The 113450-nt window shown below is 43.6% G+C and overlaps 1 protein-coding gene across 5 annotated transcripts; it reads left to right on the top strand.

Annotated features, from left to right (window-relative positions):
- Positions 1-3552: 3552 nt before the first annotated feature.
- On the top strand, positions 3553-105489 carry BIN1 (bridging integrator 1). Of its 5 annotated transcripts, XM_033003899.2 has the most exons (18): positions 3565-3757; positions 47814-47894; positions 54900-54954; positions 55392-55486; positions 57344-57439; positions 62017-62124; positions 64797-64889; positions 69661-69746; positions 71559-71634; positions 73623-73705; positions 81304-81454; positions 85474-85602; positions 88499-88606; positions 90417-90440; positions 93853-93945; positions 94723-94833; positions 96202-96303; positions 99805-105489. In XM_033003899.2, exons 1-18 carry the CDS (start codon positions 3674-3676, stop codon positions 99910-99912), a joined length of 1683 nt encoding a protein of 560 aa, XP_032859790.1. In that variant the 5' UTR covers positions 3565-3673; the 3' UTR covers positions 99913-105489. The 5 variants fall into 5 exon arrangements, with proteins under 5 accessions (XP_032859794.1, XP_032859790.1, XP_032859792.1 ...); XM_033003901.2 differs by lacking the exon at positions 64797-64889; XM_033003900.2 differs by lacking the exon at positions 90417-90440.
- The last annotated feature ends 7961 nt before the right edge of the window (positions 105490-113450 follow it).

Here is a 113450-nt window from a genome sequence, read left to right as displayed (position 1 = left end):
TTGAATATGCACATTTGTGCCATTGTGTTTGACAGATTTGCTTCTTCCCTATGAACTGTGTAAGTGAATCATACTGTCACCAGGGAGATGGACTACAGGTGGGTTTCATAATCCACCTGGTTTTCTTAACTTCAGCTATTTAAACTATTCATTTAATCTCCCTCTGTAGCTGCGGGGGAAGGGAGATGTTACTAGAAGCTGTTTTACCTTTTATCATCCTTTGGAAGAACTGATTTATCTCTTTTGACTATAAAAGGATTGTAGGTGACTCAGCTTAAATTAAACTAGATACATCTAGCTGGTTATAGTTAGGTGAAGTGTCCTAGAGTCTGGTGTTAGAATAAATGAGACAACTATGCACATATTGAACTTAATGAATCTCATTGAAGAAGACAGATGTAAGCATCAAGTTCTATTTGACTCCAGTTGTGCAAAATTTGTCACCAATGGCTTGTAAAAGGTTAGACAGCTCTGTCTCACAGTGACACAAAGCACAAATTAATATAAGCAATGAGTTGTTAGTCTGTATGTTTATTACTGTGTGCATTCCTACTGACATATGAAATGGTTTACATTCATAAGATTGTAAAAAACTGTGAGCTTGAGATCAGAACAGTGGTGGACAGATGGGAGTCTGAAACCTCTCCTGTCCACAAAGTGACAGCCTTCAGCATATATCACCTGGCTGAAACATCTTATATGTTCATTCAGATGCATACCCACTCTTAGTATATGATGTTCACTGGGTCATGCGAGGGGAATACCTTTTGCAACACACCTGGAACCCCGCAAATGCTTTGCATCTTTGGTTCTGATCCACTCAAGCACAGAAATAACTGTGGAATGACTCATGCTAAGAGGTGGATGCTTGCTGTTAATCCCAGCTTTTAAAATGTACACAGTTTGTCATCATTTTTCATTGTGGTGAATGTGTGTGTCTGGCCACTTCTGTTTCACAATTGTCTGATGTTTGTCAGGGACTCTCTTTTCAGCTCATGTGCTGCAGTCATTTGCTTTTCACTTGAAAGAACGTAATCAGACAAAAATCCCTTCAAAACCAGTTTCACTGAAGAAAAGTCCTAGGCAGGAGAAGCAAATATATGAGGTAGGGTGGAGAGGAATGTGTTCTGACCCTGAAACATCTGCTCTTTTAAATGTGATGTTACAAATGTTTAACCACATGTACATCTTTCACTCTTAGAAGCTCAGCTAAGGAGGAGGAGATGGGGAGTAGGAGACAAAGAAAATAGGATATTAATTATTTTTTCAGATGGTACTGAGCAGTGAGATGCTGCAAAATTATAGATTATACTGGGCAAGAAAAGTAATATGAAAATACTTAGTAAGGCAGAAATTATGAAATAAATGAGATGCATTTGGGACAAATACAAAGATGTGTACCTAAAGAAAAATTGATAGAAATATGCATACTAAATATAAAGCCAGAAAGTAATTTAATACGATTGTAGTTTGCAATACAGCATGGCATCACCGGTATGTGCACATCTGAGTCTCCATAAGTCTCATACTTCTGCACTTTTCTCATTTACAACTGAAGCACATGCCTAACTATTTTATTAAATGGGAATAGTATGTCTACTAACATAACTGAAGTATAGCATGGATTTAAGCTGGTTTCTGAATGAGGGCTTTTGTCTTAAAAAAAAAAAAAAAAAGCCATTGTCGTAACAGACAAGAAATGCAGAGGCACTATCTCATGAAGGCTCCCAAAGACATGCTGACAGGTTCCCTGCCCACAGTTTCCGATGACTCTGGCAAGACAGTTGTTTTTATTCCAAGTTCTGAATGAACAGAAATAGTACTGAAGCAGAAGCAGGAAAAATAAATTAAATATAAGATGAAAAATCTGGCCTAGGTCTCAAGTTTCAACGTTTTCCTGTTGCTTTAGATCACAACAGTGAGTGCTACTCCCTATGTGTGTGAAGCATTGGAGGTAACAGCCTTCATCTGGCAAAATAAAGACTGTGAGATCATTGTGGAACACAGGTGGGCTTTGGCACCATCTTTCCCTTATAAAATGTATAAGAGATGCAAGTCTCCATCTTAAACAAAGGCAAATGGAAATTCCTTAAATATCTAAATTGCCTGTAGAGCATTGGTTTGGTTGATACTGTGCTGGGTACAGTGTGCACAAGGAGCAGATGTAAGCTTCCACAAAGAAGTAGTAAGACGACTGTGCAGAAGCGGGCGAGGAAGGAAGCTTCCCCACCACCTGACGGAGCCCCAGCGTGTGGAACTGACGGAAGCTTTGGGGCCGAGTAGTAGGATATGAATAACAGCACTGAGGTGGCTTCCTGCGTTCCAGGAAGCAGAGCTTTGTCCTATCTTGTGAAGGAATAGACATTCATGAAAGGTGTTTGCACAACAGGGCTAGCAAAACCCAACTGAAGCCCTGTTGGGATGAAAGCGGTGGCATAACTGCAGCGTGCGTGGCTGGGAGGTCCAGGCTCACTGAAGGGTGACAAGGGCAGGCAAGGGCCAGGGTGCATAACTGGGCCAGGAGCAAAACCACTGAAAAGCATTTGAATCACAGCAGAAGAGTAATACCATACAGACTAAGGTAGCAGGAATTCAGGGGAAATTAGGCATATAAAGCGCTCTGTGCAGTCATGGTTGGTTTTCTTTTGGTAAATGCCCCATCACTGCAATGTCTTCTGCAGGGGAGACACATGAAGAACCTCACTGCAGTGTCACCATTACCTCCTAACTGGAACAGTCAACACGTGCAGCCATGCTGAATCCAAGTTCTTCTGCAAATCAAAAAAACATGCAAAAAGCTGCTACCACAGCACATTTAAAGTTCTGCATGAGCATCAACTGATTAGCCATCCTAATGTTTCTGTGAGATGAGTGGGTCAGTTGATTATTCCAGTTTTCAAAGAGACAGGGCCGAGAGGAAGGCGTTTACCTGGGTCCCATAATAGTTTGGGACATTAAAGGATGAAATCTCCTGAAATTTCAGGTCGCTTTTTAAAAATCAGAGTTTTGATTCACTTACAGATACCCTCACCCCCAAGGATGTAAATTTCTCACTTTGTGTTTGTAAAGATCCAGGAATAATTTGAAAAGTATCTTTGTCATATAAATGTAGGAGCTTGTCCAATCAGTGGTGCAAATCTCTTAGAACAAGTAAGAACGCTATTTTGCTGCGGAATGAAAGACGACAGCAAACTGGTACCGTCACCTACCTAAGGTTGATCACCTGTTGCTTGTACAACACTGTAACTGTGACTACTAACGAAGACTGATAGAGCCGTTAATCTGGCAGCTCTCCCTTCGTCCCACCTCCCTCTTTGCAATGCTTCCCAGATTTTCCCACCCTGCTTGCCTCCTCTGGGCCAGGCTGCGGTGGGTTCCCGCCTGGCCCAAAGGAGGCAAGCAGGGTGAGGGGAAATCCGGCCGACATCTGCCCCCCGTCTCTTTCCCGCACCCCCTAGCAGGCGAGATGCCCAGCTGTGCTGATGCTGCCCCCTCCCGGGGCGAGGCGCGGCCCCTTTAAGGCGGCGCGGGGGGGTGCACTGTCCCTTTAAAAGGCGGCGGGCGGGAGGCGGCGGCGGCGGCGGCAGCCGGGGCCATCGCTCGCCCGCCGGGTTTTTCCCCCCCTTCCTGCCGGCCCGCCGTTCGCAGTCGCCCGTTAAAAAGAGGAGGCAAGATGGCCGAGCTGGGCAGCAAAGGGGTCACCGCCGGGAAGATCGCCAGCAACGTCCAGAAGAAGCTGACCCGGGCGCAGGAGAAGGTAGGGGAGAAGTATGGGGGGGGGGGGGGGAGCCCTCTCCTCCTCCTCCTCCCCGGGATGCGGGTACCGGGGGTGACACCCCCCCAAAGCAGAGATGCGTCTCTCAGTAGGTGCAGCTGCGCCCCTGGCCTCTCCCCGTGACCCCCCACACACACCCGGGGGGGGGGGGGGTGCCAGCCGCTTTCTCTGCCTGCGGATTTAGGGCCCCTCCGCAGCCCGAGAAGGCGATGCAGCGCTGCTGTGAGGGTTTGGCCCCCCCTCTGCGCGCTCAGGATAGGGAGAAACATGGCATCGGCTTCGGCTGGGAGCGGGGAGGGAGGGCAGAGCGTCACAGGTTTGTTTGAAATATGCAGATGCTTATTGTTTCAGCAGAAGGAGACCTTCTTTCGGTGGTATTTAGGTTGTGCTTATGCGGCAATTTCAAGAGCAGTACCTTTTATTTATTTATTTATTTATTTTTTTAATTTTTTTTTGCGATAGCGCTAAATATGTAACCTCAAAGACGGTGAAGAAAAAGAGATGGGCACTAGCTTCCTTATCTTCTACCAGCATAGCATGATAGTCGCTACTTGCTTTACTGACCTTGAGCTCCAGATTTTGGAATGGTGGTAAAGCAAAAGACGTAAGGGCTTTGAAGATTGTGCCGATGTCTGCTGAGTGAGGGAGGGGTGTTTTTTGAATCCCGGGAGCCCTTTTGCTGCTCTCCACCCACCCCTGTGCCAGCCAAAGGTGTCAGGAATATGCAATAGATACTTTTCATGCTCATCTCTCTGGCATGCTGCATCTGATGCCAGACGCCTGCTCTGTGTAGGGATTATCGGACGTTTTACGCAGGGACATTGATCAGCTGCTTTTATCTCAGGCACGCTCATCTTGGTTTTCAGTGATTTGCTGTGAGATGACATTGACTGAATAAGGACTGGTGCATCTCCGAGGGTGGGAGGGAGGGTGAACAGATCTGCCCACTGCTGCTCTTGTTCCCTGGGAGTTATCTTTAGCAGCTAGATTTAATCTAGGAGGTTTGGGATTGGATGCAGTGCTGGCCTGAGCCTTGTAGCATTTGCCGACACTGTTACAAAATGCTGCTGGGTCAGAATGGCAACTCAAACCTGTTGGGCCTAATGTTGCGCATGCTGCTTCCACTAGTTTAAGCTCATTTACTAAGACTAGGAGCGTGTTTTGAACTTGATTGACTGCTTGGAAAAAACCCCAAGTGAATAGCAGAACCAGTATGGAACGGGCTGCAGTGACAAGGTCCTGGCTTCACTCCGTACATGAGAGTGAGTGTGGCCACATCTGTGGTTTTTCAATTTACTGCAGTTCCAGGAGGGGACAGGACAAGAAATCTGTCTCCTGGTATCTGATCCGCCCTGAACTCATCATAGATGCTAAATTCATTCTGTGTTAGCCACCAGATGGCAACTATATTTTTAGTTAATATTAAGTTAGGTGGTAAAGGCTGAGCTGCTTGGCCTGCTGATGAAGTTATTGTATTTATTGGTGCAGCTTGGAGCCAAGTGTGGCCTGCCAGGTCCTTCCCTGGCTTCTTATTGGAATGCACGCAGGTTCTTTTCCTAGGGAGAGTTTTCCACAAATTCCTCTCAACTGGAGATCCAGTTCACTTCCTCGCTTATTCCCTGGTGGTGACTGGAGATGTGGGAATGATGACAACAATAATGATGATCAAGAGGTTAACTGTGTATTTCAGGTGATTTGCATGATCTGAAATCAGTTGTTTGTCTCTTTACACCGAAAAAGCTCCTCCCTCTAAGGAGAAAAGGAAAACAAATCCCTAAGCCGTTGCTTAGTAAGTTAACACAAATTATAGGTCCTTCAGCTGTTGTTATCCTAATGCAAACAAAACAACTTTGCTCTCTGGGTTCTCAACAAAGGAAAATATGCTCTGATTTGCCCCTTCTTCTCTAACAATTCCTCTTGTGGAGTGTGAGGTATTTTACCCTTGTCTCTAAGGGGCAGACTTTCACTGAGGCAAAGGTGTGAGTGTTTACTTTCAGATTGTGAGGAAAGATACAGATGGATACAAAGTGACAAGGCAGGCACCAGTGGTAATGGCACTATACTGGTGTTAGTCTTGTGGAATTTAGTTTTAAACTGTGTTTCTATGTTTAGCAGGAAGGGTAAACCATGTGTCTGGCAATAAGAACTAACCAGCTATTTAAAAAATAAAAAAAAAAAGGTAAGCAGAGTGTGCAGTGGTAGATCTGAGTACACAACAAACCAAGCACTTAAAAATGTAGTAGATACTTGTGAAGGGAACTTTCCTTTTTTGAGGTTTAAACAAGCTGACAGTGTTCCTTTTACGTATCTTCTTTCCATTTGAATCTAGGATAAAAATTCTTCCCTTCAGAGTGATATCTCCCTCCCAACTTGAGCCCTGAGGCTTTGACTTCAGCTTCCTTCATGGTGAATTTAAGCCTTGTGTTAAGCAAAGAATGATGTCTTTTTGTTCAATGCAGAATTCACACTGAAACACTGTACACATCCTTTTTTTCCCCTTCTGAGATGGCTATTATGTAAAGTATGTAAGATATTCCTTCAGAAGTACTGTTTGTTTTGAGCCTTTCGGCAAAACTATTGGCTATTTTTGGAAGACACTTTCTCAGTTCCACAGGAAATATGGGGCAGAATGGTTGACTATGCTGTTTGCAAATGGGCTGTGCACTCTTTTAACCTCTCTCTCTATTCAAAGGTAGCCTCAAGTACAAGACATGGCAGTATTTTGCCCATTGTCCAGTGAAGTCTATCAAATAAGTTGATGCCTCTGTCCAGAGATACATACCTAGCAGAAAGGACCCATGCAACCATTGCTAACTCATATATCATCCTTTGTAACTAATGATTAGGAGACTTAGGCTGGAAGTCATGCTCTGTTCATCCTGTAGTTAGCTGAAGGATTTTTCAGACCAAGATGTCCAGCTCTGAACTTTCCATAATTCTAAATTTCATAAAACGGAGTAAAATTGTAATGCTTCCAATGTCATGGTGTTTTAGAGAGACCCTAGTGTTTGTAAGCTCTTTTAATCTTTGCCAATAAGGATTTGAAGTTTTTTTCTTTACGTCTGTATTCCATCATCTTGATTAAAGTTTGTTTCTGCTACATGATCAATTTTTATCTTGTACTTCTGAAATTTTTAAAAACCTCCCCAATTTCCACAGGTCTTATTTTTCTCAAAGTGTCTTGTTTTGGGGTGTGTAAGTCTGCACATGCATAAACATTTCTGCTTGGAACAAATTAAAACAGCAGGTTAGGCAGAGATTCAGGGTGGAAAGATGGTGTTGGTTGTGTGGGCACCAACCGACGATTTAAATTGCATACAGATTAATAGGCACATCCGAGGAGATGAATTGTAAAGTTGACATTGGAAAGAGGTTTTTTCCCTGGAGCTTTTTTGTGTGGAGAGGGGTAGAAAGGGATGAACTTATTTTTCCCTTTCTAGACTTAGGAACTTCCCATCCTCAGTCTGTCCTGTAGGAGTGGTGGTCTCTTACTCTCTTTTCATTATAAAGCTGGGCAAAATGAGGAGTCTGTGTTCTGTGACGTGAATGGGCTGTCATATTTTTTTCATGTTTTTACTCAGATGTACCAAGAAACCAAGACATCTTCTTTTCTCCTTCTCTGTTCCTAACCAGAAGGGAAGGCTTTGTTCCAGGATCTGGCAAAGTTTAGTTTGGCCATACAAACTCCCTTGTGTTAGGGGGTATCATTTAGGTTGTAGACTCTGTCAGTAACTTGCCGTGTTGCTGTAAGATGTCACTTCTGTTTTCTGTTCTTGGCTTACTTTGTTTATCCTGCTGATGTTTACCCATATCCATGTTTGCAAAGTTTCCCTTTTAAAGTGATTAAACCTTCTGTGAGAGCAAAGTTCTGCTGTCCTCTGGCTGCACAGTCCAAGGAGGTTGGACTGTAGTCCTGGTCTTGTAGGGCTAGTATGACCATAGCTGTTGGTAGCCAGGCTTGCCAATGCTTATTCCTTGCCCACTACAGTGGAAAAAAAACCAAAAACCAAAACCCAAACAAACAAACAAAAACAAACAAACAAACAAAAAAAACCCAAAAAACAACCAAACAAAAAATATTTATGTGCCAGTAAACCAGAGGCTTTGCTGAAGAACTTGCAGCCCAGTAAAGTGAAATAAGCAAGGACACTGGCCCTGAAAAGGAAGATGGAAGACTGGTTTTGGCAGCCCATTGTGGCCTGATGTCCCAATGCATTTTCCAATTAATTTGTCTCATGTAACAATTGTAGTAGCACAAACTGTGTCCAGAAAGGATCTTTTCCTTTCCTCAAACCTTAGGCTTTGTTTCTTTCCCCTTGTAATTCCCTGCTGGACATAAAGAGGTTGTGATTTGGGTAGAACAGGGTTTACAGAAGCCATGCCTTGCATTTTGAGTTTTCCCTGAGAAGTCTTTTTTCCTCTCATAAGGTATGTTCCAATAGGTGAAGCATGGCAGGTGAGAACACCTAGAATGAAATCTCAGCCCTGCTGAAGCAGCTGTGTGTCTATACCAAGGAGCAACACCCAAGAACCTTAAACCAATTTTAAATACAACTGCCTTCTGCAGATCAGGCAGCCTCTGACAGCTGAATCCTGAACCTCTGCAGATGGGGAGAAGGGCTTTACATAAAAAATGATAGATGCAGAAGGCTCTCTTATTGAGAATTATCACATCTATCTACTTGGGAGAAGTTCTTTACTGATTTTCCTTTGGGATTCTTCTGTCTCTTCAAAGCTTCTATGTTCTGTGTTTGTGTGTTTTTTTTTTTTTTTGTTTTTTTTTTTTTTTTTTTCCCCTTGGCGTTGCATAGGGTAGGATGGTTTGGTGGCAATCTGCCTTGTGCCAGTGAAGTACAAATGGCCTGAAGAGCTACAAGACTTTTTTTTCTTGATGATCTGGCATGAAACTTTTTTTTTTGTTTGTATTTTTTTTTTTTTGTGATTTTTATATATATATATATATATATATTTTTTTTTTTTTTTTTTTTTTTTTTCCCCTGGAGGACTCCCCATATGACAAAGAAAGGGCTTTTATTTTGTATCAGTTAGCTTGCTTTTTCAAGAATGCAGGGCTGAGGTGACAGGTAGAGTCTCAAAGGTACTTTGTACTTAAAGGTTGCCGGAAAACAGGTACTGGATAAGGGAGATAGATCTGAATTAATGCCCCTAATGTCCAGATGATTCCAGTGTGAGCTCAGACTGTATTACTGGGTATCAGATAATCTGCATGGAGCAGGGAGGAGGTGAAATAGGAAACCAGGCTCCACATGTCTCCTTGCCCATGGAATGGTTTGATTGGCAGAGCACTTAATGCCCTGCTGAAGGTGCCCCTCTGTCTGGGTGTTGGCAACAGGTTTCTTTTAAGAAGCAGAATCTCATAGATGGATGATTTTTTCTGATTGGAAGAAGCCCAGCCCTATTCCTGGTCACTTTATCTTCCCTATAAATTCTAATCTTACAGCCAGTCCTCTTTAGTGAAGTTCTTGTGAGATCAGGTTCATAAAGTAGGATCTGGAAGATCTCTTTCCAGAGAAGACTTTTGGTGAGGCTCTAGACAGTATAGAGTTAGTGTTACAGAACTCATCTGTCAGAGGGGTGTTATTAAACTTGTCTGTCCTCTTCCTCCATAATGTATGCTGATTGTAAGCAAGGTTTTGTGTTTCCAGGCACAAATGTCTTTTACAGCATCACGAATGCTCTTGGCACTAGCAAATGACATGTCTAGCTGAGCCATTGAGGAAAGCTGTGCACAACTGGAGGTGTTCAGCATCTGCTGACTGGGGACTTTGGAAATAATGCAAGTTTTCCTTCGTTCCTGACTGTTTGGACAGAGAGACAAGACCCTGTTGCTTGGGATCAAATGTGTCCTAAAGCCCTGGTTCTATAAACTTTTGGAGTGCTAAGAAGGTAGCTCAGGTTGACAGGTATTAGAGTGGATATTTTTTCTGCTGTTGTGATGGTGTCTAGATACCTGAGCTGCCCTCTGTGCGAGTCTGCAGCTTTGCAAGGATCGTCTTACAGTCCTGGCTGTCTACCTGTACACACGGGGATCAGTCTGTCTTCCCAGAAGTGCTGTACTGGCAAATTGACATTATCACAAAGATAGACACAATTTGCCCAAGCAGAACAGACTTGTAGCCCTGTGTTCTTCCACTGGCCACAGCTCAGCTCCCAAAGTGGGCTGGCAAATTCAGAGTGTGCAGACCAGCTGCTTCTGTTGTGGGATAAGACTATATTAATGTTGACTAGGAGTTCTGTGCATTCTCCATCCCAGAGCAATGAGATGGGAACAAATAATAAAATACAAGTAAAGCCTCCTCAGAGAGCTGGTGGCAGGTGGAGTAGTGCATCGAGGTCCATTTTTGACATCAACCTGTGTTTTAGGCTTCTCTTGAGGGACTGTATATTTTCTTTTCTCCAACAACTGCAATGTTGAATGTGTGAGTGTCAGGAAACCTGTACCATTCTGGCATTCATACCGCTGAGCTTAAAGGGGAAATCTCTTTCAGGAAGGGGTTGGAAGAGAGAAGTCATTCACATTGTCTTGCTAGTTAAAATCAATTTTAAATATGTCATTAGTTAACTATTTAATACTGTTAGAACAAGAGTGAAGAAACTCTGCAGATTCTTTTAAACTGTTGGCAGTGGTGCAAGGGATGACTAAATCTTGGCAGGCGTTTTTTCAGCAGGTGCATGCAAGTGACTGGATCTCAGACAGTTCAGGTTTCCCTTGGAACATCTCCTGGATTTTCTAGCCTCTGAATTTTCTTGATCTTCACAAAGCTGGCAAAGCTTGTTTTTCGGCTGCTACTCAGAAAGTACCTCTCTTTAGATTTGTAGTTCTGTGCTCTGAAGGAACAGCTCTGGTAAAAGGGAATAAGAACTGTCCAATCTGAATAGGTTGGATAGTGTAATTAAATTTTCCACCCTGTTTTTCAGAGTTTCTCTTTGATTATGTTGGGAGCTTGCATTCAGGAAGGGTCTGTTATATTTTGAGGAAGACTTGGAAGCCAGAGCTTGGGGCATTACACAGACCTAGACAGAGGTCTTGCAGAATCACTATGAAGCTGCTTTATGAAATGAGAAATAGGTATTGTGTTTGCACAGACCCCTGCAAGTATACCTGTGTAACATAGGTTTTTTTACTATTTAGGCTGTGCTGGAGTAAACATTGCTTAGACCTGTGGCTGGTAGATAAAAGTTTTTGAAAGTCAGCATTTCCAGAAGGATGCAGTCAGGAGAGTCATTAAAGCCAGACAGTGTCGCCTTTCTTTTTGTCTCTTTCTTTAGAAGAAAGGAGAAGTCTGGCTGACAGTTTGTTCTTAATATAGGCTGCCAGGCAGGATGGAGAGTGCAAACTTTACCAATAAGGAGGAAAGCAGTACTTAACAACAACTAATCCCTCTGTGAAAGCCGTGGGCTGCATTTAATCTCTTGATGATACACAGATATCAAAGTCTGAAGTACCGGTCTCTCTGCAAGGATTTGACATGCAGATTCAGAAAGCTGGTAATTCTAAATTTTTTTTTTTTTTTTTCTGGTAAGTCTTCACTGATCATGTTTGGTTTGTTTATTTTAAGTAGGTTTAAAACTTTTTATTAAACTTGCTTTAAGAGCCAAACTAGTTTCTCAGTTCTTCTCAAAGTTACCTGTTCAGGAGGGAGATTAGAGGTTGATATAGCTGAAGTACAAATATCTTTCACTAGGCAATTGTTACTATTCTGCTTTGAAACTGTATTTGACGGAACTGCAATACTTGTTTGCCAGCAGGGATGGAAAGGGAACTTCAGTGATACAGTAACTTCAGTGTTTGAAAACACAGCTAAAAGTGTTTACGCTTTCTACTCGCTCCCCCTCCCCGCCTTTATGCTACTTGGCTTGATTGCACATTTTATCAGGCCAGAAACAATAATGCATGACTTAACCAACTCAGAGCTGAGTTTGAAGGTATTTGCAGAGTGAATTAGCCGTTGTATTCCATTGGATTTATTTGGAGTGGTGCCAGTGACAGATGTGAACATATACCAAATAAGGTATGAAGACTGATATTTGAAGAAAATGTAGATCTCTGCATCTTTTTCCTTAACAGAAATACTGGTCCTGTAGCTCTCTAGTACCCTTATAGGTAATGTTACCCACTCCTGTAAGCTATAGCAAGTCTTTTGATACTACCAGCTCTGGAAGACTGGGTGGGGAAGGGCGAACCTTATTTCCATTCCTACTCCCTCAGCCATTGTGAGGAAAAAAAAATGGCAAAAACTTGAGGGGAGAAAAATAGTACATGTAAAAAAGCAGGGAATTCCTTTCCTGGAATGTGAATGTTCAGCTCATTCATTTTGAATTTTTAGGCAGTTGAGCAGTGTCTTGGGGAGATATTTTCTTCCCCCTCTGTCTGTGGGTACAGCACGGCCCCTCTGGTCCAAACGTTGATTCTGACATGAGACCAAAAAGCAGATTAAGTTATTGTGGCAGGGGCATCATGTTTCAAAGGTTGCTTTGAAAATTTATTTTGGAAAAATTCTGATGAAAGGGATGGCAGATCCTAGGAGAGAAACAGTGCCCAGGAAAAGTTTAAATTTGTTCAGATGGAGAAATATACTGGAGTCCTGCGCTGAAACACTCCTTAGGGTATAGATTCCTCGGCAGAGGAGTGAAATGATTATTCTTCTGTGTATTGAACTGACTCCTACAGTAGGAGACTGCTAGGGTTTTTTCTCTTTTCTGACTGTTTAGACTGAACAGCCATTGCAAAAGGCCAGATATAGCTGTATGTTAATAAACTTGAGCCATTGAAAAAATGTACCCACTCTGATAATGTTTCCTTAGTCACGCTTACAGGCAGCATGATTATTTTTTAGTATCTGCAGTGTGACTGTATTACATATTACCAGAAAAGGCCATTCTTGATGCTGAAACAACTCCAATATAAATATTGGACAATCTCAGTCAATTAAGATACTTCTGGTTTGTTTCAGTGAAATTCTGTATTACAGAAGACTTAGAAGTGTTTTCAGGTATTTTTTTCAGAGGTTTGGTAAGGATGGTTTTGTAGGCAAGGGTGCAGAGCTATTTTTTAACAGCAAAATTTTTATGAAAATACATAATCTGAAGAAATTGAAAAAGAGATTTGCCCTCTTTGAGGAGGAAGAACAGCTGTATGTTCAGGGCTGAGTGGGGAGGGTTTGGAGACTGACTGTGGTGTGATAAGGGGTGGTCAGAGAAAGTCAGATGGATGACGTGATCAGTCGAGTGTAGAGCCCTGTAGTGGTACTCTACATCCAATTGCTTATGGTCTGGGGCTTGTCTGTGAATGGGTGTCAGACACAGTTGCTAGACTGGAACTTTTTGCCAAGATACAAATTTGCTGTTACTCATCCTTCAGCTCTTGTGAAGTAGAAGTAGTCCTCTCAGATGGAAAGGAAGAAGAGCTATTCAAAAGCTTCTTTGGAAGAACCAACAAGAGCTGATCATCTGTGTTGCTCCATATGTTCCCACTTCAATGGGACAAACCACACTCTGTAACCCAGCCTGGCTATGGAAGGCAGCATTCCCAAATCTTTCCCTCATGTCTGACCCCTTGCAGCTATTGCCCTCTGGTTTAGGGAGTCCCAACAGCTGATCCAGATGTCCGTGTCTTTTCCCTTTGCCTCATTGTGCATGTTACACGTTCCAGATCTGTCCTGCATTTGAGAAACTCCCATCCTTGTTCTGCAAGGTGGTCATGAACCCGTACAGGAGCTTTCCTTGCCTCTCAAGGGCTCTGCATCCAGCCTGTCCCTTCTGGAGTCCCTCTCTTGCATCATTCTGCCTTACAAGAGCTCTTCTGTTCCCTTGCCTCCCAGCATACACCTGCTCCTTTATCTCTTTCTTCAGCTCAGGCATGGCCCCAAATGCCTTTTATGTTTTGTCCCAATTTGGTTGCTTCATTTTGCATTGGGGCCTGTGTAAAAATAAAAACACTTCTTGCAAATGTATCAGCATTTAAAATGAGTGTTGCAGAGGAGGAGGCGGAGGACTTGAGAAGGGGGATTCGTGCAAACAACACTATTTATTCTATCCCTCTTACTAGTGTTACTGTTGGCTATAGATAGAGTTTAATTAAGCTGTGTTAAATGCCTACCCAAGTAATAGACATTGATGTCGCTGAAGTCCTGTTGCCTGGAATGTCACATTGATGCCAGCTGAATTAAGTGATGCCATTTGGTCGTATTAACTATGGAACTACCATGTAACTACTAACCAGCTCCACGGTTGTACCCACTTTTTTTGGTCTCTGATTTGGTATTTGCTTAAGGCCGGGGCAGACAAAGTAGGGTGGAAATTTACTTGTTTTTTTGGAGACTGACATTTATTGCTTCTTTATTTTCAGGGTGTTTACAGATACATATTCTCCTCAGCCTTATGGTTTGCTGAAAAGCAGAAACTCTGGAGAATTCGGTGTTTTTACCTGCCTGCTTTGAATAAGAGCAGACCAAATGGAAAAAAAAAAAAAATGCCTGGAAAGTTATGAATTAGGCATACAACCAGATAAGGCCAAGATGGTTTGGTTGCACAAGCACATGTAACAGCTGTGTGTTCAGTGGTCTGTCTCTTGGGCAGTTATGTGGTAGAGTGGTAGGTGTGCATTTCGTGCACCCCAGTCTGAATGGTCAAGATGACCCTCATAAAGACTGTATCTTCTGGTGAAGCTGGGAGTTTTCAGCACCTCTGGTATCAGGACACCTGCTTAAGGTGCCAAGGTTGAAGCATTCAAAGTCTGAAAACTCTGGCTTAAGCTCTTACAATTCTTAATCTCCCACACTTCTCGAGGTAGGTGCCTGCTTCTGGCTCTGGGTTTGTTCTGGTGGAAGAAGGTACCACTTCCTAATGGTTATTCTGCTACCTTGTTTCCTCCTCTGCACATCTGATGCTGGAGCACTTTGTCAGTCTCCATCCACTCACCTGCAGTTAAAATCTTGTCTTTGTTAGACCAACAGTTTGAACTGACACAGCTACTCCCACTGGGACTTCAGTTTCTCATCACTCTTAAGCCACATCTGCCACTGAGATGTGTCATCTCCAGCTGCTGCTTTTCTCCTGCTTTCTGCGTGCTGCTGCCCCATTACTGGCCTTCTCATTGTTCTACTTTACCTGTTTTTCCTTCAAACCTCACCTCACAAATGGGTGCATTTGATAGTAAGATCTGGTTGGGGGGACTAGAGGGGCAGCAACAAGTGCAGGGACAGGGGAAAGACTACCAATCCAGGGTGCTCAAGAGAGGATCTGCCTGGAGGTAAGGGTAAAGTGGAAGTAAGCCCAAGTTTGACCCGATGCAAATATGGCTGAATCAGCAGGACCATGGGGCGGTGGGATGATGCCTGAGCTGGGGCACTGGCCTCTTCCTCAGCTCGACTAGACTTACAGCTAGCACCTGAATTCTTAATATTATGTTTTCTTTCTTTTATATTCTGACTCTGAAACCCCCAACTGAAGGATATAGAAAAGATGAGGAAAAAATTGAAAGTGAAGCATAAAATTACATTTGCCAGGGTTTTTTTTATTCTCAGAAGCTTTGGGTGGTGAAAAAGCAGGATGTGTCCATGTTCTTCTAAAAGATAAATAGGGGGCTGAAGAGTACAGGGTAGGAGAGGGAGATATCTGTGTTTTCTTTTTAACTACTAAAATCTATCAAGCAAAGACGAAGATAAATAAATAAAACCCAATATCTTTTCATAAGTCAAGGCAAGCTCATACGCTTATAGAAGGTGAAAAAAAAAGTCCACTTAATAACGCAGTGAGATAGACCTAGAGGGAAGATGATGCATCAGCCAAATGTTTGGGTGTGGGAACATAGGTATATCTAAGGAATTAAAAAACAAGAAGTAATTCTTGTTTCAGTTTCTTGTATAATGTTGGTTATAGCTGAGAATCAACCCTTAAATTTATGCTAGGGTACAAGTTTAGTGCGTGGGCTGTAGCTATTTTCCAGGGCAAGCATAATGCAAAATTATCTAAAGAAATGAGAGAGATATTTAGGAGTAACATACCGAGACTAAATCAGGTAATGTAGCAGGAGCCTTTAAAAGGAACCTGGTTTTGAAGGTGCTTGGATGGCCTAGGGGTCAACAGATACTGAACTTCATACAAGAGTGTGAGGGTAGCACAGTGTGATTATAGAGACCAAGCTATGATGTTATGTCAGTGGGAAGAGAAATTGCTTTTCTATACTGTCTGTCACAGCACCGTTCCTCCTGTATTGCGACTTAATTTAGACTTGATGCTAGAAGCTAAACTGCAAAAACTGTGGGTGGAAGAGGAGGGAGAAACAACATAAAATGTTGAAAACAGTCAAGGGGCTAAAATTTTCATATAAAAAAATGCTGGAATGTCATGATTTGGGTCAGTGCTGTATGCACACTGGGGGCTCCAAACAGCTCACCAGCTCAAGAGTTGTTCCTCTTCCAAGTGCCCTCTGTGGAAGAGATGGTTGTTTTGAGCCTGTGGTTACATACATAAGAGAACCTTTCTGCTTAAGTCATTTGCCATGTGCAAATGTGATGAGAGACAATACCTGCAAAACATCTGGAGAATTGAGGGTTTATTTGTGTGTTTTTGTAAATATGCTGTAGAATTGCCTTGAGGAAACTAGCTCTTGGATTCTGGAGATGTACTGTGTATTTTCTTAAACTACAATCATGGCTATTTTCTTGTGGAAAGATGTCATTCTAAAGGCTGATATTAGAAATAGAGAAGGTGTATTAATTTCCTCTTGCAACAGCGAATACAGATTTTTAAGCTAGATCTTTGCGTCAACTTGGATTTCACTTTAGATCAAACAACTAATATTCACTTATTTCCACATTTGGCTTTTTGTTGCTGTGGTTTTGGGTCAGACTCACAGTTGTACTGGCCTTTTTTTTTGTGAGAGCAATTTCAAAGGTGTTCATGCTACATCTTGGTCATTTCTGAGTTAGTTGAGGGATTTTTATCTGTATTTAAGTAACCACATCCTTAATGTTAGTGCCCTGTCTCAACAGGTAAGGCTCTCTCATAATTTCAGTTTCATTTTGTTTTTAATGTAAGTGACAACAAAAATCAGTTGTTACTGTCAAATGAAAAAACTCTGTCCTTACCCTTGATTGCCAGAATCCTGGCTGAATTCATGATAAATCTCAGAGCTAGGGCTGGCAGGCATGGGTGAAATATCTCCACCCCTTCCAGCCCGTTTGTGCGCATGGTAAGCTGACTGTGACTTACTGCACGTAAAGGGAAATGAAGAGTGAGGCAATGGCTGTGCAGATTAATGAAATCTAACTGATTCCTCTTCTGGGACAAAAGAGAAAGTAAAACAGTGTTGCAGTTCCATGCCATCTTAATTTAATTTCCTGGTGTTTGATGGCTGCCAACAGCAGCTTTCCTTTTTTGCTGGTTCATGTTGCACCAGTGTGGTTTCTCCTGCAATGGGTGCCAAAGACTCCTTTTCAGTTCTTGCTCGAAGGTGAGTGCTACCAGGCAGTCGTTAATGTTCAGAAAAGCAGTCTGTTGTGATGGTAAGGAGTCAGAGTGGCTTCTCCTTCAGCATCCCAGTGTACCGACTCTGACAACTGCAATTCAGCATGGATGCCAATGACCTGAACAGTTTAACAGGGAAGGAGGGAACATGATGCTGCTAGCACTTCTCAAGATTATTTTCTTCCACACAGGCATAAATGATTCATCCAAAGTCACTCTTAAATTAGATGAGAAGATGCCCAAGGTGACTGGGGGAGGAAACACGTTGATTCAGGACTTCAGTAAGTTGCTATCCAGTCAGGTATCCCTGGGTATGCCAGGAAACTCTTTCAGCAAAAGTGCCCTTCCTGCAGTGCTCATGTCCTGTTCTGGGGAGCTGACTCCATAAATTGGCTGTTTGGAGGCTCTGGAGCATAATATTCCCAATTACATTACCTGCGGGGTCACTGTGCCCTCTAATGCAGCTTGCAGCCAGAGTGGCTTTGCCCTGTCATAGTTGTATACTTAAAGAGCATTACTCTGATTACCCAGGAGGGTAGATTAATGGGAGTTCATGGACAACTGGAGGAAGGGACAGGTGCTCTGGAGGTGAATTTGAGTTGGCAGACTTGTTCTGCAGATCAATGCAGTCTGCTTGTGAGAAAGTAAACCAAAGAAACAAGTCTGGGGGAATTGTCCTGCTTTGAAGAGCTTGAGGAGGCAGACAGCAAGATGCTCGCATGGGAAGTTGGGTCATTAAAATTGTCACTAGTGTGTTGTGGTGATGTTTGAGGTACTCAGTAAAGTCTTCTGGAATAAAATCTGGAAAAAAATAAAAGATCCTTCTGTCCCTCCAGATCTTGGCAGGTAATCAGAATTTCTTTAAAGTCTCTTTGTTTTTTAGCTCCAGCCCTCTCCCATGGTGTAAGAGGAGCAGAGTCCTACCTGGTGGGACACTGGGATCACAAATGGGAGGCAGTTAGATGTTGTACAGCAGCCTGATCTCTGTACCAGCCATGAGTGGGCAGGGTTGCTGAGGAGTTGCCCATCCTTGTGGTGGACAGAGGAGGCTGTGTGGCAAAAAGGAATGAAGGAATGATCTGGCCATCAGAAACTTTTTGACGTCCAGTGGCTGAGAACAACAGTGTGTTGGGAGTTGTACAAGCTGTCTGATGAGGAAGGGAATGGAAATGTTCTTCTGGTCACAGAAGATTGGATCGTGTAGAAGAAACTAATGTGGTTTAGGGAGCTGAAGAGGAACAGAATCCAACTGCCCTAGGGTTAATGAAGAATGGGAGAGGGTGAGGACTGAAGTGGGATTTTCAGGGGAGGAAACAAAACTTTTTGCAAGGGAAGTGAACGTTAGTGCCAGTTCTTACCTGAAAGAAGTGCTACTTTAGAAGGACCGGAAAGAAAGGGATTGCCAAAGAAATCCCTAGAATGATGGTCTGCCTTGTCTTTTTGGGGCATGTGCTCTTAGGGACTGAGTCCTGCCCTTGAACAGGCTCTTAACACTACTGCTGACCTTGGCAAGGACTGCATGTACGATGCTAACCACGTCTGTCCTCAAAGCCCTGGAGACACAGATATATGTGCCCCCTGGTCCAGTGGAGTAGCAGTAACCCAAGTTGGTTTCCTGGGTGAGTTAAAGTTTCACCATCATGAATGGGGCTGTGAATGAAAACTAGGATGGGACAGTGGAGTGGCAGGCCTTGGAAATAAAGTCCTTCTTGAGAGCCTCAAGTATCTGCCTGCCAACCCCCCTGGTGATGGGCAGCAGGAGGCAAAGGGACAGCTGATGGCTCTGTTGGGGCAGGCACTCTGCAGCACATTCTTCAAGCCTGGGAACGGCATGGGTCTGAAGCCAGTCATGCTGCAGATGTGGAACGGTATCAAAAGCATTGATGGATATTTTTAGCCAGAATAAGTAGGGGCAAGAGTAGAAGGGGCCAGAAAAAATTCAGCTATCCTTGAGTTTTCAGTCCCCTGATGTTGAGGGAACCAAGTGCCCTCTTCAAGAGATGACTTAATTCCTTGTTTCACGGAGTAGAGAACAGAAAGCAAAGCATTATTTTTCCTCATCAGATGAACCAAATACTTGTTTTTAGAGGTGAATTTGGCATGCTTGGAATGTGCTGCCTTCATAACTTCCTTCTCTGTTCCCCCTTGAATTGTTAGTGGATCTGTGGCACTAAGACATGTCTTTTTAATGTAAACCTCAGCTCCCTCGCACGTTGTAAAATCAAAGACTTGACGAATGTCCCTTTCTCTTAAAAAATTAAAAGAAGTTGTAATTGGGAGAACCCTGTTCAGGCAGAGGGTATCGTTCAATTGCTCTGGTTTATTGTTTATTGTAGGGCTGCTTATCAGAGCTGGGCTGTGTTTACTTAAGCCCTTCCTGTTACCTTTCCCCTTCCTCCCCCCTCCAAGATAAGATCTCTTCTGTGGTGAAGCAGCTGGGGAAGATACTGGAAGGGGAAATGTGGGTTCTGAAAGATGTATAGACTCCTGTGCCATGCTTAAGCACTCGCCCATAAAGAGTCTCTGGACCATGAAGATTAAAAAATGGAAAGGGCTGTGTGTGGCATGAGAACAAATTCTCCCTTAATTTCTTCCCCCTGCTGACACCTTCCTTAATTTTCTGACTGTAGTTAACTCTCTGATGATATTTTAAATCAGAGAATATTGTCCCCTGTGGTAATGGTAGCTCTTCTACTAACCCCATACACGTGTATCAACCTGGATAGATTTTTTGTGATATCCGGAAGCTGTGGCCAGGATAAGCAGGGATGTAACAAGTGGCTGGAAACTTGAGGAAGATGTATGAAAACAGAATCTGTTTTCATGGTGACAGGCTGAGAGATGAAAATTCATGTATAATGCTTTCTGCTACTTTTGCTGTCTGGCTCTACTGCTTCCTTACTAAAATTCCTTGATATGCTTTCTGTTTGTTGCTGTCATTCTCTCTAGTGTTTCTTCTAGCTGTCAGTCACGGATGGCTTGGATTGATTTTGCCATTTGTGTAAAAAAAAAAAAAAAAAAAAAAAAAAATTGCAAGTCAGGATATATTCTGCTGAAGTCAGCTATGGCTGCTTTGGAAGAGTCTTTCAAGGGGGAGAAGAGGAGTAAGAAATGATGTGAGGTCAGTCAGTTCTCCTGTCCTTGTGCTTAGTCCATGAGGCATGCTGGACCTATACAACTCATTTCTTTGGGCGTCAGAACTAGTTCTAGATAGTAACACAAGGATGGCAAAAAAAAAAAAGTCTTGGAGAAACTGTTGTGTATTTACCTGTGACAATGTATTTTGGGACTTGTATCTATGCATCCTGGATGTTTCAATCCTGTCTCTCGAATGTAGTAAATCTCACTTTGTCTGAGAACAATGAACCATGTGGGAATGTTCTTTAGAACCCTTTAGAGTGGCTTTTACTGTGCAGTTGGTGTCCTTGTTTTTTAGAAGGTAAACACCCTGTGTCAGCCTATGCAAAGCTGGCTTAAAGTTGCAAAGTAGACAGTCTTTAATCTTGCCTTCACCATCATCCAATTCTTGAAAGCTGGAAGGCTGAAAGAGAGCCAGGAATACAATCAACATCTTTGTCTCCTCCAGCAATATCTGGACTTGCTTATGTGTCAGAAATCTTATCTTGCAAGTGTATACTGATAACACAGTGGTCTCAAGCAATGGTAAGGAACAATGTTCAAGAGTTGTGAAATCACGCACTTGATTTTTATCTTGCCTTGTCAGGGGCTATGTGAGAATACTAGCCACACTACAATAGAAAGGAAATGATAAGGAAAGGCAACATGATTTGTACAAAACCAAACAGAGCATCTGTGGCGAAGGCAATTTTTCAGTTCAGCTTTTCATGGTTTTGAAAGGAACTATGTGACAGTTTCTCTGTTCCTTCTGTAATGAAGGTTAATGTTTAGTATTGACCTATATGTAATTTAGGGTTGCTTCATACCACTATTGCAGACTCCTTGTATAACCATGGTCAAGTTACTTGTTCTCTAGGGGTCTCATTCTGACATCTTCAAATGATAAAGAGGAAGCGATTCTGTGTTGGGGTGAAAAAAATCTTTGAAGACATGCATACACACAACAAGCCATTGCACATAGCCTGCTCTCCTCCTGACAGTGCTGCTATAATCTGGATAAGACTGCCCTGCTCTCTGTATCAGAAATAATTTGTTAGGCGTCTGTGGTGGTGAAGACTGACAGAGACAGACTGCCTGCTTTCAGCAAATAGCTTTGTCTTATTTATGTCCTTGTTCTGGAGTCTGAGATAAAAAAGAAAGTGTTTTGTTTTGGGCTTGCAGTGCACTGGGGCAGTACCAGTGTTTTTGTGTGATACAAAAGAATGTTCTGTGTTTGTTTCAGAGGAAGACATCCTAGCATTTCATGCACGCTGGCAGGTGCATATCAAAAAATAGTTGCAGCTGGATGCTTGTGCTTCACAAGATATTGGTGATCAGTTCTGTTTCTGCATACCTTTCTATCAGTTGGTCTGCTTAGCAATGCACCTGACTTCCTGATAGCATCAGCTGCACATCATGAAAGTTCTTCCTTCAATCATATTTTCCTTTCAATCCCACATGGTAATCTCCAGCCATCATGATAGGCAGGAAGCCAAGTGCTTAAGGGCCTGGATGCCCTCATCAAACAGCTCCCAAGAAGTGAGATCCAGGGGAAGCCCTAGGAGCCTGGTCATGTTGCTGTGCTCACAGCTCCGTTTAGTTGTAGGAAGAAGTGCCACTGCTTTGACTGTATTTTCCTGCTCTTTGAAAAACTTGAGCTGTCATGTTAAACAACTCCTTGGATTTTCTGTCCTCTAATACAAAACACAGGCAACCGTTCCTCTTCCAAGCTAAGACTTCTTTCTCAGGATCCATGTTGTTCCACAGCAATATCTATTCAGTTGTTGTACTAGATCCTTGTGGTGTGATTTTTTTTTTTTTTTTTTTTTTTTTTTTTTCCCCCCCTTTCACTTCCCATTATCTTTAACCTTTGCTTGTGGCAGCTGTGCAATCAGACCAGAATCCAAATGAAGCTGCCTCTGATCCTCGCCTGCACTTAATAATAGGGTTGTGGTAGTTACTGAGGAAACAACATATCAAGGTGCATTGACTCTTCTCTCATCCAGAAGTTTAAGTTTATTTGGGCAATATATAATAGTCTATGTGCTCTGGAGTGATTGTATGGAATTAGGGACCCTGGATGCTCAGGAGCACATTTCCTGCCTAGTAATACCTATTATTCTTGGTACTATACCTAAATGAAAGGTATATGTAGATATGACAGTGAGTTCATGATACCTGTGAAAACTCAAGATGCTGAGTTTTGCCTTTGTGTAAGTTTTCCTGGGAGTATTTGGGGTGTGTTCTGGTACACAATCCAACCAGTTTTGGCTGCTCCAGAGCTGGACATTGTTTCTGTGGAATGGCTAGATGGAAGCTGGACACATAAAAGCACTTTCCAGTTTTGACATCACAGATTTATCTCCATAATTTCAGGTCATACTGTATGTGCCTTAGCTACTTTTCTTTTTTTTTTTTTTTTTTTAACACTTCAATCTCAGTGAAACCTTGAAGCATTATAGAAAGTATGCAAAAACTGAGGTTTGGAAATGACTCTTGGTGAGTGAAGCCAAAGTTTTCAGTAAATAAACTAGTTCCTAAAACACTCTGAATTTGAATGAGCTTGTCTGAAAATGTGGCTGACTAGTCTGCATCTCCCTTGTATAATTAAGAGTTTTAAAAAAATTGAAATGCCAAGACCAGTATTCACCAGCTTATCTTGAAATAGAAAAAGGCTTGGCTGTGATTCTTCTTCTTTAGAAATGGGAGCTAATTTTTGGTTCTGTAGAAATACATGTTTAGCAAATCTAAACCTTGGTGTTTTCCAGGGATTTCATGGATTGAAACAGGACACCTTCTGTTCAAACTGCCCAGCCACTGAATCTAGTTCTTTAGCCAAAGATCCACCCTCACAGTCGGTGTGATTTAGGGAAACAATGGTCCAACACTTTGTAAGATGCCTTAAGTAGGCACTTGGGCTGAGGAAATCAGTTCCACCCCTTGTGAGCCAGTCTGTGACATGAGAAACCACTAGTTATTTTTAACCCAATCTGTACTGCTCTTTTTAATTGATGTTCATTTCTCAATCCTGTTTAGCATATTGCCACTCAAATTTTTGGGTTAGTACAAGGGAGACAGTGATGTAGAGGCAGGAAAGGGTGGGAAATGAGACTTTATCAGTGGTCTTGTTGGGAAATCTTTAAGTATTCATGAAGCTGTGGCCTCTCCAAAGACTCCTCTGTGCTTTGGTGAATTCTCCAGTCAAATTTTCTTTTCGTTGCGTGGGTGGAATAGCTCTGCTCTGGAAATGAGAGTGGAGGAGATGCTCTATCCATCTGTGCTGGAGAAGGTACTTCAAAGGAAGGTCCTATTGTTTCTTGCAAGAGATGAATTAGAGCAGAGCTTTTACCCTGGAAACTGTGAGCATCAGATCTCTCACCTGGAAGTGATTAGGTGGCAGTACTTTTGAATGCTTTGTATATATAAGCTATCTACAGAAGATGACTTCCACATCTCCTAGCCAGTGCCTGAAGGTTTTTAGGATGATACCCCTCTTAAGATCCCAGGTCCCTTCAACATGCAGCCCCGCTCAGTGCAAGTCAGAGGTGTACAGAAGGTAGGAGCAGCCCAGCCTATTGTTTCCTGCCCCATCCTGTTTCCCAGCGCTACTGGAATGGATCCCTGTTGATTCTGGTGCAGCCCTGCTGAAAGCCTCTGGGGAACAAAGGTTCCTTTTGTTGGGAGCTGCAGCCAGGCGCATGGACGTGCTTCGTTGCACTTCCCTCTCCTGGGATATCAGGCAGTGATTTTGCTGCCTTCTGGGGTGTGTCCCATGCTGCACTGGCCAGGGAGTGTTTCTCATTGTCGTATTTTAGGAAAGGGAGGGGAGAAAAGGCATGAGTAAAGTGGTGGTTGAGGTCTGCACAAGAGGAAGCTAAATATTGGCTGAATATGACCCTTTATAGCCAGGTGCAGATAACGAACAGTGAACCAATAGGGACAAATAGACTTTGTTTCCTGTTCTCTTCTATCTTCACTCTTAAAGATACTTTATGCTGCTAAATCTCCATTTCTGTGGTGGTGTTTTTTTTTTTTTTATTTTTTTTATTTTTCCTAAACCACACTTCTGTTCATGCAGTACTAGCATTTTATACATTTGAAGCTCTGTGGGCTGTACATCGCTAATACCAAAGTGCGATGGTTGCTGGGGAGAGGATTTGGAGGTTAGGATTGGAGGTGTGAGCTGGGGAACACCCACCCAGCACAAGAAGTTCTCCCTTCTCAGGTTTCTGTTCCCCTTGGTGGGATCACTCCAGTTCCTGTCCTTGCTTGCCTGTGGTCACGGAGCTGTTTAAGGAGGGGGAAGCAAAACCTGTGGCAGGATAAGATCCAGCAGGGAGGTGTTATTCTGTGTCAGTGACTGGTGGGGAAGGGAGACAGCAGAGCATCTCTCTTGCCAATGAGATCTCAAGAACTGACGTTTAATCTTTGAAATGCTGTCTCCCATGGCCAACAGGAATTTGCAGCATCATCCAGTGTGGTGGGAAATTGGGTACCTGCCGCAGCAACTGTTCAGGGCAACATCAATGCCTATATTTCTTTCTCGCAGGTGATGGTAGAAGTATTTAGGTGATGCCTCATGACAATGAAGGCACAGAGCAGTGTGTACATGCCATATTAATTTTCTTGAGTTATTAGTGTGGATAGCAGCAGCCATGGAACACTTACTGGCTGCTGCCATGATTCATTTTTATTAAAATCATGCCAAGCCAAAATTAGTATGTAGGAGCTGCCCAGGAGGCTGATGTGACTGTACTGGAAAGACATCTGTGTGGGTTAGTGTGCGTCACGCTGTCTCCCTCTGTACCGAGGAGGGACGTATGTCTTCGCCTGCTTGCAGCAGTTCGCTGCAGTCACAATGTGTGTTACTGAATGTGAGGGTTAGTGGCTGGGTTAGGAGCCTTACTGGAGGTGTAACATGGGATGTGCCATGTTTGGACAACTGTATTGGCAGACCTGGCATGGTTCTGTGTTTGGGGATCAAGGGATGTTACTCAGTTCCCCTGACTTCTGCCTGGGAGTTATAGAAAATGGAGAAACTTTTGTAAGGTTTTTGGAAAGAACTATGATTCTTTTGTTTTTTACTCCACTTCAGGTTTAAGTCTTTATTCATAATTGGAGTAGATTGTCTTTGTTAGACTAATGAGGTGCTTCTTTTGTCAGACACACCAGGTACTGGCTCCTGTTGGAGGAGTTAGACCTGACAGGCTCCAAGTTGTGTCTAAGGTGAAGTTTTGTTTTCTATCCCCTTAGCTGTGTGGTCTGTGAATGTGTCAGTGGGATTGAAGAAGGCTCCCTTAAAATCACAATGAGGAATATACCTCATGAAAAAAGTCTCATCCATGCTTTAGATGAATTAGAGCAGGGCTTCAAACTATTTATTGAATCATGGGAGGCTTAATTCACTTTTCCAGGGGTTTGACCTTTTCTGTGAACGCCAAGAATCCAGCTTACTTTCCATGATTATTTTTCATGGGCCTTGGTGTCTGCAGACCATATGCTGAAAATCACGCAATGTTGTCTTATGTTTATTACCAGATATGTAATTTCAACCCAGTATCTTCTGGTCTTGCTGTCTGTTTAACTCCTTGTGCTGTTTACACTTTGAGATTCTAAAAAAACAGCAATGCATAGGCAGGCACCCATAGTCCTTCCATGTGTGCTTGGGTTGTCCTCAGCCTGCTACTCTGAGCAAAGAGTTTTCAACTTCCCTCATTGAAAGGGATTTTATTTCAAAAGCTGAAGTCTGTGCATATGGCACTGATTCTGTGTCTCCACTTGAACTCTCTTGCCCCCATGCTTTGATCTTGGATCTTGAGATCCGCTCTTGGTGCATAAAACTGTTCTTCAAATTCACACAGGTTGGCAGGTAGATAGGAACTTTTCCTTCCATTCACTGTGCTCCTCTCCTACCTCCTTTTGTTCTAGGTGGCCTGTCACCTTGTGATTAGGACTCAGTGGAAGCAGTAGTTTACCTCCATTTGGTTAATGTTACAGGCGATTCTTCGAACGTTATCAGGCTGGGAGCAGCAGCACTTGATGGCTTCTGTAGCACATATGGTATCTGGTTACTCATTGTGCAGGGGGATCTCAAGGACAGGCAGCCTTTCTTTCCACTGCTGCTTCCGCTGCCAATGGAAGCGGCAAGAACAATGGAAATGTCAGCTTTGTTGTCCTCTCGTTGACGGGAGATTTTGGGATAAAGTTGGGCATGGCTGGAACTCTTGACATCAACAGCTCTGCAGAATAGCATGATCCCTGGACAAAGGTGATCAGAGGTGGTATTATCCTGATGGAGCCATGGGTGCTGAGCTGGCCAGAGGTCAGGGTGAAGGCATGTATGGAGCAGGATGTGGAAGTGGTGTGTGTTAGCCCTGAGGATAATGCATGGGCAAACAACTCTGCTCTTGGCCTCCTTCTCAAACTCTGCCATTTGGTATGGCCTTCTTGGTCCAGGCATATAGCTTGTGATGCCATGTCACTCAGGTGAACCTGCTTTTCTTTGTGTGACAAATTTATATGTATGGGAAAATTCTAGAGGGTCTGTACCCTCATAGGAAAATACTTTTATGGATTTTCAAACTGCAAAAGGTTGAACCATCATACCAAAACCTAGCATGACTGTTGCAGAATGAACTCAGACCTTTATTTGGTTCCTAATGTGGTCTCATGTACCTGGAACACAGTATGTTGGTGAGACTTTGTCACTGTGTCCATCCAAACATGGATGAAGCTAAATTGTCTGCTCAGGTCTGCCTGCCAGAATGGTGAGATGACTTTGCACCCAACACATCCCTTGTTGATCCCCTTGTCTCTGCTGACAAGATGATTTTTGGCAATGTGTGGTAGAGGTTGCTTGGCTGATGCCCATGTCTTCCTGGCTGTCTCTGTTCATCTCACGTCCTGACTGATAATTGCCTTCAGGAGCAGAGAAGCAGTAACTAACTTCTGCAGCAACTCCCATGTGCCAACTGTGGCAACTTTCTGATATGCTTCTCACAGTGCCAGATCATCTGTTGCCGTTTCTACCTTATTTCATGCAACTGGCCACTGCCCTCCATGTTCTCCTTCAGCATAGATCTGGACTCTGTTCTGCAGGGTTCATTCTCTGGGCATTTAGTTTTCTGAGTAGGAGAACAAAACCTTAAATCACTCTAGTCATTGAAATCTTATTTCCCTTCTTTTGCTGGTTCTGACTATTCCCTGACTTCAGTGGCAGCCAGAAGAGGAACAGAAGGAGAAACCACCAGATTAAGGGGGACTGTGTCAAACCAAAAATAAATCTGAAGTTTACAACAGAACAAATCCACTGCACGGAACTGGGCAAGTGGAAAAGACCCCTGCTGTATTTCATGTGTAGGAAAAGGGAGTACAAACTGACTTGCACATGGAATAAAAATGCTTAAAATGTTGACTTTATAGTAAAGATTCAAACATGGTACTCCCTGTTCCAGAGGCAGAAGCTTTTTAAGCTGTTGGGAGTCTGATTATTACCCAAAATTGTACATGACTGACTGAAGAGAGTTAATGTTTAAATGATGCAGGTTTTATAATAGATAAGTTGCTCTGCTAGTTGTAACAAAGTGCTTAAACTTATCTTATTGGATAGAAGCACAAAAGCTCGTCTGTTCCTTTAATGTTATTTGGTTTTCACATTAATCTTTGTGAAGATGGTCATGCAGCTGAGCAAGTTGAATGGAGTGCTGGCATTTACATGCTCTGCTGGTGAATCTAACTCAAGGCCGCAGCTTGGCGCTTTTGTCACTGTGGTGGTGAATTGACTTTTCTTTTGCACTACAGAAGAAGAGCTGGTCTCAGCACAGCCTGACTGGTTAGTGTGGACGTGGTTGTAACATATCAAATATGAGATGGAAAGTATACTACACTGAGTTTGCTCTTGTTCCAATGAATGCAGTCAGGTCTTTGTGTTTTCCCTACAGTGCCACCACATCTTGTGGCAGCACTGCACAACCAGCACTGAACGTAAAAGGAGTCTGGCCACCTTCCTGTTAGGGCTGACTTGCTGCAAGGCTCAGTGGCTGGCTGGGGCATGAGTGTCCATATTGCTGCAGAGTGGGACTAGATATGTATTAGCAGGTTCCTTGGTTTGACTTCTTAAGTAGAGTGCATACTTGAATCCTTCCTGGTCATCCAGTGTAGTGCAAGGTGTCTACTTGCATGTCAGCATTAACATGTTGAATATGAAATGAAATGTAAGAGGTTATGAATGCTCTTGGATATGGGGAGGGACTTCTCTGGTTGCAGCTCCTGTGGTCTATGTCCTAGGCAGGAAGCATGATCATACACCAGCTCTCAGGTAGTCCAACAAGTTGACTCATCTGCTGTGAGACAGCTTTGTAGCAGCCAGTGAGCCAGATGATGTACAGTGATCTGTTTGGTGTGGTAAATTGTGAAGGTCTGGAGTCATGAAAACATCCTCTTCTATAATACAGAGTAGAGAGGTTTTACAGCCTGTATAACCTCAGATCGTTGGATAGAAGCACTCAGATCCACCTTGAACCTCTTGATGTGCCCGAGTATACACATGCCAAATTAAAACCTATGTGACTTAAGCTATGTAGGGTGGAATTTCAAGGTACTGGCTCTTGGTACTGCAAAGGGAATCTAGAAAAAGTTAATGAAATACTGAAATCTTGGCATCAAAGACAGGTTTAGTCACTGTCAATAAGGATGTCCTGGGCATGCTCTCACAGTCCATATTGAGTAATAGGTTGGACTTCATACAGCTGTGCAGATGGTGGTGATATTACCAAGGGTGAGCAACAGTGAATGGGCATGATATCTATTAAACAGCTTTGATGTGGTTAAGGAGTCTCAATGTGATCTGGAGACTGAACTTGAGTTTTGCTTGGACTTGCTCCTGGCTGTCTCCTGGTAACCCTTTGCAAAAAAGCTCTTAGGCAAGAGGAAATAAAAGCAACTAGATGCAGTTCTGGCCTTCCTTTTCTTGTGAGTGCTGCTAGCTATAGAATAAATGTGCTTTAACCACAGAAGGTCAGCAAGGCCTTTAGGCTCTGGACAGACATCTGATTTTATTGTTAGCCTGTATAACAAGATTAGCACCAAATGACTCAGAACAAGTCAGGTGGTCTTTAATCTTTTGTAATTGGGTTGGTATGAAGGAATTTTCATTATCATGACAGAATGTGGCTGAAAACTTTGACAAAATCAGGTCTTCAGTGTCAAGTGTTTTCTGTGAGGACTCTCAACTTTAATCAAAACTAAACATTGAAAGGGTGGTGGGTTTTTTTGTTGTTTTGTTTTCTTTTTTTTTTGTTTGTTTTTGTTTTTGTTTTGCTTAAATGAAAAGCTGACAATTCCCACAGAGAACCCATGGAAAGGGTTTTGTTGTTGAAGTTTTTGGTGTGAGAGAAAGCAGAGCTTTCTCTTTAGCTATGTGGTACAGCCAGAGGTGGTCCTGAACTTCTGATCAAGGGGACAATGGACATCGCAGCTGAAGAAGCTACAGGTTGTACCAGATTTTCTTCTGGAGGGCAAGTTTCCTTCTGACTCCTGGGCTGCTATCACTTGTCTACTTCCAGGTTGCAGGTAATGATTGCTCCAGCATGAGGATTTAGTGTTCATAGTATTAATAAGTAGGTGAATCTCGATAATAAATTAAATCTCTGCCAAATAAAGGGTGTGTGTTACAACACAAACATTTCCCTTTCTTTTAACTGCTTCTGTGGTCATGACTGGCCTATGCTGCAAGTACAGAAGGCACATCAGAGTTTGCTCCCCTTGTAGGAGCAGACTAAGATTCAGCCTAGAATACCTTTTTTTTTTTTTTTTTTGGTCTTCAATTCAAGCTTCCTGTAAACAATACAAGTGGCACAGTCAAAGGAATAAAATCAGAGCCACCCTGCAAATATCGACTTATATGTCATCTTGAAAATGTTCTGCAGTTTTCCTTGTGTTGAAGTGAATCTCTTTTTTAGTGAGAAGGATTAACCTATGTAAATATCAGGTGGCTTTAGCTTATCAAACAGTGTGAAGGGATGGGAAAGAGTTGTATTTTAAAAGTGGAGATCCTGGCTTGTTAATAAAAATGTGACTGGAGTTAATAATTTCTGGCAAGGTAACTTATCCTCCTTGTAACTTTCCATCTCTCCCCTCTTGTTTTATATCTGGCCATAAATTTATGGTTCTGCATTGCAACAGCTCAAGAGGTTTAAAAAGAACTTTGATTTGCACAACTTTTGCAGGAGCGAACAAAGAAGCCCAGACTCTGATCCCTGAATTTTCAACAGGCCCTTGAACCACTTCTGAAAATGTTCTGAGAGCAGAGTCAGCTGTGCAGGAAGGGTGAGAACTGTGTGCTTGACTCTCTTTGTGGGAGCAGGGACCACTTATAACTGGCACTACTTCAGTGTACCGGTCGTATAATGAAAGTGTGTGAAGGATGGTGAACAGAAGGTGACAGAGCAAGAGGGAGGCCAGGAGAGAGTGTCTGGGTGGCATCACTTGAGCATGTGGTCATCTTAGCCGCCTTTATGATTCTGGCTGATATTTGTATCAGTCTTGCAATGACAGAGGATTGAAGGAATGACTATGATGTCTGTAGACATGCAGGTGCTTTTTAGAGGATGATCTTCAGATATTGGATAAACAGAAAGATGATTAGTTATGTGGCAAGGAGTGCTCAGGTACTGTTGGCTGTAATTCCAGTGATATGCATGACTAGGGACCAGAGTGTGGGTTATACTTCCCCTCCTTTAGGTACTGCCCAACTTTGCTCCATGCAGAAAGCCAAAAATCACGTCTAGGTTTTCAGTTACTCTACTTTTTCTCTAGGGACTGTTTCTGCTCTGCCTTAAAAGGTCTGTATTCAAAAGTTAAAGTCCATAGCATATAACAAGACCTCCCCTTTTCTACACCCTTTCGTGTCTGAAGTGCAAACTGAAGTGAGTGGGCTGGGTTTTGCCTGCAAGCGCTGTCACAAACCTGGAATCATTCAGACCAAAGCAATGGGGTTTGGTTCCAGATCACTGAGGACCCGTCTGTTTCCCAAGGAATCTTACATTCTCAGAGAGCCCTGTTGAGAGATGAAAGACTGCAGGTGAAAGGCTGCCTCCCTCTCATCCCATAATAGGATGAAATGGAGGGTACAGGATGGTGAAAAGCAGATGCTGGTTCTTTGTATCACACACCTGAGTGATGGTGCTGGTGAGCCATGCACCTCATGTGCTGTTCTGCAGACCAGAGGCAGGCTCACTGATTCATATATAAAATGTTCTTGTTTTCTGTAAGTGATTCAGGTCCACTTACAATTTCAAGCCTTTCCGAGTGAGGCTGTAACATCAAGTGGTGGCATGTGGAGCTGGGCCTTGGGAGAGCTGCAGGTTGCTGACAGTTCCCTTGGTTATTAATGGCCACAGCAAGGGCTCACAGGTTCTGAGAATAGATTCTGCATTTGCTTTAGAGGAGACAGCTGACAATGGTGTTTGGTATAGCAATATATCTCTGCCTGACTTTTGATGGACAGTAACACAAACTTGCTCTCTTCCCAGCTGTGGCTTAAACCTGGTGACATTTACAGCAGAGCTAACTTCTCTGGTCTAAGTTTAGATAGTGATTTTTGTGTTTGTCTTCATGTGTGTGCTTAATAAGATAAAAAAGCAGGAGAGGGCTTCCGCAAATAAAAATGGAACAGGAATTTCAAACCATGGCTGAATGTGAGAGAGGGAGGTGTTAAACCTGCATGGATTTTCATGAACTGATTGCTGTGGATCCTTGTTCAAGATATCAAAGTGTTGAAGGGTTATTACCTACTTTGACACTTTTGATTTGCTGTCATGAAGTATGTGGTAAGTCCTAATATCTATGGGACTGTCTGTTTGGGGTATTTGTTTGTTTGTTTGTTTTTTTGGGGGCAAGCTGCACTTGAAATTGGCTGGTAGCCTTAGTCCCACCTGCACACAGTTAATGACATATATTGTGGGTGGATGTTCGTAAACCATCTAGAAATAGCATGTGATCTTAGCTGACTGCTGAGACTTCATTTCTTGCCCTGTATTCATGTTACTCTTTCAAAAGCTTCTCGTGATAATGAACCCCCTCACAAGAGAAGAACCCTCCTCCCTCTCACAGCAGGTAAGCCCAGGAGAACAAAGCTGGCAACATGCTTCAGCTCTGCCTTGAAGGATGAGCATTGTCAGGGAAGCCTGTCCCATCTGATCCTCAAGCAAGTAGTGCTGAAGCACAGTACAAGTGAGAGCAGATCCTTGTCTAGTGATGGCTGAGGCAGAGATGTCCTGAGCTTATGCATAACTTCATGCTGTTAAATGGTGGTTGAGTGTGAACAGATTTTGGGAACATCTAGAAGCCTATTTCAGTCGAATGACCTAAAGGGCAATGTTTTTTTCTCCCATTACAGACCTTTGGTAAGCCTTCATTCTTTCAGGAACATGACTTTCTTCTGGTACTGTCTTCTCCAAGGCCTGGTCTGGCAGCAGGTCATATAATGCAAACAGAACTAACTGCCTTTTAGACTTGGCCCTGAGGGCTAGACACTGTATCCTCCACTAGATGCATGAAGGTTTTAAGCCTATGTTCCCCTGGTATTTTGATGAAAAATGGATTGTGAAAGCTGGTGGAACTCAACTCTTTGTGGCCATCATGAACAACCTATTGGCCACATGTTTCTGGAGAGTTCACCCGTGACTTCAGGCAGTGCTAACAGAGTTACTTAAACAGGAAGGTCTGATGGCAAGTAGTGTCCAGAGAGGCTGTCTGCATAAACCAGATGAACTCATTTCAGAACAACACAAGTGTTTAGAAAAGTAGTTTCAGCCACGCATTATAGGGAAGCAAAGCCTCCTGGATTTGGCTCCTTTGTCATCTAAATTGAAGGCACAAATGTATAAGTGCAGGGAGACCTGATTATATCAACCCCTTCAGAACTGCTCTATCATGTCAGCAGCCCACACGTCCTTGCATCTACCTTACCTTGCTTCTGAGTTCCTTGTCAGGAACAACTGGCTACCTGTGATGTGTGGGAAAAATTTGCTGGAAATTATTTTCTTTTACCATTTGTTTTCTTCTCTGGTTCGACATCCTTCACTCCCTGCTCTTAAAGTTTGTGAAAATGACACTTACATAAGCAGTTAGCAATATTTTACACTGTCATTTGATGTTTGTCGAGTGAACTGCATCTTTTGTCTGCAGACTTGGGGATTTTCAGTTCCATGGGCTTTTCAACCCTTCTACCCTTTGCTAAGACAGACATGTGGTCCAGATTAATTCTTGTTGGTGTGATAATGCATTCTACTGCAGAAGTTCTGAAGGGTAAAACCCCAGGGTTGGGACCCCACTGTAATCAAACAAATCTGGAACAAGAAAGGCCTCTTGCCTTGAGGTTGCATACAATGAGTGACGATGCAAAGCAGACCAAGCTTGCAGCTTCACTGGTGTAATAATCAACAATCCTGGTTGCCTGGATTTGGGACTTTCTGGGGCATAGTGTACAGGTGTGGGTGAGTGGGAGGAGTCAGTTCATCAGCACTCCTGTGACTGAAAGGTGCAGAGCTGTGCTGATCTGATAAATCTTATTATTTCAGTAGCTACTTATGGGATAGTACCAAAATCCCTGGGTATTACATGTGATATCTATAAAGGTATGAGTGATAGATTGGAAATGCCTTTCTCAAAATAAGATGAAATGGAAAACTTCTTTTTCTTTCCACACACCATCAGGTTAAAGAGATGTTTTGAGCCATTTCACAGTAGCTGTGTTACCTCCCTAATGTTCTCCTTGAAATCTTTCGCAGCAGCTGTAAACAATCACCCCTGTATTGTGTCATGGATGTGTTTCAGATGCTGATGAATATATGGTACATAGAAGGAATAAAAGCAGTCTGAAGATCTTTTAATGGACTCTCCTCCAATTGATTTACAGTGACAAAATTTCCTCAGTGTGCCTTTTCCTTCGCCTTTGGGAGTGACAGCTCATGTCCACTTGTTCATAATATATTCAGCATCTGTCGACACCCTTCCAGCCTGGAGCTGAGCAGAGACCCTTCTTGTCCAAGGCTGGTAACTGAGCTCTGAGACTGCCGTCAAAAATAAAAGCTGCTGAGCTTGAATCAGATCGGGTTATCTGAGAACTGGAAACTGTGTGAAGGACAGAAGTGACTGAGTTGATAATTAGGAGCACTTAATGCTTTGCCTTGGCTATGGGAGATCTTTATGTGAAGGTTTGAGAGGAGATGATGAGCATGAAAAGCTATTTTCCTTGAATTGCTGCATCCTGTACCCTGTTTAAGGATGTAGCAAACAATACTGCTGCTTTAGCATATGAAGGAGCCCTCTCTCTTCTGCTCCCCATGCCTTTTTTTAAACAAAAAAAAACAAATCAAACCAAAACCACCCTGTGGTACCTCTCACACTCTCTGGCTTCATATGCCAAACTCTCAGATACAGATGCTCAGCAATCCCTGTTTGGTGTAAGTGTGACAGAGCTTGAGCACTGCATCCTTTCTGCCCCGTGATAATGTCAGCTGAGCTGGGCTCTCTTGGCTGGCCTTTACTTCTTCTGTCACATAAGAAAAAGACATTTGAAGTCTCTACAGCACTGTGTAGAGGACATAGTTGTGATCAGCTGAGAAGAGGGGGCAGCTGAACTCCTCATGTCATTGCCTGCTACGGAAACACATATGTGACTGGTAACATGGGGTAGCATCCCCTTTCACACTGCCAGTAAATCTGTGCCTGATGTAGGCAGGACAGTGAAGAGTGGAAGGGCCCTGTTCTCCACAAATGGCAATGTCAAGCGATGTGTCATTTCTAGTGTACCTGATACAGGTATGTCAGGTGTCCTTGTGCCCTTCACCATTGATTTCTGCTTTTGGAAGCGGAGAAGAAAGCGTTCTGGATCTGACCTTTGGCATGATGGAAGCATTTGCTGCCAGGCCAACCATCTGGTCCTGGCTTAGTTTTTTCTCAGTATCTTCCCTCTAAAGATCACCAAGTTCAATGTCCATCTTGCTGGTAGCCAATAGAGCAAACCTGCCTGATGTGGATCACACCAGTTACTGTTGGAAGGAGAGGGCTTGTGCTTGGCTACCTGTTCTTAAACTCCGAAGAAAACCTGAGCATTGGTCATATGACTTAAACCTTCTGATTTGTTCAGAAACGTCTTTTTGCTGTTGACCACTGAGAGGGTCTTACTGTAGGGTCTCTCATAAAAGAAGGCTTTCACGTTGCCAGTCTTAACACTCCTTGCAAGCACATTTTGGACTTTTCCTAGGACAGCTAATAAAAAATACTGGATGTACTACTGTTAGGGGAGCAATTCTATTTGTGACCTTTTTTCTTTTTCTTTTTAAAAAATTAACATTTTAGGTGGAACAGGGTGCTTGTGGTGTAGCTTTTAAATATATCCCATGGATATTGGGGAGATCTGCATTGGGGTTTTGGTTTTATTGTTTTTCTGTTTGTTTGATTATATTCTTTTTTCTTTAAAACTCAGCTGGTTCTGTTCAAAAGTATTATGATCAATTTTTTTTTTCACTTAGTACTATGCAAGAGAGTGCATGTAGACCTTGCCTCATTGTTAAAAGATCTTGTTATTTATAGGTTTTTTTGCCAAAGCTGATGCCACAGAAAATTGACTGAGCCCCTGGGCTTTGTCTACACTTGAATGTCATCTTTATCTCTTTCCTTAATGAGTCTGTACAAGGCTGGAATTAGCACAGATTAGCTGCACCATACTTCCTGTGCCTTGTAGTTTCAGAACTCCGATCTGAAGAAGTCCCACTGCGTTTTTTTTGGAAAAGCAAGAATCAACCAATCAAACTTGCTGACATTTAGATATTGTAGCCCAGTTGTGTGGGAAATAGCAATGAGTCTTTGGAATAAGGTAAAGGACTATGAAGGTTTTTTTTTAAAGCATCTTCGTACTGGCTGAGTACCTGTACTGCACTCACTAAACTATCTGGATGCCAGCATGCTTTGAATCCTATGTAAGAGGTATAGAACAAAGGGTCTGCTAGTTCAGGTTTCTGACGATATCTTGGGAACTTGGAGAGTCCTGAAAAGAAGGGGACTAGATCAGTAAATGACCTTTCTGCATCAAAGTGAAAAAAACAAACAAACAAACAAAACAAAACCCAAAATACCAGACACTATAATGCTCTTTTAACCCATATTTATTGTAATAAAGGCAAATTTCAGAAGCCTCTGTGCATTATACATGTTTGTTGTTTTTTTTTTTTTTTTTTTTTTTTTTTTTTTCAGATCAGATGTTTCTAATGTATAAATGCAAAACTGTTCATAAAGCAGCAGCAGGAGGCTGCAGGGGTGTTGCAGGGAGTAGCTGGCCACTGGAGGCATGACTGGAAGGTGATAGGTTTAACCTTGGTTTCCTGCCTACTTGTGTAATGCTTGACAAATAATATTGGATATGAGGTACTTGTACAGTTAAAGATGGGAGGGTAAAAAGGACTGTCTTGTAGTAGCCTGAGAGATACTTCTGCTGTAAGTATAAATCTTTCAGAGAAAGGCAAGGTAGAAGCTGTTGGTTTGTTGCTCTTGGAGTGCTCCAGGCAGTGTGGTAGATTAAAGAAGCAAAGGAGTACTCAAGCCTATGCATAGCAGAGAAGAGGATGATGGAAATCAGTCAGCAAACCGCTATTTCAGAACCACACTAACTCCTCACAAAAACCCAGTTCTCTGGTGGGTACTAGCTAAAATGTGAGTTGCAGTCATGTCTTGGTTTTTATTTTTAAATGCACAAGCCTTGGACAATTGATTACCAGTGCTCAGACCTGTAGGCAAGTGGACTCCCAGGCTTCCCATAAGAAGTAGTCCAGAGTTACATTCAAAGAGAGGAAAAGAAATTAAGACACTTGGAGACTGGAGATTTCAGGGTTCTCGGTGGGTTTTTAACTTAGTTTTCAATATATGACTACTTCTTTCTAGATCGTGTGGTTTTGCCTGGTTCTGTCTTTTGGAGAATTTGTCTTTCTGAAAGCTGGATTGCGGTGGTCGGCAGCCAAATGCCACGCAGCCGCCCACCTACCCTCCCCCACTTGGGAATAGGGAGGGAATCAGAGTGGCAAAGGGAGACTCACGGGTTGAGATAAAAACAGTTTAATGACAGTAACAGAATGATACGCTGACAGCAGTACCAACGGGTAACGTACCATACAGCTGCTCACCACCGGCCGACCGACACCCACCTGCTCCCGGCTGGTGATCCCGAACACAAAGACCCCACAGCCACACTCCTGGAAGTGAGAGCCCCTCCTGGCTCACTCCTGCCTTTATATAGTGAGCATGACATCACATGACATGGAATATTGGCCAATCCGAGCCCAGCCCTCCAGCTGTGCTCCCCCCACCCCCGCACACAGGCAAGGGCTCTCAGACCTGGGGAGCCCCTGGGGTCCCAGTGTGCTGCAGCTCCTCCATATGCCAAACCAACGGGAACCCTATTCCAGCTTGAACCAGGAGATGGCTAGATAATTTCTGAAGACTGGATGGATAAAATAAATAAAACCACTTTGGATGTTGTTGGTATTATTCTGTATAATGTGCTTGAATATTATGCCTTTGACTTCCATAACAGTTTGCATAAACTTTCATGGGTTCATCAATGTTAATAAATGCTGACAAGCCTTCAACACAGCTAGTATAGTCTGTGGACAGACTAAATTCATATGATAGTGTGTGAGTGAGTTACTACAGGTCTTCTCCAGTGTCTTCTATTAGCAGCCACCTACAGTAGTTCAGACTGGTTAGGGTTCTACAGTCTTGGCAAGTTGTACAGAAATCTACACATGTGAATATATGCATGTTTAGAAAAGTTGAGCAACGTGGGCATCCACACAGTGACTGACTTGTACCTACAGAATTTTGCCTTAAGAAGGGGGAGGAGAGTGCCTACATATAGAACCTCAGCTCCTATCTTTGATGTTTGGAATAGTTAACACTTCACCGCCTGAACTATGTGTCTCGAGCTTGCAGAAGGGTGCTGCCTGTCCTGTACAGAATGTGTGGAAATTCTACGTAGGCAGAATGTCATAAATTTTGGTGGTGAAGGAGAAACATCCAACCTAGGTAAGTATCCAAGAATAGGGTTTCTGGGATTAGTCTCTTGAGTTGGGAGAACAGGAAACAGAAGAGGCTGGAAAAATAATTTTCTCCATCCTCTGAAGTCATCATAATTGACTTTTGAATAAGGAAATTTCAACTTTTGGAGGAAAATGCTCTGCTCAGGAAGTTGTGGTCCTCAACAGACTCCTTACTCTAGGAGGGAGGGATTTTGCAAAGAAGCTTGTGCCAGCCCAGGTATGGAGTTTATAGCCTGTCCCAATATCCTGCTCCTTAGTTTATTTATTGTCAATATACTATAGTTAGAGATAGTGTTAGCAGATCCTGGTAATGAAGGCTTCCCAGAGTGAGTGGCATTAAGGTAGGGAAATGTCAAAGCCCAATTTAGAAAAGTGATTTGATCACAGGGTGGAAATTGAAAGCAAAGTGCTTAGTAACTCCCTCAGAAAGAACTGAGAACTGTCAGTAGGGTGGGAATGGCCTGGGAGGAAGAACCTGCTGCAGGTTCTACTCCAGAAATAAAGAGGCTCTTTATGTTGGTCCTCAGAGGTGTTGGTCTTGCTGAGATAGGGAGTGGAGTCAGCAGATATTGTTGCAGTAGAAAAGAGGAAGAGGTAACCAGGGTAATGAAAATCATCCTGACTTTTTCCTAGTGCAGAAGACTAACTGGGATTCTGGCCTCGTGTTCAAGAGGGCTCTTCATCTTGGGCCCAGGGCTCTATCCATGGACATAGCAATATTGACTTGCAAAGCAAGACAGCAATTCTCCTAAAACAGCATGGGAGTCATCTTCTTGAGTTCCAGGTTCAGGAACAGCCTGAGATCTGTTAGACTCATGGAGGTAGTGTGGGAGGAACATGTGTCTCCGGACCTTGTGTACTTTTTGCAATTTTGCTACCTCTGTGTTGCGCTGCAGTGTCATTCTTTATATCTTTAGGCTGTGGGGTGGACACGAGTAGACCAACCAATGTGCAGAGCTAAAGTACCCAGAGCCTTCTCTCTCCCATTCCTAGCTGTCCTGGGCTGAACAAGTCTGAGGGTTAGGCCTAATTTCTTCTCATTGTGTTTACATATGGTCTTAGGACACTTGATAATGATGTATTATGTATAATGATGTACTGTTTGATAACCAGTAATATGAGTGATATGAATCCCTTGTTTGATAGCCTCTAACTTGAGAAGAGCGTCCCTGAAGGGAGCCAAGCATAGGAGGAAACTTCTTAAGAGTGAAAGATTTCACCACCTTTATCCATTTAGTCTTTATAGTGAATATTGTGCAGTAATGCAAGTACCTTTACAGAACAGAGAATGCAAATACAAAAGTGATATCCTTCCTGTAGTAGTACTGATTAACATGTTTCTACACGTTTTTGTTTTTGAGGTGTTTCAGTGCAGCAGCTAGCTGAGTCTTTGTATCCGTTTTTGGTGGCTACCAGCAGACACACCCCATGGGGAAAAACTAAGCACAGTAACCTTGGTTTGCTTGAGGTCTTGGGTGAAGCACATGGTGCAGTTAGGAATAGTGTGTCCCCACAGAGCCATCACTACAGGCTTGTACCTTGTAGTTGCTTCAAGGAGGGCCTCTGAGTTTGGAACGAGGATGGCAACTGCTATAGAAAGATCTGATGCAGCCAAACAATCCTTCTTGTGCTTCATAGAAAAAGGAGAGTCTTCAGCAGTGTATTCAAAGGAAAATGCTGAAATAAAGCAGGCATTCTTAGGTGAACATGGTGAAATGTGAAGCTTCAACAGTGGGACAGGTCCTTTGTGTACCCCCTTCTTGGGGATATTACTTATCCTTAAGATTGGATCATAAGTAATAAACTGACCGTTGTTCTAAGTCACTGAACTTGGAAAAAGTCCTGCACCTGCTGTGCTTATTTCTACATCCTGTCTTATACTTGTCATGATCAGAAACAGGAATATATTCTCAAGATGCTGACTTCAGCCTGGTGAAACTTGTTGCCGTGAACTCTCTCTGACCCCATTATGGAGAAGCAGGTTTCTTCTGGAAATAATTCAGAATGAGAAAGTGGAGCTCTTGTTTCTTTCCCTGTTAACTAAGGAGTGAGGTAGAAGGATGAATGCTGTAAAACAACCCAGTGTGACCACACTGAGTCATGTTAAACTTGGGAGGTGTGTCCTGAAGATGTAGGTCATGGTGAGGCTGCTCTTTAGTAGCTGTCAGAGGCAGATATTTGAGTTAAGCCTTTAAGGCAATGCGGTATACCTCTTGCACCTACAGAAATTTTGCAATATAGTGCCATTTAGGGAAGTTGGCACTGATATGTGTTTCTTTGACCACAGGCTATCCATGCCATTATTATCTAGTCACGCTTGGATGTATGTTACACTTTTGACTATGATATGGGGAAGGATTGAGGTCTTTTTGCAGAGGATATTTGTTCGGACAGAGTGATTGACCTTCTGTTGCTGTCATCTTCAGGTTTTGGGAAGACTAGCTTTGGAAGGGCCTTACAAGGTCCATCCCCTATATGGAGTAGAATCAGTCTGGCTTAAATCACACTTGAGATGCCTGTATAACTTTAAAAAGTCTTTCATTAGCAAAGGATCTCCATGCAATCTATTCTAATGATTTAAATTCTTCACTGTTAGTGTATTTTTAGGGGATGTTCCAAGCCTTCAACACCATAATGTGACTGGAAAATTATATTTTGTAGTTGTTTTTTGTTTTTTTCCCTAGTCAGGTTGGGTTTCAGAATATGGTTAAGCATGCAAATTCTCACATACTTCAATTAAAGAGACACATGTGAAAATCAAACTGAATGTGTCTTGAGTTGAGCACTCAAAACTGGTCATCTCATCTCTCTCTATCTCTCTTTCCCATTTACCAGCTGGAGATGCTTGGGATAAATTTGGTAACTCCGTGACATACTGAACAAACACTCTTCTTCACAGCTGGATGGATGTGACATTGGACATGAGCTTTTCCAGGTCATTCAGGAAGTTTCAAACAAAATGCTGTATTGAACTCTGATTTCCCAACTTTTAACACAGTGATGGAGGCAACGTCCCGTCTTTGCAGGATCTATTGAACCTTGTTAGCAAGTAAGAAGCAAACAAGAACTGCTCTGTCTGCACCGAGTGTGACATTGCCCTTTCCCATCTTCTAGTGATCTGAAGGTCTTGCTGATTGCTCAGGCATGGGAATAATTTTCTCAGTTTAAAATGAAGTGTGAATATGTTTGGAGTTTCTTCCGTTCCACCCCCATCCTCCTTTGTCCTATTGTTTCAAAGAAAGACTTAATTGTGTCAGGCTTGTATGAGGAAAGCCAGGCTGTCCTTAAAACCAGCCTTGAGGCAGGCACGGAGGGCAGGAGGACGTGCCCTGCTCCTGGGGAGGGTCAGAGACAGAGTAGGACTCTCACTGCCATTCTTGCTTTTCTTCCTGAGTCTGAGCGCAAAAAACAAATTATTCCATGAGCTCAAATATACTTCATTGAGCAAGTCACATTTTATTTGGGCAGAGAAGAAGCCAAGCTTAAAAAAAGCTTATGAAACTTCCTTTGTTTGTACCTTACTGAGTTACATGGCTTTGTGCTTTCCATCTGACTTGGACACTATTCTCTTCTCCCTCTTTTCAGAGTATAATGTCTTCCATGGAAGAATAGGCAGCAGCAGCTTAATACCAAAGATATATTCATTCTGTTGCTAGTTGACCCACTGGCACATGCCAATTTGTTGCAATTCAAAATTAGTCACAGTATTTACTGGCTCTGTGCCTGGTTGATAGTTGGAGATTATACACTGGAGTTGGCAGATACAGCAAAAGTCAGAGGCATCATTTATGTGGGGTGGAGAGGTCAGGAGATGGAGTGATTTAGGAGAATTGGGCCCATATCAGTAAAATATAACCACAGTCCCTTATCTGATACAGTGGGGAGTAAGATGTGGACCTGCAGGGTATGTTCTATGGCTGTGGGATTAATGACTTCTTCAGGACTGGACCACCCTAAATGGTTCGGGTGCAGATTTAGCCCTGGGATCCATAAGCTACATCTATTTTTTGCCTTCCTACACACGGTTTGCATTCTCTAAATTGGTCTTTGGCCTGCGTGACTCATGCGCCACAAAAAGTAGTTTTATTATGTTACTGGTTCACATAATGGGTCTACATGGGGTTTGCTGAGAATATTTGAGTTTTCAGGGCTTTTGTTGTGGCATTGATATTTCAGAAGAGAGCAAGGGAAGGTGCTGAGTGAGTAAGAACTGTGGATGCATTAAGTAGCTGCCCTATATTTCTTTATTAGAAAGCATAAACGTGAATCTGTTACAGTTGCTTTTTGGAGGAAAGCAGAACTTTTTACTTGGCCTGATACTGCTTCTTGATGCTAGCTACTGCTGCACTGCCAGCAAGTGTCTGTCCTTAACGGTGATCGCTGTTCTACATCAGAGAGTTTGGTGATCACGGGGCTGATCTCCGGAACTCCTTTTCCTTCATGCCCATTGCCCAGAGCAGAGCACCAAAGACCCTATGCGAAGGGGGTTTGCCCGTTAGGAATGTTTCCTCCTGTACACCTGGAATAGAGAGGGTAAACTGCAGCCAGATAAGATGCTTCCTTTTGAGTCCTACAAAGCTGTGGTATTTAGGTAATGCTCGGTCATCCTGTGAATATTACAATCTTGCCTTTGAGGAAACCCTCCAGTTTGGATTTCCCTAAGAAAATTTTCCCTTTTGCTGGGAAAAGTTGTTGTTTTAAAGGCTATTTCATGCCTTTGCTTCTCTGACCATTGCTAGCAGAATGCCAGATCTCCGGTACAGAGGATTTCTGAATTTCTGTCACTTCTGTGTTATCTCACTTCTCAGAGTATATCAGTTCAAAGCTTACTGCAAATAGTTCTGCCTGCAGCAGCAGGTGTGATGTGATAGGAATGTGATAATTTATTTATTTGTTAATAACATCTATCCTCCTAGGATCTTAAAGTGGTTTTAAAACTTCAGTCAGACTCTCAATCTCCATGTTCCTTGCTGATTTTATTAAAATGTAGGGAAAACTGAGGCTCCATGGGTGAAATTTGGCTCTGTCTGGAGATACTGCAGTAGTTGGTTAGGTGCCTGTGGTCCTATTTTATGAGAAACACAGAGCGTCTGCAGGTCTAGCTAGTTGTTGGAAGAGACCTGGTTTCTGAGCAACACTGGAAAATGGTGTATAAGTGGCCAAATATTTCTGGTGCCTGAAAACAAAAACGATGGTTGGGATGATATCCCCATAGTGGATCCATGGGTGAGCCAAGACAGCAAACGCCAGAGCCCTCCTCTGAAATCCATCCCACAAGGTGTTTTGTGGCATTCATAGAAAGTATTCCCTCCTTCACCCTAGCTTACGCAGTCTTGAAATGATCCATATCCTTGTGCAGGGCCAGGATCTCTCGGGTCAAGGGCAGACCAAGGAGGCTAGCCATGGTTGCTTCTTAATCTTAAATGCCAGATCCATGCCTGCTGCCTGGTGTGGTTTGCCTCCAGACAGCAGCTGACAGATCACACCATCTCTGATCCGCCCTGAGATTTGGGAGCTGTGGTGCGGTCCTGACTCCTACCCTGGTAAATCTGCTCCATTAATAGCTATCAAAGAGCCTGAAGTTTCCATCCGAACTTTATCTGGCTTTGCAGTGAGCTGGAGGATTAAAGACCATCGCAGGGGAAGGGAGAGGGCAGCCGTGGCTCACCCGGAATAGCCTGACCTATGATGGCACCTACCAGCCTGGGGAGGGGAGTTGTCCTGTGAGCTCATGGGTTATTAGCAGTGAGCACAGACATGCCTGTGGTCAGCAGCACACCCAGGGCTATCTGCTTCATCACTGGCTGGTTTAGAGGGGTCCAGGGGAATCTCGTAGTACAGCTTGCCTGTACAGCTCTTTGTCTGGAGAGCTGGGTGCAGGCGTGAGGGCCAGCCTTGTGGAGCCATCATTTTGTGCTGCTCAAATGTCTTTAGGGTTTGACCTGTAGGCTGTTTATATGGGGCAAATCTGTTTTTGAGAGACAGTGGTATGAGAAGATAACCCCTGCCCTGCTGCAGCCTAGGGCTGTTGTATCTCCACTGTGTCATAACAAGTAACAGAAGGATCAGAGCGGGGTGTATGGCTGGGACTTGCCCACAGGGCCGGCAGTTGTGGGGCACAAGCCTTCATCTATCAGATGGGGGAAGAGTATAGGAAGAAAGAGCAGGTTTTTTGGTGTAGCCAGGGTTTCACTTCTCACATCCTCTCTCTTGTAACTGGGTTTGTTTTCCTGGCCTTGTTCCTCTGCTGGTGTCCCCAAATCCTCTGTTTCACCTGCCTGATGTCACCACTGTGGAAAAATGCAGGGTTTCTTGTTACTTCCTCGCCCTCGTTCAGAGCTGCTCATCAGCTGAGCCTTGTTGTTGAAGCAGGAATTTTTTCCTTAGAGATAGGCTGTGAGTTAGAGCCCTCTCCAGCGCCCAGTGTTTTGCAGGACTTGTTCCACTATGCTGAGGTGCTTTGCACAAGATCTTCCCAGCTGTCCAGATGACCCCAGACTCAGTGTGCTTGTGTCATCAAGGAGTAGTGGAACTGCAGATTAACTTTTTGGACATGTGGGATGCAGGCCCATGGCTGTCGCAATGAATAGCCTGTGGGTGCTGTTTAGCATTTTACACCAGGAAGCACTGAGGCTGTTCTAAACCTTTGACCCCAGTGACATACTCCAGATTCCTCCCAGTTAAATGGTATCCTTCCCTCCCCTCCGGTCCTGAAAGCATCCAGTCTCCTTGACTAGCCAGGCAGATGCATTGCCCTATAAAAAGCTCCTTTATATCCCTAATAATTCTATTGATTTGCACACTGGGAACATAATTCTGCTTTGGAATTTGCTGTTTGTGTACTTTATTGTTATGGGTGATGGATGCTACTGGCATGATGGCTCTTTGGACATCTAGAAAGTCACACAGCAGGTGGAAAATCCATGCTCCATAGATCTGGTAGCCTAGGGGAATACAGCTGAACACAGGGCCTTTGAGCAGCATCCTTTCTGGAAGAGGTTCACCATACCACGGTGATGAGAAAGATGAGGTCGTACTGAACCCTTCTCTCCTGTTACAGCAAAGGGATGTGTAGCCTCATCAGCAGTGTTGTTGTGGCATGTGCTCCCCTTCACTGGAGCAGATGAGCAAGGGAGGCACCAGTGGCTGGTGTACAGGATTCTGCATGTCTAGCTAATGTTGCTGCTTCTGCTCTACAGCCAACTCTTATGTGACAAGGGTTTGAGAGGAAGATGGGAATATTTGTGCTCTGTCTTGCTGTGCAGACAGGTTTACCAAGCACATTAGGCAATTGTAGCTGTAGTATTTGTTGCTTCTGCTTGAACTGTAGAAAGTTGTGCTTCTAACTCTGGAGGTTTTTGGTTCAGCCCTTGGTCACAAAGACAGCATCTATCTTTATCTGTATGTGTCCTTTCTCCTTCTTTTGCTGACACTTGAATGCCTCACCGATTTCTGGAGGTGAAGACAGGCTGTTGAACAGAGGGAGAATGAAAAACTTTGATTCCCTCATAGGCATTCAGTCCCAGCCTAAATAAGGGGGATTTATGAGCTGGGTGCTGAATGATTGCACTGATTTATTGTGTCTGGAGCTTGAGTCAGTTATTGTGGTCATGGGTGAGCTGGGAATCCATGCTTATATGTGGGAGAGGGGAACTGAGATTAGCCAAACAGACATAACACAAATGTCTTCCACCTTGGCAGTGTAAAAAGAGTCAGCTAGTAGGTGCATTGGCAGTTGGACTAGATGATTGTTGTAGGTCCCTTCCAAATGAAAATATTCTATTCTATACTACATCCTGTTGCATGGACCTTCTCGATGCCATTTTGGGGATCAAACATGAAAGTCTGATTGATGCCTTGCAGGTGAAAAATCCTCTTTACGTCCTCTGAGAAGGTCTGCAGGTAGCAAAGGGAGCTGGAGGAAGCTAGTTTGGGTGACTGTCATGGCTATCTGGAAGTCCCTCAGATCAGCTTGTCTGGGGACACTTACTAGTGGCCTTCTTGTAGACCTGATGGCAGTAACATGTACCTGGTTTTCCATCTTGCCCGTCTTCTCCCCAAGAGGGACTGAACATGATGCCTGAGATCTGTGGCTAAAGGACTGCTGTGCTCAGGGAACCAGGAGAGTCTTCAGCTTTCCAGTGCTTTCTGCCTCTTGGGCAGTCATGCTCTTGTCAGCCAGTGCTTTCTTGCTTTTTGAGGTGTTCTGTCAGCTCCCTTTCTAGCCCACCTCTGGCTCCCTAGAATCTCCTGTGACTGAGGACAGTGTGGAGTTTTATCTTTTTTTTTTTTTTTTTACCGGTCTGGTGGGGCAAGATGTTGCGTGAGTTTTTTCTTTTGTTTGTTTGTTGTTGGTTTTTTTTTAGTCATGATTAGGTTTTTTTTTTTGATTAACAAAGATGTTGTAATCAAGCTCAACCAGCTATTATTTACAGCCTTGCCTCTCTGATGATGGAGTTGCCTGGGACATGACAAATAACTGCTGCCCTCCTCCACAGCTGCACTTTGCTCAGCCTTATTCTGATGGACCTATCTTCATGCCCAGAAAATGAAATGCTTTGTTCAAAGCCTGGGAGCGATCCACTTAGCTGCATGGAGAGACCGTTAAGAGAGAAGGGTGATAAGGGAAGTAGTGTGATAAGGATTTTTTTGCAGGCTGTGGGGAGCTGTGCTGTGCAGGGAGGTGGTGAGAGGAACAGGACTATCTGCTGACACTCAGACTTGACACTTACACTGAGTGTCACGTGGATTCATAGTGTAAAGTCACCAACTGCTCTCAACAGCCTGGTCCTGCCAAGCACGTACATAGCGAGAAAAGGTGAAAAGAAGGTGGGACTTTCACTGCTCCCACACCTTCTCTCTCTAAGGTGGTCTCTGCATGGCTTTCTGTGTTTGAGGACAGTCCAGCTGTTCTGGGAGCAAAAAACCCCACCCTGTCTGGACCAGAGACTAGTGTTAAATCAGGACAAGTGTAACCACACAACACAAGGCATATTAGGGATGTGGTTTGTTTCTTGTTGGTCCAGGAGATAAACAACTGGGTTGTTATTACCCTGTCTGCAAAAAGCATTAGACCAGTGAAGGACAAACCTCAGTCATGCTCTTCGGTACAGTAAAGAATAAGAGGTCTGAGTTCATCCTGACTCATCTGTAAGTCCTTTTTCAAACTGTGACAGTGTCGATAAATATTCCAGAAATTCTGAGTGCAAGAATAAGGAAGACTGTTCAACTTTTCTTCTTTCAGCTTCATGAGCAAAAACTTGCAACTGTTTCTTTGCCTCTGCTTTGCTATATCTGTATTTGAAGTCTCCTGTCTTTCTCCTCTCTTTCTGCAGGTCCTTCAGAAGCTTGGGAAAGCAGATGAAACAAAAGATGAGCAGTTTGAACAGTGTGTGCAGAACTTCAACAAACAGCTGGTAAGATAATTGGTGATATGTAATTACACCCCAAGTTTCAGTATTAGTTTCCAGTCATCTGCTGCAATATGCAATTAAAACTCATTAAATTGAATGATGCCATAGGCCTATTGAAGTGACCCACAACTCGTAGCTCTTCACTTATGAGAAATTACACGGTGTCTTCCAGTGTCCCTATCATGGAGTCAGGGAGAGTGTAAGCTGAAAAGTACTACCTGTTCAAGACCCAAGTTTAGGAAGATAAATAGCTCAACCAGAATACTTTTTTCTGTTAGCAGCTGCTTTGTAATGTAATTTTTCCTGCTGGGCTGGAAGCAGAGATATAAGAGCAACGTTGTGCCTCTGAAAGATGGATAGGATAGGAAACAGATTAGAAATCAAAAATAAAATGGAACCAAGGCAGTTTCAGTTTCCTAAGCTCAGGGGAGGGCAAAGGAGTCAAAACAAATGGTGAAAGGGGAACATCCTTCCATGGCTAAGATCTAAATCTAACTTCCTCCCCATCCTTGCACAATCACTGTGTCAGGCCTGAGTCAGTATTCTTTCACATGTCTGCTTCATCCTTGTATTTTAATTCAGGAACATATTTTAACAGTGTAGCAATTTTCTCCCACCCTCCTACTTACACAGCAGTAGGTTTATATCTTGAACTGGGTGTGTGTTTTGTTTTGCTTTTTGATCTGGAGCTTTCAGTGATCCAGAGGAGGGGAAAACATCAGTTACCCCGGGGGATTTGCACCCTGATGCTTGGTGTTAGGGGAAGTGTTGCTTCTGTTTCATGGCAGGAAATAAGTGCTGCACCAAAGCTCAGGTGGTGCTGGAGAAATCTTTTAGCCCCTTTGTGCCCCGACATATTTAGGAGCTTTTTCTGGAGCTGTTTGCAGCAGCTGCACCGTGTCTGTTAAGACTCAGCAGATGTGGTTATGTGTTGCAAAGCCAGCTGAGAAGGGATTTGCCATAGCTGAATATAATGAAAATCTTTCAGTCTGACTTTGACTTATGTCTAACTAGAGCTGACTGCAGATTCCTGGAGACTAATGCTCATTCTCTTGGCAGCAATAGTATATGTTGCTCCAGAAGTTCATGCAACATCTCTATAACATGCCCACCAATGATATTCTCTTGTAGACAGAGGAATACAGTTTGGTTTCTGGTAATGCCATGTGTTCAGAAAGATGTGATTTTTCTGTATCATTTTTAAGAATCAGTAATCAGGAAATAACTTTTTTAAAGGAGAAATATCAAAAAACTCAAATCCAAACTTCTTGATCTGACTGTCTGGGATGGCTTTTCACTTTCCAAAGCCACAAGTTCCAGTGGTGCACCAAGAAGACTGTTTAAGAAGCACTGCTTCTGTACCCATTACAGCTGAATTTATTTTCCTATCTTGCAGGGGCAGGCTGTGAGCTAAATTCTCCAAATAATTTATCAAAGGAGCTGGAGGCTGTTCTGCATTTGCTGCTTGGGGTCTGTTTTGCTTTGGCCCTCAGTTTCCCTATTACTAAAATAAATGCAAACAGTGCCTGTTTTCACAGGGCAAACCATAAGTGTGAGTTAGCTGGATTGTTAGGATATCTAGGGCTGAGGAATTATTATGATGCCAAGCAGACTAGGGAAGTAACTTCAGCTATATGTGCATATACACACACATGTTTTTATTTTTATATGTACAATATATGTGTGTAGTATAGCTATGTGTGAGATTTCTATGGCCTTTCCTTACAAAGTCTGGTCCAGTGGGAAATGTAAGTCTGGAGGAAAGCTGATCTTTTGCTGCATGCTTGTAACAGTACAGATCTGCTGTGGAATTGGCTGGGGTGTGACTTGGCAGTGGCCTTGTTTGCTGCTTCATTAGAGGCTCCTGTGACTAATAACTCTGTTGGGCCACTCTGACACATGTTCCTATGTGTGGGCTGTTGATGAGTGAAGAGCAGGTCTAAAAATCACTTATTAATTTTCAACAAAGGTGTATTGTGGTCCTCTCAAATAGTGGTTGAGTGCACCTAAAGGAAAGCATTGCACTTTCCAGCTCTCTGTCTGTTCAGGTTCATATAAGAGCACCACTCTGAGGTCTCTGAATGGTAGGAGCTTTTTTAGCTCAGACAGATGGATTTGCTGGGTGACAAATGAGCTGGATGTAACCACGCTTCTGCAGGGCTACAGGGCTTGCCTGTGTCTCTTGAAGGCTTGACAAGCAGCGCAATGGCCCCCATATTACTCCCTCATGAAAGATTATCTTTGACAAGTAACCTCCCAAAAAGTTAATTTGAAGGCTCTCCTTCCTTTTCCCAGTGTCACTTGTGTTCAGGCACTGGCACAAGGATCTGTCCTGGAAATTGTCCTCACAGACCTGGGAGCAAGAGGCCTGCTGCAAAGGTGCAACACAGACCCTGCCTGAGGCATGCTAGGCTTTGGCTTCTGTTCTCCTGCTTTTGAAATCATGGAGAGACAGAGAGTGGGAGGCTGGTGGCAGCCCTTACACCTGGCACTGTGTTGTGTTTCTGCCTGGCAGAGTGGCTGGGTTTTGAGCTGTCACTCGTGTGGAAGTTCTGGATTGGTTTGCGGTGTTTCACAGCAAACTCATGAGAGGCAAGCTGCTGCTGGCACGGGCTGCATCCATCTTTGCCTGTACCTCATGGTGTTCAGCACAGCCTCAGCCTGCAGGGAAGGCACCATGGACTTAATCTTTGCTCTTGAAGCATAGGTTTGGCTGTGGACCATTACAATCAGTAGTTTAGACAGATACTTTATTTCAGGCAAGAATCCTTCATGCCCAGTGGTTTCCATTTCAGCCCTAGGTAGCAAAACAAGTTTAGTGGCTTGACTGGTACCCCAGGATGGGAGTTCCTCACCAGTTGTTCATGGCTTTGTGTCTTAGCTCTGAAGTTTTGCTGTGTGTGGGCTTATCTGGAGCTGTTGTTTCAATGTTCCCCTCCTCGCCCTCTCCCCCCAGTAATTCCACAGTCTGCTCTTCCAGCCCTATATTAATCTAATCTGGAACGGGATGTTGCCTGTCCCTCTCAGGTGTAGAACATCCTCCTGATAATAAAAGTCCTTCCCATTGGAACTGCAAAAACAGGGAGGTTATGTAAAGATGGGGTTGCAGTTTTATATTAGGATGAAATCATTTCCCTTCAAGGTTGGGGAAAAATGGGTTCTACGAAACCTCTCTACTACCAAGAAACAGCTCTGCAGAAGATCACATACTTACCTAGGGCTCAGTGAAAAGTATTGTAAATAACAACTCCCCAACAAAACAAGAAAGCACAAAAGGTACCAAACTACTCTTGTGCTTTTCTTTCACAGACCTATAAGTAATAGGTGGCTCACTAGGTCTTTGGAGAAAGAGCTCTTCCAGACGTCCAAGCATGGCACTTCTATTTTTAATATTTAGTTATACGTTCACAGGGTCGAATTACATTATGATTGCAAGTATGGCAATATCTGCTCAAACAAGATGACACTTGTGTGTTTGAGTAGAACAACTTACTGTGGTCACTCCTGCATCAAGGCTCAGTGACATTGGTGCCTGTACAAAGGTTTTAAGTCAGTTTGTTAGTGCAGGGATGAAAAATGAATATGGGGTTCAGAATCAGCACTGATCTTCCATTTTTGTCCTAGTTTTACTGTCCTTTTGTTTTGTTACTCTGATATACATACACAGACCCCATTTCTTCTTTATTTATGGTCTTGCAATTTAAAAATTACTGTGCTATTATATATATATATATTTAATATCTTTAGATTCAACTATACCTCTGTAACTTCCCTCTGCATGCTCTTAAACTCTTTGATAACTGGGAAGTGGATTAATTTTCCAAATTCCAGTTTAACTCTCTTCCCTACTTTTTACCTTTGAATTTAGGAAACATCTCTTAAATGTGCACACCAAGGGTGTTGAAAGCTTCTGTTCTGTAGAGTATTTGACAGTGTCTAACTTCTAACTGCATTTCGAGAGGTGTTTATGTAGAACTGGCTTTACTTGACAGCTCACCATAGCCTACTTGAAAAAAAGCAGGTGCTGCATGCACAGAGAGAAAGCTGTTGCCAAAGTTTCTTGGGAAAGCATTCATGCTTACAATAATAAAAAGAAACCCTTGTGTCAAGTGAGGGAGCTGCTTTACTGGTGTTCAAGAAATGAAGCAATTGAAATGACAGAGGGACTTGGATGGGGACCCCAGGTGCCCAGGGGAGCTGAGGAAATGGGATTCAAGCCAAAATTCTGAACATGGTCCTCTCTTTGAAAATCTTTCTGCCTGCAGATCTTACAGGCTGTAAAGTCTATTCACTCTCCCTGGCAGGCTTGGTACTTTTTAAGAGGCTTGGGTAAGCCCATAGTCATAGAGCTCAGCTGTAACTCTGACTTTAAACATGAGCAAGAGGTGACTGAGAAAGATCATTCCAGTTGCAGGATGCAGCACTGCATATTGGCTGACTTCATGTTGTGGCAAGACAAGTGATGTTGGGGATGCCTGGAGAACACAGAAGGCTACTTGTGCATTGCTGAAATTGCATGCTCCAGTATTTGAGCCTCGACTTGCAGGTTTTTCAGGTGATCTGTCTAAAAATCTTGTTTTGATGTTTAATTGTGATGCTGGTGTACCTCTTAGAGGATACTTTTTTCCCTATGTCTTTGGGACTGGCTATTGAGACTTGAGGAGTTCATGAGTTTGAGTTGTGTTGTGCACTGCTGTGGCAGGACTCAGGCAAGTATGGGCACAATTTTAGAGGTGGTTTATGATTTTAGATGCTATAATTTTGAGAGTTACAGTTCTAGACTTTGCAGTGCCCAAATGTGTGGTGGGCAAGTTCTGCAGAGGACCTTTCCTACTGATTAGTTTCTTATAACCTCAAAGTTGTATGTTAAAATTTACTCATTCTTAGAAATGATGCAGTTGCAGGATGATAATGAGGGATTTTGCATGATAGTTCCTTCTGTGCCATTTCCTCTTGTGTTCTGACACCTCATCTTGCCAGCTGCGGTCTAGTGATTTCTAGCATGGACCAATTCTAGGCAGACATCACTGCTTTCTTCTAAGATTTTCTTGCTTCCTGCATTGGGCACAAGCAAGCACATAGTACAGCTTGACTGAAGTGCTGTTTGTCACATCAGCCTCCCTGATGGTCCTCTGTGTGTGATCCTTGATTACTCTGGCACCTCTTCCTTGATGATTTCTGATTGCACTGTTAGGAAACTCTCATCTGTCCAGGTCTCCACATACACCCTAAGACAGCAAAAAGCTCTACATTTGTTTGGTCTGTGTTTTAAGAACTCCTAGGACTTTTGCAGCAGATGTGGTCATTATTCCTTTCCCCTTATACTATCTTTGGGTCAGTTCCCAATGCTTCTCCAGACTTTCTGACTGGAGTCTGACTTTCTTTTATAAAAGTGGCCAACTCTTTCCCGTCCTTCGTTTTCTTTGTTGATGGCAGTAGGAAAAGAACAAATATGAACTCATCCAGAACTTTCGAGGCAAGGAAAACAAATTGGGCCATAGTGTTGGAAGCAGATGGATTTCACCACAAAGCTATGCTAGCACTGCCACTTCAACAGCTGGGCAGATTTAGCCTCTGCTTAGAGAGCACAGCTGCACTGAGAGCACAAAGGATCACAGCATGAGCTCAGTTGAGTCAAGAGGTGCCTGACTAGTGGGGAGTGCTGATGGCAAACATCTGCTTTTGAAGCTAGTAGCTCTGAGGCAGCTGTCAGATGTCCTGTGAGCTCCCTGTCTCTGGAATTGTCTTCAGCTGTCAAGATTCATTATGCTGATGGCCCCCCTAATGGGACACAAACTGGGAAAGAGGAGGAGGAATGGCAGCATGTTGTGAGGAAGGTGTGAGGTGTAGTCACTTTCCTGCATTCTTGTTTTAACATCTAATTTGGGGGACAGTGAGGATCCAGTGAGATCCCACAGGCTAAGAGAAATCATTTTATAACAGAGATCTTTGTATCTCAAACTTTTTTTCTGTTCTTCTTGCATACTCTAGAGGTTTTCTGAACAGGTGTCCTCAATGTTTGCTCCTTCTCTTGCTTTGATATGCTCTGTGGTGGTGTTGGTCAACTTCTCAAGCCTCACTTTTCTCTTCCTTTGATTTCTGTTTGTATAATGTCACTCACTATATTTGGGAGTATTTCTCTGTCTGCTTTGCACCATTGTCAGTGACATATGGCAAGGTAGAGGGGAGGTGGGCCTGCCTGAATATGTTTATCCTAGTGCAAGAGAGCAGTCGTTTGGGGACTACACGTATGTGTGCATGTCTGAACCAACTTTGCTGTAAAAATCTGCACAATCATTTTTAGTCTGGGTTCTTGTACTGTACTCAGCTGTGTCACCTGAAGGTGCAAACTGGCAAAACTCAGCTCAGTTTCTGGTTTTAATCCTTTGTCTCTTAGTGAGTGAGATCTGCTGCTGGCAGGCTGCCTCCACAGTGAAGCTAAATAAAAAGATGATTTACTTTGTATTTGCAAGTCCTGCTGCACAGAACAGTTTAGACAGGATTTTTGGGTTGTGCAGAGGTCCCTTGTACCCACTTTGTACTGGGGTTTTGGTTTGCAGTGTGGCAGGAAAAAGTGGTGAGCTAAACTGCTCCCAAACCAGTACAAAAATCAATTGCATTTATCTCCTACAGACCCCTTCAGTTATATTTGTTACATAGAGCCGTTAGTCCTTGGCTTATAAATTAATTGTTGCCCTTAGGACCCTCTCTAGTTGCTTGTATGAAATAAAAACTCTAAAGCTGGCTCTGCTGCTAAGAGCAAATCACAGCTTTGTCCATATCAAGTTACTCAGTACCTTGGTGGCAATATTGGCCAAATATGCTTGCAGGTTTCTGGCTGTGGGCTTACCAAGTCAGAGGGGTGTGTGGTCTCCTTGTTAACATTTACATTTCACATGGTTATAGGGCTGGAATGTAGCCTATCTGCAAGACCATTTAGAAATGCTTGATGACTCCTTACATTTTCTTTATATGAGAGAGTAACTGATGGTCTTCCTATGTCCACAGTCTGAAGGCACGAGGCTGCAGAAGGACCTCCGAACTTATTTGGCTTCTGTAAAAGGTAAGGTCTGCTTAAATAGATGACTGTTTCCCCTCTAGTGCTTACCTATGCAGTGGAGTTTCTGCAGTCATCCTCTTCCCGGTGCTTCCTCAGGGGTGAGTTCTAGGAAAGGTCAGCATTGTCTGGGTGGGGATCTTTCAAAATCCTTGAGGACCAACTGGGATGTCTGTGCTTTGAGGCCAAACAGGTGGTGCTGTCTTATCAGATCTCGTATATTTTGCTAGGGTATGATGAACACAAAGGGTTTTATGCAACTGCATCCTTGATTCCTTTCTCTGATTACCTCAATTTCTGTGTTATCAAGGGTTCAGATACTCTGTAAGGAAGAGCTTATATTTTTTATAACCCTCTTCTGTCCCCGTTTCTCAGGATGATGGTTAAACTGTGAGGAACACACTACTTCTTTCTTTCTGAAGCAGTTCCCTCTTCTTTCTTAGCCATGCACGAGGCCTCCAAGAAGCTGACAGAGTGTTTGCAGGAAGTTTATGAGCCGGATTGGCCTGGGAGAGATGACACAAATAAAATAGCAGAGGTAAGACTCTGTCCAGGATGTGGGGTCAGCAGAGATGAGCTTTGGAATCTATATCTGTGTGCCACATTTCTTCAGGCATGTGACTTTGCAGAAGAATTGGAGAGATGAACTCAGCATTGGGAAGAAGGGAAAGCTGAGTGATGTGGTCTGTATTTTTGGCTGTGTAGGACACTGTCCCCAGATGCTTGAACGCTACACAGAGCTGTATGCTTATTCCCACAAGCAATTTGTGGGCTAAAGAGGGACAGAGGATGCCAAAAGAGAGTCAGCAGGGTCAACTAGATGTATTGTTTATGCTCTATGGAAGAGAAAGGGGAAACTAAATCTATGGCCAAAGCATGGTCAGAGCAGCTATTGTGTAGCTGAAACAACCTACTCACAGCAGTACCACCAGCTGCCTTATTTTAATTGCCACCTTGTTTGACTGTGCCATGTGTCACCCCAACCTTATGTTCTTATCCTTTGCTGAGGTGATGCCTCTCCAACTTGCCCAGGTGTTTTGTTTGCAGCTTAGGGGACAGCTTGGCTCTCCCTTGGCATTTGTGTGTGGTGGGTCCATCTGGATGCAGGGGCCCTCTGCTCTCTTGCTCAGCTGTTGTGCTGTGCAGCAGCTGTGGCCATTCAGCTTGGTGCATCAATCTGCCATGTGGCTGCAGGACTGGGCTTATCTGCAGCTGTCTATGGCGTTGAAGTTGTGGGGAAGGAACAGAGGGGGAGAGCAGAAGGATTCTTTCCTTCCCCTGCTTTCCCCTGCAGAAAATCTCACCTGAAATAACATCTTCATCTTGCCCAGGAAATACTGACTTCAAAGCAGATAAATTAAACAAAACCCGAACATTTCCAGGTCAATTCTTGCATTAGCATGGAAACTTTCCATTAGGAACTGCTGTTGCAGTAAATAATGGAGTTGTAATGCAGCTGGTTTGACTTCACGTTCTCTGTTGGCCTTGTTTCTTCCTGAGCTGCTGCAGTGCCTCCTGAGAGACTGTCCCTTTAGAGAATTTGAGCCAGAGAGGTCAAAGGGAGCATAAATCCTGAGCAGAACTAACTGCAGCTACTCTGAGGGTCTGCAGGAATATTTGCAGCCATTCACCTCTTCCTTTAATGCCTTTGTTTATGTTTCTCTCTTTCAGGAAGACAGCTGGGACAAAAGTGTTATTCCTGTGCCCCCAAAAATAAAAATTTTCACATAAAGTGGGAATATTCTCCTGCGTATTTTAGCAACAACATTTTGTTCAAGTGGAAAAACAGGAGAGTGGCAATTTTTCCACCAAATCCAAGGTGTTGATGGGAAGCTACTGTGCTTGAGATAAGGTCAAGGATAAAGCGTGCACAAGTTAGGATTCAAGCCTTGGATTTGACCTCCACTGGGCTGTGGAGGCAGATGGTGTGAGGGCTGAAGACTGCTAGAATGGCTTTCTGTTATTGTTTGTTATCCTCCAGAAAGCTGTGTTGTAATGAAGAGCAGAAAATGGTGCCTATTGGTGCCAGGTGTCCCATCTTGTGGCTGCCTGGAGAAGGATGTAAAGCCAGCCTGACGTTCATCTTCCCTTCCATTGTATGGACTTGAGCTACCAATGCAGGGGAAAAGACAGGCCTTCAAAAGAAGGTTCACAAAGGGGACTGTGTCCTTGGAGAGGTCACCTGAATTAACAGCATCAGGCTTTCTTCTCTGTTTCTACATTTCTGGCATGATCTTTGTTTTCAATTAACTTATTTTCTTTGGAAAAACTAAGGACCGATTACTATTTCTTAAGAGCTGTGTCACTGAAATCATTGACTGTAGCACCCAGGGAGAAAAATAGAAACACAGAGATCTGTGTTATTAATAGTTAATTAATTGTTTTTGTTTTTCAGAACAATGATCTCCTCTGGACGGATTTCCATCAGAAGCTGGTGGATCAGGCACTTCTGACCATGGATACGTACCTTGGACAATTTCCAGATATTAAAGTAAGATTCTTTTTAAATCTTTTGATCTAGAGAGTCATAGCAGATGAAACCTCATAAGAATAATTTTCTTTCATCCTCACCTTCTTTAGGAGGATGTGTATGCTATGCTGCTGCAAGCACTCCTTTTAGAACAGCCAAGTTCTTTGCAGCTATGGGTCATGTGAGAATATTATGTACTCCTTTTGGGCTTAAAATAAGAGTGAAGAATCCAGGGGAAAGATACCGAAGAGAAAACATCAGTGTAAACGGGAGGATCCCTAAAATTCCTTATTATATCAGAGTGCAAGATGGAAGCATCAGCAATAACTCACAAACTTTGTCTCTCTTTTTGGTCCTGTGTTTTTAACTTTCTTGCAAGCACAAAGCATTGGGGAAGCAGTTAATGGCAAACGTACTTTGTAAGTAGAGGCTGGTGTGGAAGACAGATTTCTGTGTGTTCCCTGAAGCCCTGCTGAGCATATAACCAGCTTTTTACAGGAAAGGGGTAATGCTGGATACATGTCTTTTGGGGAGAGATTGTACCCAAGGACCTGGGTTTGAATGATGTCCTGTGAGCTTCCCTTCCCCCACAGTTATCTCCTCTCCATTAATTTTGAGAAGGTTATGCAGGAAATGTCTTCACCGTATGGAAGCACTAGTAATGATATCACCATATGGGAAGTATCAGCTTGGCTGCTTCCCAGTGTAAACAAACCTTTCCCCACCACATCTCTTAAATCGTTTGTCAATATTTGTTGCATTAGAAGGATCGTGCTGTATCAAAGGGGGGCAGGTCACATGCTTGTAAAATGAGCCCTGAACAGCAGTGTCCTTGCCTCCTGAGGCTCCTTGGTTTTGCTTCATTTTTCCAGCCCCTTCTGTCCGTGTAAGTCTGAAATGGGAAAGGGCGAAGAGGCTTGCTGTTGCTTTCCACCCGCTCAAGACTGTTAGAGCTGATTGCTCCCCACAGTGTGATACCATGTGCCTCGGTTAGCAGCACAGACTCGTGCACCGCTTCTTAAGCATAAGGTTTTATTTCAGGCTCGCTGTAGACTCAGAACTCTGCGCTACTTCAGCCCAAATCACATTTTACCAGCCTTGTCAGCTGTGCACTGGGTCACCTCAGTGTCATGCTTTTTCATGCTGAGTGTCTTCAGGATTTCTTAATTCTGCTGGGGTCCCACTGAGGTTTTACAGTGGGATTTTAAAAGGAGCTCAAGACTGGGACCACCCAAATTGCACTGAAACTCAAGATGTTAGACACTGAGCTCCCATGGATCCTTTCTGACTTCTGAAAGGTCCACTAATGTGTTTTCTACTAATGTTCCTTTCTCAGTCTTGAGATGATGCTCTTCAAAATGGGAAGTTAAAGCGATTTTATGCACAATTTAAACAATGCTTTAAAGAGAGTATTACCTCCAATTTCCTTCATAAAACAAGTGAGAATTTGGCTTTCTGTTGGTTCGTACAGTAAGATATGGATATATTTCACAAGAGTTGGCTATTTGTTTAAAATGGGCTTTTAATGGTATGAATTAAAAAAGGCCAGTATGTTTTTATTGGTAATTCAACTGAATGCATCATCCTCCTTACACTGAAGCAGTGAGAAGTGCTCGAATCAAGTATGTTTGCTTCAGCTGGTAGAAACTCCTCTAAGTGCTCTTGTTGAAGGTTGTTGCAGTTGTACAAAAGTGTAGTTTGGCTTCACATAAGGAGTTGGAGTTTTTGAGGTTGGCAGGCGAGAAAAAAAAAAAAAGTCTTATGTAATTTACAGAATATTTGAGTTGTTTTTTGTTGTGGTAATAGCTTTCTGTTTTTTGTTTTCCACAAAAGCAAATTTTCTGTTTTTCCTGGAATTCTGGAATTGCTGTGATAATGAAAGATGATTTATGCAGAGGAGATGATTTTAATTTACTTTTGTGAAGGCCTGTTTTTTGTTAACGGCCCAGTAACTCAAATGCGTGATGAGTTAGATCATGCATGCATGATTTTTGTTAAATTCTAACATATTCTGAATCTTTCTTCACTTGAGGGGCTGGAAAAATTGCCTTGAATTTTTTTTGACTTACGACAGGACCCACAGCAGGAATGTGAAAACATAACATTCCTTTAGTAAGGAATTTTTATAAGTTAATGGGAATAATTTTTAAGCGTTGGGTGCAGGGACATTTCAGCAAAGGCCCTCTATCTTCTCTAACTTGAAAAACAGGAATGCAAAAAATACTTTATCCTTTCTTTTCAGGTCAGTATCTATAACTTCTTGGAGTAGGGCTCTTGCATAATCTATACTATTTCTGAGTGAGTTTATGGTCGAGGCTGCAGAGTATGCAGTAAGATACAGGTCTCTGCAGTGAGCCCAGAGAGGGTAAACCATAACCCAAGTTCTGAATATATGTGGAATTAGCGATTTTCTGTCTGTTACTGCAGTTGGTGCCCTGTTTCTACTAGGTTTGAGCCCAAATATCAGTAAAAGGGGAGAAAAAAGTCTTTCATGGTGCTTTTTTCTTGTTTGTTTGTTTGTTTTTTTGTTGTTGTTGTTTTGTTTTGTTTTGTTTGTTTGTATTTTTTCTTAAAGGGGGCTCAAATTAATATGGATAAGTTGCAAAGCAGTAAATTCTGGAGTTCAGCTTTTATGTTCAAATAGTGGTGGGTACCTGCAACTATCCTAGAGTCATACAAGGAACCTACTCTGGAGCCTTCCAGTTCTGGGCTAAGTCCCATTACTTCCACCACAGGCAATTGTGTGATCAGTGGTTACTCCAGGTGTCATCCCACACATCATATCCGTACCTCCTAGCATTTCCATGTACTCTGATACAAATATGAGGGTGAGTTTCTAGAAGATTAGGAGCTGCAAAAAAGGTGAGGAGTGACCTTGTTTGAGGGATGGGTGACATTGCATCAAACGCCCTTGTGGGGTGGCAGGGAAACCTGGAATTGGCTCTTTTCCATGTGAGAGGTGGTCAAAACTCCAGCTATCTCTACCAGTCTGACTTGGGGGAAAAATCCACTCTCTTAAATCCCAGATCTGACCACTAGTTTTATCTGATGTGTGTGGAAAATGCATTAACTACCATTTCAGAGATTGTCATGCTGCTGGAAGCCCCCAACATCCTGTCTCTGTGCCCAGCTGGCAGCATAATGCCTGGGAGGTGTTTTCTAGTGACCTCGACTGCAGGGTGGCTCAGCTTCTTCGTAATTCCTCTCCTGGAGTGAGTTGAGCGCTTTGAAATCAGTTTGGGTGTGCGTGTAGCTGAGATCCTGCAGATCTGCTGTGACTCACACAGAACTGCACCAGTGTTTGCTGAAAGCGCAGAGGAGCATGTGTAGGAGACGTGTGAACTGGTCTCAGCTGGTCTGGCAGAAAGATCAGCCCTGAGTGCGGTTTTGCAGCTTATCTGCAGGAGCCTAGGGAGAGGGGACAGCATCTTCCTGCCAAGTGCAGTAGAGGGGGGGGATTTTGCTTTTGCAAGTAAATCCCAGTGCTGATTCTTCATCTTGCACTTTCAATTTCTCAGGGTTCTGTAGATAATTAGAAACCTTTCTGGCTCCTTGCCATGCCTTTTCACTCCAGTTCTCCAGCCTGTTTCTAGACTGCTGATCACTGGTGCTGGACCAGGCTCTGAGCTGGGGGGGGGGGTGCTAGGGTCAGGCTAGGAAGACCTGTGCCCAACCCAGATAGTTTGGGGTGTTTGTAGAGAGTGTGGGATGCGAGAGTGTAAGGGGGAGGGATGTTTTTTAAAACAGGGCAGCCCAGTGGGCCTGAGCCGTGCTGAGGTGAAACTTTGCTGGGGGACAGAGACTGACGTCCTCAGATGGAGAAGGATAATGGAGGATCAGGCCACATGCCTGGCTCTCTGTTCTCAATTCTCACACGAGGACTTGTCAGGACTCTGTTCCTGAACGTGAGTCTGGTACACAGTTGGCTCCCTCCTTGCGTTTCTTACAGCTTTGGTGTGTCTTGCCGTATTAGTGACGTAGTGCTACAGTTTTTCCCTTGCACTTCACTTGCTTAATAACTAGTTACAATGGACCACTGCCTGTGGCTGCAGTCCTTTCTGTTCACACCTCCTGTTGCAGGGTCCAAAATTCTGTCCTAGGTGTATCCTGAGCATGTGGATGAGTGCTTTTGATGTGCTGGCAACAGAAATGCGTTCTTTTGTTGAACTTAATCTTTTGAGCTACCACACTAACTAGGGCTGTGAGCTGCTTAGAGTCTGGCTGCAGCCCTCAGGAGGCCCTGAGAATGATGAAACAGGTTCCCGTAAGAAGTGAGGTCATGGTGAAGCTTAGCAAGCACCAGAGCTACAGCTCTGAAAACATGAATGTCATTCAGAGGTGGGGCCTGTTGTTGGTTGGATCCTTTTGCTTTCCCTGGCTCCTCCTGAGGATCTCCTTCTAGAATGGTGGTTGCCACAGGTGGCTCCCAGGGCCACCTCTCTGAACAGCCTGTGTGGAGTATCCAGCGAGTGTCCTTGTGTGGGCAAGGCATGGGGTGCTCTGGAAGTTGGGTGAAGAGGATGGGGGTTTTCCTGAGAGGCTTTGTGGTTTTGGCTGCTGGGGAAGATTGTCACAGCTCTTTTCTCCATCTTTCTTAGTCTCGTATAGCGAAGCGAGGAAGGAAGCTTGTGGATTACGACAGTGCCAGACACCACTTTGAAGCCCTGCAAACTGCAAAGAAGAAGGATGAAACCAAAATCGCAAAGGTAAATCAAGCAGAAAGATGTGCAACCATCCTTTCATTTTGGAAGGTCTGCATTTGCCTACAGAGCAGGTTCTAATTGTGCCTGCAGCTATTCACTGGGTGTGTTTTCATAGAATCATTTAGATTGGAAAGGACTTTTAAGATCATTGTAAGTGTCATGAACTGGTGAGGTTTTGCTAGGTATTTCCTTCTCACCTGTTTATTTCTCCTAGAAGGCAGGATGGTCCCTGTTGTGTTGATTCAGACCCACTATAATCAGCCTGCATCTCTTGATGGACAAGGCCTAGGCATGTATTTCCTTGGATGCTGCAGGACCAGTAACAGCTGTCAGAAAATTCCATGGGTCTGTTAGGGAAGAAAAACCTTGCAATGCCCCAGAAAAATTTTCCAGTTTGTCTGCTTCTTGGGGCTCTGTCTCCCCACCTTAGAGCAGTGGTGAGAGTGTTTGACTGTTGTTTGAGGTTGGTTTGTGAAGTTGTCATTCTAGGACAAAGACCCTTACGAGTGTGAGTTACAAGTTCATCGGTGGATATGCACCTTATGCACACTTGATGACTGTGTTCTGTTGTCTATTGGTCACAATTACTGGATAATAATTATATTTGAAAGCAGAAAACCAAGAATTTTCTCTTGTCAGGATGTGATTTATTTCATACCTCTGAATTGCTCAATGTAGGATTAACTGCAGAATATGCCCAACATGTAAGTGAAGATTTTCTTTTAAGTGTAGCTGAAGAAAGATGATATTGCTAACCTTGTTCTAGAGGAGGTGCGTGGTTAGAATATCTTCCCAGAGAATGAGCTGTGGATTACTCCTGTACCCTGAGTGGATCTGAACCCACGTGTTCCATTCCACAGAACAGGTCTTGACACAACAGAATAGTTCAGGGCTGAGGAGACATCTTTAATTCTCCTGAATATGGGCCGTGGCACATTAGGACTCTGCAGGCTAGAAGTAGTGAAGGAAAGAAAGAGCCTGGATCTATATCTTTTAACCAGGCTGATAAGAGTTGTTATCCTTTGCTTAGAGTTATTTTTGGTAGGGGGAAATAGGGTCCATGTGAGAGGCACTAGTGTTTCTCCTGTATGGAAGAATTAAAGATGTATTTGTCTCCTGAGTGAAAGCTCTGCGTTTAATGGCCACAGCACTTTTATTTTTAAGCCACAAGTCATCAATCATCTGTCTACCCAGTGCATGCACTGTGATTAACTCTGACAAAGGGGAGAGAAAGGGATGGCTGAGGTGTCATTGCATCATTTGTGTGGCAAAGCAAGTCTTGGTGCTGTATGCAAATCATGAGGCCCAGCTGGTTGTGCCTCCTGTTCAAAGCAGTATTCCACTATGTTTGGGGGTAAGATCAGAATTTCCCTGGGACATGATATTATTGTTGGTATGTGCCTGTGGGATCTTCGCTGCAGTGGAAATAGTTTCTATAGGAATTCATCTACTCAGGTTGGTACCTGGTGATCTGCACCAAATAGGCTGGTCTTCTTTGTCATGCCTGCCCTCACTTGTGTTGCCCCAGATGTTCACATAAGATGCTGTTATCAAGGGATTGTTTGTTGCTCTTCTGTTAAAATATGAAGAATGGTGCAGTTTGAAGAGTGAAATGTTGAGATTTAGGAGTTGGTGCTCTGTTCCCGATTCAGCCTGTGCAAGTGTCTCTTAGTATTTTGAAGGACTTCTTGCCTTAGTCAATATGCACTGGATCACATCTTTCCACCCTATGTGCTCTAGGCCCTAAGCTCATGAACATGATATGTGACACATCACACTGTCCCGGTCCTGTAAAGATGGGAGCAGTGAGTCCCTGAAAGTTATGTATGTATGTTCTTCCCAAATGGGCAGGTTTCACAGCCCAGCCTGTGATCCCGCACTTGCAGTCATGCAGCTCTGCAGGGCTGTGGGCGGCAGCCAGGGCTCAGCGTGCACTGGACTGATTGATGTAGGAAGTTCTCCTCTCTGTTCTGTGACTGCGGTTTTGCTCGTGTGACCTTTGAAATAGGCTTGTTCCGGTGTAAGGTACTTTGGAGTACGATGGCAGTCCCCTAGGAAAGAGAAATCATGCTTATGACACAGCAAACAAGTGGCAACTGACTTGATTGATGTTTCATGGTATAGTAACAGAAACAACAATGCAAATATTTTTTTGGAGCTATATGGTCTCTTTTTTATTTCTCTAATATATGGATGTTCTTTTCCCACCCAGGACTCCTGCCACTTATTACTAAACTCACAATCTGCCATTAAAATAAAGCATTGTGTACTTTCAGCTGTTGCATGCAAATAATTACAATGATTAATTAATCCTGACCTCTCTTTAAGGAGCTTCCACTTCACAGCTATGACTTGGAGTAGGGTTGTTTGTGTGCTAGGTCACTAACAACTATATCTGTTGCTCTTTGCAGCTGCCTGGCTGGTCTTCAGTATCCCAGCCCACACTGGAGCATTAATTACTGATAAACTTGGCATGCTTCAAAGGATTCATAACTGATTGATCCTGGGATGTTTGTTTTTTCTCTCGCCTCGGTGATACTGGTTTGTCCCAGCCTCTAAATACACTCACTGTTGTGATTTTAATTTTTTTAGCCTGAAAGATATATGTTTGTGTCTCTCTTGTTCTCTTTTTATTTTTTTTTCTCTTTTCACTCAAACATGCTCCCTCCCCCCAGCCTGTTTCGCTGCTTGAGAAAGCTGCGCCTCAGTGGTGTCAAGGGAAGCTACAAGCTCACCTCGTTGCGCAAACTAATCTGCTCCGAAATCAGGTGACTGCTGATCTACCTGGCTCTAACCCTGCATGTGCTATTTTGGGCTCTAGATTGTACCATGCAACTAATCTCTAGGCAACGTTCACTCTAGTCCTCTTTGAGTGTGTCCTGTATAGCCTTGAGCTACAGTGGGCACATGGAAGTTGCTGACCAGTGAATGAATCTATTGATTTCTAATCAAGTGTGTTAATACTGGATTACTGTTTTCTACCCCTAAAATGAAATGATGAAGGTTATGGAATAATGTCAAGGCAGAGTGTGATGTAGTGTAGTTTCTCCAATTATTGCTTTCTTTTTCTTCTAAAAGAAGCAATCAATTTTTATTGTAGCTGCTAAAAAAAATAAAGAAAAAGGAGGAAACACTGAGAAATTGGCTTCTGCACTTGTGCTACTGAGTAAAGTCAGAAAAAAACCCTATTGCCTCAAAAGCAATTTCTGTGGCTGCTGAGTTAAGTTGCGACATTCTCCTGTGGTAGAATCCAAGTTTCCAAAATGGGCACTCCCCTGGCTCTTGTGGTCTAAAGAGCTATTTCCAGATGTACAGAGTTTCAATTTGCATAGGAGAAGAGGTGGGCCAAGACCAGGGAATTTGCACCCTGTGTAATATATCTGAACAGCTCCAGATTGAGGTCATGTTTACGTTATGTGGCAGAACTTGGCTGAACATTTAGGTTATGGTGTCTTGAGGGACATGAGAGAAGCTCAGAGAAACTGTAGGGCCTAAGAATTTCACTCCTACTTGCATAGAAGTGTGACTTCCTGACGAAATCTCCCTTGGTATTTACCTTGGAGCTCCTTAAGGGATAAGAGGGAGCTGACAGAAAACAGCCAGTGAGAAGAAAATGCTTTCAATGGGCAAGAGATAGTAAATCATTACCCAGACTGGGAGTGCACCAGTTACCTGCTCGCAAGTTCCTGGTGAGTTTATCTGTTCTCATTCAAATGCTTCTAGTTTTTCACATTCCTTGTCAGTGAATGAATTGCAGTTTAGAAACACTAAATCGCTCTCACCTTATAAAGCACCTGGGTTTTTCATAGTTGGTTTATGATTGCAGATCAGGGAAAAGACTAGATTACCACATTATTAAAGTCTGGGGAAAGAGCAGCTGTTAGCAGTCCTGCTTAAGATGCATAGCAATGGGAGGAAATATGTATTCATTCTGGACTGAAGGGAGAAGGACATTTGGCAGGCTGCCGGGGCTTTCCCTGTCTCTCAGCCATGCTGAGAATGACCTGTGTGGTTGTGGTTCTTGACTGGTTTGTTTGGCTGGTGGTATTTCTAGAAAACAGGTATGGGAAGTTTCTCAAGCCATGGATAAGCATATCAGCTCTTGGACATTTTTCCTCTTCTCAGACTGGCTGGGGTGACTGGGAGTAACACCACCATCCACAGATTGCCTAGAGAAACAGTACCTATGAGTGCTCCCTCATCCCTTGCACTCTGATGTTAGACAAGCTACCGAGAGTCATCTGATAATTTCACTGTACTGGGTGGCTTTGCCCTAAAGTAGGTGACAAAGTGGTATGTAATCTTTCTACCTGCTCTGTTCCAGGGATGTTAACCTCCTGCTACGTGCTGTTAATATTTTCAGTCACCCCATATATTTTCAAATCAAGACAAGTCCTGCTTTAAGTTATTCCTCTTTGATTCTTGAACTAAATAATACTATTACCAACCTTATTTTTTTGTTTCTAATTGTGTGTCTTTTTTTTTTTATTGTGTTTTTTTTTTTTGTGTGTGTGTTTGTAGAGTTTTTGTTTGTTGTGTTTAATTTATATTTTAATTGGGGACTAACAAAAGAAATCTCAAAGTATTCTGTATGTGTAGGTTTTCCAGCTCTTCATAATCATGGGCACACGGAAAAAAAAAAAGGCTTCCGTTTTTATATTTGCATAATTTTAAGACTGACGGTGTTACTGACAATCCTAAATCTCATTAAGATCTTGATAAAAGCAGGAAAGCTGATGACACTGCATTTATTGAAGAGCTTCACAATGTTAAGCCTAAAAAAAAAAAAGTCCTTCCTCTTACCAGCAGCTGTGTTGCTGTCTCTTATTGCCTGATAATTTTACAACTTCGAAGCAAAAGTGGGGTCAGCAAGACCTATTATTTCTACTGTAAACTGATGTCCTTCCCTCCAGTGTGCAAACTGCAGGCTTTTTAGGCCTTTAGGAAATAATAACAAAAAAAATACAGTGAGGATTTTCTGTAAAGTCTCCTGGGGGGGTTGCTATTGCGCACACTGTTACAAATTTTGGTGACTGTGCTTTTTGAAACAAAAGGGAAAATGGCTTAGAACAGCAAATTCTTGCCTTTTTGCTAAGCTCCCCTGAAATGCTGAATACAGACCAAAAAGCAACATCCTTGGTGCTGCAGTGATAACAGAATGATGTGTCTGTAGAAGAAAGCCAGCAAGTTGAGTTCTGGGCTGTGCTGCCCTTCAGAGAGGCCGATCTGGCTGGACCTGGTTGGGGCTTGGGCCTGGGATGGGGCACCCAGCTCTCCTCCTTACCCCTGCCTCATGGATGTCTAAACTATTTACTGAGCAGTGTATAATTTTCACAGTTCACAGCATAGTGTTTGAAGAGAAGCGCTCATCAGATTGCCTGAAAGCACCAGGATGGATATTGCCAGACACTCATGTGTGCTAAGATGCATGATGGTAGGAAGTGTAATGGGCAAAACCTTTCCCATGTCACAACTGAACTTGTTGTGTTTGTCTCTCTGAGCCTTGGCTAGGGAGAAGGTCAGGAAAACTTTTGTGTCGTCCAGATTCTGCTCAAGCCTCCTCCTTTTCAGGTAGGGAGAGGTGAGGAAGAATTTTCTGAGATCCCATTTCATGGACCTGGGCACTATGTCCTTCTGCCTCAGTTCTCCATCAGGTCAGCAAGGATGACAGCTGAAATAGAAAGGGTCAGCAAAGAAGTGTAGGATTAATTCAGTACCTGGGACCGAGAGCACTAGCTGAGCCACAAACACTAGATGGATCCCTGGTTCCTACAGCTTCTCTAGAGTGAACGTTACCTGTTGCTGAATTTGCCTTTTCCTTGGTAATATTCACACGTTGCTTTCTAGGTTCTCTGACCTTCTGAAGAGGTAAATGAGAGGGGGAAAGGCTGTTATTAATATTCACTGTATCTGAAAAACTAACAGCAATCAGTGGTGCCTCATCTCCCAGCTATCCCTTCTTCTGGGTTGATACTGGTTCCAGTCTAGTTTGGAAATTAGAATAAGATGAAGCCAAATGATGGACTAGAGGTTTTTTGTTAGTTTCTTTTTTTTTGTTTGTTTGTTTGTTTTGTTTTGTGTTTTTTTTTTTTTTTTCCCCTCCCTTTAAAATGGTTACATTAGAAACTTTGTTCGTAGAAGATTAGTAAGGTAGAAAGAGTCTTTGTGGTCATCGTCTGTGATCCAACATAAACTCTCTGTTTAAATGGGCTTTTTGTTTGTTTTGTTTAAACTCTCTCAAAATGTTGGGGTTTTCAGTGAGCGTAGCAGCAAAATACAGGGGTTTCTGGGTGGAAGCATCATGGCCCCTTCTCCCCCTGCCTGTTCCTCACAAGGTCTGCTTAACTTTCTAATACTTCCCAGTTGTGTCTCTTTCTGGGGTAACTTTCTCTTCTAATCTTGAGTACAAAGTTTTAGCCTTCTGACATTCCTATTGTTGACAAGCATATAAGTAGGCATTCATGCTGACCTTCTATTAAGATGTATTGTCAAGTTGCTCACGCAGGGATTTTCTATCCTGAATCCCTCTGCAGAGGGTTATGAGAGAATGCTGTACTCTTGCAAATTACAGAATAGAAATATTTTAGTTGGAAAGCTTTGAATTTTAACCCAGGGCACTGAAAAGAGGAAGAGGTTACCTAGGACGAATATGGGAAGGAGAATGTGCTTGTTACTGGTGTCTACTGTCAGCAACAGAAGCCAGGATCATCCTTTTTGTCACCGAAATCTGGCAGAATTCATGTATCAGTGGTGGGGTCTGTCAGTGTCTAGGTCAAATGAACAGAACAAATTTTATCTCTCAGCTGGGAGAAAACAGTCCTGTACAAGGCATATTTCCTTTGGTGGTGTTGGCCAACAGACACCAAGGGATTGTTCTTGTATTAGATTCTCATTGATAAGAGCATGTGAGGCTGCTGAAACAAAGACCTTCTGCTCAAGCCCTTCGGCCCGGCCTCTTGCTGGCACAACTCATGCTTTGCATTCCCTTCCTTGCTTCTCCAGTTGGCTTTGTGAGAACACTCCATCAGCCAAGGATGCAGACCTCCTCCCTTCCTCAGAAGAGATGGGGCTTTGGCATGACCTTACCCGAGCAGAGAGAGTCCCCACAAGGGAAGACTCTTCAATGTCATTTGGGATGAATTTCAACTCTTTTAGAGACCTGGCAAGGGCCAGGGGCCACTATTATATTCATCTATATCCAAGCTGGAGGCTGAATTGCCTGGTCAGCTCCATTCAATTTTTGAAGCCAGGGAAACTTACAGAACTTAAAACACGTTAGTGGATGTTTGAATTGCTTTCTGAGTATCCAAACAGGGAAACCCATTGAAAGAAAACCTGAGAGCAACACATGCAAGCTCAAGGGGCATCAGGTCACTTGTGATGCAACCCTGGTTCCTGGGACACTCATTTGGGATGGGTATTATCCCATGCCAGAATCTTGCCTGGTCTCCCAAGGAAGTCAAAAGAGCTGCAGTTGCCCCAGCCCTGCAGGATATTTGTCTGTGCTGGAGCTGACAATCTTCCTTCTCTGTTATTAAGGCTGAAGAAGAGTTAGTAAAGGCTCAGAAGGTGTTTGAAGAGATGAATGTTGATCTGCAGGAGGAGCTGCCTTCGCTATGGAATAGGTGAGTGCTTGAAGTTTTCCTAAGGGCTGATTGGAAGCAAGCAAAGACCCAAGCTCTTGTATCGCTGTTCTCCTTAGCTTAGGCTGGGTGTCTTCTCTTGTTTTCTGGATTATCTCAGAGAGCCTGTCCTAGGATTACCCCCCAGCCAAGTTCGCCCTGGGCTTTCTGTGCTTTGCTTCACGATCCTCATGAAAAACTAAATTTTACCACAAAGAAAAACTGTGTTTCTATGCTTTGTCTGATTAATCCCTTTGCCTCACCAACTCTACCCAAATTTTCTGGGCAGTGGCCCAGCTTCTGCTGTGGAGAACAGGCAGAGGAGGCTAAGTCACTAAGATTTTGAGTGTGGAGCTGGCTGTCTGGAAGCAACATCTACAGCAGGGTAGTTAAAGGAAGATGAGATGTCAGAAGGGTTTATACAGTCACTAGGGTTGGAGAGAGCCAAGGGGTGATGCCTTGATCACTGTGTCTCACCATGCAAGATTGTGAGCATCTGGTGAAGCAGCAGGTTTAACACAAGAGGGAGGATGGGAGGACAGGGTGCTCTGCTTTGGATGCCACTTTCAGGCTTGGGCAATTGGGTGAACAAAGATGAGGGAAGGATCCTGGTGTGACTGCCTTCTCTTGCCCCTAAATGTGCTCCTGGTTATGTGACACAGGACCCAGTGAGGAACCAGTGGTTATAACTGTCCTGTTGTACTCTATTTAACAAAACATATATTGGGCAGAGGAAAATGGGCTGAGAGAGTAGGAGGACTTGAGAGACCATGAGTTTGCCATACCACTGGTTATGGTGATGAAAGGGGAGGAGAAAGGAACAGGCCAACATTTAGCTTGGAGTATGAACTGGAGGACAGCAGAAGCTGTTGCATGGGGAGGCCACGGTGGAAAGGAGACAAAATCCTCCTAGGAATGTCCCCATTTCTTATTTTTAAATGCAGTGATCACATCTGGGTTGGCAGTGCTGGTCTGTGGGTGGTGGAGAGAGTGAGTGGCGGGGTGGGAAAGCAAAGTGCTGATGTCTGCCTTCCCTTCCAGCCTGGATCAGGACTCTGCTCAAAGCAGTGTGCAGGCCTGGCTGAGGAAGGAGCTGGGAGGGATAGAAGCCTCCAGGTGGTTCCATGTGCATAACAGTGATGCCACTGGCCTGAGAGAGCATCTCCCTCCTGCTGTTGCTCCTCCAGCTGGGTGCTGCTGCAACACTGCTGGCAGCTAGCAGGTTGGCTAGAGGAAGGAGGGTGGCAGGCAGCTACTGTGATTTTAAGGTGCCACAGGTTGTTCGTAGGTTTCTGCTTTCTTGTTGATCCTTATGCTTTCCTGTTGCTCTCTGTGCCTATCCTGTACTTTCTTACTCTTCTGCCCCTGAAGCAAACAATTCATGCTTTTCTGCTTCCTCTGGTGCTGAGGGACTTCAGAGTGAATTAATATTTGTCTTTCTGCCAATTCCCCCAGCGATCCCCATATTCCATCTGCATCACAGCCTCTATCCTTTTCCTTTCCATCACCCTACCACTGGTTCTCTTTTATTCTTTCCTTTTTTTTCTTTCTTTCCCTCTCTTTAGCCCAGCACAAAATCAGATTCTATCCCACCTGCTTCCTCCTCACCTTAAGCATGTTTGCCCATAATTGGCCTTTGCTTCATCACCCCCTTCATGCTTCTCTGCCACCCTTCTCTTCCAGCATGTACCAGACCTGACAGAGTTGAGTTTGAATGGGTGTGGTTGGTGGGAGGTAGAAGAAGGGGCAGAATGGAAAGTTTCTGGGAGAGCATTGTGTCCATTAATGTCTTCTGTTTCATTTTTCATTTGGCAGTCGTGTTGGTTTCTACGTCAACACATTCCAGAGTATAGCAGGCCTAGAAGAGAACTTCCATAAAGAAATGAGCAAGGTAAGGCAATTAACAGCTTATCCTACTAATACACCATCTCTTCAATGTTATTAAAAAAAAAAAAAAGAAAAAAAAAAGAAAAATAAACATCTGGAGAGAACAGCATTTGTCCTATGTTAACCTGTAGTTTTTTCTGAGCCACTTAGGAGAAAGGTTGTCTGAGATAGTAATGTAAAGGGATGGAGCACAGGGAAGAGATCACAGGGCCATGCAGCAGTGAGGCATTTTTGAATCTTGGCAGGGCTCATTTGCAGATCCACAGAGTGAAGGGAAGCCACTTTCAGGCCTATCTCTTGCTGTCTTTTTTAGTTAGTCTATATTATGGATCTGTAACCTGGACACTTTCAGCCTATCTAATTTCCTCCTCCTGTTCTACCTGGCAGCAAGTTGCTCTGAACCCTCATCTATCTAGCTGTGGGGATGAAAACAACAGGGAATCTGCCAATCTGCAAGTCAGCTGAAGAATGAGATCTGACTCACTCCAGTTCCTCAAAAAGGCACTTCCCAGCAGTATTTCTGTTTTGTCTTCTTTACTGCCCTATGACCCAAAAGAAGGCATTCAAGTGCTTAGCGTGGCTCTTGCATGGGCCAGTTGGCCACGGGTTGGGAATCACAGCAGAAGCACTGCTGTAACATGGTGGTGGCAGGCTGAATCCTGGTGCTGTGTGCTAGTGCCCAGCAGAGACATTAGGAACAGGCTGTAGAAAAGTCCCCTATTGCTGCTTTCATTTACGAATATGTTCTTATTTTTTCACTTAAAAGCTAGAGACGTCTTGAATTCCTTACGTCTCTATGCTGCTCCTAAGAGCTGCACGCCCTCTGTAAACCTTGCACTAATCTTGATGAGCAACTGAGAAACCAGCTGGAAAACTCTTGTATTCCCTCCCCTCCCCAATGTCATCCTGACAACAAGACAGCCGCTAAGCAACAAGCAACATTATAGTCCTTCAGTTCCGAGCAGTCGGGGGCCCTCTGCCTTGGTGTAATGCATCAAGTTTGAGCCCTGCTGACATTTCATGTGGACCTCTCCAATTAATAGCCTGCTCTTCTCCACTGAGGGATAAACTGATTGTTAAGAATAAGGAGGATTGTTATAATTATCGCTTAGCTGCTGTTAACTTACATTCAAAAAAACATGGGAAAGATACTTGTTAGACAGGAATTCTCTTCTTCTATCATGTCTTGGATTTTTCTTTCTTAATGAGGTTTTTGTGAGAGCAGGGCTTTTGCTTTGTTCCATAAGAACCATCTGTTTCTTATTACTGCTATAGCATCCGATTAACTGCTGGTGTTGCTGGCATGATGCCTCCAACATTGATTGCATTGGATCCCTCCTCCTACCAATGATAAATCTGGCATCTCATCTTGTTTATGAATTGTCTGTTTCAGAGTAGGAGTGTCTGGAGTGAATATTGCAGCCTGCAGTGCCAGGGAGAGTTTAACCCCTAATATCGTGTCTCTGCAAAGATATCCAGGTCCTCCCAAAATGTAGATGGCCCAGGCAGCCTGTGAAGTCAAGGCTTGTTGTTGACTGGAAGTCTATCTGCCTTTGACTCCAAAGTTGAAATGGCCATATCCCAAGCTTTGGTAAGTGGTCTGAGGAACAGCTTTGGCTACAAATCCAATGTGAAGCTTCGGTTCTAGCACATAAACCCTTAGGTAACACTCTGCCCCCTTCTGCAGTGGTACCTGGCAGCACACCAGTGGGGACAGGTGATAGAGGAGGAAAGAGGATGATGTGTAAGGGAGACAGAGCATTCCCATGAGGCACCATCAGCTCTTCAACAGTTTGAGTGCTCTAGGATTTCATACCCCATGGAGGAGTGGAAACAGATGTAGGGCTGTCCTCTCTCGGGATAGCTGAGTATATGCACATGTCCAGGCACAAGCCTGTGTTTGCTCAGCCTGTGCAGGCCAGCCCAGACTCTCTTCTGGCACTTGGGCTCTTTTCTCATTCTTTTTCTTTCTTTTGTTTTTGTATTTTGCAGTTGAACCAAAACCTCCATGATGTCCTGCTGGGTCTAGACAAGCAGTACTCAGGCAATGCCTTCCCCGTTAAAGCACAGCCCAGGTCAGTAACTGTGGGAGTAGTGTCCTTCCCTCAGCAGGGGAGGAGGGATAGGGATGTCTCTACCAGGGGTATTGAAACCTCTGTGTTGTCAGCTGGGGAGTGATTTGACTTACCTGCATGTAGCCAGCCAGTGCCCCCCTGAGACTCCCTAGAGCATATCCAAGATTGCAGTTGGGATTGGGTGACAATGCAATACCTCTTATCTTTCTAGAATAGTATCTGGAGGCCTAAGCTTTCACTAGGTGATCATATTTAGGCAACTGACTCTTAGCTCTCCTTTTTTAAAGTCAGATTCACTAGGTGATCATATTTAGGCAACTGACTCTTAGCTCTCCTTTTTTAAAGTCAGATTCCATGCACTGATATGTAGTACTGAGCTGCCCTTCCTTCTTGGTTCAGTTGCCCAGAACCTGTCCTGTTCCTTCCCTCAAAAGCTTCCACCATGTATGTGCAGCTTGTGATCTTTGAACCACCTATTTGCCAAGGCTTTATGTTCCTCCTATGTACCCAGCTGAGGTGTGTTTCCTCTGTGTGTGTTGTGGAAGTAGTTGCAACCTCACTAATATGAGAAGTCCTGATCTCAGAGCACTTACAATCTGTACGTATGCAAGGAGGAGGTGTCCTCTAGGACTTCAGTTTTCTTTCCTCAGCTGGGTCCAGTCCTATATGGCTAAGTGCAAGTCTGCACATTCTCTAGCACTGAGAGGAAAGGGAGAGGTCGGGCTCTGGATGAGGCTGTCTGGCTCCCATCCAAATGTGTGAGTGATGAAACAGCGTCAGGCTCTGGCTTCCAGCTGCTGCTAATTCCATGTGCTGTGTGAGCAGAAGCACAGCCCAAGTCCTCAGTTGGTGTATTGATGGAGGGAGGAGGTGAAGTCAGCATGAAGGAAGGGCAAACTATGGTCTGAGTGCATTGATTCAGAAGGGCTAGATCAGCTGTTGAGACCTCTGTGTTCCCTTGTTCCTCCTCCCAGTTTAACCTCTTATTGGTCATGCATAGACAACATGTGTGTCTTGTTCTAGCAATGTGCATGGTGTTTGCCAGCTCTAAAGAAAGAGGACGTTTGAGGTGAATTTGGCCCCTGAATTTTGGATTACTAGCACCAAGTTTCCAAGATGCTAGTAGGAATGCTTCTTGCGAAAGTATCTTATACCAAGTTAGCATGGAGTGTCTGTTAATAATCCAGCAAGATTGAAGCCTTGTGAGGAGGCTGTGGTGCCCATCCTCTTGCTGCCATGTGCTGTGTTGTCTCTAATAGCAGCATCTCCCAGGGTCCTTGGAGGAGGATGAGTTATCAGGACAGATGAAGGCTGTAGCCATTGCTTTGTAAAGCTCCTTCCTTCTCCCTTTCTTCCTTGAGGAACTGATTTCAGGCTGTAGTGACAGCCTGGCTCAAACATATTTGTTGTTTTTGAGGCATGAAGTTTCTGGCCTGAAAGAGCTTCCAATGAATAAATTACCTGTCCTTATGATTCCTGCCCCCACAAACTGCTAGCTTCACCTGGGGCTGTAATGGGTGCCTCAGCTACAGTTCTGTGCTCTTTGACTGACTAAGAGACCGCTTGGCCCTAAAAACCAAAAATGAGTGCACGCACAGAGGTCCCTGTGTGGGTAGCCATCTGAGTGCTGCTGCTTCACCATTTACTCCCGGTATCTTGGCTGAGATGCCAGACCCGCCCCAGAGCGACTCCCTCCTGAGCACAGTGGAGCAGGGTGTTGTAGGAAGATATAGCAAAGGTTTTGCCAGAGTAATAAATAGGTTTTGCAGTGACCAGGAAATGCTGTGAGGCAATTCTGTCTCTCCTGCGCATCTGGCTTCTCATTGTGGTGCAGGGCTGGAGCGAGAGTGTGCAGGAGGAAATAGCCCTCACTGATCTGATTGCTCATTGTGGTTTGTAGTAGGAGCAGATGCTTCCCTAACCTTTCCCTACAGGGAAAGGGGACTGGAGATGGATACAATGGCAGGAAATGAATGAGGAGGTGTGAGAAGAGAGGCAATTATCTGTGCACATCATTACGGCATTCATGCGAGGCCCTACAGAAATATTTCTGTATCTGATGCTGGCTGTGTAGCACAGTAGCACAGGGCAGCTGATGTATTTCTGGGAACCTCAGACATATGTTTGGCATTTGTTTCTGAAGGAGTTTGAACATTCAGGGCTCAGATATTTAGAAGACCTAGGAGATCTGTAGCATTATCCTAATATAATCAGACAAACTGGAAAAGACATAGTAGGAAAGTTGCTGATTAGGTTCCACATATAAGACTGCTCACAGGCCACCTAAGTAAAGGAGAATGGGGAGCTTGTTTCTGGTGTACCAATATTTACAGGGGAAAGTGAGGAGCAGTAATTACCTGTGAAAAAAAAGGATATTTACAGTTCTCTGCTGGTCTATACAGCTTCCCATTTCTTCTCCTTCATATGCACCCTGGCCCCATATTCCAAAGAGCAGGGAAAACACTAGTTTGTTCACATATATGTAGATCTTTAGTAGGCACCAAAAGCCCTCTCCTACCCTCCTCAAACCATGCCATAGCTTTCTAGGAAACAAAGGAAGTGTGTATGTGTGTGTGTGTGTGTGAGAGAGAGAGAGGGAGGAGATCTTGTCATCTCAATTACAGTGAGTTTTGTGGCACCAAGCGAACAGGTGTTCAGAAGCTTAACTTTTCCTCCTTGGTTGACTGTGTCATCCTGTAACGGAAATGATTTACGTGCCATCTTCAACAGAAAGAAAACTAAACTGTTCGCCAGGCTGAGGAAAAAGATGAGCAGGTACCGGTACGAAGAGCAGCATTTCGATACATGTTTGATTTAGTTCCTAAAACTGGAGAGGCTGTTGCTGGACTCTAACAGCCTGGCACGTGTTAACCCTGTGATGGGTCCTTTGCATGATACGATGTGTTCATGGCCTGCTGGGTCCTGCTGAGATCTCTCTGTGTCTGGATAATCCCATTAACTGCTTGTGTTTCTGGTTTGAATTCTTGCTTCTTTTCCTATCTAAGAAGGCAGTGTGAAATCTCAGGTGTTGTCTGTTCAGTTGCTTTTGTGTGACTAAAAGCACAGTGCTGGGTTTTCCGTGGGAAACATGGGTAATTTTGATGATTAACAGATTTTAGTTTTACCTACTGGGCCTTTCCCTTTTAAACAGGTTTGAAATACTGCATTCTCATTCCCTGTCTGGCTAGGGAGGACCATGAAGTCCAAACTTAGAAGTCTCATCCTATCTACCTTTTGCAGTTAGGAGGATGATGAGGTGGGAGGAGGACACTTCTACCTTTGTTCATTACTTGCTCTGTTCTTGAGGGTCCTCACTATCTTGCTCCATCCATTTAAAATTTTGTGCAGGGCTGAAGGAAAAGGAAGCCTGTTGTCTTGTATAAAGACTAATGTCATCATCTTGCCTTTCAAGACAGTGATGACACTGAATAACTGGATTGCTATTATGCCTAGAGTTACCATAGCCAAGGTCAAGGACTTACAAGAACATGCTCTGGAGTAAAATGGGAATTGCAGCATAATGGCATAGAGACTTCCTCTGTTTTTCTTAGTCTTTGTGTTGGTACTCCCTCTATGGAGTCCTTACAAGAAGAAAAAAAAAAAAAGAAATTCTCAAGATGATGTCCTGCTAGCAATAAAAGCAAGTGCTACTGGGTTGGGATCCTTGTTTTTCTGATCCTGGTTTCCAGCTGACTAGGGCAAGTTATACAACCCTTCTCTTTGTCTCTGCTATGCAACCTTTGTAAAGTGGGAAGTTGGATGGTGGAGAATGGTAATTTCACAGGGAAGCTGATAGGAAATCTTGATTTTTATATCCTCAAATGAAAAGTAGTGAAGGAATGTCTTGTGTTGTTACTATTCTGAAGTTTTCTGCTGTAGGAAAAGGAAGGTTCACAGAAGTTCTTCTCTGGATTGGACTTGATTGGAGCAGTGTTGTACTTGAACCAGGCAGGAGGTCTAATATTTCCAGTCACTGAGAATGGACAAATGCTACAGCAGAGGTGGAGCTAGTGAATCTCATCTCGATGAGCTCTAGCCACAATGTCTTCCTGCTCTGACCTGATAAAAGTCCAACTGGATCAGCAGTTAAGGTGCCTGACCTGGGCTGTGCAGGGGGTTTCTGCTGTCAGAGCAGCTGCTGGGGTCACAGAGGAAAGTGTAACCCTTGGTGCAGGGAAGGATGGTCTGAGACTTAGTTGCTCTTTAATCTGCAGCAAGAATGTACATTTGTGCCAATATATGTGTGGGTATGTAGGTACTTTTTTCTCTTTTTTCCTGCCCCCTCTCTTTTTTTTTTTTTCTTTAACTAGTTTTGCAGCCTGCTTTGATGCTAAAAAATAAATTACTTTTGGCTAAGAAACCCTGTCTGATTCTTAGCTGAGATGCCAACCAATTTTTCTTTTTAACTGCAGAACTTGGCAGGAGGTGACTGGTCTGTTTTTACCATATTGGAAAGTAGGTTTTATCTTGTAATGTATGACTGCTACAAGCACGCGGGAACCCCATCTGCAGATGTTACTCTGCTCTTCCAGAACAGATGAGGCAGCCCCATGAGGGGTCTGGAAGCTCAGCAGCACTAAAAGAGGCTGGGGAATTTTGGCTTTCCCTTCAGCTGCAGTAACTGCATTAGACCCTGTTCTTAGCTCTCTATTTGCAGAAGAAAGTTGATACCCCCTTCCCCACGTGATATTCCTGGATTTGACATTGCTTCCCAATTGCTTATGGGAAGGAAAAGGAGAGCGCAATGACCTCCTTGATTTGTCTTTTTTTTTTTTTTTTTTTTTTTTGACTGTGGTACTCACGTTTGGTCAGTTGGGGACAGTGCCTACACTCTTGTTTTTCCCTGTATTTCCTGGAGCAAGCAGTCAGTTTGGAGACAGGACTTTGCTTTGCGTGGTCACCGTGTGCTCCCTGGGGACCCATGAAGGACAGAGGATACTTATGACAAGTTCACTTGATGCTGGTTGCACTGGCTAAATGTGTGCAAAGCAACAAGTGCAGGAATGAAGGTGCTTCTCAGGGGGCTGGAAAAGGCTCAGCCAAAATTAGCACTGGCATTTTCCTGGGGAGATCAGCCAACACATCAAACAATCTGTAAATAGTAGTGACTTAATGAAGGCTTTAGTGTGGGGCCCTCTCAGCCCTTGTATAATGAGGGGAAGAAACTGGGCTGCCTCTCATGTGGGAACCTTTTACCAATACAGCTCCTAATTAAGTCACTGCCAGGCACCTGAAATAAGGCACTAAAAAGCTGTTTCATGGCCTATAGAAAATAAGCCTGAACTACTTTCTCACTGCTAGAAATGGCCTCTTCAGGTCCTTAGAAGGAAAAGTCTACCCTTGTGTTGGTAGGCCAGCTGATGGCCAGTAGTCTCAATATTGCCAGTGTAGTCTGGGCATTTGAGGATTCCTAGCAGTCTAATTGTAGATCACTGTCATCCATCCTCTTCAAAGTGCTTTCAACTCCAGGGAGGGTAGCATGTAATTTTTCCCCAATTCTAGCATCGGAGTACATTTTCTGTTGTTTGCTGCTGTTCCATGATGACTCCTATTTAGAGCAGGACTTTCTTACCTTCACCCTCCAGCCATTACTGCTTTTAATCTGTAGCACAAGCTCGTCAATTTTGCAGAATCCTTCACACAACCCACTGTTCTGAAGTGATTTCTGGGGACCTCTGAGGAAGTACACTGTAGGCATATCCAGTCAAACTGAAGAGCTGCAGGGGTTGTCGTACATGTTCTTTAGTCCCTCCTCTTCCCTTTTTTCTCTTCCTTTCCTTCTTTTTTCCCTTGATGTGTGTGCCCCTGGTTGAGAGCTGCTGACAGAGAACATCAGTGGATTTGTTGCACTACATTGGTGTGCTGCTGGCATTGGTGTCATCAGAAATTTCTGAACTGCATGTGGACCTGAACACAAGCGCTTTGTGGGGAAATGTGTGTGTGGGGTATGGATATGGGGAGAAAGTGGGCGGAATGGGTGAGGGGGAAGTGAACGAAGAGGGAATGGGATGGGGAGCTTGAAAGCTGGAATGCTGAGTAGGGGGAGATGCTTGCTTGGAAGGGGAGGTTTGTTGAAATGCCTTGCTGTCCCTTCTTCCTCTTGCTGTCCCCCTACTTGTGAGTGTTTAGGAATGAGCCATCATGCATGTTAGCCAATGATCACCACACCTTGGGCATCCACATATGAGTGGATGTACATGTATGGAGGTCTGGGGTCTTTTGGGATGGAGTTAAGAAGTAATTAACTTGATGTCCCTGCAAAATCAGGTCTGCATTGCTCTAGTCCTGGCTCTATGCCAGAATTTATTGTCTCAAGTTGTAGGGAGGGATCTGTTCCTTTCAGCCTTCTCCCAAGGCCTTTCACTTTGCGAGAACTTCAACTTTAGAAGTGGAAGCAAATATCTTTCCCTGTAGATGAGGTTGCACGGCCCTTTTGCAATAGTCTGCAATTCTGTTTTCAGCTGTGTATAGTTTTGCCAAACTGTAACCTCTTCTGCTAAAATAGTCCCTACCAGTGTCTGTGATCCTGCATGACTTGAGATAAATTGATTAGTTGTTTTTTTGGGAGCTGAATTTCAGCCAAGATGACTCAGCTGTTCCTGAGAATTAGGCTGGGGAAATGGTTTTACCTTTATTCCTGTTGAAACTCTCTGGTAACCAACTTTTTAGTAAATCTCTCATGATTCTGTACTTTGAAACACAGGCTTGACACTTGGCCAGGGTGTGCCCTCAGGGAAATGCATGTGCCTCTTGTCACTGTTTTGAAAAATCTGTCAAAATCTGGCCAAGTTATGAACCAACAAATGCCATTGGCATATGCTTCTTGCATCTTAATTCCCTGAAGAATCCCTCCTGACTGTGTGTCAGAAACAGTCCCGGAATAAGGACCAACTGGAAAGGCAAGGGCAGAAAGGGGTTCATCATTGGAAACAAGGCTGGGGTGGCTTTCCATAATAGAGAAATCTTTGTTAGTAGCCAGAAGCTCACTGTTTCTTTGCCATCTGGAATGATCTGTCAAACCTCTGGCTACTTTGCCCCTCTTCCAGCTTAGCCAGTTTGCACCTCATAAAGGAATATGATATTCTGCAGTTACAGTCTTAGTTCAGGTGTTATGAATCTGTTAGGCACACATGCAGGTGTCAGTATACTACCATGCAGAAAAATCCGTATCTGTAGAATTTATAACTAAATGAGCTGCACAGAACTCCTTCCCCCATCTGTTTCCCCAGTATTAAAAGACTATGACTTAATGTCAGGCACTTATTTTAGAATTTAGCAGGATTAAGGATGCCTGCTTGTTTTTTTTGTTTTTGTTTTTCTGTGTCTGAGGCAAAGTATATCCATGCAGTAGGAATTTAGTGAGTAGCCTTCTGCACAGTAATGCTGCTGCAGTGTGTTAGACTGCAAGCAACTCGGGAAAGATGCTTCTCAGAAGCTTGTAGAGACTTCAGATGTCTTCATCGCGTATCTGGGCAGCGAAGCAAAGAGATAACGGAGGCCAGTGATTTGTGCTGGTTAGCACAACTCCTCCTAGGCCTGTCTCAGACTTCTCTCTTTCTCTTTCCCTCTCTCTCCCTTTATCTCTCCACTTCCTTCAGTGACAGCACCCCAGCGAAAGCAAATAAAAGCCCCTCGCCTCCACCAGATGGATCTCCCGTCACCAGCCCTGAGACCAAGACTGTCAACCATGAGCTGGAACCGTCCACTTTGGAAGCACCTGGGGCAAGCATCCCAAAGTCACCATCTCAGGTAGTGTCCCCATGACATTGACCATGTCTTTGCAGTATGACCACTGATGGTACAAGCTCCGTGAGTCAAAGATATCTATCAATAGTTTTGTTGGACCTCTGCCTGCTACTGAGCACAGAGAATATGACATGACAGTTGTTCTCCTTCACTGCTTCCTGAGAATGCAAATTTCTCATTGGTCATCTCTAGCTCATACAGGGAAGAACTAAGCTGTTTCTGAATGCCTCTGCAGGGGGAAGGCCTGCAGAGACATTTTGCTGCCTGGTAGGATGGCCAAGAAGATCCAGGGAGGATGGAGTTGTAGCTAGGTGAAGAATTTTGTTCTTTACATTTGAATTAATCTGTAGACTTCAATGGTCCAGTTTCTTCTCAAGAACTTCTGTAACACAGGAAGGCTGAAAGAAAAAAGTTTAATAAGGTTAAGGAGAAAATATGTACTTTGTATGATATTTTACTTTAATCCCAAGATAAAAATATTATGCTAAAAATAAAGACACAATATAAATAAATTAGGAAGGTACCAGGAAGAAGGCTGTCCATTTGATGAAGTCTGATACCTTCCATGTGGCCTTTGTTAGTCCTTTCCTTACACAGTGCCATGTTCAAAATAGCAGATGTAGCTCCTGCTACTCAGCATATCATACAACATGTTTTACTGTGGGATTTAAGGAAAGTAAAACATTTGCTTCCTCTTCACATCCCCCTATTGCTGTGTAGGGGAAAAGCTTAGTAGGGAAAAGTAGTAACTAGGCCAGATTTATGTCTGGTGCCAATCCCTAGCATTTCAGTAAGTGGGATACCAGGGAGGAATCTTCCAGGAAGAATTAAAGCTGAGAGGGGTTCTGGCCAAACGGGTAAATGAAAACCTATTGCTTCTGAAAAGAGATGGGTGCAACCCAGAACTTCCTTGCTGTTGTCATACATAGCAGTGTGAGTCCAAACCCAGGCTTATGGTGTAGGCTGTCTCCTGTTTCTGAATAGCCTCTCACGATATTTCTATCTCCACTGCATTTCTGATTTTCAGGATTATCTAGGGACAATAAGGGGATGTTTGTACATTGGAAAAAGGGTCTTTTCCAGCCCTGTGAGATGTGTGGGTGCCTGCCAGTGTTTTTTCAGGACTTCTTCAGAGTCTCTGCGGCACTCAGCATTGCACAGCCTAGAGTGGTTTCACCACCACCCTGACTAGGATCTTGGAGTAGGATGTATGTATGGGGATGGAGAATAATGCATCCAGACTTGCCTTCCTGTTTTGTCAGAGATTGCCGTAACTTGTTTGAAATTTGGGACAAGAAATCATACAGATTTACTGAGCCGTTCACTTCAGACTTCACTCACTCTGCCTGTGGATTTGTCTTGCTGAGTTTGGCTTCTTCCCTTTCCTTTAAGTAGCACAGGTAAGCCTTGTTTTTGCCAGCCTGTGAGTGCTTGCTCATTCACTTGCTGCCTTCCTGCCCACAGGAATGGGGCTGGAGGCACCCGTTGTCTAGCAAGCAGAATATTCCAGTGCAGCGCTGGCTGGAACCTCAGATGGGTCACAGGCAAGACTGAAATGGTATTTGCAGCTAATGCTGCCACCGCCTGGCAGCTCTTTCCCAATTGTACTCACTCTCCCGGGCCTCACTACAGTGAAGAACAAGATCTCCACTCGGTATTTGTACTAGGTACTAAGAAATGGAAGGAAGTCAAGGGCAGGGATTTCATACTCAGAGCCAAGCCTGGTGTCTGTATGGATAAAATCTAGAAGCTAAGTGTGTGTCTGCTTGCCAGCCAGCTGGAAAACAAAAGTGTCTACTCTCAGTAGTAGTCTTGACTACTACTGTAACAGTGCTTCACTTTAATACTGAAATCTTCACAGGTGTCATTACTTTTGCCCTATGGGTAAGTGATTTGTTCCAGGGTCCTCCTAGGGAGGCTAGGGGCCTCATCCTCTGGGGGACAACGGAGCAAAAAGCAACAAGCAAGTATAATTCTCTGGCCTCTTCCTCTCTGAAATACTAATGCAAACCATAAGCAAAGACTATGGAGTGAAGGACAGCAAAACAGGAGAGACCAAATAAATACTAAGTTTAGAACTGTTTTTTATTCCAAAAAAAAAATAGCTCTTTTACTGTGCTTTAATTCTTGAAAAAAACTTTTTTCTGTCTTTTGGAAGAAGCAACTGCTATCAGCTCCTCACACTGAGTAATTTGACGATGACACAGGACTTCAGGGGTCTGTGAAATTTCAAAGGTCAGACTTTTGCTCTCAGTTACACCACTGAAACACTGTACTGTGCTTTTGAAATCAGTGCAGCTATGTTGAATTTAGACAGGTCAATCTCTGTGGGATCCAAATCAGAAGAAAAATTTTAGAGGATTTGTTTTATTCTAGGTGGCAAAGTTGTTAATGCTTGTGAATTTCTAGTTATAATCCAACATCAATATGCAATCCTGTTGCCTTTGAAATGTGGTTTTAGACTGATATTTGAGGTAATGCTGGACACTCGAAATGGTGGTCTCTGAGACACTAATACATTGGAAGAAAGGAGACTTTCTATTTTAGAGAAATCAATAGCAGAAGATTTGGGATCTTTCTGACTTTAGAGTTTTTAACTGGAGAATTAAGAATAGCTCTTCCCTGAAATTTCTGGTCCCTTTTTGCAACTGACAAGCAGGTGATTTTCAGGAGGGGATTGTTCTCAGAGAATATGGACACACCACCTTCTGCAAACAGTGAAAAGTTGGAAGTGAACACCCTACTTTCATTATTTCCCCTAGCCAGCTATCCAGTGGAAAATATGTGTTTGCATACTTACACTCTGTAAAGTAGATTAAACTAGTAGAAAAATGGGCATATCCTTAACAATCTGAATAAATGCCTTTTAGAGCTCAGTTACATGCTGGAGGAGTGTGAACACAGGACTAGGAATTGGGGATTGTTGTGTCTCCTATCTGGGCCTGACACTGATGTACTGGGGGTCCATTGTCAGGTCTCTTAGTCTTGCTGCCTTGGGATCCTTGGTACGATGGGAAGATCAAGTAACTGTAAAACATCGCTGTAAATGTCACTGCTGAGCGTGGCTGTGGTGCTGGGAACATGTGTGGCTGTTTTGTTCTAACACAGCAGCAGCTCCTCAGAGTTTGATTTGATCTAGAAATAATCACTGAGCCTTGGGCACAGAAAAATGTGAAAAGGATGTGGATGGGTTGACCTAGGGAGGGTCTACCACAGTTTCCCAGGGGGTTGTGGTTGCAGTGTCAGGCTGAGTCTTTTAACGTGATGGTGGGTATTAGGATGGGTTAGTTATGAGATACAAACTTTGTGTTCTCTGGGGTCTCCATCTGGGAAACATGACTTCATAACTCAATGGTCATTGGTGAAACTGAGAGCAGAGTTGGGCCCACAGCAGTCATAGCTTCTCAGGAGTCTGAATTGTTCTTGCCTAAAGCTGAGAAGTGATAAGATGCCACCCAGATCTCCTTCAGATCCTTCTTATGGTACATGGATAACTGGTGCATGAAGGAAGCAGTACTGGGCAGATCAGAGTCTGTGTTCATGGTCACCTACCTATAATAGGACAAATTGAGTATGATCTTTCAGTCCCTTAGGTATGGTAAGTATGGCAAAGGGAGGTGGTACTGTCCTAGTCTATTGAACTGTGTTCTCAGAAAATGATCTGCTCCCCTTCCTAGTGGTTCTTTTGAAGGTTGCACATACTTTAATTATGTATGCATGTCCTGTCAATGCATATTAATTGTGTTACGCTTCTCCTCTGCAGAGGGAAACTTGCCCACGGCTGAAGTGTAACTAATGATGCCAAACCTTCTCTGAAGGCCTGTGGTTGTTTTTTTGTTTTGTTTCAATTCAGTCCTTCACCCTCCCTCCCTCTCTCTTCAGATGGAGTTGATTGGATCCTGCTCTGTTCCTGTGGTTGTGATTTCCCTCACCTTCAGTTTTTTGTGGCTAACCTGGTTCCTGTCTCTGGTTTTTTTGGGTGTCGCCGTCTGTGCTGTGGCCGTGTGCTCACTTGCATGCAGTTGAGGAAAGGGCCTCCGGTGCCTCCGCCTCCAAAAGTCACCCCCTCCAAGGAGATCAAGCAGGAGAACATCATCAGTCTGTTTGATGACAATTTTGTCCCTGAGATAAGTGTGACAACCCCTTCGCAGGTCAGCTGCTATGCCCTGCCTTATATTTGTCTGCTTCTTAATTTTTCCTTCTGACCTTTCTTCTCTTTGGAGGTGTCAAGCCATGAAACCTGGTCAGGTGAAGGAGGCAGGCAAACTCAGCATTGGACCTCAGAAGGCATAAGGGTTAACTAGGAGACTAGCTTAGAGGGGAGGGTGGCTAGAAGGCAGCTTTGACTAATACCCGTTGCCCTTTGAGAGCTTTCATTCATAGAAGAAACAGAAGAAATGCAACTGGTGAAGGTGCCAGAAGGTAATCACTGCATTTGTTCAGCAGCAATGCACATGGATTATGTCTCCCCTCATGTTCTATGATGTGTTCTCTCCAGACCCCACTGATCCTGGATGTGAACGAAGAATGTGTTTTCTGCTCTTGTACAGCCCCAAGTGCTGACCCTGGCATCTGTGGCAGTTCTGGGAGAAGGCAGTTTTGTGCTCTCTATACCTTCACACATGGGCTTTGTGGTCTAAAGTCCACAGCTGCACAGGAAAGGCCAACAGGAATTGTATAAATTTGTCTTTGCAGAGAATAGGTGCCTCCAGTTTAGATGGGCAGGACTGTGCCTCCTGTGAATTCAAGACTGCTGACAGTCTGTCACTCTTCACCAGCCAGTGGTTCCCATCAGAATATTTCCTTCCTGTCATGCGGAACCTTCTGAAGCCCTAAAAAAGGAAAAACATTTTCAAATTATATATTTTCCTCTTCACTTGCCTTTTGACGTACATCACTGCAAGAGAGGATACGCAGGTGGGAGATTCCATGTTGGATCTAGGAGAATCATAGTCCTTATGTGTATAAGAGCCTGACCAGATTTCTGGCTGTATCATGAGATACATGCATCTACTTCTTTTTTATATATATATATGTATATATATTTAAATATTTTTTTCCTAAATACTTGTTAAAGCACAAGTAAATTTGTTAAAGCACAAGTAATGTCTCTATCAGTACTCGTTTGTGGCTTATTCCATAACTTTTCCTTGCATCATGCTGCTTCATTGCCTCTGGTTTCCCACCTTCCACCCAGCTGCTGAGGAGCAGAGATGGAGTGGGGAAGGGAGGAAGCTCATGTCAGATTTTGCATTGCAACAGATAAAGCTTGCAGAGCAGAGAGATGATAGGACAGCAGTGTTGGAAGGTGGGGACCACAGGCAGCTGAGCAACTCTCAATTATTTTCTATGCTTCTTTCTCCTGTATCCTAATGGACAGCTCCGTCTGCTCCGTGGTTTGTATCATATATTTCCATGTGAACATCAGCCCTTAGTCAGACATACTGCTGCACCTGATCAGTGCTCTGCCCCAGGATGGGATCTGCTGTGACTTGCAATCAGATGGGGGTTCTTAGAGAGGACACTGGTTGCCAGAACAATCTTCACTGAAGCACTCAACAGCTACTAGCATTCAGTGTGTTGCCCAGGGCCATTCTGTTCAGGTGTCTTAGCTCCAATAAGCTGCCTTGTGGGAGATATGGGTAAGGGTAAGGGATGCTAGCCCTTGCATGTAAGTCTTGAATGGCAGGTAAGATTATTCCATGACTGGAGCCTTTGATCTCTCACTACCAAACAAAACTAAAGATTAGGGTTGGAGCCTCTCTGATGGGTGACCCAGATGTGCTGGAGAAGTGTACTAGAATGCTAGCTGGTTTTTGTTTACTGACCAGGGCTAATTATTGTGAGATAGGAGAGCTTGGTTCCTTGTCCTCATCCTTCTGGATCTCAAAAAGAGATGTTCATAAGGGAGAGAAAAATCTATAAGAGAATTGGAGTAAGACAAAACTAGAGGAGATGAAAATGATGGTGGTGTGGTTTGTATTCAGAGGATTTTCTCTTAAACGGTGTCTCTTGCTACATCAAATAGTTTTTTCCATTGTGGGGCTATGATATAATTGTGGAGAGCATCCTGCCACACCTTGTGTGCATTGGAAAAGTAGCTGAAGCAGTAGGGCCAGTGACCTGGGAGGTCAGTGGAAACAGGGTCAAGTCTTCCTGGAGGGAGCAGCTTTCTCTGAAGTTGAGTAGAAGGGAGTGTCTTGTAGTGGTTAAGTTAGATCTAAAAACCAAAAATGATAGCTCAGTTTTGAATACTAATAACTCATGTCCTTTGTAGCAAATGTTTTATTAATGGTAATCAGCAAACGTGCCATCATTGTCTTTAGCTAGAGCGGTAATCAGTCAAAGGGAGTTATTCTGCTGATTTTGAAGAGAGTAGTAAAGCTTTTCAATTTTATGCTTTTTCAGAAGTTTTGTGTGTGTGCATGTTTCTGAGATGTTCAGAAATGGAAACCATTCAAAACAACTTTTTTCGACTGGGGAGTGATTTAAATCCCTTAGGTAGGGTGAGCTGCCATATTCGGTGTTTCTGTCTCAGAAGGCAGAGGGGGTTAGGAGCTTTGGGAGTTAGCTCTGAGGTCTCTCAGACTTGTCTTCCAGCAGTTTGAGTGGTTTTCTGCCTGGATCTGTGTTCCTGAGATAAGTTGTATGGATGGCAGCTCTTCTGTATGCGGCTCGAGGGAGTCTGAGTACAAAGGCAGCTGGATGAGCTATGGGGAATAGATATAAATAGAAGAGCAGCCCTTCTGAGTCACTCGTGGCAGTGATCCTTTTGACCACAGCAGGTCAGGATCTTACACCATTTGGCCAGCTGGGAAGATGAATGAGTCCTGGGGAAAAGGCTCAGGTTTGGTTTACAACAGCACCCATACGAACTGTCCATGATTATAGGTGCCAAGGAGTCAGGAGTCACGTCAGGTGTTTGCATTGCCACCATGTCTTCTGTGCTTGCAGCCTTAGCTCCTGGATATCACATATCCTGCCTCTACTGTGTGCATGTGTGTGTGTCTAATGCTCGTACTGCTTTTCTTCCTCACTGCTGCCAAGTTTGATGCCCCTGGGCCCTTCCAGGAGGGAGCCAGCCTGTTGGATCTGGATTTTGATCCCATTAAACCAGATGCCACTGTGGGCAAGACCCCCACACCCGCCTCCCAGGTTGGTTCATATCACCGTTTCTTCTTCCTTCATAACTGACTTGTTGCCACATGTGGTGTGACCTGCACCCACGTGAATGATAATGTGGACCTGAGTTATGGGTGGCTGGGCTGGGTGCCCAGACCTGTGCCTTGCAGATGGGCACCTTAATCTTCTCTGCTGGATGTGTAAGTCCAGTGAGAATCAGGTGGCTATTAGCCTGGCCACAGTCTGGCACTAAGTGTTTGTGGGATGCTTGTGCTTTGCTCTGATGATCTACTGATTGACAACTTGTTCAACTTAATGTATGTCCCTCCCTAGATTAGCATCGTCTGTGTGCTATATGGATTTAAACTGTTACTCTGTGGATGGGAATTCAGACTCAGTTCTGTGCTACTGGTATAAATTGCTCTCAAAGGGATTTTTAATAAACAGACATTCTGATCTGCAGTTAGTTAAGGTGAATAAAGCTGTAGATGGATATTCAAGTGATGTGAAGCCCTTTTTTTCTGGGTATAACATAGCCTCTGTTCATATTTAAGAAGTAGCTTCCCCCCTGAGCACAGTGCTGTCCAGTGCAGAATCAAAAAAGAAGATTGCTAATTCTGGTCTAGCCTCTACTTGGTCCTGTCCACTGTTAGAGGCAGGTGGACTGCACTTCACTTTATGTCTAAATGGCTGGAGGCTTTGAAGCTCATCCTGAATTTGGCTGCTGTCCTCCGAGACGTTCCAAGTCATATATATGAAATGGTTATTTTTTGTGTGTGGTTGCCATTAAAATTTGTAATAAACCTAATTGGGATGTTTACAGTATTTCTCCAGTATCATCAGGTCAGGTAGGCCTGTATAACACAGATTTTGTAGCCATAAGACCTCTCTTACTAGAGAGATCAAACATTAGGCATTTGATTCTTCTAAATTAAAATAATGTATCTGCATGATACTAGTTATTGTCATAGTTTGATACACACCAGTATGACAAGCTACCACTTTCTGGAACTTTAAGTGAGCAGATTGGCATTTCATATCTTGTCTGATAGAACAAGCTGCATGCCAGGCTAAGCTTTTTAATTTATTTACAGGCATTTTTTTTTTCCTGAATCATTAGTTATAACTTGGATAAATGGGTATCCTGGCATAGGATACAAGTATAAATTTGACTGAAAATGGATTTGTTTGTTACCTTTCAAGCAAGCAATAAATACTACACTGAGCGGATTTCCCAAAACTGTTCAGCAATAACATATTTAGTGTTCTAATATATTTATTATTAGCTTCAGAGGTCATTAAAAAAAAAGAGTCTGAAATCAATACTTTCTAATGGTAACCACAGTACAAAACCTAGTGAAAACCTCCTAGTTTTCAGAGCAGTAAGATTTATTTCCTATAGGGTGGGCACTATGGTAAAGAGGTTAAGATGTTTCACTACGGATCAAAAGACAACAGCTGAAGTCTTGTTCTGAAATCATATTAACTCTACTGGGTATGGGTATATGGGAACATACTTAACCCTGATGGACCACAAACCCATGAGTGTTTTTTTTTCTGGCGATGTGGTCTGCCACTGATAACTGAATGTGGCTTGGCTGTCTCCCTTCATACCAGAGGTAGAAAAACCCCTTACTCAAATGTCTTTGTACTTAAATTTGCATATGTAGTAGGGAAGGGTGTATAAAAATCAGGTACTAAAAAAATATTTTTAAAACATGCAGAGGTAGGCGCTGTGAATGTGTATGTCTGCTTTAGTCTGATCAACATCTGTAATGTTTGTGCTCACTGAAATAATCACGTATAATCATGTTTTATTTTTGTTGCTCTTTGACATGCTTAGTCTTTACCTTGGGATTTATGGGAGGTAAGAACTTCATATGGCTTTCATCTCTCATTGTGTACTGTGCATGTGCCAGGCCATCTCTGTACGCATACCTGTCTCCTTTTCCTTTCTGCACACCCCAAACCAAAGTTGCTCCATGTGCTGCTGAACCCACTTTTGCACCTTCTGTGAAGCCCCAGGGGCAGCCAGATGTTTGCAAGTCAGGTCTGGCACTCTGAAACTTATGTCTCCATCAACGCACATTGCCTTTCCCTGCTAACTCACTCATCTTTCCTTTGGCGTGATGCTGTGACATTCTCAAACTTAATCTCACTGTGGCATCATCCGTACCCTCTGCTCCTTGATATTTGCTAAACTTTGTACAACCTGTTGGTCTTATGTGCAATGCATAAATGCCTCGGCTGCCCTTCGTCCTTACTGCCTGTACCATTGGGTATACGTACACATTTGGAATTATTTGTGGTGTTTGTTCATTGATCATCGTTGCCAGAAAGGCTGATGCTGATGTGAAATAGCTCAGCCTGTGTTTACACTGAAAGTTAAGTGCAGGCTCAACATTTATCTGGCATCTGCCACAACCTCAGCTTTGGAGCTTGCTGACAAAGGAGACCCTACACATGCTCTGGATCTGAACAAAAGCCAGACCCTCCTTGATGCCCTCTAGATGTATTGGCCCTGGGAAGGTCTCAGATTGCTGCAGATTAGCCCATTGGGAGATATTTCAAGCACAACTGCTTTTGAGCCCCTCTGGACAAACAGCCAGCAGCATGGACAGAGAATGCTTGGTCTAGGCACTCATGCCTGTGATTTGAGCTGGCTATATCCCATGGTGTAGATGTAAGCACAGGTCCTTGGCTTGTGCTGGGGAATCTAGTCCTGCCAACCTTTCAGTTTTCAAGGGCCAGATCACCACCTAGAGTCAGTACTTGGGAGGACGTGACTAACCCTTGCTGAGACCCTGGCCCAAGGACTCACTGTTGGCCAGTACTCTCTTTCACATGAACTTGGGTCACACCGAGAAAGATGCTTCCCTTGTGTGTTTTATCAGCCATCAGTGTTTAACATCTGGCATTCCTCTGTATGTGCATTGTCAGTCTGTCTTAGAAAACAAGTCCGTGTTTTTTCAAGGAAATATGCCGTTCAAGTGGATGGGCAGGGTTGAGGTATGACTGTATCTGATTGAGCTGTGCTAACAGTCTGGGGTGTAAAAAGTGTTTCTAGGATTGAAGAAATGGCCCAAAACTGATATAACCTAAAGGACACTTTAATCAGCTGGGAAATGCTACTAGTCAAGATGTTCTCACCATGCCAGTTCTTACCTTGGCATATGACATGGTTAAAGAGCAGAGCTCCCTATATCTGCGGAATCCTCCTCTTCAAGTCTTCTGAAGTGTGTTTGTTCTGATGTTCTCAGCTGTTGATGGAAGGAGGCGTGCTGCAAGGTTACATAGTCCCATATGCCATGAGGTTAACAACTGCATAGAAATTTGGATACAGCAGAACGTGTTTAGCTCTACAGACTGGGAGACTTGTATTTGGTGTGTATGATGCTGCTGTTGGAATAAACAAAGCTTTCAAACCTGGCAAGAGCAGTGAACAAATCTTCTTTTTCCTATAGTATTTTTCCATGACTGTAAATGCTTTTATAGGTCTTGGGATGCCCACAGGCACATAAAATAGAAAAATAAGTAGCTGACATGAAAATGCCCTTTGTTGAAATCCAGGGTATTAATTTAGATTCAATTTTTCTGGTTATTAAATACTGTTTTTGCAAATTAGCTGTTTTCAAAAAATGAGTTCATGTTAAGCTCCTTTTCACTTGTCCACATGCATCCATCCCAGTTCCAGTTTCACTGAATCCCAATGAAAAGAAATCTGGGAGTGAATCTAATTAAACACAAGAAGCCTTTGTAGCATTTCATATGCGTACATTTACCTTAGTGCTACCAAAGAGGCTGTGGAAATCCTCTGCAGGATGGGAACAGCTCTGCTGTTTATAATATCCTCTGGCAACATAGGCCTGTGGACATGGTGATGGGGAGACATGAGGAAGGATGTGATAGGAGAGGAAAGTTTGTCTTAAATGGCACAATTGGAGCAGCTGAAGGTAAAGTAATAGCTTTTTTTTTTCTTAAATCAGGGAGTTACTTCATTATTTCTGCTGTTATTAGAGAACTGCTCGGATTGTTGTGCCAGTGCATGGCTAGTAGCCATATGGGTGTAGAGATAAGGGTTACCATGGTGGTTGCTTTACACTGGGCTTTTGTAGGATTGGGACTATGAGGATTGCAACATTAAGGAATCTGGCCAGTGCCTTGTCTTGAACGTGGTTGTATTCAGGGGTACATGTGTCTACCAAATGTATGAGGCATGTAGGCATACTAATGCTGGTTTATTCACATGCATTAAAAATGGGAAATCTCTGTTTAGTGATCTCTACTGTGCAAGTATAAAGTGGGTATCTGGTTAGATTCTGAAAAGTCACATGTGCCATCTGGTATAAAGATCAAATGGATACAGGCTGGCTATGGAGACACTTGGGCTGCAAATTAGACCCCTGAGATTCTTGTCATGAGTCTTCCCAGGTGTTGTCTGGCCAGTCTTCCAGGGGCCTAATCTGCAGCATTGATGCTACCACATTGAACTCGCTTCCTGCATTGCTACAGTTTCTGGGAGGGTGCAAATGAATCGTTAATTTTGTGTTAAGGCAGAGTTACACAGACTTTGGGCAAGGGGAGAATAAAAACTTGAACTGCTGAAAGTGTATCAGAGGTGTTTGGTTGGTCTTCTGTTGTGCACAGAATCCCCTGTCCCCAGGCTTCCTAGAATACAGAATCCAAATGCATGACTCTTTGGGCCAAAATTGAATTGGGTGAAAGTTATCACAGTTGTCAGTTCAGTTTGGTTCAGTGTTAATATCATGTAGGTGCTGGGTCCAAACTAAGTTCCATATCTGGACACATTATTACCATGCTTTTCTGTTTCTGGGAGTATGCAAAGGCTTAAATATTCCTTGACTGTTGATCCTTGGAAGTAGCCTACTGAGAGATCCCTGTCCCTTGTCATGCAAGCAGACTTGTGTTCACATAGAAATAGGCAATACATATGTAATAATAGATACTGTGCATGTGCAAAGTAGGTGGCAATTTAGACTGTGAAGAGACACGCACAGGATTTTTGGCCTTTCATTGATTTCCTCTGGAGTATTGCCTGCTGCGTGGCTGGAGTGAGGGAATGCAGGCTTTACTGCGATTTCACTGAGTTGCAGGGAACGAGACAGACCGAAGCAAGACCTTGAGGTTTCTCACCTATTTATCAGCAGATGGCAGCAGTCAACAGCATAGAGCGCTTGGACAGACTGAGCTGCACTGTTCTGCATTACACGTAGCTGTAACTAGTGTAACTCTCCACCTGGATGACTTTTGTGTTGCAGCCTGCAGAAGCAGCCCGTGCAGGAGCTGAAGCAGCTGGATCAGAAGCAGCAGCTGGAGCGGAAGCATCTAAAAATGACGCTGATTCAGGATCGGTGAGCACCTCGAGGGACAGTAGTCCATTTTCTCTATCACACCCCTTTGTTGTACAGCAGATGTGAGAGACTGGGCTGGAAAAAGAGATGTGTGGCTGCTTGGAAAAACACATCCATCCCACCCCAGCAGTTACAGTGCTGTTATTCAGAGGGCAGGCTTAGGTATTGCATTTTATCTGTGTAATGCTTAGGGAGAAGCTCTACTGTAGGATCCACAAAAAGGACTGTCCCTTCATCCATGTTGTGAAGCCAGCCCAAAACCCATGCTGCGCTAAGCCTGCATTGTCTTCTGTATTCCTCCTTGTTTACCATTTACTTTACCTGCCCTGCTCTCTGGGCTCTGCTGGTGTCCCCTGAAAATCCAGGGTTCCTCTTTTTTTTCCAAACACTGCCTCCTTTTTAGGGGACTGAAGTAGGTCCCATCTCATGGCTGCTTGGTTCCTATGGGCTGTTCCATTTGAGTTGTCTGTTCCATGAGGGCACTACAAGAAGCTGCTGTGTTGTAAGCACAGTGAATGGGAAATGTTGGGCATTATTATTCCAGAAAAACTCTAAATCCTCTCTGCCCTTCTGCAGCTTTAAGCAAAGGACGATAGAGTCATCTCTCCTACCTCAGCTGTCCTTTGCAGTGTTTTTGTCACTGACTGGACTGCTGGGAAAACCCGTTGAAGCCATGGGTAGGGGATGTGGATCCTCCAGGGTGGACTTGGAGCAGCAATTTTGGATTGTCTTTTCTCAATGGCTTTTTTTCCTTCCCTGGCTGCTGCTGCCCCCCAGAGTTCTCTGCCTGCTGTCGTCGTGGAAACCTTCCCTGCTACCGTCAATGGCACTGTGGAAGGAGGCACTTCATCTGAAAGAGCTGACATGCCCCCGGGATTTCTGTTCAAGGTGAGTTTATGGTGGTGGGGCACCAAATTCCTTGTGATTTTTTTTTCCTGTAATGAATTAATTACTTTTGCTTAGCATGGCCATGGGCTATGCCACATTGAAAGGGAGAAAGGAAGTTGAAGAAGAGATACACCTTCCTCTCCAGCAGTCCACCTTCATGTAGCTCCAGATGCTTCAAAGAACTATATGAGACCATTGGTGTCTCAATGTCTTGCTGTGTTGTACAGCAAACCCCCTCCTTCTCTCTGCTGCAGTTATTTCTATCTCTGGTGGTGTGGTAGTGTCAGTCACAGACTCTGCATAATAGATAAGTTGTGCTCCAAACTGAAAAGGTTAAACTTTGATGCAAGTGGCAAATGAAGAAGAATTTCAAATACCAGTAGGGACAGAGGACTTTGTGCTTGGGGAAATTAAAAGGCCAGGGTGAATAGGGAAAAGCATAGGATTGGACAGGTGCGTATCCTGAGTATGCCAAAGATCACTCACAGGTTGTTTCAAAGGTGTGGAGGAAGGAGTGATTCTGGGTATGATATGGTAGCAAGACAGCACAGATGTATCATGCCCTGAAAGTAAGAAATATGAGTGTCCTGCTATAAGGAATGCTTTTCTCCTGCTTTAGTCATGTCCATTTTTTTTTTTGTTGTTTGTTTGTTTGTTTTTTTCCCTGGGAGTTCTACCAAAAGCAGAAGAATGACAAAACCCTGAAGAACAATAGGAGGCACATCACATTTAGACTGGTTACAGGCAGCATTATAGACTGTAGTGCTTGAAGTGGAGAACTGTGGTTTGAACTAGAAAAGCTGTAACATTGATGTGGATAGGAATTAGGCTGAATACCAAAGAGAAAACATGGCAGGATACAATCATTCTAAGATCCAAACTGATATTCTTCCCGTATCCTCTCCCTGCCGGCTGTGACAGAGATGGGAGGCTATAATCTCTAATACTCTTGAGGTCCAGCTGCAAAAAGAATACAGGGCACCATTCAGATGGATTCATGCTTTCTACCCTGTGAGGTTTTTAGGCCCATACCATGGAAATTTAACCCCCCTAAGGAAGGACAGGTAGATGAGTAACAAGTTGAATGAAATGCACAGGTTGCCCTTGTGGCAAAGGCAAGCTGCATGCCAGGCCGTATGAAAAGCCTATAGCCATTAGATTAAGGGAAGTGGTTATTCTGTAGATGTGGCATTTGTGATCCAAGCTTGCCCTGCCTTGAGCAGCATGTTGCATCAGCTGTCCTCCAAAGGTGCCTTACAGCCTGAATCATCCAGTGAACCAATGAAGTGGAAAGCCTTGTCACCCGTTACAGAGCTGGGTGAGAAAAGGCTGGCCTCACCCAAACTCTGCTCTCCTCTCCCCCCTTAGGTCCAGGCCATGCATGATTACACGGCCACTGACAGCGATGAGCTGCAGCTGAAGGCTGGGGACGTGGTGCTTGTGATTCCATTTGAGAACCCTGAGGAGCAGGTAAGTGGGGAAGACAGGGTGTGAACCTGGGCTGGAAAGAACCAAGGGGATTTCCAGAGCTGCTTCTTCCTCCACTAACAGTCAGCTGGCTGGATGCAGAGCCATCGGTTTGTGGCTGGGAGCTAGCTGCACAGCTGGTTGTCCTTGGGCTTGAGATTGGCTTCCTGCAACAGAGAGGAGGACTCTGCTTGTGATTGGAAAATAGAGACATTATCCTGCATAAAGCATGTGAAATAGCCATGGCTTCCTGTCCCTATCAGGGCATTTGAGCCAATACAATGATTTCCTTGATCAGGAGGCTAACAGAGCCCATACTTTGCTTCTTCAGTGCTACTAAACTTGAGGCACGTTAGTTGTGACCACTGCAGTGCAGACTGTGGCACTGACAGGAGTAACCTGCAGCTGATGATGTTTTCTCCCCTTTCCAGAAGTGCTGGAGCTCTGAGAAAGCAGCTTGCTGTGGGTGATGTCTTGCACTTAAACGTAGCAATGGCTGTTTCCAAAAGACAACTTTTGGTCAGGAGATGGCAGCACAGCTAGAGGCTGGAGTAGATTGCTCAGCCCCAGAGAAGAATCTTACTGTCCATGTCCAACATGAATTTAATTGGCAGTATTTTTCCTTAATCTGATCTATTTCTAGAAGCATTGAGTAAATCCTCCTCACTTGCTGTGTTTGAGGGCTTCCAGCTGATAAAGTCTGCAGCAGTTTTACTACTTTGGCTGAGGGAGGTGGTGATTTTATAAAATTCATGCTACATCTCCAGGTCTTTGTTTGGAAAAGGAAGGGTGTTCTCCAAATTGATTCAGTAGCTGCTAGATTTGCGGGTTTGGCCAAGCCCAGACAAGATCTGGATTTCACAAGGGGTAAAGTGAAGGGGATGTAGTTCACTGGACACAGAAGATGTGGATCCTCTCTGTGGCTCAGCTGTTGGCTTTGTGTGTTATGGAGGCAGATCTTATTGCTGCTTGTGAAATGGGAGCTATAATGTCCTGGCAGCTCCTGCAGAGCTAGGTGCTATGGGTGGGAAGGGTTGTATGGGGAAGAGGCAGTGATTCCTTCTGGAGACAAGACTCTTTACTGAGTGGGACTGCCTTGCACAAGCATTTGTGAGCATTTCTTTCTCAGAAATCTTTCTGGATGGGAAATGAGTGGCAGTTTCCCTAGTTTCTATGGTATGAGATGGCATTTGTGGAGCAGAGTTTTTCAATGCCCTATGTTTGCACTCTAGCTGGATGTGGGTGCAACAGCCATGAACTCGAGACTCTCCAATCTGCAGAGGGTGAGCTCTGAGTGTTGCTAACATGATGCTGTAGCTGCACTGAAGCCCTCTAACCCTCCTACAGTGTATCCTGTGCTACAGCTCATTTTCCTAACCTCGACCATACCCAGCCAGAAAATCTTGGCTGTTAACATGTGCATGAACTGTGCACGTGAGTGGAGGAAGCTTAGGATAATAAACTGTGACCCATGTCCCCATCTTGCAGTTTAGGTGTCAGTTTGTGGGTACATCAGCCAGGCCTGGATTCATCTCTCTTGACAGAAGAAAGGGTTGAGGGCAGCAACACTTCTGAGCTGGCACTTCAGGTGACATGGTTCAAAATTGGCAAGGGTCAATCTGAGTCCTCTTGTCTAATCCTTATAGCTGAGGAGGCCCTTTGTAGCAGGATGCAGTGGGAGTGATGCATGTGGTAATGGCACAGATGCTATGTGCAAATGGATGAGCTTTTGTGCTTGCAATGCTGTGAGCTGGAAGCTGCCTTCCAGACGATTGGGCCCAGAATCTTTTGCCTAGTCGTTCGTCTTCCTGATTTATGGCATGTCAGTCCTTCCACAGCCCCTGCAGCTGGCTGCTGCAGATGGGCTCCCATCTCATGTCATTCCCATGACATCCCCTGAATGCTCAAATCTAAGGCAGCAGCAAGGTCTAACTGAGCCTGCAGGCATCCAGTACAGACTGCAAGGAGCAGGAAACTCAGATACAATGGCTGGACTGAGCTGCTGCCACATGAAACGTGCAGAAAACAGGACAAGAGGACAGAAGCTGCAAAATGTCAGCAGAAAGCAGTATATACCCCATGGATCACCCCTGGTGAGGGCTGCATCACTCCTGCACTGTGCAGGTGTGTTTTCAAAGAACACATTTCAAGGGAGACATTACTTGGTCTTAGGTAAATACCCAAGTAACTCCTGCCAATTCCAGGAAAGCAGAAGTGTCAGAACAAGTGTGTGAACCACACACATGCATGCCCTACTTCACCACAGCTTAGAGCATCTGGTTTCCTGAGCACCTCTGCCCTGGCAAGTTATGTTAGATGAATGTGGAAACATATTTCTAAATGAGCCTGGTGCATGCTTTGCCCAGAGGAGTGGATGCAGAGCAGGCTGAGTTTGGAGGCAGCAGTCCCCCGTGCATCTCTCTTGCCTCATGCTGCAGTTTTAACTCATAGGCTGCCCCACTGCAAATGACTCCTATCAGTGGGTATATTTGCATGCTGAAGGGGTGCTTCCATGGTGGCAGCTCCAAGGCATGCAGAGAGTAGGATGGTTGCACACCTAAGCTGCAAGCAGTGCAGCCTTCCCACCTTGAATACCTCATCTCCCTCATGTGCTTTGGATAGAGCAGAAATCTTGATGCTAGACATGCTGCAGGCAGAGGCTGGGAAGTCTGGTTCTCCTCCTAAGCAGGTTCTAGTTTTACCAAGCAGGACTTCATTTGCCTCAGTGAAAATTCATCCCTGTTTATAGATGCATAGGTTTGGTGGCTAGGGAGAACCCTTGTGAGACACCTTGGGTCTCACATCATGTGTAGCACAATTTTGGGAGTTTTGCCAACCTCACCTTCCATCGAGCCCAACAGACTGCTGGGTGTTGGGAAGGTGGGTTGAGCTCCTCAGCTCCCAATTCTCAGAGATCCAGAATTTCAGCATAGCAAAGAAGACTTATTTTGCCTATACCACCTCTAAATTGCTAATCATCCAGGTGGCCTGGCTGGAGCAGGGGATGAGCACCTCCAGGGAATGATTCATTCTTTCCAAAGACCTGTGCCAAAGATGAGTGGGATGAATTGCTCCGTGGAGGTGCTCATCTCTTTTATGGCTACGGAGAATGCTAGACCACTCTTGTTTAGATTGAAAGGTGAGATACGTAATTCCCATCCTGTAGCTCTATAGACTTTCTTTGGCAGAATTTCTCCTGCTTCAGTGGATGTAAATTATTATATGTTTCTATTACACTTGCTAATTGTTTACAATTTCACTGCCTCTAGATGCTCAGGTTCACATAAGAGATTTAGTAATGACTACAGTGAGATGTAGCCTTCTCCCTGTTTAAAAGGAAATGAAAGCATTTTTCTTTCTCTCCCATCCTCTTCCTGGATTGTCTCCAAGCCAAATACAAGCATGGCTTTGATAATGCCTTGACACCTCTGTGGCCTGCAGTCTGTAAGAAAAATCTCCACTCACATCTATCCCTCAGCATCTGATCTCTGTTTTCCCCTCCAGGACGAAGGATGGCTGATGGGTGTGAAGGAGTCTGACTGGATTCAGCATAAGGAACTTGACCAATGCCGAGGGGTTTTCCCAGAGAATTTCACAGAGCGGGTGCAGTGAAAGCCCCAGCCCACCAGCTGCGTTTCTGCTGGAAGAAAGCAAGTTTTCTGATAGATAATTGGAAAAGAACAGCGAAAGGAAAAGAAGAGAGAATTTTAAAGGAACAGAAGCCTAGGAAAAAAAATCAACTTAAAGGGTGTGTTCTTCTCAAAGGGCAAGGTTTCAGAAATAAATTGAAATTTGAAGTGTTATCAAAATATATACATATTAACAATAATAAGGCAAGTCAAATACCCTCTTCCCCCCTTTGGTTTTAACAGTATTTGGATTCAGAGGACTGATGCAGAAGCAAGTCAGTGTGGTTCCCTAAATACTGCATTGACAGAATCGGTGAGATGTCAGTCTGATCCCTGGAAAGGCAGTATTTGTCTAACAGCTTGAGAGTAGAAGCTGCATTTGCTTTTGGGTGGGTTAATCTGTTTTGTCTTGAAGGTGGCTTGCATGGCAACCGTAAAAAATCAGCCTTCCCTACATGTTCAACCTACAGTAGGCCAAACTTTCTGTTATGCTATTGAAAAAAATATTTAGCGTATAGTGTTCACCAATACAATGTATGTGTGTGTGTGTATTTTATTTTCTTCCTTTAAAACAATGTTACACAAACTGTGATTTTGTACGTGTAAAGATAGAAGAAACTACATGGAAAGGGCATAGAAAAGATGAAATATGTGAAGCTGCACTCAGTCCAAAGTTCTTTTGAATGCAGACACCTAAATTCTTGCAGTAGTATTGGCCTGTGAAATGCTAAGGGGAGTGGACAAATTCAAGAGGAGAAACAAGACAAAACAATCAGATGCCATTTGAATGGCTCTGCAGGAGAAAGAATCCTCTGCCCCCAAAACCCTGTAGGTGGTTTCAGAAAAGCTTAGAGTCATGTAGATGGAAGATAGCTCTAAAATCTGATATGTTAGAAAATTTGCTTCTGAAGAAAGTTGTAAGGGAAGAAATTTTTTTTCTGAAAGAATGTCTAAAAAAACACTGAGTAAAAAAACAATTTGCTTTCTGTGTTTTTAATTGGCATTGTTATTTGTGGAATTGTATTTCTTATTTTCCTTTGAAGACTTCTGTAACTGAAATATTGTTAGATCAGCTTTATCCAGTGCTGTGCTGGTGATCAAGTTAACCTCTATGAAAACTGGACTCTTGAAATACTCATTTGAAATGGCTGCATGACTTTGTGATATTTAAATGCATTAGAAAGGAAAGCAAGAATATCAAAGTGTCAGTGTCAAGAAGACACTCTGCAGTCTAATTCTGATGCTGAGACCTCTCCTATACCTTCCCTTTGCTCCTGTTTGGTTTTGAGGTTTTTTTTTTTTAGTTTAAACAAGCAGGTGACAAGGCAGTCTCAAAGTGCATATTACACTTGATAAAATAAGCTGGTCTGACCCTCCAAGACTCTAAAGTTCCAGAAAGGTACTTTAAACTTTTACTTGAATACTGATGCAACTGGCAAGCAGGTCAGGCTACTGCAATTTTTTTATGGCTTTCCCCTCCCATCTCACCGAGATTTTTTTGCCTTCAAGGGATTTTTAGCAGTGAGGTTCCCTCCTGGTGTAAAGGGACAGGATCACTCTCTGAAATAATCTTCTTAATTGTTAGGAGCTGGCTTTTGTCAAAGATGCATGGAATGCTGACATACACTACTGAAAATCCCACTTTTTCCAGTCTGATTATTTGTAGGACAACAGAAAAACACTGTAGGGCAAATGTGGATTTTTTTTTTTTTTTTTTTTAATCTTTTAGTTCAGAGGGACAGATCTAATTTTGATTAGAAAATATATTCTTATAAATGCAAGAATTACTGGAGTTCCTCCTGTTTTCAGTGTGGGAGATGATCTGTGCTAGTTATTTACAGTGATGCAACAAGCATCAAAATCTGTCCTATGTACCCAAATCCTTTTTTTTTTTTTTTTTTTTTTTTTTAAATAAACATGCAGGAATTGATGTTTTATATCACTCTTACAAAACCAAATAGTATTTAGGAATAACTGCTCCCAATACAGAAGGACTGGACTCCACAAGTTATAGTATGGTGAGCCGTTGCTTTAGAACACTGTCTGCTTTGATTTTTTTTTTTTCTTTCTTTTTCATGGGGTTGTGTTTATTATTACTCTTTTTTTTTCCAAAATATCTATTTTTATGCATTTGTGACTCCCATTTCTCCTTTAAAGAATATTCATAGAAAAAATATACATTTAATTATACATAGAAATATATATATTAAAAAGCAGGTTGATCTAATTAACATAATGCTGTCAGCTTAAAATGTTTATTTTTATGCGAAACCTGTGGATTATTGTTTTTTTTTATTATTATTTTAAAAAGACAATATTCTAAGTACAAGAGCTGTGATTTTTTTGTCTTGCAAGCAATTGTTCTAGAGCATTTAGAAAGCTGTGCTGATACCTAATTTATTGTGGGTTTTTTTGCTGTTGTTGACAATTGTCTTCTGCTGTGTTTGAACCAGATGACTGTCCCAACAAAGATCTTCATAAGGCCTTTTCATTTTATCGAGCTTGCAAAGCAACTATCCAGTACTGTATTGTCCCTGCAGAAGTGGTAACACTCTGCAAGAAAGGGATGTTGTTTTCAGGTCATGTGAGTGATGCTCAAATATTGCTAGTGGGGAGGATATTGTGTGTCTCCATTTGCTTCCCCCAACCCAAAAATCCCAACCCCCAAACCCCCTGGCTTAGAGCAGTTAGGATGGGTTACCTGTGTCTTGCATTGCTCGCAAATACGTGGTGTCAGCACATCTCAGTTAGGTTCTTTCTGAAAATGCAGGATTGGACCCACAGTTTATAAATTGCCTTATATATATATATGAGTGGGATGCCACAGCATGAAGCTTGTAGATGGCAGTATTTTTTGGAGCCAGAAGATCTCTTATCTCCTGGGTCATGCTCAGCTCATTGTTAAGTCACAACTTCTCCCATTTTCAGTATTTTTACATCTGCTAAAGTACCTTGATTCTGGTCGGTATTACCTGGTGAAATGAACTTTCATTTTCTTCAGTTTAGGACTGATTCAAATAGAAAGAGGGACAATAAACTCCCAAGTAGGCTGTGCCCACAATGGTTTTTCAGTTTGCAGGCTGAATTGAAAAATCTGGGGAGAAGAGTTGTAAGGGTGTCCTGAGACTTTTTTTTTTTTTTTTTTTTTAATTTTCTCAGTGGAATTAAAAAGGAAAAAACAAATCATTAAAAAAAAAAAAATCAAACCAAAATGAAATATTCATTTGTAGAATTGCTTTTGCACTTTTTGAAAAACGTTATGACTTGGGCTATAACAATTTGCTTTGGAGCAAAAATGTGAAACCTTCTGTTTTGAAAATGCTGAAAGAAAATGTTCTAATGTTAATGGTCATTTTACCCTTGCCTTTTTTTCTTAATCTGATGACTGGTTTTAGTTAACTCTAAACTGCATTTTTTGGTGAATACATTATCCACTGAAGAGAATCCAAAGAAGCTTATTGCTCAGTTCTGCTCCACTGACAGGTATGCTGGACACATTTCAGGGATTTCCTGGTATCTGGCCCAGCAAAGCTTCTGTTTCCCCATCTAATAATCTTCTACTTGATTGTTTTACTGGGTGAACAATAAAAGTGTCTCTGATCTTATGCCATTGACTGGTTTTGTAGCCTGGCTTAGAAAGACATTCTTGCTCTATCAGTCTCATTTTGGTCACAGATTTATGAGTATAGAGTTATGATGCTACTCTTGTTTGAGCCTAATCCCATTGTGCAGTGGGAATTATCATTTGCCCAACTGGTAAGAACAAAATAAGGCATTGATTTCCTACCTTTTTCTATCTTAGCAATGTCAGTAGTATATCTTTATTACAGAGAATTAGAGAAAGGCTCCAGGGGAAAGATGAATGTGTTGTTCCAGGCGAGACTCCTGCATACTCTGTGCTATTTTCTATGGGCATTCCTCAACTGTCTGCTTTTACCACCTTTGCATTTCTTGGCTGTGAAGATGATGCAGTAAAAGGGATTGTGCAGGCTTCATTCCAGCTGCTCAGAGCTAGTCCTGCTTTGTGATCTGTTTGCCACAGTCCTTGAGGCTTTGTTCACAGTTGCAGAACCCTTTCCTGTCCCAGTATCCAAAGACTGTGGCCAAGGCAAACACCTCCAAGTCAAAGGGGTTTCTCTCTCTTATGACCTGGAGCAGGTGTGAGGGGTCCGTGTTCTGCCTGGGATTGGGATGTCAGTTCAGTTAAATTTTGCAACAGCCTCTTGAAGGGAAAAGACCCAAGGCTAGGGGGATACTGGGGGAGGATGGAGGGATGATACGTTATTTTTTTCATTTTGGGTTGATGTGCTGACTGCCTCACCACTTGGTGCCAGGGAGATCCAAAACCTCTTTAATTAGGGCTGAGAACAAAATGTGAGTGGTCAAGATGTGCATGGTTGATGTGATAACAGGTGTGTCTCTCCTGCAAATGACACTTGAGTTCAGAGTTTCCTCTTTCCTACTCTGTACCAGACAGATTGAATGCTCTTTGCCGCTACTGTAAGGTGTTTTAGATGCTGTGTAGTCCAGACCCCAAAACAGTGAATATCCTTTGCTGGAGGACGCAGAGGTGTCTCTCAGCCCTTTCTAGGAGAAATATTGATCTTCCACAGACAAGGCCAGTGTGCCTCTAACACAGTAGCCTCTGATTTCAGTAGCCTCTGTGTCTTTCAGCATCTGGTCCCACTCTCCGTCTACTTCTGCTTCCCAGCCTCTCCCATGTCTTTGAGGATGACGGTAACATAGGGCACTTCCCACCAGCATAAAGTGCAAAGCTAGAAGATGCACAAACATGTCCACCAGCAAATCCTACATAATGCAGCTTGATAATGCTGATATGAGGAAAATAAGCAACAGCTTTTCTTCTCTGGGCTGCCAAAGGGAAACTATTCCTTGCTATGCAGTTACCATGACACCCAGCACCGATGCAGACACCTCTGCTTGCATATTCTGGTTTGGACGCTTCTGAGTAGCAAATTCTTGTCAGAAGGGGGTCCTGGGTGGTGCCCAGAGCTAGATTTACCACCTGGCGAGGACTGGGGTCTGCAGGTGATGCATATGGGGGCTGAGAATTAGAAGGCCATTTCAGAAATTTTGTTATGAAACTAAGTGGAGAAGCTACAGCAGTGAAGGCTGGTCTGTACGAACTTGTACTTTGTGTTTTATGGCTACAACTCCTTCACCTGTTTTTACAGCATATTCTGCTAATCCTGTCCCTCGTCCGCATTTCATGTAGATGGTCCCTACTTGAAACTTGCCAGATGCAGTTTTGGGCTTATTGCTTCTCTTTAACTGAATCAAATGGCAACGACTTTGGCAATGTATTGGCAATCTCTGTTCCTCTTGTTAATTCAGTCTGAGTTTAACCACAGTGATCTGAGAAATGTTTGGATTTTGAGTGTTTTTTTAATTATTTTAACTTTTGTTTTGTTTAAACAAAGCTGAACAATTCCCATTGTATTCAGAGCTGTGATGCCCAGTTCCAGTGACAATTACTAGATGGATTTGTCCCATTTTGTTTCTTGGCGATGTTCAGAAATATAATTTGTGTCATCCTAAATCCTGCGTCAGTTTCTCTCTCTTATTTTTTCCTGCCTTTATATTAAGCCGAAACAATTCAGGACCTCTTTCTCCTCAAAGAGGTGAGTAGCTTCAAAGAGGCTTGGTTTGTCCAGTCACCATTAACACTGGGAGTTCTTACAAACACGTGGGATGGAGAGGACAACGCTGGTCCTTCCCTGAACAAGGGCACCAGCAGAATAAACTCTTCTAGCAGCCACCTCTGTTCTTGTCTGCTGTGAGGACCTGACACCAAATGAATGTAATGTATGGAAGGATTTGAGACCTTTGCTTTTCAGTAGCTATTAACCGCAAGGTGATGTGATCTCATCCTCTAAGGCAAGTTTGTTGATGGGAGTATGACACCTCATGGACACCCTGTCCCATCTGGCCAAACATATCCCAGCTCCCTTTAGCCTGTTGGCACACCTGTGTGAGCTCTTAATTTCCAGGCTGGCTTTGGGGTCTGCTCTTTAATGGGGTCTTTTCTTCACCTGCAGAAAGGGTGTGTTTCTGCCCTTCAATGAGAGTGATTTGGGACCAGTGAGGGACAGGATTAGAGGGATTCACAATTCATAGCTAACTATTTTAGGGCTACTCCCTTAGATGCCTCATTCCAGACGGGCTCAGTGCAGCTGCACACAGGATGCAGTGTGTAAATAGCAAGCTCTGGCCAAAGGTTGGAATATGATCTGATGCAAATATGTATCAATTAGCACTCTGATGAATGGACTGCCAGAGTCCTCTGCTTTAGCATGCAGGAGTGCAAGCCTCAGAGCCAGCACAGGTAGCTGGCCAGACTGTACTTGCACGGTTCCATCATTTCCACATGGCCCGGAGGGTTTAGTACCTTTTACCCTCTCACCTCTGTGGCACTGGGATGGATCCAAATCAAGTCTTGTGGTGGAGGGAGGGGAAGAGGCAGGCTGTGCCCCTGAAACTATTGTTGCAGTTGGCTACTTGGGCTCTGCCTGGGCTTGACATGATGGCTTCTGCCAGGCTGAGCTGGGCCAGCTCTGCTAGGGCTAGGACCTTGCAGGGCAGGAGTGAAACCCAGAGGCCCTGTGCATGCCTTCTGTTTGCCCTTCCTCATGCAGTCTCATTTCCATCACCCAGAAAGATAAAGAAAACAGGGGAGGCGAGAAGGCAGATGGGGGGGGTCAATGTGCATAATTCATTGTCAGCTGCCTCGGCTCAGCTGCATAATTAATTCCCAGTGATGTCATCTTGCTCCAAACAAGCAGCACTTGGGCTCACTGGCCATGTGCAGGCTGTGGCCATGTAAGCCCTGGCAGCACATTTGGAGTAGGAACAGGCTCACGGGCTGCTGGGTCTGGCTCTGAGAGGCCTCGCCATGCTGCAGGGAGAGCTGGGCTTCGCTCTGGGAATGTAGAAGGAAGCCTCTACAGATGGAGGAGGCCCACATGGCACCAGGTGAGTCTGGAGTGCCTGGGAGTGGGCAAGGCAGAAGTCAGGGTGTTACATATGGCAGGGGACTGGCATTGACTGGTGTCAGTTGCCCCACAGCAACCCCCACATGAGGGGAGAAGTTTGTATCAGGGATGTCCTTCAGTGTCAGCTTATGCTACCTGGGAAGGCCTTGTGGCAGGGAGTCTGAGGCCCAGAGTGGAGCTGGGAGTCACTCTGCAACCCCAAGGAGAAGGTGGGAGTTTGGAGCAGAGCTCAGCAATTTCTCCTGTTTGCTAGCTGTGTGAAGCTGGTGCCCTCTGCAGAGCTGGATTGCTGTTTCAGCAGGTGGAGGAGCCTCTGCTGCCAGTCTGCTGCCTGGCCCAATCCACAGAGTCATTAATAATGGTGCAGAAACAGGAATTCAGCAAGTGCCCATGATTAATTAGCTCATCATGGGCAGTTAATGGCCAGCCTGCTCTCCTTGGCCCCGTGGTGCAGGTAACGAGCTAGGCATCACTTCTCACTGGCCAATGTGCAGCTCTCCGCCAGGAACGATGGGCAGATTTTGCAAGCTGTTTTGATGCACTGCTGATAGGTATTTGGTGATCTCTTCAGACTCTGAGGAGTTAGACCTGTAAGGGGATTTGCTAGTTATTGGGGTCCTGGTTCCCAACTCCCTGGCAGGGGCATAGTCTAATATCAGGTTTTATTTTCCTAGCAGTGGCATTGTCCCATGTCTTCCCTGCATTTGTGAGCGCTCTCTTACTGAGGCTGAGTGACTACTTCACATGCACTCTGCTTGTCTCAGCACTTTCTTATGAATTAATAGATAGAAATTCAGGTACCACCTATGCTGCATCAGGGAGGGTGACAGTCATGCAGTAATGATGACATGCAAGCAAGGCTGTTTTTTGAAATCTAAGTGGGATTAAACGATCTGTTCCATGGGTCACCCTGCCAGACAGAGGGGTGAGCTCCACCGAGTACAGATCATTGCCTCTGTCCCAGCTGCTTTTGCAATAAGGTAGGAGAAAGAAGAGCTCTAGCAGGAGTGCAAAGTATTAAAATTAAATTGCACACATTCACATTGTTTAGTCAGCATGACACAGCCCAATGAATGTGATGGCACTGGGGTTGCTGCTGCACCAGTAAGAGAAGTGCAGACCTGTTGCTCTGTGTCCTAAAGGGGATTGTGTTCCCCTTCAGCGCACCTTCTGTGACTGCCACAAGGTTGGCTATAATGGCAGAAGTCAGACCTGTAAGGAAACCCCTGTGTTGCAGACTGTGATTTCTTCTATCTCCAATTCAGAGACCTGTGAGACCTTCCTGGTGTGACTTCCCCTCTCTAATGTCCAGGATTGCCTCTGTACATCTTTATTAGAGCCTTCCAGGAGAGACCTGACTATTGATTTTGCACAATGTGCTGTGTTTGCTGTTGAAGGTGATGCTGTGGGTTGAGCCATCCAGCCATACAGAGGTACTCATGAAATCTGCAAGTTCTTTACCTTGGTAGAAAACATCCCAACTGTCTGATGAACACCTCCCGTATGCCAGGCTTCTGGTCCCTCTAAGGAAATTTGAGGAAAGCTCATACTGAGAGCATCTGTGCTGGGAGCAGACAAGGTGTTTTAGTGGCCAGGCCATGGCTTTGCTCTTGCTGATCACATGAAGGTTCACATTAGCTAGAGATGCTTTCAGCCCCCTAAGAGCCTTCCCCATAACCCACACCAGAGTCTGGCTTTGCTCCCCTGTGACAAGTGGCCACCTTCCTAAATTCTCAGCAAGTTGCTCCTGGAGCTGTCATGTGAAGTCTTGTGCTTATCTTCTGCCTCCCAAGCCCTCTTTCCCATGAGCAGGCATGTCAGGGAAGGTTGTATGTCCTGCCCCACAGAGGTAGTGATGTTCCAGATCAGGAGGACAGGTATTTTATTTTGCTTTTCCCTCCCTTATCTGGAAGCTCCCAACATTGCTCATTGTGTTTCAGGCTTTTTGCTGTGTCTGTGAAGCATTGTTGCTCTTTCACATATGATACAGATGTTTTTGCAGGAATGTAAATTACTCCCATCCAGTAACTCTTTTATGAAACACTTTTTCTCCACGCAGTAAAGAAAAATGCAACTGAAGTGGTAATTAAATGTTTACTGTTAAGTACTTTATATATTATATACTATAGATCATTTCATCCATTAAACAAACCATTTAGCTCCCCTTAACAACATTATTGTCTATTATTAGGTTAATCAGCATTCACATCCTGTAACTCTGCATTTCTATCTAATTAGCCTTTCTTTCTTACTTCATATTTCTATTTAATTAAGCTCAGTGTCAGAGCTGAATTCCCTGTGCTCAGCACTAGGAGAGGACTTGATCCGTTCAATGCCCACAGGGCCAGGAGGCCCAAGTTTTAAGAAGTCTCCTTGGATATCTGCTGAGGTTTTCTTCCCTCAGTCCGGCCCTGATTAACTCTAGAGAAATTTGCATCCATGTAAGAAGCTGTAGGTTTTGTCACGTTCCTGATTATCTCAGATTAGCAAAGAGCTCCCCTGCGTGTGGTGGCTGCAGCTGGTGTAAGTGTGGAGCATCCAGCCACATCTCCAGCAAATGATGCTGCTCCTGCTTTTGCCTCCAAGTCTTTCTGACCCTATGGATATTCTGGTAACAGGTCACTGGCAGATTTAGTGTCATAAAAATGACTCTGTGTGTGGCATCCCTGAATAAAGACACCGAGAGTTTGCAGTGCTGGGAGTTTGACAGATGCCTGTTGAAAGCTCTCCAGTCCTGTCAGTGAACCTATCTAACCTGCTGTTAATGTACTATTTTAACCATTTAAGATCAACTTATGGTTAACTTAACAGTTGACCACTGTTCCTTACTATCCACACTGGCATTTGGGTGAAATCTTTGCAAATCCATGGCAGTGCTGATGATTGAGCTGCTGTCCCCTCAGAAGAAGACCTCACCATGAACCAGTTCATGCTATTGTTTAGAGCACCAGTGTGACAGAGGGATGTGGCATTTCTTTTTCCTCGAGTGAAGACAAAGTTGTTCACCAGAAAAGAAGAAATGCTGAAAACAAATACAAAGAAGGTTCACAGATTTTTAAATCTGGATTATGTCATCTCACTAGGAGTTTCATTCAGGTATGTGTTGGGTAAGGAGTTTGTTTTCTTTCTGGCTAGAGAGCCAGGGAGTTTGTGTAGTGGGGAGTTTGCACTTCACTCTGGATGTTGGGGTAAGAATAGGTTGCTGAGAATAGCTTGTATTTTACCTGACCAGGGCAAAAAAAGTGCATACTGGTGATCTTCCACTTGCTCCCAGGCTCTGGCTGTGAGTGAGAGGTGGGGCTGGTGGGACAGGACAAAATACCTGCCTGTCCATGGGATTTTGTCAATGACCATTAGTTCTATATGTAATTCTATGGGCCCCATTTGAGAAACCTTTGCAGAGTTGCTTAGGCTTTGATCTGTGGAGGGATGCACTTTTAACTGGTGTGCTAGTTAATCAACACCACTGACCCATGAAATGGGTGGACGTGAGGAGGCCATGATACTAGGCACCAAGTTGTGTGAGCCTAGGCTGGGTTTTGAATGCCATTGTGACGCTGTAGCTCATATTGTGCCTGCTGATAACATGCTCTTTTGGCATAAATGTGTGCTCTGTTCTCTCAATCCCCAAGCCCTGGGGTCTGCTACAGGAGGCTGTCAATTGTAATATTTCCCCCTCAGACATTTATGGGGATACCCAAGGCACCCAATGTGACAGCATTGCTGGAAAGCAGATTAAATAGCAGGCAGGGAACACCTTGCTTGTCACCACTTAGCATCCAAGCTGCAATGGCTTTGAGGAATTGTCTGGGCCCACCCAGAGTCCCTGAGCAGCTCTTTTTGCTAGTACCAGTCCAGAACAATCAGCAAATTGAGTTCTTTTTATTAACTTTAAAAGAAGACATTAGCCTCAGCCAGGAGAATAAAACCAATTTATGAGGCAATTAGCTCTGCAAAAACATTTCAGTCTCCCCAGAGCAGCCATCTGAGGAGCATCTTATTCCAGCTGCATAGCTTCTTCCGGCCTTGGGTTTACAGCACACTCCATTTATCATAAATAATAATAATAATGTATAAACAAATGGTTTCCTGATGTGTAAGACAGCCAGAAAGGTCTTCTCTGCCTGAAACTAGACTGTATTGTTGGCTTCCTCCCTTCAGACGTCATTCTTGTGACCCGTTAATTGATCGTGGTTCATTTTGATGCTCAAGCCCTTTATAAACAGTATTATCTTCCGTGTGCTTTTCATACAGTCCAAAGAACTTAACCTACACGAAGAAGCCATAGCAGCAGACTTGGAGAGGTCTGTGTATATTTTCCATGTCCATTTGCAGGAATTGCAACTTTCTCAATCCATAAGAATTGTTTGTTAATGCTGGAAATGTGAGCAAATGCCAAAAATGGGGTCTTCTCTGCCATTATTGTCCTAATCAAATAAATTCTAAATGATGAAGGTGATGCAGGGATGAGTATAGATTAGAGGACACAAAAGTTCAATTTTCTACTTGTGGGCTAGCCTGAGACTTCTAAATTTGCCTTAAAAGCAAATTGAGATGTAAAGTTACAATTCAGTTTCAATGATCAAAAATATAATTCTGCCAAATACAGAGCTCCTATTTTCTGTATTTTCCTTTTTCAACTTTTCAATTTTATTATAAACATCTGCTTCCTTATTTTAATTACATAACACTAGTGTGGAAGTGAAAATTGTACTATGAAATTCAAACCACTAGACTATAACATTTTTACTACAAATATTCTCAGCAAAGTTAGTGAAGTTCTACAAAATTTTATGATTCTGTTAAATCAACATTTTTTGACATAATGTGATGCAGCTGGAGGAGTGCTGACCAACTTTGTTTGGCTTATAAAAAGAGTACTTCTCAGGAGAAGAGCCCCAGGCTTGCACCATTTTCACCTCCATCAGCGGGAGGGAATCCTGTAGGGCTTAGCGTACATTAAGAAACCCAAGGGGAAAGAAAGTGCAATTGTCTGCTCAATTATATGGGATCATATTCAAATAAAAGAAAGGGCTAAACTCTAAGATTTTCAGTATGAATCAAGATGCCCAAACACAGTTTTCTACGGAGACTTTTCAGGTCTTAAAGTTGAGGCTGTATGTAACTCTCTTTCTTTCTGCGCCCTGTTTCTGAATCTCAAGAGGGATGTGTACCCAGCACTGAAATGCAATAGTCTTTATATTTATTAGGCTAAAGAATGTGAAAGGGCAGGGGAAAATTGCTGAAAGCCAATGTTCAGAGTCACAGCCAGCACTAGTCCTGTTGGTCACTGTGACTCCTGGATACAGCCATGGGTGCAGCATATGACGCATGAATCCCAATCAGACCTTCCCAGCCTTGGATCTCCACTGTTGCCTTTGACTGCTGGATTAAAGAACTCATAGGACCACTACCTCAGGTGTGGCGGCTGCAAGCCCTCAAGAGCTGCTTAGAAGGGGGCTGTGTGAGTGACCCAGTACACTCAAGCTTTTCCATTACAATTTCCAGTTGTGCATTTTCCTCATGCTCCATGCTGCAGATTAAGTGTGGGATTTACAGCCACTCAGAAGTACTGCTATCAGTAGCTTGACCAGCCCAAGTCTATCAGTGGCTTTAAGGGGATTTTCTTCTTCTTTATTTTTTAAAATCCTTTCCTGCCCCACTTCTTCATCACTGAGTTAAAGGGATGGTTACCTTCTCCTTTGGAATAATTCTGCCTTTAAATTTTGATGACTCAGTGAGTTCAGCCAAGGCTTTTTAAAAGCTTTTAATTCTAAGCTTTGGAGGTTTTACACAGCTGGTTAAATCTGTAATGACTTTTCTTCATTCCCACTTGAACTTTCTACTGTTCTGGTGCTCTTTAACTCCTGCAAGGCCTCATTTAGGTTCCATCAAAGCACTTGCACAAGAGGAGGAATGATTCTTTCAATACCCCATTTTTATTAATGTAATGTAAATAATTTTGTCACTGAAAGGATTCAACGTAGCCTGGAGAAGACACAGCCTCCTAAGGCATTAGCTATCATAGCTTCATCAGTCTGTGTGGAGCCTGTAGCAACTGAAATGTTTTTTTCTGTGTGTGTGTGTAAGTAATACACTATGCACATGCAGCACTAAAGTAATTTCTACCTCTGCCCTCCCTAGGCCTGTGCATATTACTGTTAATTTTACGTCCAAGCAGTTTTCACATCTTATTCTGTATGACCAGGGGCACAGACATTTCAACAAGCCATTTCTGGCCTTAGAGGAAGGACTAAATTCAGCCCGTTTTTTAAAGCTGAGGGCTTGTTTTTATGGTTGGGGCTGATGCCAACCATCCCACTTGCTGAGCAGAAAGATCTTGAGCTGCAGAAAAAAAAATATTCTCTCCATGGTTAAAGGTGAAGGGACACATTGGCACAACAGCAGCAAAGAGAGCAATTTTACAGCAGCCCTTCTCTGCAGGACAGATAGACAGAGCCAGCTTTTATGAGAGCAACACTGCTGCTGGCAGCCATGGGGTGTCTCA

This window comes from Tyto alba, unplaced genomic scaffold (genome assembly GCF_018691265.1).
Source record: "Tyto alba isolate M040663 unplaced genomic scaffold, T.alba_DEE_v4.0 Super-Scaffold_7, whole genome shotgun sequence".
NCBI classification, from domain to species: Eukaryota; Metazoa; Chordata; class Aves; order Strigiformes; family Tytonidae; genus Tyto; species Tyto alba.
Note: the sequence above shows the minus strand (reverse complement) of the source record. Positions and strands in the feature narration are given on the sequence as shown.

What these genes read in the sequence shown, in the direction of transcription:
- BIN1 (XM_033003899.2), top strand. Translation starts at nt 3,674, where the DNA reads ATGGCCGAGCTGGGCAGCAAAGGGGTCACCGCCGGGAAGATCGCCAGC. An exon ending in TCCCAAAGTCACCATCTCAG is followed by an intron (nt 81,455 to 85,473) that starts GTAGTGTCCCCA and finishes ACTTGCATGCAG; the next exon opens with TTGAGGAAAGGGCCTCCGGT. An exon ending in CCCCCACACCCGCCTCCCAG is followed by an intron (nt 88,607 to 90,416) that starts GTTGGTTCATAT and finishes TGACATGCTTAG; the next exon opens with TCTTTACCTTGGGATTTATG.